The 144,179-nt window shown below is 46.8% G+C and overlaps 2 protein-coding genes across 2 annotated transcripts; both read left to right on the top strand.

Moving 5' to 3' along the window:
* The first annotated feature begins 46,265 nt into the window (after positions 1-46,265).
* Positions 46,266-117,880, top strand: LOC142564949 (uncharacterized). The gene is made up of 6 exons (XM_075676165.1): positions 46,266-46,408; positions 72,376-72,402; positions 83,233-83,259; positions 91,950-92,026; positions 106,255-106,344; positions 117,610-117,880. Exons 1-6 carry the CDS (start codon positions 46,377-46,379, stop codon positions 117,825-117,827), a joined length of 471 nt encoding a protein of 156 aa, XP_075532280.1. The 5' UTR covers positions 46,266-46,376; the 3' UTR covers positions 117,828-117,880.
* Positions 117,881-120,626: 2,746 nt separating this feature from the next.
* Positions 120,627-126,470, top strand: LOC142563417 (uncharacterized). Its single transcript, XM_075673970.1, has one exon. The coding sequence runs from the start codon at positions 120,627-120,629 to the stop codon at positions 126,468-126,470; it is 5,844 nt and encodes a 1,947-aa protein (XP_075530085.1).
* The last annotated feature ends 17,709 nt before the right edge of the window (positions 126,471-144,179 follow it).

The raw sequence follows: 144,179 nt of genomic DNA, 5'->3' as shown, positions 1-144,179 counted from the left end.
TGGAATCGTTACACCTTTCTACATACCCCGAAGCTCCTCGTACCTATTGTGTGTCCTTAGCGCTCTGTGCTTCATTATGACTGCAGTTCTATTCCCCTTTACTGTTATTGTTCTTTTTCTGTGCTTCCGTGTATCTATTGCCTTCGTTTATCCCTACACCAAGGTATATATATTCTTTCACCCGAGGTATTTCCTCGCCCTGTATTGTCACTGTCTGTTCACTGTTTTCATTGAATACCATAACAGCGGATTTGCTGACAGTAAATTTCAAACCTACATTCTCGCCTTCCTGTCCACAGATATTAGCCAGACGTTGCATATCACTTTGCCTGTTAGCTAGCAACACAATGTCGTCCGCATAAAATAAACTTGGAAGCTGCTGCTCTACTATTGTAGACGCCTGTTTGTCATCATCATGTATCATCATCATCGTCAGCCTGATTACGCCCACTGCTGGGCAAAGGCCTCTCCCGTACTTCTCCAACAACCCCAGTCATGTGCTGATTGGGGCCATGTTGTCCCAGCAAACTTCTTAATATCATCCATCCACCCAAATTTCTGCCGCCCACTGCTATACTTACTTTCTCTTGGAATCCAGTCCATAACACACAATCACCACCGGTTATATTCCCTCCTTAATACATGCCCTGCCGAGGCCCATTTCTTTTGATTTAAACTAAGATGTCATTAACTCGCGTTTCTTCCCTCACCCAATTTGCTCTCTTGTTATCCCTTAACGTTACACCCATCATTCTCCATTTCATAGCTCGTTGCCTTGTCCTGAATTTAAGTATAACACTTTTCGTAAGCCTCCAGGTTTCTGCACCGTAGGTGAGTACTGGTAAGACAAAGCTTTTGTACACTTTTCTCTTGAGGGATAATGGCAACTTGCTGTTCATGATCTAAGAATGCCTGCCAAACGCAGCCCAGCCCATTCTTATTCTTCTGATTATTTCAGTCTGATGATCCGGATCCGCGGTCACTACCTGCCCTAAGTAGATGTATTCCCTTGACACTTCCAGTGCCTCCCAACCTATCGTAAACTGCTGTTCTCTTCCGAGAGTGTTAATTATTGCTTTAGTTTTGAGCAGATTAATTTTTAGACCCACCCTTCTGCTTTGCTTGTACAGGTCAGTGAGCATGCATTGCAATTGGTTCGCTGAGTTACTATGCAAGGCAATATCATCAGCGAATCACAAGTTATTAAGGTATTCTCCATTAACTCTTATCCTCAATTCTTCCCAATCCAGGTCTCTGAATACCTCCTCTAAAGAGGCTGTGATTAGCATTGGAGAGATCGTATCTCCTTGCCTAACGTCCCTCTATATTGGGATTTTGTTGCTTTCTTTATGGAAGACTACGGTGACTGTGGAGCCTCTATAGATATGTTTGAGTATATTTATGTACTGCTCGTCTACACATTGATTCCGTAATGGCTGCATGACTACTGATATTTCGACTGAATCAAGCGCTTTCTCGTAATCAATGACAGCTACATGTGATAGTTGGTTATTTTTCGCACATTTCTCTATCCTCTGATTGATAGTGTGAATATGGTCTATTGATGAGTAGCCTTTAAGAAATCCTGCCTAGTCCTTTGGTTGACAGAAGACTCCGGCGTTGCTGATTCTATTCGCGATTACCTTATTAAATACTTTGTATTTACTGACCGCTTGCTGCCTGGTGCCCGCTTGTTGGTATGAGAGATTCAACCCGATATTACTTCTTTCCAGCGCCCTCTCCATCCACACCATGTGCGTCATAAACAGCAGTGGGGATAAAGTGGAGCCCTGCCTCAGTCCCTTGTTGATATCAACTTTCTCCTCGCTCCTCATCCCTTCCCATTCAATACAATACAAACGGTATTATCTAGGTATATCTCTCTCAATATCTGTAGACAATCGTCACCTAAGCCTTCCCCTTCCAGAATATACCACAAAACGTTGCAGCCTACGTTGTTATACGCTTTTGAATGTCTAAACAGGCCACATATAACGGTCTGCTTTCTGCTTTTGATATTTCAATACACTGAGTAAGAACAAATAAGTTATCATCTAAACGCCTACCTATTCTGAAGCCATTCTGAAGTTCTCCCAAAATGCCATTATTCTCTGGCCATGCTTGCAGCTTCAATTTGATTGCCTGCACTGAAATCCTGTAGATTACCGATGTAATGGTCAACCGTCCGTACGAGTGAATTCTGTCCTTCTCCCCCTTACCTTTATATATTAAATTCATTCTGCTTCGTCGCCAACTGTCTGGTATTCGTCTATCTTTTAAAGTATTTCCAGTGCTTTCTCCAGAGCTTCCTTATTTATTGGCCCTAGTTTATTAATCAGCCTAACGGGAACCTCGTCTAGCCCCCTGGCTGTGCGCTTAGTAATTTTCTCTTCTGCTTTCTTCCAGCTGAAATTTATCAGCACCAGCTCATTTTCCACTTGGGACCCTTTCATGCTCCTTTTTTTCTTCAATTACAACCTCGTCATTGGCTTGGAAAGATTCGGCTGTTATTTCTCGGATGTAATTTATTGCTGCTTCTTCTTCCAGTCTGTTTTCATCTTCGTCTAGGATATGCTGTTGTATTGTTGTTGACTTCCCGCCTAATAGTTTTATGTGCTTCCAAAATATTCTAGGTGAGGCCTTCCTTTTCTCACGTATTTCTAACAACCAATGTTCACTTTCACCTTTTAATTTTGCTTGCACCAGTATTTGAACCATAGACTTTTTCTCCCGGTATATTTCCCGTTTACAGGCTACTTCATCCTGCGTCAGCTGGGCCTTCCTTGCGTGCCTGTGCTCTCAAGATGCTTTCTGTCGTTCGGCAATCGCTTCTCGTATCTCCCTGTTCCACCAGCTTTTCGGTTTCTTTTTTCCTTTCCCACAAATATGTTTCTCTTTCCGTATTCCTGTCGCTATTACACTTAGAAGCTCTTTGTATTCTCGCTCTTTACTTGGCCATTTGCTAAGTTCCTCTTCCACTCTAGTGATTGTATTTGTAATTTTTTCAGCTTTTAAATTTTGACTATCCATTTTGCACACCTTGCTCTCTTTCCCAACAGCATATCGCATTTTCCAAATGATTCTTTTATGGTCACTCCCTATGCTACTATACCCTTCCTGGTCAATGATCATTTCTCCCAACATATCATGTATTCCTTGTGTCACCAGGCAGTAATCAATTGTCGATTACCGGTTTCCCACGTCCCACGTGATCTGCCCTTCGCACTTAAGCCCTGTATTCATGATAGGAAGCTTATATTGTTCAGAAAGGTCTAGTAGTCACTTACCGTTGTCGTCGGTATAGCCATCTGAATCCTGTACGTGGGCATTCATGTCAGCAAATAGGATAATTTCAGCATCATTCCCGAAACCCTTAATATCGGCATTTTTGTATTCCACTAACTCTTTATTGTTCTCTTTGTAAATATTTCCGGTCTACAAATACGTAGTACCTAGCCAATTTTCCCCCCACTTGTTGTACCTTATAATCAAAGGTGCTCTTGACATATTGTATTTACTCTTTTCCACTTGGCTCCCTGATGGATGAGCATTACGACTCCCCCTCCCTTTCTTTCTGACTTAGTTCTGTTGCACCCTTCCCACTCATAATTCTCAATCACAAGTGGCTCTTCCGAGTCTCTAAGGTGTGTTTCTGTAACTGCATACACACCTGTTTGTTCTCTATTTGACTGCTGCTCAATCTCTGCCCACTTTTCTTCTGCCGCCCTGCATGTTTATGTTGCCTATTGCATGGCGAGCTATCTTTCTTGCTTTCCTCCTTTTTCTGTTATTGACGGCGATGATATTCCGACGTTCCCTTAAGGGGCCTTCTTCATTACTGCCTACTCTGGCCTCCTGAACGCCCGTGGGCCCCCTTAAAAAGGAACAGCGCGACCAGCAAGTCACCAGCCCACTTCTCGTGCAAGCCTGTAATTGAAGTGAGTCCTGTCTCGTTCAAAACCACCACACCTCAGCTCCCTGTTTACTTCGGCAACCTGGAAACCTTTCTCTCGACTCTTTTTCTATATCGCCTCATTAGAAGCCACTACGGTTCTTTGTACGTGACTGTCACGTACAAGCACATCCAGCACCGTGCACACCACGATCTGCACCTGAAGGGATAGTTCGCGCAAGTCATCCACCCCCTTCGCCACCGCAGAGCTGGTCCTGTCCCTTTCCTGTTTAGGGCATCATTTAGCTCAGCTGCTACTATGAGAAGGTTGTGCATGTGGACATTTTCCGCGAGCTTTCCTTTTGTTCGCTCCATGACAGAACCCAGTGTCCGCCCTGGAAATAACCCTACCGCCAATCTTTTATCGCCTTTCGGCTTCTCGACAATTGCTTCTGAGCACCTAGCCAGGTTTGAGTTGCCAACGATAATCACCATTTCACTCTCTCCTACCTTTCTCTGCTTTCTTTTGTCTTTTTCCGCGTGATTCGGACTCGACAAGGGGCACTGACCCCCCGCCCCCGCTCCTGGTTTTTGTGTGTGGCGGCCTCGAGGTAGGTGCCGCTCTTTCAGCTACCTCCTCACCACATCGCGCGCATTCCAGGTGCTTTGCTTACACTCCCTCTCCTGTCCCGTCAGGGGACTGCGTTCCATTGTCATGGCCATTCTCGTTTACAATGGCGGCACTGTTCAGCTTTTCCTCAGCTGCTTGAAGTCTTTCTTCCACTACCTTCCGTGCATCGCGCTCCCTTTTTAGTTGATTGTAGATATCTTAACCTGTTTGACAAGCTCTTCCTAGAAAGCCTCCATTTTCTTCAGCCTAGCATCGACATCATAGTGTGTGTAGATTGACTCGATTCCCTCTTCATTCTCATCCGTCCACTTATCTGCTTTGAGGGAGCCCCCGCACACTCCACGCTTTGCCGGCTTTCTGGTCATGTATCACGCGGATTTTTCTAATGCAAATGCTATTGTACTATAGTAATGCAGAGCACGTGCCTTCTATCCGCGGAGGTTGCTCAGTGGCTAAGGTTTTAGGCTGCTGAGCACGAGGTCGCGGGATCGTATCCCGGCCACGGCGGCCGCATTTCAATGCCAGCGAAATGCGAAAACGCCTGTGTACTTAGATATAAGGGCACGTTAGAGAACCCCAGGTGGTCGAAATTTCTGGAGTCCTCCACTACGGCGTGCCTCATAATCAGAAAGTGGTTTTGGCACGTAAAACTCCATAATTTATTTGTAATATTTAAACACTGTGCTTTCTAGCAAAAACCGATACGCACATGATCTAAGTCCTTAAAATGTCGCAAAGTAATTTTCGTCATCTTGGGAAGCATAGTTCTCACCAGCGAACAACGACAGAAGGGAGACGACACCACGATGCGCTAGCTTCAACAACTTGATTTTCAGGAAACACCCGCCTATTAACCCATGCACAGAGGCTCCAGCACATCCAAATTTTGTCGGTGCACAGTCTAGGTGCGGTCAGTGCACAGGTTGCACTGACCGCACCAAGGTGAGAGGGTTTTTGCAGACACGGTGATTGACCCGAGCAGGCGCCTCTTCATCCCAGTGTTGACTCCGCAGACAATGGCCGCCGCGCCTGTCCATGACTTCTAAGCCCCGTGAGACGGCCGCAAGACATCTCCCAGGATTTCCACCGCTTCAAACAAGCCGTGACGGCGATGGCGAATGCACTAACAATACTTGGTCTGCCGACCGCGTTTAGTCATAGCGGCGCCGAGGGGGTGTTGATGCGGCACATCGTCGCCCCTACAAAGCGAGTCGCCACAGCAGGTGGGGAAGGGTGCCACGGTCGCTTCTGAAAAGCTCGCCACCCGCGCAGCAGCAGCTGGCTTGGAAAATTGTGTAGGTCGGTAACCTTGCAGGCCGTTCGTAAGAGCACGCGATGGCGGACGCCGTAGTAGACACCTATGGCGGGCGCCGCGGGGACGCGTTGCCGGCGCCCGTGTATCTTGAAAGCGATCTGCGACGTGGCCAAAGTGCGCGTATAGCCGGCAGCTTTGTATGCGCTGTGCTTTCAACGTTTCGTTTGCGTTGAAGCAAGATATACACGAAGGTCAATTCGATCGCTGCTGCTGCTGCGATTCTTCAATCCAGCGTTTTCACCGCGAGTTTCCGCGGACATCGAGCGAGATGTGTTTACTTGCGCGTGCGTGACATTGTGCTTGTTTAGTTAAAACACGTTGGCGGGCTAGTTGGTTTGAATCCATGATAGAATGTGTAAGCGCGAATGAACAATAACCTAGAAAGAAGCAGACACACAAAGACAGCGTTGTCTCTATGTGTCTGTTTCTTCCTATATTCTCAGTCAGTCACACTTATATATTCTGTAATTCTTAATTTAGATAGTAAGCGATTGCTTACAAGTTTATAGGACCGCTCAAACCACTATCCTTACTTCGTACAGCTATCCACTAATTTGCTTTCGCAATCGTTGCTTCACCTTTCGGGCGAAAGTACGATTTTTTTATTGCATTGTATTGGTATTTTGTTATCAACTCCTGCTGTAGTCCCACAATTTGGCTGCAATATGTGAATATATATATATATATATATATATATATATATATATATATATATATATATATATATATATGTATATGTAGAAAAAGCCAAATAATAAAAAAATAATAAGAAAAAGCCAATGATAGCCTGAGCTATATCTATATATATGTAATATATTTAAGTATTTGTCATTTATATATATATATATATATATATATATATAAATGACAAATACATAAATATATTACCTATATATAGATATAGCTCAGGCTATCATTGGCTTTTTCTTATTAAAGAAATTACGTTCTCCTACAAACATCAATAAAATGAAACCGTCTCTCGTTCATTCGTTTAGTTCCCGCACAGCCGGATAAGATACTTACTATATGTAAAGTGGAAGTACCAAGCGCTGGAACAGACGGCCACCTTGCTGACAATAAATTAATTGCTTGTCTGAAATCCAAAAGATCTGTCTTAACCACCGCTATATACTGCGTTGGATAAATCTACAGAAGTTCCAAGATGAACATTGCACGTTATACATAATTGTAATTATAGCCAAATCAAGCATCTGCAGGGGTGCTTTAATGTAAAGCTGTTCCAAACTGTTTGTATTTAATTTCTGCTAGTAGCCCTTCACGATTGGTGAAAACATTTCGGGCCACGCCCACATCGCTTATCTGTCACGCCACATGATGAAAACTTATCGCTTGTCTGTCACGCCACGTGACGAAAACATTGAATTCGATCTACACATCTGATTAGACGTGTACACATCCATTATGCATGATTATACCGAACAAACGAAGAAAAAGGTTTTCCCCGATTCTACGCCATTTTTTTGCCAGTAGCCCTCCATTTTTGGTCAGGCTTCTTTCGAGCTGCACCAAGTTCGTCTGTGTACCGCGATGTAACAAGAACCGAGAAAACTCGACATGCCAGAGTTAAGTGCACGCAATAAAGATGTCATGATATACCGAATAAAATAATTTTCTGTGGAATGGCCGGAGAGTGGAGTGGATTCCCAAAGGAACTGAAGACGAACTGCCCGCCGATCGCTCTGGTATTGATTACTCGGAGATGGTGGCGAGATTGGAAACATTCTTGCCCAGCCACGTCCCCAAGAGAGGGGCCGGGGTGGCCCGCCCCCCCCCACCCCGAAATTATTAAGCATACGCCCCCCCCCCCCCCCACGTCCCCATCCACGTCACCACTTCTCACACATATTCCTAAAGCGCCACCAAATCAATGTAGAGACTTAACAGCTATTCGGCGGTCAACATTTTGCTGCCTTTTTCACTCCTTTGAGATAGCGGTACTTATCGGCATTTCTTGGGGTTTGAAGGCCAGTTTTCTCATAGGTTCGGTGCCCGCGCGATGAACTCGAAATGCGTTCGGTTGTCACCGTCTATTCAACGGTCACGCGCATCGTTGTTGCTTCGTTAGTTCAACCTTCTTCGTTTAGACTGATTTAGGGACAAGGAAAGAGATTCAGTTCGGGGTCAACTGGTCTGTATGCACGTGGAACGAGTTGTGGCCGGAGAAAATGCCACTTGCGTTTAACTTTTCTTTTTGTTTCATTATTTCCTCGAGTGACGACTCGCTGCGACGCTCACAGATCCTCGGAACCATATACCCGTGATATGGGTTAGATAAGGTGGAAAATAAAATAATGCGAGACAGCGTCCATCATGAAACCCGGCAATAACCGTTAAACTCATAGACAATATGGCTGTCACCCGTTAACTCATCTGGTTTTCTCCCCTTTAATTCTACAGCTCTTATCGTGAAAAATTGCCGACTGGAAACAAGAGTCGCAACGACTTAAAGATTAAGCGATCCACTAAGGGAGAGAGCTAAGGCAACTGCCAAACGAGAAGGAAAAGCGAAAATTAACAAATTTAACCGTTGTTTATGAAAATATTTATGGATCAACATCTTTTTATTTAAAAAGGAAGTAGAGAAAACGCCGCCGGAAGTGGAGAACGATTCCGTGTGTTCTGAATGACGCTTCTACAGTTGTCATTCGAGCCGCCTAACGTAGCCACTTCTCTGTTGCGCTTACGTAGGTGTTGTTCTAACCTTTCGCGGTGGGCACAATACGCGACTCGTGGCCGCGCGTTGTTACGTAACTTGTCAAATAACATGACGAGTTGGTTGTGGCACTCAACTGGTTAGAGCAGTAAACGAGGGATCCAAAAGAACTCTGATTGTTCAGAAAATATATATTTCTGTATAATTCTTTCAGAGATAATTAGAAAAACGCTACTATAGTCGGATACAACTTAAGTCTGCAGTGAAGCCCTGCTTACGCCCTCATAATTAACCGCCAGCCACTGTTCCTCCGTGAGGCTGCAAATATTTCGTACTTCAAACTTTTTCTGTTACCCAAATAAGGCGGTAACTGCAAAAATAAAATTATTAGGGCGTAATTTTATACCTTTTCCCTCGCCTATTATAGCGGAATGGCGAATGCTTAATTCTTTATTGAACTGAAATAACATGCTTGCTTCGCTACAACTATTTGTTGTGAAGTTTCACTTCAATTGGCTCTGACGTTTAATGAGTAAAACAGGTACAGCAGTTAAATGAACTTCCCCGCATACTTTTGAAGAGTGAAATGCTCAGACTCCGTACATTTTGCCCATGTCTGTTGCACAGCTCATTGCTTCCACCGATGAAAAGACTCTTGAAGAACAGCAGACGCTCCGGAGGTATCAAGTACGACGCCATTTTGAAAAGGCCGGATGACGACTATTTTGTTTGCTTCTTTGATTGGCTGGCGGAGTAACACAACTCCGCGCGGTCCGTGTGTCTTTGTTGCCAACTACTGTTTTTTTAAAGTTCAATTCTACTAAAGTACACTTTGTTTTACACTTTCACTTCTTTACTTGTTCTTGGCAGTGTTCTTCCTGCACTTCTTTCCTGCGCGAGTCCATTAGACGTGGTTCTTTTTTTGCCAAGTAAAGAAGAGGTGTATCGCACAGGCGTACCTGTAAAATAGACCTTATTTCATTTCTCTTTTGTGGGTTTGCGCGTTTTTATGGCGAATGATGGGCGTTATTCACATTTTTACTAAGAAAGGTACCCCCCTCATTTACATAGAATAGTTGCCTTGGGTTGCCCCCCCCCACCCCGAAAAAAATACTGAGTGCGTGCCTGTTCTTGCCTGACAGTATAACCTTATTGAACCCTTTCGGCACCTATGTGACATCGCTCTGCTGTCTAGTCCGCGGTGAGGACCCGATTTTGCGGCCTTCTTATCTCCCCATTGAACACCGCCGTCGTTTTCGACTAGCCATTGCATCGTGACAGAAGCCATCGCGAGATACGCAAGTGGAAGCGGACCAATTGCAGACGCCGGGGTCATTCTCCCCACCCTATAAAGAGGAAGCTTTATCTCGGGCCCAACTCCGACGCGGCGTCTTCAAATACATGTAAAACGCAAAAATGGTTTTCTGAAATAGCCCCTATACTGATTTTTATGAATTTTTTTTGTATTAGAGGGAGAAAGTTCAATTCTAGTGGCTGTTCAAAGCGTAATTCCGATTTTTGGCCTGAATTTTGTGAAAAAGATTTTCAAGAATTCCAAAGTTTCGAAAAAAATTGACGCACTAAGTTTATAAATTAATAGCCCTGCATCAAGAACAGATATCGCGATTCTGTAAACGGTATCCATTAGATCATTCAAAGAGTACAAATTCTACATGTGCATTTATATCTTACGTGAAATTTTTACGCTGCGTACATGGATTCTGCAAAAGCCGTGTTACCACATTACTCAATTTTTTAAAATTTATATGTAACATATCAATTCTGTCCGCTTTAGATATACTATCAGATGCAATTCACAGAATTATGATGTCATTTTTGCTTGCTGAGTTAAGGAGTTGTGAACTCTGAAAATTTTCAATTTTTGCGATATCTAAATTAAACAACTTACGATGAAAATCGAAAGTTAGAAAGCAGCATTCACTAGAATTTAAGTTTTTATTTTATATGCAACAAAGCTCGTCAAATTTGGTGCAAAGGTTGCTGAGAAAAACAAATTCTCTTTTTACATGTATTTAGATAGGAGCACCTATGCTAAAGCTTCCCCTTAATTACTTTCAGTTCACTAGCTCTGTCCCACCAAAACACTCTCCTTTTCTGCGGGCTATTCGCCTATTGTGAGCCAATTAGATAAGAAAAATCTGTCAAGGTGGACAATGAATTCGCTTAACGAACAAATATGCCCCCTTTTAAACAAGGCGAGCATTTGATTGGGCTGTGCAAACGACACTGTGGGTCACCGCCTGATTCTTATGTCAGCGGTTACACAAGTATGACGTCAGAAAAGTTAAGTAAAGTCAGAATGCACTAGCTTTGTTGCACGGCCTCTGTATGGTTTGCTAAACTCACGACGTGATTATAAATTAAAATCTTGCGTTAGGCGCTCTTCTAACACAAGATTTTGCTTGTGTTAGAGTGATTTACAAATTCAAGTAAAGCAATATTTATGACAAATGCTGTACAACGTTTCTAAAGTTGTACTTAGGAGCTCTGTCGATCATTTTTCCAGACCGTCGTGGGAAAAGACAAGCTTGACATGAGAGTGCCAGTTTTGGCTATCGTATTTCTGTTTATGTGCACATGGTACCACATGGCGAAATGTGAGTAACGATGCATAGTAACCCAAGAATCCGGATTACCTAGCAATAATGCTATACCATAAATACGTTCTTTCATATAAAGCACTCTGCGTTATTTTGTGCCTTACGTACCTTAGAATAAGTTTCAGTGCTTTGTCGTTAAAAAAAAATTCACCCGCGATTGCACCTCCTAATACAAAATTTGAGCGTAGCTTTATGCGTGTTTCCATTTCGCGATATATTGGTGGCGCGGACAATTTGTCTCGTGCGGCACGTTGCGAATGCAGCGAAGTGAGGCGCGACTGCCTCGCTAATCGGGTGTTTGTCAGAGGCACCGCGTGGGACACGCGTGCTCGCGATTCACAGTTGCCGCCGCAAGCAAGTCTCCGCTAATGCAAGGCTTTGTTTCCGTATATCTGACGCACGCTACTCTGGCGCCATCTCGTAGCCATCGTCATGGCAGAGCCCGTCATTCGCGGCACTACGCCTTCCTCCTCGCGTCCCTTCCGTATCGCCGTCTGCAATCCCCGGCTCTGCTCCGCGTTTGCTCTTTCGTCCTACGCTGTGCTCGTTCGCTCGGTTACAGAGAAGCCGACGCTTGCCGCAGGAATGGGCGCCTAAGAAGTGCGCTGTAAAATATTCCTATGCTTCTACAATATTTTTCACACGCCAATTCAGAATTTCAGCTCTGAAATTCGGCTCTGTACGATTTTGCGTCTGCTATCAAGCCCTTAATAAGATCACGCGCAAAGACGTATATCCGATGCCAAGAATCGACGATGCCATTGACTCCCTCCAGGGTGCCGAAAATTTCTCTAGTCTAGACATCCGATCCCGATACTGGTAAATCCCCATGCACGAAGCCGACAAGGACAAGACAGTCTTTGCAACACCAGACGGACTTTACGAGTTCAACGTCATGCCCTTCGGTTTATGTAATGTTCCCGCAACGTCTGACCGCATGATCGACACAGTCTTACGTGTCCTTAAGTGGAAGACATGTCTGTGCTATTTAGATGACATCGTTATTTCTTCTACAACTTGACGTCCGCACCTTCAGCGTTCGGACGAAGTTTTCCCATGCATTTCCAACGCTGGGCTCCAACTCAACAGAAAGAAATGCCATTTTGCCAGAAAGGACTTCAAAGTGTTGGGCCACGTTGTCAGTAAAGATGGCGTTCGAACAGATCCCGAAAAGGTGGCTGCCATGCTTCGCTTCCCTCACCCTGAAAATCAAAAACAATTAAGAAGTTTCTTGGGCCGGGCATCCTACTTCCGCTGCTTCATTAGTCATTTTGCTGCCATGGCGTCGCGGCTGCACAAATTGCTCACTTCAGACACTGCTTTTCCTTGGACAGAGGACTGCAAACGTTCTTTCCAAGCCCTCTACCAAGCCTTAACCACCAACCCTGTCCTCTGCCACTTCAACGAAAACGCACGAACTTGTTTGCACACCGACGCTACTGGCCATGGGATCGGTGATGTCCTTCTACAGCGTGATACCACCTCTCGAGAGAGAGTTGTTGCCTATGTTAGTTGCGCATTAACGGCTGCCGAAAAGAACTAGTCGATCACAGAGCCAGAATATTTCGCAGTAGTTTGGGCAATACAAAAATTTCGACCATATCTTTATGGACGCCACTTCACGGTCATAACCGACCACCACGGCTTATGCTGGTTGTCGTCAATCAAAAATTTGTCTGGACGCCTTGGTTGCTGGGTGGGACGCTTACAAGAGTACGAGTTTGACATTGTTTACAAGTCTGGGAAAAAGCACCAAGATGCCGACGCTCTCTCTCGCTACCCTCTGCCATTATCACCTTCGATTACATCGCTTCATGGCTCGCCACTTGATGATGAGACGAAGTCTCCACTCTCGTTATTACCTCTAGCGGTTACTGGCACGTTATCTTCCGATCGCGTCACTCAGCTCGCCTCGTGTCAACGTTCTCATGCCTATTGCAACAGCATTATCCAACACTTGTGTGGAACTACTTCTGCACCAAATGCCAGATTACGTCGACAACTGCGACTATTTAAGCTCGACAACGATGTGCTGCACCGCTATATTTACAACTCCGACGGACACCGTTGGGTACCTGCTCTTCCACGTTCGCTGCGCACGCAAGTCCTTGAAGCCTTTCACGACGACCCACCTGCTGGCCATTTCGGTTTCCAAAAAACATACCACTGAGTTAGGAGCCGTCTCTTTTGGCCAGGCATGTCTACCATTGTGGCCATGTATGTTGCTTTTTGCTTCCAGGGTCAACGGCGGAAACTACCTATTTCACCTCCTGCTGGGCTTTTACAGCCCATTCCATGTCCCGAGACACCATTTGCCATCGTTGGGATAGACCTAGTCGGCCCTCTGCCCACAATGCCGGCAGGTCATCGATGGATCCTGACAGCTGTTGACCAGCTCACATGTTACGCAGAGACCGCTCCTCAACGCTCTAGTTAGGCCTCAAACGTTGTCACTTTCTTTCTGGATGCCATTGTGCTGCGTCATGGTGCACCCCGTGCACGGTTAAGTGACCGTGGCAAGACTTTCCTGTCAACAATGATCAAAAAATACTCGGAGCTTGTGGCACAGTTCATAAGAGGACATCCGCATATCACCCTCAAACAACTGGTTTAACAGAGCGATTTCATCGCACACTAACAGATATGATATCAGTGTATATCGGACCAAACCAATACAACTGCGGCAAACTTTTACATTTTGTGACGTTTGCTCACAACACCGCTATCCAACGAACTACGTGGTACTCACCTTTCTACCTAGTTCATGGCCGTTCACCGACATTCACCATCGACGCCGCTTTCTTCAATGCCCCAACTAACACCTGGGCCAGTATACCTGAACAGTTCGTCTCGAGACTTGAGGAATGCCGTCGACGTGCTCGCATCCACAGGGAAGTCAGTCAGCTGAATCGCAAGCAACGTTATGACATCTCTCATTGCGACGTCTCCTTTCGTCCTAGACAGGAATTGCTCCTTTTGACGCCCATTCGTACACCCGGTTTGTGTGAGAAGTTTGAATCCCGCTTCCTTGGACCCTACATTATTAATGTACGAACATCCTCCGGGAACTATCGCGTTACTCCCGTAGACGTTTCTTCGGATCATCGTTGCCGTGGTTCGGAGATCGTTCACGTTTCGCGCCTCAAACGATTCGTTCGGCGTTACCCTCCTGGCTAAGTCGCGGCCTGGCTGGCCGCTTGCGCGTGCGGGGAAATTAGTGCGAACATTATTCATCCGCTTCATATTCTCCTCTGTACATACTCATCATCACCGTTTCGGGGCCTGGAGCTGGGGCTCTCACTCGGGAGGATAAAGAGGAGGCAGGCTGCCAAAACTTTGTCTCACATTATACATAATTTTACTATATAATTCACATTTGCATAATTATTTTTGTCATAGGGAACGGTAAGCGGACAATAACGAGATGGCCGAACAATGAAGGCACGCTAACGATGACAGTACCAAGACAGTAGTGTAAGTGAGGGGGAATAGATCGATGAACTGAGCAAAGCCAGTTTCGAGGTCATAATGGCAAATGGATTGGACGTCATCATTTAAGTTATTTCAGCCAAGGTACCCGGAGCCCCGTATAATTGCGAACGTGTGAATATTTCTTCGAACGAAGGTGGTATTTTCTGCGCTAGAATCAAAGAACAAGTATAAGCTTACCAGGAGAGATACATTATTTTATGTGTTCTTGAAATTTGTGGCCGGCCTGTACCTCTAGCAGGCTACCCCAGATGTTATCATGCAGATGACGAGAGCGATGACTCACGCAAGCATAATGTGCTTGCACAGAGCATACACCAGCCTCGTAGGTAACAAACACAAGAACACAATTTACCAAGACCCCTCTTGTGGTCACGGGCATAAATGAACACTCGAGCACCGCCAATATAGAGCATGTTACGTACGCGGGCACTAAAATACCGTATATTAAGCATACCTCATCACACAGGCCGTAAAATATAAGTGGCGTGCTTTAGTCAAGCCGAGGTTGCATTCAACAGTTAATCTTTAGCATCACCGCACAAAAAGATTCATCTATAAGGGCGTCTGGAAAGGGTCCAATTTACAGAATAGTTGCTAGCTTCTGCATTCAGTTTCTTCAATTGTAGTCTAAAGTACTATCTTGCGCCACAATTTCGCCCCTGTATCTTATTAGAACACCGTTCCAACAGCTCGCGTTAACGAAAAGCTTTCTTATTTATGTCATTGTTCAACCCTTTTGGCTAAACTGCCATATTTTCCTGTCGAGCACCAAGGTTGACCTACACACTGTTTAACTTTTTTTGTACTTTCCTCTAGGTTGCGGAAAAAATCGAAGACTTGGGTACTGCAGATTCACAGGTCGTATACAACAAGAGACCTGTGACGATGTGGAGAGTGAATGGTGCACATTGTGGGCTTTGAAATGTGCTTGCGTTTCCGGAACGTACCTCAGGGATGACGGAGAGTGTGTGGCTAAAAGCCAATGTAGTAAGTGATGCCTTTCGTGCATAATTAGTAAACATTGTAGACTACTGTCATGCGTCCGTGAAAAAGCTTTACGGCGAGTTGTGTGTTTTGCGTTCGCCAGTAAATGAACTGCCAAATAGCATGTGAAGAGGATTACCCTGGAAGACTGGCTACGCTGATTGGTGTGACTCATTTTTATATAGAAGATAAATGTAGTTGACGGTGGTTAAATTGGCCCTTGCAGGAATACTAGAGTTGGTCGATATATACGAAAGGTCATGTTAACAAACGGCAGCCGAGTGAACGAAATCAATCACGTTAGCTTGAAGTAATATGCAATGCGCCTTTGTTTCTTGCTTTTAAAGCCAGGGGCGACTCAACCAACGTGAGGCGAAGATCGCTTACACGTTTAAACACTGGCTCAGTGTGACACCATACCAAGGAATTTTGAGCATGGCTCCTGCCGTCATCTGTCGAACTTCACAGCAGCGCACCAGCGTAACTCAGTGGGAATCTTGTTTAAAAGTGATATTTCTAAAGGCTGCTTAAATTAAAAGGACTTTTCGTTAGCAACGTCAAGAGGGCCCGCGCTTTTATTAACACGCGTATTTAGGTCCCTCATCCGCAACTTTCCTGCTACGTTAAAGCAGTGTTCTAATCCCTGCCAAAACACTGCTATAACGCCACAAAGATTGTGTGCCGTAAATACGCATGTTAATGATGACGTTTCAGCATTGCTAACCGGAAGTTGTAAGTTGGGAAAGCCTTCTGAAATATTATTTTTAATGCTGTCTAATTATTTACGTTGGTGCGCTGGGGCGAACCTCTGCGGGACGTGGACAGCAAACAAGTGACAACGGACTGCTTGACTGGCTGAAAGAGCGTCGGCGACTAACAAATAAAACTGAATTTATACAAAACAGCTTCCCGCTTAGGAAAGCCTGGCATCGTCTCCTGAAATTTTCTGTAATTTTTTTTTTCAAGCTAATAGTAACCGCTGTCGAACTCACAGGAGTGCCAGTACGGGTCGGTGGGAATGGAATTAACCAAAATGACAGACTTCTGAACTTGCGCTCAACGAGCTTTTCTCCCAAAGCGATGTATGGTTACTCTACGAGCCTTTCAGTGCACTTCAATTAGGCAAAAAGGTCGTATCAACCAAGGATAAATTTATGGGAGTCGACTGTGTGCTCATCCCTAAACTCAATAGATAGAGAGAGAGAGATAGCAAAGAGAGGAAAGAGGGCAGGGGAAGTTAAGCAGACGAGCGTTCAGTTTGCTACTCTCAACTGCGGGAAGGGAAAGGGGGAACAGAAAGAGGAAAGCGGGATAGAGGGAAGGCTGTGTGTGCATGCAGCAAAGCGCCTTGAAATCAGTCAAGTCTAAGCAAGTGCCCCGCCGATATATTAGGCAGCCGTCATTCTGCTGCCTGAAGCTAATTTTGGTGCTTCCCCTTAGCAGGTGATGCACGTTGAGGTCACCTGGGAAGAGCAAGGAGCCACTGGTCGTGAACGGTGCGTTGCAGTACATGGCGCTATATCGTTAAAGTAAAATCCAGCTTTGCCTACTTAATTGTGAAATTACAGGTGAGCCATACGCCTACTCAAGACTTGCAAGTAGTGAATTGAGAGCATCCAGCACTTGCATTACATTTCGCACTGGCGGAGTGTGCAGGTTATTCAAGAGCATTCGAAAAGTATTCATCAGAGACCGGAGCATCATAACCACTTGTCGGTCTTCTTCGGGCAATTTGACAGAAACCCGCGCTGTGCACGCTACAGCGGTGTGCCGCTGTATCACTTGACTTCGCTCCGGCTCCGGCTGTGGCATCGGCTGCGGCTTCGGTTGTGACTTGCGCTGTGGCTCTGGCTTTGACTGTGGCTTTAGTAGTGCAGACCGAGTTGTATTGGCCTCCGCCATGACCTTGTCAGGCTTAGATTCTTTTGCGCCAGGCCTAGGGCGCAAAGGAGGAGGTGTTGTCGGATGGGCCGTACTCTTCACAGAGGCATCGGCGTTCGTTGAAGTCCGACGGCGCCGGGAGCGTCGCTTTCTAACGGCCGAAACGTCTTCCCGATGAGAGGAGCGGTCTATCGCCATCTGCTTCAAGACCGCCTTTTCCTTCTTCATTTTGGGGCAGTCCTTCGAGGATGCATCATGGGACCCAAGGCAATTATTGCACTTCAGAACCGTGGCTGCACAAGAGTCTGAAGCGTAGGGCTCGCTGCAGCGTGAGCGAACTCTCGTGTTCTCGCACACGTGCTCACGTGTCCCAGTCTCATACAGTGCGGCATTGGAGTGGCCTTGGGACAACTGGTCGCGCAGGGTGCCTAAAGTGGCCCACCTTGACGTGCCAAGAGAGAGTCTCACCCTTAAAATTTATTTTAACACAGCGGGATGTGCGGAGGCCATACACATGGATTATGGCGACGCCATCAACGGCAGGCTTCACTAGAATCGGCAAGTCAGCGCTGGAGATGGAGACATCCACGTCGTAGATGATACCAGTAGTATAACCACTGTCCAGGGGGATGTATGAGCGGAGCTTTATGCCACCGAGTTCTATAACTTTACTCAAACTTCTCAGCGCAGTCTCATGTGTAACGTCAATAGCCAACGCATTGTTTTGTGGTTTGACTCTGACGTCTGTGATTTGATCTGGCGCCATTGCTTCAAGTTGCACCGAGACAGACTGCCTGATTAGTCGCCTCAAGTTGTCGGTAGCGAGTTCTGGTACAAACAGAATCGTACTGCCTGCAGTATTCCGAGTTGGTCCTAACGTTGGCGTGCTCGAAGGCATGGATGCACTGGTGGTGTGTCCGTTTAGCCTTGCGGCTCCGCACAAGCTCGAAGGCGTCATCGGAGAAGTCCTCACTGCTGAGCGAGTAGAGACTGGTGTCATCGACGTCGGTGTCGCTCTGCAGGCCGGTCCGCTTCCTAGACGCAGCCGCCGCTGAAGTCGCCAACCCCGGCAGAGGCATGTGGATGTCAACTTGCATCTGCACCACGAGCCGTAGCGGCTCTCCAAAGTTGTACTCTCAGCGTCAAATGAAACGTCAACAGCGGAGCGTGTGGTCCAAGCATAAATGAAGGTATTGCGCGCGCCGTTTAGTCATCGCCATTGACAGGCATGCACATCCTGTTTGGTGGCACTGCGCCTTCGCCCTATAGTTAGATATTTTCGTTTCTGTTCTGGTTCTTATGCTTGGAAGGGAGAAAATACAAGAAAAAAGAAGAGAAAATATTGCAGTTAATGGCGAGTATTGTCGCACAGTTCGCCGAAACTATAAGTGTCATCGGCGTTAAATGAAACGCGAACAGCGGTGAGCGTGGTGCAGTTTGCACGGTCATAGTTAGGAGATTGATTCGCTTATGCGGCTTGCCGCTTGCGCACCAAATTCATCCTTTCGGTCGGCAAACTTCCGCAGTGCGGCCAAACTGGATGTGCACGCCTGTAAATGATGACTAGACAGCGTGCACTATACCTTCAGTTACGCTTGGGCCACGCGCTCCGCTGTTAACGTTTCATTTGAAGCTGATAGCACACAGAAATAGGGAGAAAATTGCTGAGTTAGAGGAATAGCGTTCTCGCTCGCCGACACAAACGGAAATGACCAGCTTTCATTTGGTGACTCATGCGATCAGTTACATAGTTTTTAGTTACATAGTTACTTACATAGTTACAAATTTATTCCTTCGGTAACGAAACACAAGCTCTACACACCGAGATGAAAAGTACTAGAGATAATAAAAAAAAAGACTATGGGGCTTTACGTATCAAAACCAGGATCTGATTAGGAAGCACGCAGTAGTAACGAACTCCGGTATAATTTTGGCCACCTGCGGTTCTTTAGCGTGCACCTAAATCTAAGTACACGGGTGTCTCAGCTTGCCGCCGCCATCGCAATGCGGCTGCCAAGGCCTGGATTCCAACCGGCGACCTCATGCTTAGCAGCCCAACACTAGAGACAATTTCAGTTTGTCGTAGTTTGGCATTTGCTGTTGTCTGAAGTCTGCAGTTTGAGGTGTGCAGTCGGACGTCCTTTACTTATCCATGGTTACATAATGAAAAACAAGAGGGGGAGCTCTTTAAGGCGACATAAATTAATTAGTGCAAAAAGGTAAGAGTGAAAAGTAAAGAAAAAGTCATTGAAAACCATCCAAGGTGAAGGTTCAAAATTACCACCTAACGCTTGCGAGTTCAGTACCTTACTACCGTGGAACGCTACACTCTTTTTTTATCTTTATTGTATGAATATATGACTAATGTAACGCCAACATTATTTACATTATATTTAGACATACACGAGAAAAACAAACGCACACATGCAATGCAGTCCACTGAAAGTTCAAGAATCTGGCAAGCAAAGAGAAGTGTCGAGGTGCGAAGTCCACTCAGGAAGGACATTGAAGGTTCCAACCTGATTATTTCTGCAAGTAAACGCGTTTTCTCCGAAATCGTTGAAGACGCCTTTGAGTACCGGGAAGATAGAAGTCCAGTGTATGCCACTGATTTGAAACTGACATAAAATTTTTAAAGAAAACTAGCGTCTCAAAGGAAAGCGCTACTGTCTTGACGTCAAAACTTTTATGTCGTTTCCAGATAAAGTAGCTCATATATAACGCGGAATGCCCCGACAGAGAGTCCCTATTACGAAGTCAGAATCGGGGTATCGACACATTTTTTTTTGCGATTCCAGAACTCTTAGTCGTCGCCACAGAATGCTTCTATTGCGACGTCAGAACTTCTGTCGTAACTTCAGAAATGTCTGTCGCAATTACAAAAACTGAAGTCATACGTCAGGAACTTCTGTCGTACGACAGAAATTTCTGCTGTCCTTTTTAACCGAGCAACTGCGGTATGTACGGGGTAGTGGCACAAATAGAGTTTTTTGTTTATGATTTTCTTAATAAGCCACAATACATTCACAGATAAAGGTAAAAATTCTTTCTATACCGCGAAATTTCAGGAAGGAACGTAAGCACCTCGCGGATTTTCACTACTCTTATTTGGTCCTGCAGGGTTTAGCGCCATCGGGCCTAGATCTCCCCTGTGGCGACGGTGAGGTTTGGCCTCGGCGTCGCCTCGCGCGCCTGCTGGACGTCCCAAAGCTGGTCGTTAAGGCTGGAGCTGCGCAGAGCTGTGGTCCACCGTGACGGAAGAGTCTTGGGTGCAGTGACAGTCGTATCGCCTATAGCCTCCCGTAAAATGTGATTTATCGTCGCCGGGGCCGATCTGCATATCTCGCATATACTTGCGCTGTATACTTATGGGAAGATCCTGTTTAACTTGACTGGGAAAGGTAACAATTCGTTTGTAGCGTGCGCCAAGCGACTGCGTGCGCCCTGTTAAGCTTGACGTGAGGTGGTGGAAGCGTTCTTCTGGAGTTAGAGTACATTGTGGTGATATTGTACCTAGCCATATGGTCTCGCTCGGCCTGTCCTCTCCCGCTGTTGCCTGAATTCACGCGGTCGGTCATGTTGTGCGCGAGATTGTGCGCTGCCTCGTTGAGGTTGGGGGGGGGGGGGTGTTTCTCTCTCCGCGGAAATGTGTGCGAGGAACCATACGAGTGTACTTGGGTCTATCTAAATCCTTGATAATGTTGTACGATATAGCAGATATACTGCCTTTGACGAAGTTACGGATGGCTGTTTGAGAGTCACTGAGGACAATTTGAGCGTTCTCGTTGGCTAGGGCTAAGGCAATCGCCACTTCCTTCGCCACTTCTGGGTGTTCGGAGTTAATGGTGCAGACGTCTTTGATCTGAGTGTTAGTGTCTATTACTAACCGCGGAAAAGGCCTGTCGGTTTGAGTATGCCGCGGCGTCGACGAACCGCGCTTTCTCCCCCTTGCCACAAAAGCACATCAGGGCCGTTGCTCCGCGTTTCCTTTAACCTTGGTTGTATGCTAGGTGGACGTTTCTTGGCATTGACAGGTGGACTTGTCTATCTTTTACGGGTAAGCGTTTGTCACCGTCAACAAATGTCATCGCTCAGCGTGGGACGCGCCCGCATGTGTGAGAAGTTTCTCGAGTGCTATTTATGGTTCTGTTGTCAGCGAAGCTTGTGTAATCTGATTGCATGGGCGACGGGCATTATGTAGAACATTCTGGAAGACACGAGGGTACCATCTATTACTCTGAAACCTTCGATAAATTGTGTATAAATGCCTATGCGCTTGACCGGCAGATCTTTAGTATCGCGGACTGTGTTCGCCGCTATCGTAGTGCTTTAAGTGTAGCCTGCTTTTGTGGGCACAGGTTCACCCAATAAAGGTTGGTTTGCTCGTTCGTATCATTGCTACTTTGTTCTTTGCCGTCAATACTACGTGGCATCTGGTGGAGGTGCTTTGCGTTCATGCACCGGACGCCGCACAAAGCAGTGACCCAAGCCCGAACGCGGAGGACAACAGCAACGTTGCCAAGAAGCAGCGAGGTAGCGGCAAGCTGCAAGAACTTACCCCGGAGCATGGACGTTTGCCTGAGACGACCAGGAAGTTGGTCGCCGAAACGATCACGATCGTAGCCCGAGCATCCCCCATCGTGCTACAACAGCCCAGGGAGCCACCGAGCTTCCGTGGATCATCATTTAAAGACACCGATAACTGGCTGGAAACATGAAGGCGTCGCTGCATTCAACAATTGGAACTCCGACGACAAGTTCCAGCATGTGTATTTCGCCTTAGAAAATGCCGGCATGACCTGGTTTGAGAACCGGGAATTAAACCTGACTCCATGGGACCTGTTCCACGATGGCTTCCTCCAGATGTTCACGAGCGTCCTGCCCAAAGTGCGAGGCGAAGGTCTATCGGAAATCCGCATGCAGCTGCCGAACGAGAACATCGCGATCTTTACGAAGAAGATGACTCGCCTCTTGCTACATGCCGACCCAGACATGCCGGCAAAGAAAAAAAATTCGCTTCCTGATGCGCTGTTTCAAGCAAGAGCTTTTCGCCGAATTGATACGCCACCTGCCTAAGACCGTCGCCAAATTGATTGCCGAGGCCACAACTATCAAGAAGACGCTCGATATGCGGAGCAGGCAATACAATCGCCGACCGCTCACCGCAAGCCACACCGCCGTTCAAACACTCGGCAGCGACCACCTGTGGGGCACCATCAGAGCGGTCGTTCGCAAGTGTCTGCAGAAGCTGTTTCCAAGGTCGCAGCATCAAGTGGCCTCAATCGCCGACATCGTCAAAAAAGAGGTTTAGAGATCGCTTGGAATTCCTGAGGTGCAACCACAATCATGGCAGCCCCAGCCAGAAGCGATAACCTGCGCTGTCGTCGCCCGCCGTCCAGGTCCCCCTCCGCGACCGCGTCAGGGCCCTCTAGCGCCGCACTTCTGTCGTCCACTGCCGCCGCCGCCAGCACACCCACCCGTCGCCCAACGCAGCTACGCGAGGAAGACTGACATTTGGCGCGCCACAGACCACCCTCCGCTCTGCTATCACGGCGGAGAAGCCAGCCACATCAACCGCCGACCTCCTCGCTGCGACATGGGACTGCGATGGTGGGCAGTCAACGCACTGCACCCTCAGAAAAGTGAACACCCTCGTGATATCGCCGACTACTTTGTCTCCACTCAATGGAGCCCTCGACAACCGCCCCATGCACCTTCACCAGGCCGCTACCTGTCGCCGCAACGCCGTCCATACACTCACTCGCCCCGCCCGTGCCCGGTCTGTCAGCCCGTATCTGGAAAACTAAAAGCAGCAACCGATGGATGTTTGGTTGCTGTTCGTCGAACTGACGAAGATCCTCCGTCGCCGAAGAAGACGGCGAAGAGACTATCTCGACGACATAACAACGACATGCTGCCATCCCAACGAAGCCTGGAAGCAAAGAATGCACCAACCAGGTGCCTGACAACGTGACGTGCCTGGTACACGTCCACACGACGTAGCCGTGATCCGATGCCAAGACCTAACTGCAACTGAAGACAAAGAACAACCGACCTCAACGCGCTTCTGGACAGGCACGCAATCAGCGCCTTAATGGACACAGGAGCCGACTACTCCCTCATCAGGGTATTATTCGCCGCCAAGCTGAACGAAGTCAAGATTGCATAAAACGACCCTAAAATTCGTACAGCTGGACGACACCTCATAATACCGACGGGAATCTGCACAGCAAGAATTACGGTTTATGACCGGACCTACTCTGCAACACTCGTTGTCCTCCGACAGTGCTCACGAGACGTAATTCTCGGCATTGACTTCCAGAACCAAAACGGCGCCATCGTCGACCTGAGGTTGAAGTCGATAACGCTGTCCACAGACCAAGAGATACTGACGGAGGGGCTTTGCAGTCAGCGTGCCTTGAGGGTACTTGAGGACCAATTCAGCATCCAGCCTCGCTGCCGCATTGTCATTTCCGTCGGCAGCGAAACACCCGCAGATGTAGAAGGCATCATCAAGGGCGACGAAGGTCTGCTGCTCGACCATGAAATTTGCGTTGCAAGAGAGATGGCTCGACTGCACGGAGGGAAAACGATAACTATGCTGGCAAGCCTCAGTCAGGAATTCAAGCACATCAACAAGGGCATGACCATCACATACATCGAGAATATTGTGGAAAGCAGCAATGCGTTTACCCTCTCGGATTCAGTCACATCTACCCCGACGACCATAGTTCTGGAACCGGACTTCGCCATAAACCAAATTCAGTAACACAGCTCAGAAGTCTTCTCCGACGATACAAAGACTGCTTTTCGAGGTCATCGGCTTTCGACAAATACCAGTTGCAAAGTATCATATAATAACCGAACAGTGCGCTCGACCATCCTGCCAGAGCCCTTAGAGTTTCAACGTGACAACGTGACGCTATAAGTCAAGAAGTCGACGAGCTGCTACGCGACATCATCTAGCCGTCGAAAAGCCCGCGGGCATCTCGTGTAGTCTTGGTCAAGAAGGGCGGAACCCTACGCTTCTGCGTCGATTATCGTCGACTGAGCAAGATCACGAAGAAGGACGTATACCCCTCCCACGGATAGATGATGCATTGGATTGGCTCTGCAACGCTAAATACGTCTCGTCGATGGACCTCATGTCTGGCTACTGGCTAATAGAAGTCGACCAGAGAGATCGCGAAAAGACCGCCTTCATCACGCCAGATGGCAGTTATGAGTTCAAGGTTATGCGATTTGGACTGTGCTCGGCGCCTGCAACGTTCCAGCGCGTAATGGACACGGTTTTAGCAGGATTGATGTGGCAGACATGTCTTGTTTACTTGGATGACGTTGTCTTGTTCTCCAGAAGATTCGATGATCACCTTAGGTCGCTTGCGACAGTATCAGATACCATCAGGTCATCAGGGCTCAATCTTAAGCCGGAAAAGTGCCGCTTCGCCTAAGATGAGCTTCTGTTCCTAGGCCCCGTCATCAGCAAATCTGGAGTCCGCCCCGACCCTTAGATTCCTTTGCCGGTGTGCCTACTACAGGCGCTTTGTCAAGGACTTTTCACGCGTCGCTGAGACGCTCACACGTCTACCTCAATGTGATGTCGAGTTCAAGTGGGAGACGCCGCAGGCCAATGCATTTGTAGAACTCAAACGATGAGTGCAGTCGTCACCGGTACTTCCGCATGTCGACGAGAACGCTGATACCGAAATCCATACTGACGCCAGTAGCCTAAGCCTCGGTGTCGTCCTAGACCGGAGAAAAGACGGACTTGAACGCGCGATAGCTTACGCTAGCCGGTCGCTGTCACAAGCGGAAGGCAATTATTTTACGGCTAAAAGGACCGACTCGCCATCATTTGCGCTACAGCAAGATGCCGTCCTTACCTAAATGACAGGCCATTCAATGTTATCAGCGACCTTCACGTGTTGTGTTGGCTAGTGAATTTAAAAGACCCCTCAGGACGGCTGGCACGGGGAGCCCCAGACTGCAAGAATGTGACATCACTGTAATCTACAAGTCCGGACGAAAGCACTCTGATCCCGATCGCCTATGACGCGCCCTTACTGACCCACCGCCGCAAGATGACGAAGATGACGACGCCTTCTTTGGAATAATAAGCGCAGAAGACTTCGCTGGACAGCAAGGAGCAGACCCGGAGCTAAAAAGCCTCGTCGAGTATTTGTAAGGGAACACCGACATTGTCTCTAGGGCATTTAAGCGAGGATTGTCTTTGTTCTCGCTTAAAACCAACCTACTCGTAAACAACTTCTCACCAGTTCGCGCCAACTGCCTTCTTGTTGTTCCCTCAATACTACGTCCAGAAGTACTGCACGCTCTTTATGACGATACGACCACTAGCCACCTCAGATTCTCGCGGACGCTATCGAGGATAAAGGAAAAGTATTACTAAAGGCGCCTTACCGCCGACGTCACCCGTTACGTGAAGCCATGCCGAGACTGCCAGCAATGCAAGACACCACCAACAAGGCCAGCCGGATTATTACAGTCAATTGAGCCTCCTTGCCGACCCTCTCAGCAGATCGGAATGGACTAGTTGGGACCTTTTCCAACGTCAACATCCATAAATAAGTGGATCGTCGTGGCGATGGACTACCTCATCCGCTTCGCTGCAATGAAAGCTCTGCCGAAAGGTAGCGCAGCCGAGGTGGCGAAATTCTGCGTCGAGAACATCCTGCTGAAACATGGCGCCCCAGAAGTCTTCATCACCGACAGAGGGATGGCCTTTACAGCGAAGCTCACCCAAGCCATTCTGTAATACACCAGACAATCCAGAGGAGGACAACGGCCTACCATTCGCAAACAAATGTTCTTACGAAAAGCCTGAATATGACCCTCGCTGACACGCTCGCAATGTACGTCGACGTCGAACGCGTGACCTGGAATGCCGTCCCGCCGTACATAATCTTCGCTTACAACACGGTGGTGCAAGAAACAGCCCAGGTTCCGCCGTTCAAGTCGGTTGATTGCAGGAACCCGACGACGATGGCCACGACACCGCAGCTGGGATGCCACGCTTACTGCTTGTGCAGGTGTTGTTGGCGATGCTCGGTTCACCGTCGGCCGTCGCACCGCAGCGCCTGGGTTATCCATCCGTAAATACCGGACTTAATGAAGACACTTAGCTGAAACGTTTACGTTGGATGCGCAGTCAATCGTCAAGTCCGTCTCCAGATCAACTACCAGTTCTGGCTACGGCTGCGTTACTCGGCTGGCAACATGGAACCTAATCTACGACAAGCACAGAACTAACGAACACCCATTTCTACAGCACTTCGGGCCAAGACACCGCAGCTGTGGTGCCACGCTCACTTTTCATGCTTCTTCAGGTGAGCCTAAATGGAGCTTTTTTTTTCGTTACAAGGATGTGTTCTAATTAGTGGTGTCATGGCCACTCCATTCAATGAAGTGTTTTCGTGATTGTGTCTTGCATCTATGGCGCCTTTTACTGCTTGGGGGCGACGTAGAGACAAACCTAGGTCCCATGAGTAAACTACAAGAAGAAAAACTTGGTTTTCTATTCAGCACAGTTCAGAGACTAGATTCTAATACTATAAGCATCTTAGTATCTGTCAATAAGGTACTACGAATCCATGTCAGCATAAAAAGTGACCTAGACCAAGCAAGTCGATGTGTTTCTGAACTTGAAGCTAAAATTCTGTCCAATGCTTCTGAGAAAATCGCACTTAACTCCGAAGAACGCTTTTCTAAAATGCAGAATCAAAACTCTATGATTTCGAGAGAAAGATAAATTCAGGGCTTTTGTCAGGGGAGGCTAAAGCCAACTCCCCTCCAACCCACGAAGTGAGCATCTCCAAAATAGAAGATAAGGTCGACGATTTAGAAAAAAGCTCCCGCAGGTGCAATTCATCATTTTACGGGCTTTGTCTCTGAACAGAATGAGAGTTGGGAAACTTCTGAGTGCCTGTTACAGGAATTTTGCGAGAACCTTCCTTCTATGAAAGTGCCCTCCATAGCAAGAGCGCACAGATTACGTCGTTTATCCAACGATAAAAAGCGACCGAGTATTTCAAAGTTTTCTAATGACAAAGAAATTGAAGCACTACTTGAATATGGTTACAAACTGAAAGATAAACCATTTGGCATTTCCCGTGACTACTCTGAAACAGTGCGAATAAACGCCGCAATCTTCTGCTATTTTCCAAAACAATACAAAAGAAGTTGATCGTGTGCTACTCGTGTTCAACAAGTTGTTTGTTAATAATGACGTTTATATGGGCGATAGCGATCAGAAACGCGCGAAGCGAGTGTCTAAACAAGCTACAGAATGACAAGTGTCATGTAATAACACTAACCATCAATGCACTGGACCAATATTGAGGAATAATGACGCCCAAGGCCACATTCCTTTTCTTTATACTTAACATAACAAGTGTCCTTTCTAAAACAGTACCGCTTTCAACCATCATTGACTCATGTTCAGCATCGATAGTGATACTGAAACATGGCTTACCGATACTGTCGCCGATACCTGCATTCGGGAAAGCAGGATGATGATGAAAACTTTATTTATCCCTCTTTAAAGGGAAGGGGGCAATAGAATAGAGGGTGGGGGGAGGAACTACTTGAACTAGGCCTCCTTTATCCTCTCAGCCCACTACAGGATGGCCTCCTGAAGATCGGGCCTCGAGCTGCGCAAGGCAGCCTCCCACTGCTCCTCACTAGAAATTAATTGCTTGAGGAAAGGGGAAGGGGGTGCTTAGGGCACCCCGACATGATGTGGTTTAAGTCTGTTTTGGAAGAGACACAGAATTTACAAGAGGGAGAAAGGTAAATGGCGGGATGAATGTGGTGGAGGAGGTAAGGGGACGGAAAGGTGCGAGTCTGCAGCTGTCGCCAGAGAACTTCACACCTACGCGGGATTTGCCCATAAGTGGCGGAAAGGTTAAACGGCCTAATCGGTAGTGTGTGCACATGTCGTGGTAGGTAATAAGTCGATCCCGCGACGTAAATAGCGCCTCCTCCGTGGCGAGGCCCGGCACATCTGATGCCTCAGCCCGGATTGTAGATCCTCGGACACTGGCATGAGCCGACTCGTTTCCGGCAAGGCCCGCATGCACGGAAGTCCAGATTAATGCCCCAGTTTGATGGAAAGGATGGGCCAAAACGAGAGAAAGGGCTGGCTTAGAGACCCTTACTGCATCTAGGTCGGCCTGTTTCTTCTTGACAAGTTCTACTCTTTCTCTTTTCAAATTGACGTGAATCCTATAGCCCTCACTAATCTATGATCACTGCACTTAACCCTACCGAACACATCTACATCCCGCACTATGCTCAGATCGGCAGAAAGTATGAATTCAATTTCGTTTCTTGTTTCACCATTAGGGCTTTCCCAGGTCCACTTTCTGTTGCTATACTTCCTGAAAGAAGTGTTCATTATTGCAAGCTTATTCCTTTTTGCGACTTCTACCAGCATATCTCCTCTAGCGTTCCTAGAATGGACGCCGTAATTGCCGATTGCTTGTTCACCAGCCTGCTTTTCCCACACTTTGCATTTAAGTCGCCCGTTACTGCACGGTAGACTGAGTTTGCACTTTTGTCATTGCTGATTCAACATCTTCATAAAGCTTATCTACTTCATTATCATCGCGAGTGGATGTTGGAGCGTAGGCTTATACTTCCTGTAATGTATACCTCTTGTTAAGTTTGATAACGACTAGTGCTGGGGTCCTTTCACTAAATCTGTAGAATTCGCCAATGCTGCCCCCAATTTCCTTATGTAATGGAATGAATGAATTAGGAATCCTACCCTGTAGTGATTCTTATCTGAGAGACTTCTATAGTAGAGGACATGGCTGTTAGTCCGTGCTGCATAAGCCTCTCCAGTTCTTCTAATGTCACTAAGGCCGATGATATCCCAATGTTTGATAGTTCCTCAAAGAGTCTTGCTAAGCTAGCCTCACTCGACAGAGTTCGGGTGCTAAAGGCTCACAGCTTCAGTTTCGTTTCCTCGTGCTTTATTTTTTTTTTTGCTTGTGTTTAGATCCTTGTGCATGCAATTTCGAATGTGCATTATTCTTGCCGGCTTTTGAATTTATCGTACGTTCTTGTTTGCTCTTTCGCCTGCGTCCGTTTTCTAAATTGTTTTATTGCTGCTCTCGTTGAGCATTATTGCGAAATGTTAGTGTGTATTTCTGTAAAGAACACTTATACAGTAATTCCCGCAGGGCCAATGTAAAAGCAATCGATGAACAGATAAGCAAATGCTATTCCCAGTCAAATGTGTATACGTAACAAGAGTGCCACCATTCAGCCAGTAACATATATGTGCTTAGCGCCCTCTACATTCCCACTTTTGACTGCGTTTTCTTTTAAATACCTCAGAGTAGACCAAGTAAGTCTGTTAAATGAAACTAGAAACTGAGGGAAGACACCCGGGGAAGACCAAGTAACTAAAGAAACCGAAAGCCATAGTCAAACTACGTATGAAAAGTCGAGGTTCTGAAACGCTGTGAATACGCCCAAAACCATCGTATAGGCTTTTCAGGAACCTAGCAGCCGCAAGATATACTGACGATCCACTACGGTCATCACTAGCTTGTGACGACTCTGCGATTTGGGGAGGGGGGAATTATACTGTTGGGTGCGAGTAGGCCTGAACGTTGGCGTCCACTAACTGCTGCATAGAATCAAGCGTTAGCGATTCCTAACAAAGCCTTCCACGGGCGTCAGCACGGCATTGTAGTGTAATTTTTGAGCTGTACTGAGAACATTGGTATTTTTTCATGTGTCTTGAACTCCTCACGTTCCCCCTTCTTCGAGGGCACGCAGTCATGAACAACGTGTTCTCTGCTAAAATCCTACACTTGGCCGTGCCTTTGAGCCTTGCCACGGTTTTCGAAGTGTTTAACTTCTACCAAACTAGAGATAATTTTGTCGTGCGAATAGGAATACAGGTTCGAAAAGAGCGAACAACTTCATAAAAAGTTGGGCAAGACTTAAGCTCATGATTCCATGAGTATTTTCGATATGCCCTCAAAGAACGGGTATTGTGATTCCCGCAGCAAGTCCTTGATCGTGAGAACTATTCTCCATGATTTGTCATTACAGTAGGAAAGGGTGGACTAATGGTCGCAGGCTAGAAATCGTAAAACACTTTGCCGGCGGAGTGAGGACCTTCGTCACTAATCACCGTATCCCAAAAGCCGTGCTTCCTAAAGATGGTCTTGGGTGCGACCACTGCAGCCTAAGCAAGCGTATCTCAGAGTGTGAAGACCTTCAGTTATCGAGAATAGCAGTTTCTTGTCTTAAAGGAGAATACGGATGACTTTATTGCCTTGAGTACTGTTTCCAAACGCCTGCTGTGATCTTATAAGCTTGCAGCAAATACAACCACGTCATTCTAGTAGATGCACAGGCCTGCCACTTCACGTTCACTAAAGCCATGACTATAACGTGCACGAACATTGAAGGCGCTGAGAACCCGAATGCCAAAACCTTGAATTTGAAGAAGCCGTCCGAATCGATTAAGGTGTTCCTTTAGCGGTCGCCCTGGTCGACTTCAGCGTAACCAATGTTCAGTTTTGAACTCCATCAATAAAAATACTAAGCATCGTCGATCGCGTTACTTCTTGAGGGAGATGTGGAAAGGTGTGTACGTCCCTCTTAGTGACTTTGTCCAGGCGACAATAACTAATCGAAAAACACAGTCCCATAGGTACTCTTCAACGAGACATGTGGGAAGGCCGGGCTTCGAAATAGAGGCCAGCGAGATATATTCGTGGCTAGTGCATTCTTCGTCTTCCGCCACCACTCATGAGGTCGCTGCGGCTACTGCCCAGACTTAGTCACGGCAGCAGTTCCCTGGTTACGAAGGCAACTACGCTGACCAGCGGTGTCCTGCAGCGACGGAACTGCATCCCGCTGGGCCAAGCACTCCTCCCCGGTGCATGCATCGTAATCTCGCGGTTGCATCAAAGCAGCCCGTGCTCGGACCGCCAGGGTCTACGAGGCCGATGGTCATAATTGACCATCGGCCTCGTCGATGGTCATAGTTGATGGCATAATTGGTTTCTGTGGAATGTTGGTATCGGGGAAGTGACGGTAGAGAGCATCTGTGTTTTCGGCTGTTCCACTTTTCTGTAGCTTTTTAATATTGTCTGTACACAGTGATCGCGTCGTCCTTCGGGATGGCGGGCACACGTCCCGTGCAGCTTCCCGTCGACGCAGTTGACCCAGCTGCTGCTCGGCCGGTTGGTCCTCTGTGCTACGGCCGTCACCGACGTGGAGCTTCCAGATTCGGCAGATGACTCCACGGTGACTGAGATGGATTCCGACAGTAGCAGCTTCACGCCTGTTGAATCGCGCCGCCTGAAAAGGAAGTTGCGCCGGACATCAACAGCTGGTGAGTCGACTACAAAGACTGTTGACAAACTTGGCGCGTTACGCCGGACACCAGCAGCGAGGGAGTTGCCTGCAGAGAATGTTGACGCACCTGACGGGTTCTCTGTGGCTTTCGTAGCCACAACGGAGACGGCTAATTTGAATACCATCAACAGACAGCGGCTGTCCCAATTCTTCGACCAGCTGATTCCGGGACAAGTCCAAGAGGTCAGAATCAACGCTTGGAAGACTGTCCTTACGGTAGATGTGAAATCTCGGGCGTCCGTGGACAAACTGAAAGAAATTGGAGTGTTAGGCGGTATGCCGGTCCGCCCCTATCTGTCTCACGGAAAACGGACTTCCGCTGGAGTTATTACAGACGTAGACCCTGAAATAACGGACAGCGACCTGCGGACACTCATCAAACCTACGGCCAATATAGTCGACATTCATCGTTTCGGCCGATCACAGTGTGTTAAAGTAGTTTTTGAAGCCGACTCTATCCCGTCCCATGTCAAGGTGGGCTATGTGCGGCATCCTGTCCGTCTGTATGTTCCGAAGCCTGTTCAATGCCACAAAGGCAACAGGATTGGCCATGTGAGTGCTGTTTGCAGAAACGAAATATCCTGCCGTCGATGCGGCGGATCACACCAGCATGACACTTGCAAGACGGAGACAGTCAAGTGCACCAACTGCTTCGGCGCTCATGAGGCGACGGCTAAAGACTGTCCTAGGATGAAGAACGAGAGGCTTATCCTGAAGAAGATGGTAAAAGACAACTCAAGTCACCAAGAAGCGGCCGCGTCTATTCGTCGCCGCAAATGTCGTTCCCGACACCGACGCCCAGAGTCTCACGTCACTAGTCTGTCTCAGCCGCCGTCACAGCAACTCTCAGCTCCGTTGCCTCAACGTATTGAGCCGCAGAATGATAAGACGCCGCCTGCTGCAGCGCCCCATATTACCACGGTGGTTCAGAAAGATGCGGGTACATTATCCACCTCTTCTGATGTGGAATGGCCTGCTCTGTCATCCAAAGTCGTCGAACCAACGCGTCCATCATTCCGTGCCGGTCCAGCGGACAATAAGGACAAGCCGGAAGGCCAGCAGGTGAACGTTCTTCTGAAACAACTTTTACATTCCATGCGCACGCTGCTTTCAGGCCTCAATACGCCAACAGCAAGGGTTGTTGTTCAGTTTTTGGATGCAATTGAGCCGCTCTTGGCGGCACTGCAGTGATTCATTATGGCGCTACCACACAACCCATCCTCTGTGTCGATGCACATACGTCGCAGTGTAGTGATGCAGTGGAATGCCCGAGGCCTGCGTGGTCGCCTAAGTGACTTCCGACAGCGCGTCCAGAAATACCGCTTCCCCGTGATTGTTATATGTGAGCCTAACATGCCTTCTGCTTTCCGCCTTTCTGGATATGTATTGCTGTGGTCTCGAGAAGCTGATGAAACCAGCAAGGTATTAGTGTGCATACGCCGAGATATTCCACACTACCGCCTTGTCCTCCAGCACCATAACACGAACCACTACATTTGCTTGACGTTAACGCTTAAAGGGCGGGTCTTCTCGATACTCGGCGGCTATATTCCACCCAGAGATCACATTGATTTCTCGTACCTGTCCTCAGCAATTCAGAGTTGCACAGCTCCCCATATTATTGTGGGCGACTTCAATGCTCATCACCCCCAATGGGGAAGTACAGTAATGAATAACCGAGGCAAAGCCTTGTCCGACTTTATGCACTCACAGGATTTCGTCAATATTAACAATGGCTCTCCTACGTTTCTGCGTGGCACGTCCTATAGTAGCTGCTTGGACTTGACGTTTGTTTCCTCACGACTACAGTCTTCTATTAGCTGGTTCAGTGATGTGGAAACACATGGCAGTGATCACATACCAACGTATATCTGCGTCAAGTGGTTCGCACCTACCACTTCGTCTCATGTGCGGTGCACTGACTGGCCCACTTTTAAGACATTCGTGGAGAATTCCTGTGCGAATCTCGAGTCACCACCGCAAATAGAAGACTTGATCACGTCCGCCCTCAGTGAGGCCACGCGGACCATATGTGCACCTTCACCGGGGTCTCCTATCGACGTGGAATTCGAGAGGTTGCGCGCAGTCCGACGGCGTGCTGAAAGGAAATATAGAAGGACGAAATCCACTTACGATCTCGCCCTTTGTCGCCGAGCTCAACGACAAATAAAGCGCCATCTCGAGAAATTAGGAAGGAAGCGCTGGAGAAAGTTCTGCTCATCACTGGATCCTCGCAAGCCGCTGTCGCGTATTTGGCATGTAGTCAGGAGCCTACGTTTTCCCCCACAAGAAAGGTGCCCTTTCAGTGCTCTGGCCCTTTACCGACGCCGCAATAATGTAGAGGTAGCGGACGATTTCTGCAAAATGATTGTGGGCACAACTCAACCAGCCTCAATCCAATTCGAAGTTTTTGCGCCACCTTCCTCAAGTGACCACTACGATTTGCTCTTTACGATGCCCGAATTAGAGGCTGCTCTTGCTTCGTGTCGGCACTCATCTGCTCCTGGCCCTGACGGGATCTCGTACTCGTCTCTGTCTCACCTTGGCAGGGCTGGTCGCACTGCCCTGCTCAATTATTACAACGACACATGGGTCTCCGGTATTGTTCCGCAGCAGTGGAAGATCAGCCGCCTGGTTGCTCTCTTGAAGCCTGGAAAGACTCCTTATGAGCTTACCTCATACCGCCCAGTTGCATTAGCCAGCTGTGTTGGCAAAGTTATGGAACGAATGGTCCTGGCGAGGCTCGAATGGTTTCTGGAAAGAAATGATCTTTATCCGAACATGATGACCGGTTTTCGGCGGGGTCGTTCTTCAATTGACAGCGTCATTGACCTCGTTACTACAGTGGAACATGAAAAACGTCAACGCCGACTCGTCGCCGCTGTTTTCTTAGATATCAAAGGAGCCTACGACAACATCCTTCATGAAGCCATTCTCGATGCCCTAGATGACTTGGGTATTGGCGGCCGGCTTTACCTGTGGATTGTGAGCTACCTCAGCGGCCGTTTCGTTTATATGTCCACGCCTGATGGAGACACTAACCGTCATCAGGTATGCCGTGGAGTTCCTCAGGGAGGAGTTCTCAGCCCAACATTATTTAATGTGGCACTGATTGGCCTGGTGAGCGAGCTTCCACCTCACATCCACATCAGTGCATATGCAGATGACATCTGCATCTGGGCTTCTGGTACAACACGCCCACAACTACGTGCGAAATTACAACGGGCTGTGTCATCTACTTCACGATACATACGGCGTCAGGGTTTGCGCTTAGCTGCCGAAAAATGTGCTGTGGTTGCATTCACGCGCAAATCCGTCTGCCGCTACCCGATCTCCATTAACGGTGTCATAATACCTTATGTCTCTCACCACAGATTCTTGGGCATTATCGTCGACCGCGGTTTGTCATGGACGAGGCATGCTAATATGTTGAAGCAAAAACTTAATCTGTTTTGCCATGTTCTTCGCTTCGCAACAGGCATGAAATGGGGCCCCATGGAAGGCTCACTACTAAGACTTTATCACTCTCTTTTCGTAGGCTACATTCGATACAGCCTTCCGATACTCTCAAACTTGAGCATTTCCTGCTTACGGACATTAGAGAGCGTCCAAGCGCAGGCACTCAAAATATGCCTCGGGTTGCCATGGCGTGCCTCCAACAAAGGCACAATTGAGGAAGCCCACGTATGACCATTACCGATATACCTGTCCCACGAACCACTTCGTGTGTATTTACGCTTACTGACACGACACCATTGCCATCCATTGATGTCGGTTCTACATGAGTGACCGGACAGCAGTTTCACAAGTGCACTCCGCTGCCATCTACCCCACATAACATCAGGCTATGCCCTTCCATATCACCCCGTCAAACCACCATGGGTGATGGCTCAACCTTCCGTATGCGTACGTGTCCCCGGCATACTAAAGAAATCATTGATTCCCGTCAGTGGACTACAACAACTTGCTCTCGCGTACATCTGGTCAGAATACCAGACATATGTTCATGTTTACACAGACGGCTCCGCGTCATCTAAGGCATCGACAGCAGCTGTGGTGATACCAGCCCAACAGATGACTCGAGCTTTCATACTAGACCAGAATTCAACATCAACCGCTGCAGAGCTTGTGGCTATTCGGGAAGCGATTCGCCACATTTGCGGGGAAAGACCTCAAGAGTGGTGCATTTTCACGGACTCAAAACCCGCGCTGCAAATTTTGGGATGCTTCCTGCGCCACACCGCATATCAGGTTCTGGCCCTGCAGATCACCGAGCTACTTTCATACGCTCAAGAAAAACACCACCGCATAATGTTCCAATGGATCCCGGGACACTGTGGGCTCAACGGTAATGAGATGGCCGATGCTGCAGCAAGGCGCGCCCTCAGCAATGGTCTGCGAACTGTCGTGCCATTCTCCAGACCGGACATCACATGCCTCCTGTCGGAATTAATGAGAAGTGCGACGAGAAGATACTGGGCCCAGCCAGACGCTCGTCACGTCCGCCTTAAAAGCCTGGATCCCGATATGAAATTTCCCATTCTGCGTGGAATTCCACGCCCTCATACATGCCTGATACACAGACTGCGCTTAGGCGTCGCCTTCACGCGCAAATATTTGCACATTATTGGACGGACAGACTCCCCGGACTGTTCAGTGTGTGGCGCTGTAGAGACTATAGAACATGTGCTTGTGGTGTGCCCTGAATATGCGCGAGAAAGACTAACATTAGCAGATACATTGAGACATTTACACAATGGACCACTGTCGGAGGACCTCTTGCTAGGCGCGTGGCCACAGAGTTGGCAGACGACAGAGACAATGCGTGCACTTTCACGTTTCCTAGGTGACACGGGCCTGGACTCACGCCTGTGATACCAGTTGTGTAATGTGTCATTCACCTCGTTCCTCCCATTATCATCCCCCATTGTGACCCTTTTTCTTCCCCTCTTCCCCTTCCCTTACGTAGAGTAGCAGGCCAGATGCTCCATTATCCGGCCGACCTCTCTACATTTTCCAATCATTAAAATACTTCTTCTTCTTCTTGGTATCGGGATTTGGACCGTCCGGTCAGCTGGGGTTGAATCACAAAGCGCAAAAGTATTCCGCAAATTTCTTCCGTGTACGATATGGTCATCTGCTTCTCGAGCTATTGATATTCCTGCCTTAATTTTATTGTCATTACATTTGTTTTCCATCCAAGTCTAGTTAGCGATCCCCTTTGCAACGCTCGATTCACGGTCGCGCGGCAAGTGCCGATCACACTTAACGTTCCCTTCCAGGTCCTCGGTCGCGTGTTTGCCCGACGGAAGCAACGATACTGGCGCGAGGCGTTGAGCCCTCTTGATCTTCCTGCCGGCTCAAGCTACGCAAGTGACATTACGATCCAGCGTTACAGACAGTCTTCACGGGACACCACGGACGCAGCTTCTCATAGAGCTAGTACTCAAACATAGCGGCCACCATGACGTCAGGGCACCATATCACCATGCGCGCATCGTTTCCCTTTTGTTGCGATAGAAATAATATGGACACTTCAGTTGCATTTTCAACGTCGTTGTCGCCGTGATGTTCTGTACAACTTGCACGTGCAATAACACCATGGCCATTGGCCGTACACTGGGGGTGCGAGTGAAAGCGTGCGAGGTGGTGCCGATGATAGTTGGCTCGATCTCACGCGCGCAAGGGAGGAAGCTGGAGAGGAAGCACGCCGTCTTCCATCGCCCGAGGCACCGAGAAGAGGGGAGCACGTTCTACGCCGGCGGCGGCTGAGCGTGGTCGCGCGGGTCCTATCTTGAAACCGATCTGCTATGGCTACAGAGTATAGGTGCGCCAAGGGCTGAAAGTTTCGTGTGCACTGTATTCGCGACACTTTGTTCGCCTACAAGTGAGAGACAGCAGGAAGGTCAGTGTGCTAGCTAGCCCGCCGTGGTTGCTCAGTGGCTATGTTGTTGGGCTGTTCAGGAGAGGTCGCGGCATTGAAACCCTGCCACGGCGGCCGCATTTCTATGGAGGCGAAATAAGAAAACACCCGTATCCTTACATGTAGGTGCACGGTAAAGAACCCCAGGTGGTCCAAATTTTCGGAGTCCTCCACAACGTCGTGCCGCATAATCAGAAAGTGGTTTTGGCACGTAAAACCCATAATTTATTTTTTTTAATTTGCTCGCTGCTGCTGCAACTCTTCCTCACATCAACGTTTTTTACAGCAAGTGTTCGCAGTCATCGAGTGACATTTTTTTGTGTTTGCCTGTGCGCGCGCGAAACCATGGTTTTTACAACAGTTCGTAAGCGAATATTTACAACTTCATACGACTAACAATACTACTACCTTGACCTCTTATACATGTATAATAATTTGCTATGACGACCGATGCATCGCCTTGAATGCGAAACAGCGACTTTCTTTGAGGTGACGCTCTTTCACCGGGTTAATAATGTTATAAGTTTATTGCTGGGTGCAAAACACGCCTATCACGCTGTCACGCTTCTTGTTTTCACATCGTCTCCACTTGCTATTCCCTAAGGTGGTAGCCACGATGATTACAATCCAAACGAACTATGGCGTCATTCGTAGACAGAGCTATAAACCGTGACTATAAGTATGCGGCGTGTTGGCTCAGGAAGTCCCTGCCCAAAATTGCGTACCTTGAAGTATGCTGCACGGTTAGGAATGCACGGTGCGTCACCTTATGAACGGTAATCCTTGCAGTTCAGATTCCATTCAGCGATAACAGGTGACCTCCAGTTGTCCGTACCTGAGGGGCCTCCCATGCAGTATTTGCTTTCCTCGCCTTAGCGGCGGAGGGTCCACAGATGACGGAGTAGTCGGTTCTAGTAACCACTGGAGCGTTAGCTTAGCGACCGTCAATAAGAAAGTCGAGCGCAGCTGATTTCGGTTTTGCATTGAAGCTAGAACGCGCAGTTGGATCACGGCTGCGGCACAAAGTCCCGCTGCTGTTATCTCTTGTCGTCCAGTCTTTGACTAACACCGTTTTTGCTTTCAGGCTCCAAATTTACACGGTCACGAAGGTGACGCCGAAATGCGGTTCCAAACGAATGAGCAGCTATAGTACATCAATTATGGTCGGACGATTGAAGTGCGAATACATCTCGCGGGGCAAAATACTAGCTGATAAAAATTATGCATCCAGTATGTCACCAATGGAAACGTTTGGAAAAATAGAGACAACGTCATTAGAAGAGGAAAATGGGACGTCACAGGCTGTGTGGTTCCATGTACGTATAATTACGAGCACAAAAGAGAGCAGGCCTTCTGAAATTCGCTCGTGAATCTGCGTGTTGAGATATGCCGAGATTGCGGGCATTGCTGTATTTAACACTGCAATGTCGTCAAAACTGTCGTATGCGTAGCCATAAAAAGTCATGGCAATATACATATAGTATTAGCCTCATATTAATTGATGACTAACTTTATTTTTAACTACCTTTTCACTAAATATGAAGGTTTAGCTATGTGTTCAGTGCCACGGGAAAGCTACAAGTGGCACACGTGCTGTCTTAGTGATGATCAAAGCGTCGTCTTGGGGAAATAGTGCAATTTGATTTTATCTAATTGATTTTATCTTTACACCGAAATAACCTATGTGTGTTGGTAACAAGGACGCTTGCATGTGCTACTTAGTTCACAATTAATCCAAAATTCTCAAAGCTCACCAGTGCTATGTGTACCGTTATAGAACGAGGGCTGTAAATACAGATGGGTCTATTCAGGTTAGAGTGTGATGCGATGTTGTGGCGAATATTCTCACTTGCTTATGCTTCATTTATACGGTTGTGTGCTCTGTATATATGATGTGATCTGAGCTAGCGCAGTTGTCGACTGGCCACAAGCAGTCTCGAACGGCAAACGTTGATTTTTTTCCACCGAGAAGCTTGCCCGCGAAATGCATAATGGCGCTGCTGTGTCTCCACAAGCCGCCATTGCAGAACGCATGGGCATCTATGGCAGCTTCGCTACCACTTCATATTTACAGCTTGGAGGTCCACTCTATAAATGGCGGCGTTTCGTCACCGACGGTGGTGGGCGACCTACCAAATTTCGACGAATAGAAAAGCACCTCCACTCATTGGCAGCTTAAGTGATCTGACGAGGGCTAAGGAACCGGCAGCGTCTTGTGCTGGTCTTCCGCGAGCACTGCGGCGAAAAGTAGCTATCTGGTGACAGCTTGAACTGAAGGGTCGCCTGGTTTTCGACTGAAGTGAAGCTAAATAATCGACGGTGCCACGTGATCACTCTCCCTGTTGCAGGCATGCATGGTTTCTTGGCAGAGAGCGCCTGTGTCGGGGGAATTAGACCAGTGATAGGCATGGCCCGCTTCTCCGCAGTGATAGCAAAGCGGATGGTAATCAGGCGGACTCCAAACGTTCGTCTTCCTTGAGAACATGTGCAGTGCAGCTTGTAAACAGCTCGCATTGGCATCTGACGATGGCATTTCGGTGCTGGCGCGACCTGGTACGGTCGCGGAACACGACGGCATGTGACGCTGACGTAGATCACCACTTCTTGATCATGCTGCGACAGCTCGGGCTACAACTTACGAGCTTTAGGGGACAGCAGTAACTTCCTTGGAAGGACGCTTGTGAGTAAGGGAACACGAGGCTAGTGACGCAGGCCACATCTCCGGCAGCGCCTCGCAAACCAACTTCCCTGGTGGTCTCTCGCACCTTTTAGAAGAATAGTGCGCTAACTTCCCCGTTCGGCAACCTTTTGGGGGGACATCTTGTCCCGGTGGGTACTTATAGTGTCTTCAATATCGTCGGCGCCTCGAACAGAAATTATATTATGGTCTCGGATGCATTGCATATTATTCGAACCAGCTCCTACTTCACGCCTCCCATGAGGACCTCAACTTGCGCTTGTTCTGTCGTGTGAAAGTAAGAGTGGCGATGCATGCGAGGAATCTCACTTGAAGAGTACGATGTTCTGTTGGTCTGGCTGCACGTGGGGCTTTGGCCAATTCTATTCGCACGATGTTCGTAGAGGTCGACAGGACGGTACTGGGACACATGCTCTGCGTCGAGTTATGAAATGCAAATTTTATTTTGACCTCTTATGCCCGAAATATTATTCATGTTTAAATCCAAGCAATGATGGTGAGTAGAGCCATCGGTGACGGACTGAAATAATATTGGCTGAGTTCGTCCGCTAACTATGCATGTGCATATTTCTGATTATTCGTTGGGGCTCACGTGGACTACAGAATACAAAACGCTACTCGCAACGCATGCGCTATCTGAATGCCCTTTTCACTGCAGCTTTTCGCGGGGAAGAATTTTTATACACCGTTACTATATGTGTGAAATAGCACATCCATAGAGCTAAGGAGAGCGCCCGTCGTTCAACAGCAAGTTGCCACTTAGTTCGGGTGCTTGTTAACTTCCTTTCCTATGAGACACCGCGTTTAAGCACTTTGCCTAATTGTTCGAATTGTGCATTTTTTTTAAAGGTGAAACACCCACAGCTCAGGAAAAACTACGAAAGAGAAACCATGAGCGAAAACAACGAGCAGCTGATGCGCTTTTTAACAAGACTTTAACGGTAAGCAGGACGCTTTCTTTAAACAGTACCACTTCAGCCTAAATTCCTTGAGTGCTACCAAAATGGCTACCTGATGCTGTGGCCTTCAACTCTTCGTATCTAAGCCTCATACTGATTGAGATTATGAGCTGTTTGCCAATACTCGTTGCTTTGCACTATACACAGACCATGTATGTATTTGCAGACCGTCCCGTTCTTTTCTAGTCACGCAACAACGGCTTAAAGGGGCCCTTAAACACTTTTCAAGTCACCGTCTTTCCGTTGCAGGTTGTGTCTATTCACGGTTGAAGGTGCTTTTAGCGCAGATCAAAGCAGTCATATCAAAATTATTTTTATAACATTCGCGCAAATAAATCGCTACTTCTCTACCGACCGCAATATTACCAAGTGGCGCTGGTCGAAAGCATTTGAGCCGGAATCTACTTCACCATTCACTGATCCGTGATTAGTTAAAAAACGAAGTTGCAGATAACCACTGCACTGCAGCAAAAACGTGGTAATGTAGGACTTGGTTTTAAGTTTGTTTAAAATTTTCTGAATGGCGGCATGTCGTCGCTATGTCATTACAATGCTACTTGCACCTTCGCCATCCGCGATGAAACATATTTGCTATTTCGATGGCCAGAAACCATGCCTTCACTTGCTGCTGCTCTTACGAAAATGTCATATCTAGACTGATATACAAAAAAATTCATATATGGACATATTAAAAATTGCGCAGATACGTCCATATATGACATATATGGGACCATATTTGCCTTATGTGGCCACATTTCCCTCATGTTTAATATGTCCATATATATGGACAGACTGTCATATATGGTATGTAAACGGTTTATGCGGCTGCTATTGCCAGATATGGCTATATGTGCCCAATTTTTAGCATTCCTAGACATGGGCTTCTTATACGATAGTACTTGTGATATTATGCATGGCTAAGCATCTGGCTTCATCAAAGGTCGCATACCTTTCGCTTATGTATATGCCGCTTAACTGGGGCTGCAATACATGGTGCTTGTTTCTGTGATATTTGTTGGCACGCAGGTCGAGCACATCCACGCTGCGTGCAATTTCATTCTGGTGAGGCAGCCCTGCGTCAATTATGCCTACTTTGTTGCAGCATTAAAGCAATATCCATGCGTCATCAGCAAAGTCAATCAGGAACCGATTCTACAACTTGCAGCGTGCACAATCAAGTGTAAAAACAATTTTTCCAATATGTTACAACTGCGGGGCCCACTGTTCATGCTACAGCTGCGAGGCGCATGCCGCTCCCACTTTACGTTTTTGCCTGCTGCGCAATAAATGTCCGATTGGCGCATTGCAAATTTCGTTCGTTATAAGGTCGACTTCGTCGGTGGAACGCATGTGGTGACATAAGGGGGACGAATTACGATTCAAGGTGGACACGGGCACTTATGCAATAAGAAAACAGACGGATGGGCTAGTTGGTATTGCATGGTAATAGTTTTTAGCGCAAGGAAACGCACGACACGAGAGAAGGCACACAGGGCACAGCGCGTGTCATGTCGTGCGATCGTTTCGTGCGTTTCCTTGCGCTAAAAACTACTAACATTTATGCATACAAAAATTCTTTAATATTTTAAGAAGACAGGAAGCAATTAAGGAAGTAAAGAATAAGTCGGCACGCACGACACTAAAGAATGACGATCACAGAGAAGTTAATGTGGTATATGCCCCAAGACAAAAGAAACAAGGAGAGACAGAGAAGAAAAACTTAAACAGGACATGTCGTCGCATACAACCTACAAACAAGTGCTCAAATGAAGGCGTTCTATCTCGAAATTAAAGTACAGTCACGAAACAGATCGCCTGAAATCATTTGCTGTAATAGCTTTCCTACCAACCAAACTTCATTTAGGTTTTTGGAAGGCGTACGAGGCAGGACATCGCGAGGGCTTCGGACTCCAGCTCGTTTGGTTGTCTCATATGTTGTTACTGTCCGCGTGGCCAGATGTAGGAACATAAGAGACAACCGACCGAGCCGTAGCGCGTGCCAAAATTTCGCGGTATTCTGCTCCTGTACGTGACCATCATCTGTGCCATAGCCTCACGATACATGAGCTTCCTGAGCAGCACTATAGGAAAATCTATTAGGAAATCGCTGTGTGGTGTCTACCGTAGATTGGGGCTGTACCGGCAACACTTCCCCCTCTCATCCTCACCGTGGACCGCAGATGTACAACATATATATTGATAATAGGGGTAGCTAGCCGGCTTATGCACTGCCTAACGTCCCTGCTTCTCCATTGCTTCATCGACTTAATATAATATTATACGATTTGTTTGTTCCCCGAGACATAGGCAACCCAACCTTCGCCATGAATTTCAGTTGGCCGGTAGGTAAGCAATAACTCGGAATATTACGACAGGCTGAAGGTTTTTATACCCATTCTCTGAAAATAGCAAATTACCGTTCTGGAGGATCGGTCAGGGATGAACTCGTACTCCTTACCACATATGAAGCGGCACATACTAATTGACTCGAAAGTGGAATTACCCAAATATGGGAAAATCATGAAAATCAAAGAACTTGGTTAGCACCGCGCACTTTGCCATTAAGACGCTGTGTGCCTCAAAATACGTGTCAGCCGGTATTATATGTAAACTTTTTGTGCCGTAATGTATTTTTGATTTATTAGATCGTACAGAGGCTTTCTCCATGGCGGTACTTTGTCGGCCAAAATTTCGTGCTCTACAGGCCAGAGCATACGGTGATACAGAGTTCCCCTAGAACAGGGTAGCCCATAGGTATTTACGAAAAGTAATGACACCGGTGAAATCATGCTCCACTTGAGAAAGGCCAGTATACTTGAGATACCTATCAGCTGACATAATACGTATGGTTACTATGGGTTCATGGAGCACCCTTAATGGTGGCAATGATACGCCTCCGAGGGCAGCAAGGAAAAAGTGGCGACATGCATGGCACCCAGAACTATATTCAAACACGTAAAGAACAATTACAAGAACAAAAAGCATTTGCATGCGCTGACGCTCTTGCACACCTAGCACTGGCATGTGTCCCAAAAGAGCGCCAAAGATTTTCAGAACCCTAAGGATGCAATCCGCATTTACTTGAGGGTGATCCCACAGACTCCGCACTAAGCCTGCGTTACCCATGGACTTACTCAGGAAGAAGCAACGCTGTTGTACCGCATCTGAATCGACTCCACGTACGCTTGGTTATTCAAGACTGGACGATGCGCTTCCCCGTCTTGCGCCTTCTGTGGTGATATCGGCGACATCGAACATTTCATTTTGACGTGCCAGCACTTCGACAGAGAAAGTAAAGTGATCGTCGACAGCCTACAAAAGAATGGTCTTTCGCACAGGACCTTTGAAATCGTCATTTTTTCTCCGGAGGGCCTGCGGCAGTCAGGAAAGGGGCGCCACGACTGCTGCTTGCCTTCATGCGATACACGGGGCTCTTAGACACTTAGTCACACGCATAGTGACACTCATAGGAGGCTCAGACGGAGCCATTGCCGGCTATGTATGCCGGGCTGCTGCAACACCACCATCACCACCATCATTTGGCATGCGAAAGTGTCCCTACTCAACGTTCGTACAGGCACAACGCTATCGCAGTTTGTCGTTACAGGAAGCTGACGTGAAAGTGCCACTTCATTAATTGTTCGAGAGGAGGAGAATGAATGCGGGCTCTTGCAGACTGCTGTGTGTCTGCGGCGCGACGGGGGCGGAAGACGTCGTTTAGAGGTCTCCTCGTGCGCTGGCAGTCAACCGAGTTCCTCTGACAGTTGCTGGCCTCCCGAACGTCGACGTTGGAGCAAGCCAGCGCATCTTCTCTGTTCCGCTTTTGAGATCCGTCTTGAAAGCGTCAGCCTGCAATTCATCACAACCGGCTTTATGCCCTGATTTATACGCACCCAGACTAAATTATCGATCCTGGAGCCAGGATCGACATGTCACATATTTGGGAGGTTGGCGAATAAATCCTGAGTTTAAACAGATATTGAGGAACGTGGAACGAAATATGTCGAATCTCGCTTGGCTTTACTATCCGTTTTCAAACGGTGCCCGAGCATCACCCGCCAATAACAACTAGAGAGGGCGCAACTTGTTTTCGTATTTACAGTTCATTTTACAAATATATCCACCCAGCTCGCTAGATCTTCGTCAAAGATTTGCATAAGGTCCGCGGCTGCTTCGGTTATTGGGTCAACATCATTGCAGACAACACGGAAGCCGTTATTGTAGTGGCTGTTGATTTTGTCATGTTTTTTTATTTATTGTTCGTTAGGATTCTCTGTACTGTGGTGGTAATCTTTGCTGCATCAGGCTCATTGGCTGCTCCATGATGATATTGTTGTTTTCCCGACTGGTGCTTTCGATGCGCATTCCCGTTCGCAAGCCGACAAGCAACACTCATATCACAGCAATAACATCAAGCGATGTCATCAGTTACAGACTCTAATCAGGCGGTTAATGCGCATCCGCATTGGAGAAGCGTCTTGATGTACGATCCACAGCAATCACTGGTGATCGCATACATTCAAAAAAGTACAGCGATGTGGTCGGTGGGCTCGTAGTATGATTAAGTAAAAGTTTAGCTTAAGGATTCATTTTGGATAGTGCACGTGCATCTTGCAATGAACTACAATTTGATAATAATATTATTCGGGTGAAGGAAAACACAGATAAACAATGTGCACCAGCTAATCTTGAGAACGTGTGTCGCAGCTTCTTGCTTGGTTGTTTCACTTAACATGTAATATTATTTTGGTGTTCATCAAATTCCTTTTTTGTCGTGTAGTTTGTTCGGCGATATGAAACACTTGATCTCGTGGAGATTTCTGATGAAGCATCGATCGACAGTGAGTGTTACTGTTTCCGGTCAACATTTTATGCAACCTACGACAGTGGAGCTGAGCGCATGTTGGAGTGTTACACGTATGCTACAATGAGGTGAGTAATACTTCTCCTTGCTCCGCATGCACACAAGCACTGCATTCCAATGAGGAAATTGTAACACTTGCGCCATGCAGCTCCCCAATATTTTGTATATTATGTCGATTATGTTCCCTATGATGATTATATTTATTTAGCCATTACTACGACTAATAGTGTCCAAAAAGGCTGATTGCTAGAACGACAACTCAAAATGCCACAGAAGTCACGCAAAGCGGAAATCAATATTGGACGAAGCATTTTTATACTAACTGGCTATTTCGGGCAGCGTGATTAGATGGGCCGTCATGTTTTTTTTAAGCTGACCAATCATGCGCGTGACATTGCGCATGGGTGGCGTTTTGCTCCTGTGCAGAAACGTTACAATGGCTAGGCTTGTGCTGATTCCGAAAGCGGTACAACGTGACACGGCGTTTGTGTTGCGCTAAGGGATATAAGCAAGAGACTGGGCAATGTGAGCACATATAGAAAGTGGGGCTTTGTATACAAAGCATCTCAACATGCTACCAGTCACGAGGTAAAAATTGAGCAAATTAGCATGCTATCGCAGAGGTCGTGAAAGCAGTGCAACATTGAAAATTTGAAAGGCGCAGCGCGACGAGGACGGATTCAAAGCAACACAAACCACATCACAAGCGCTAATACCGGTTTTAATTGCACCTAAACCGGCCTATTTATGCACAAAATCCTCGCCATGTAACACCGCAGTTAACACAGATATGGTCACACATGATCAATTCAAAACAAGAAAAATCGTAGAAGCTTTATTTATTAAAATATCACCGGAAACCTACGCCAGAAAGCCATCCATATCTATTTATGACGCTGAGATCGAGTTTCTTGAAGGTTTTCTTTAGGTGTTAAATGTTTCACTCCCTTTTTAACGTCTTATCTTCGTTCTTTTTTTTCGTCACCGAAGCCTTCTCAAACCAAGCGTGTGGATACCTAGTTTTGTGCGCCGTCTTCTTTGTTTTCATTATCATTTTTTCTGCATAGTTACTTCGCCTTAGCCCTAAGCCTTGAGATACGTGACTATAGCAAACTATGATAGATGAACATATCTTGTTCCTACTGTATTGTATTAATGTATTCTGAAACGTTTGCGGTATATTGTTTTGGGTTGATCATGTGCGACCATATCATGTTAACTGCGGTGTTACATGGCAAGCCTTTTGAGCAAAAATAGGCCGGTTTCGGTGAGTGAGTGAGTGAGTGAGTGAGTGAGTGAGTGAGTGAGTGAGTGAGTGAGTGAGTGAGTGAGTGAGTGAGTGAGTGAGTGAGTGAGTGAGTGAGTGAGTGAGTGAGTGAGTGAGTGAGTGAGTGAGTGAGTGAGTGAGTGAGTGAGTGAGTGAGTGAGTGAGTGAGTGAGTGAGTGAAGAAATTTTGTTATGGATGCCTGAAGAACGGTTAGCCTTCCCCTGTTAGGGAGGCGTCACCGTGACGCGGCCATGACGTCTTCGCGGCGTGTGGCGCCTCTACTTCGGCCACGGCCGCACTACTTCCTTTGGTCGACCGCGCCTGCCCCTCTTTTGGGGTGGCAGCCTCCCTCCGGTTTCGCTCGGTCGTTGCCTTTCGAGGGCCGCCGAGATCTGCTGGACGGCCTGGGCTTGGACATCCTGATGCAAATAAAACCAGATGCTAGTCGGCGCTTGTGATGTGGTTTGTGTTTCTTTGTCTCCATCCCAGTCGCGCTGCGCCTTTTGAATAGCAATGAAACAACTGCCCAAATCAAAGTTTTACTGTAACTGTGGCGGTGTCATGCGAGCACCGCTTTCGTGTTGTTCAGGTCTTCTTGGTCTGGTTGTCTTTCGGGGTCTATCCCTGCCAGCCGGTGGACCCCATCGCCACGCTGCTTCAGCCCTCATAAAACCACAACTTTTCTGCGGATCCGAGTGCCTTCTTCGACCCATCCGTACCCCTCAAACCATTCGCAATGTCACCATCGTCTGGGACATGAATCTTATCAAGCCATGTAAGTGGCGACAGCAAGCGTCACTGGTTCTCTGGGCATGGAAGTGGTACAACTGTGGAAGTGGCTTATGAGCATCGGTTTCGTATTGTTCAGCTCTTGGTGTGGTTGCCTTTTGCGATATGTCCCTGCCAGCAGGTGGTACCCATCGCCACGCTGCTCCAGCCCTTATGGGACCGCGGCTTTCCTGCGGATCCGAGCGCCTTTTTCGACACATCGGTACCTCTCAAGCCATTCGCAACATCACCATCGTCTGGTACATCAATGTTATCAAGGCATTTAGGCGGCGTTAGCAAACGTCACTAATTGAGTGGGCGCGCAAGCTGTGCAACTGTGGCCGTGGCTTATGAGCATCGGTTTCGTATTGTTCAGGTCTTGGTAGGGTTTTCTTTCTTGATATGTCCCTGCGAGCCGGTTGACCCCATCGCCACGCAGCTTCAGGCCTCACAAAACCACTCCTTTTCCGCAATCCCGAGTGCCTTCTTCGATACATCGGTACCCATCAAGCCATTCGCAATATCACCATCGTCTGGCACATCAATCTTATCAAGTGTATTTGCGCGGCGACAACAAACATCACTGGTTCCGTGGGCGTAGAAGCAGCGCAACTGTGGAAATGGCTTGCGAACTTCGCTTTAATGTGTTTCATCTATTCTTGGTCTGGTTCACTTTCGTGGTCTGTCCCTGCCTGCCGGTGGACCCCATCTCCATGCAGCTTTAGCCCTCACGAGGCCGCGGCTTTTCTGTGTATCCGAGTGCCTTCTTCGACACATCGGTACTCTTCAAGCCATTCGCAACATCACCATTGTCTAAGGCATCAATGTTATCAAGCTATTTAAGCGGCCACAGCTAACGCGATAGGTTCAGTAGCCATGAAAGCAGTGCAACTGTGGCAATGATTTGCGAGCATCCGTTTTGTGTTGTTCAGGTCTTGGTGTGGTCTTTTGTTATCTGTCCCGGCCAGCCGGTGGACCCCATCGCCACGCAGCTCCAGCACTCATAAAACGGCATCTTTACTGCGGATTAGAGTGCCTCCTCCGACACATCGGTGCCCCTCAAGACATTCGCAACATCACCATCGTCTGGGACATCAGTCTTAACAAGCTATTTAAGCTGCGACAGCAAACGTCACTAGTAGTGTGAGCATGGAAGCATGGCAATTGTGGCAATGGCTTGCGAGCATCGCGTTCATGTGCAGGTCTTCTTTATCTGCTTGCCTTTCGTTGGCTTTTCCCGCCGGACGGTGAACACCATCGCCACACAACTTTTGCCCTCACAAGACCGCGGCGGCTTTTCTGCGGATTCGAGTGCCTTCTTCGACACATTGGTACCCCTCAGGCCATTCGCAACATCGCCATCCTCTGGGACATCAATCTTATGAAGCTATTTAAGTGGCGACTGCAAACGTGACTGGCTTAGTGGGTGTCGAAGCACTGCAACTGTGGCATTGGCTTACCAGCATTGCTTTCATGTTATTCAAATTGGTCAAACTTTTCCTTATTTGCTAACAACACAAGTAGCCGTCTTTTACTACTGCTTCCGTGCACACAAGCGTATGTTTTGTCTCGCGAGTGCACTGACGCCAGTTTTTCGTTACTTTTGAGTTGCGGTGATATTAAAGCGAATCCAGGGCCTCCCAGAAAAGTTCGTCGGCCAGCATATGACGCTGAGCACAGTACCGTTTCTGATAACATGCGCCTTAAAGAAATTGTGTCAGTGCTTTCTAAAATTTGTGCACGCTGCAATTCGTCTTCCGTAGTGCAGTCCAACTTATTAAAGGCACTTGATGAGGTCAAAGCTAACCAAAAACTTGTAATCAACAAATTATCCGAAATGGAGAAGCAACTTGCGCTGGTCGAATTTATGACTAAGGTGGCCGAGGACATAGAAAGGGAATTGCAGATTACTAGTGAAGTAATCAGCAGTGTCACCCCAACAAACGGCGCGTTGGTGTCCCATTTGAATGAATTGTAGGAGACAACTTTGTGCTTTTTAGTACGCCCAACAAAAGATGCGACCTGGGAAGCGGCCCAAGAGGGAGTCATTAGTTTACTCTCGAGTAGAACTGACTCAGAGTTTGACACGAAAGCGATAGAAAGAGCCCATCGTTTAGGTTGTCCATATATAAGTAAAAGATGCCGTCCTGTCATAGTTAAACTCTCAACAGTCAAAATATGAGAACTCGTGCTGGCGCAGCGATCGGGGTTGAGAAGCCATAACATCTCAGTATCGGAGGACTACTTTCAGGCGACAAAAACTGCACGCAAGATGCTGCACAATTATGCCAAATCGTTGCCCGGTAGACCTTCTTTTCAGATTCGTTACGACAAGCCTAATGTTAATTGTAAAACATATCCTCATTACGATAGCACGGCTGAGGTTTGTGGAACTACTGCTCATATCCGCACCGATGGCAGCAGAGCCCACAACGAAGAGACGACGCACTCTTTTGCTGGTCACAGCCGTGACCCGACTCGCCGTGGTTGCTCAGTGGCTATGGTGTTGGGCTGCTGAGCACTAGGTCGCGCGATCGAATCCCGGCCACGGCGGCCGCATTTCGATGGGGACGAAATGCGAAAACATCCGTGTACTTAGATTTAGGTGCATGTTAAAGAACCCCAGGTGGCCAAAATTTCCGGAGTTCTCCACTACGGCGTGCCTCATAATCAGAAAGTGCATTTGGCACGTAAAACCCCATAATTTATTTAGTTTTTAACAGCCGCGACCCTTATGCTTGTTCAGCTTCTGATGGTGCACCTCTGTCACGCGCACTGACATCTAATGCTACTTCTTAACACTCAATGAAGGGAACTGGCAGCGGAAAAGTTTAGCACACTATCTCTGTGCTGTATACCAACATCCGTAATATCATGAAGAAGCGTGACGCTCTCGAGGATCTTATCGATTCATGTGAAGCCGAAGTGATCGCTATAACCCAGACAGGGTTGAATCCTAATATTCACGACAGTGAAATTTTTACCATTTCCATGTCTTTGCAAATTTATTGTGATAGTGAAGGAAGAGAGGGCAGTGGCACTCTGCTTGCTATTTCAAAACGTTTCAAGTCTTTCTTCATTAAGCTCATGTCTACGTTGGAAGTGATATGATGTGGGCTGATTGCTGATAATAAGACGCATGTCTTCGGTGTCTGTTATCGCCCCCAGCAGATACGGACATTAGCTTTGTTCACGAGTTTCACGATAACAATAATGCATTTATAAGGTGTTACCCATCAGCGTCAATAACTATTCAAGGCGACTAATTATATCCTTCCATAACCTGGGCATCATCCTTGCCACAAGTTGGGCCATTTTCTTCTCACAGCCAATGCTTCATTGATACCTGCAACCTTTTCAATTTAATGCAGATGGTGACTATTCTCACTAGTGTTACCAATACTTCATCACACATTATTGATTTGATCTTCACAACAAGGCCCGAAACTATTCATTCACTATCCTCCATTCCTGGTCTCAGCGATCACTGCCTGTTGCACTTTTACATAAACATCAGCCCCCTGCTCTTAATAAGGAACGCAGTGTAATCTACAGCTACAATGCCACATACTTCGAAGCAATTAACCATGACCAGTCTATCTTTTTTGACGCTTACTTATACGATTTCAACCATGGAACCACGCACGAAAACTGGGATCTCTTTGTTAACAAAATTTATTAACTTACCAGAATGTTTATTCCGCAGAAGTTCATACCTGTAAGCTGTTCCGCACCCGGGTATAATACATGCTTAAAGCGACTTTCAAACAGAAGAATGCGGTTGTTTCGCGGTGCAAAATTCTAAAGTACTAATGAACGCTGGCGTGCCTACGAATCCGCTATACGAGCTTATTCATTAGCAGTTTCAGACACTAAAACTAACTTTCTATCAAATACCCTACCTTCAATGCTTGTCAGTAAACCGAGGAAGTTTTGGAAAAATGTAACAAGCACTAACGACAGTGAAATTGTCATTGTTGACACTGTTAACACTGAAAAACAGGCTACACCTAAAGAACGGCGATAGCGGCGAACACATTCGGTGATCGTCAAAATCGGATCAGCGGGTCAAACGCGTCGGCTTTTATACATTCGTCATCGAATGTTCCAGAGCAATCGCTGGGACCTGCGTGTCTTCCATAAAGTTCTATATTATTCTCGTCGCGCATGCATGCAATCAGATTACACGAGGTTTGGTCACAAACAGCGGATGGAACCATCGATAACATTCCAGAAATTTCCATTACATACAGGCGCGTTCTGCGCTGTGCGATAACATTTGTTAGGCGGTGAAACGTGGTCGCCCGATAAAGATAAACAAGTACATGTGTCAACGTGTCAACAGTCTTTGGGTCCCCAAGGTGCGGCGCCTCGTGCTGCGAAAGACGCAACGATGGTTCCACTGCACAAATCATGAAGCAAACAATCCGTCAATAGTTACCGACCTATTTCACTCACTTGTATACCATGTAAGTTTCCGGAGCGTGTAATCTTCTCTAATGTGATCTCCTTCCTAGAATATAACTCCTTCTTAGGAAGTCACAGCATGGATTTAGGAAATTGTTCTCATGCGAAACGCAGTTGCTGTGCTTTCCCATTCCTTACACGTCATTCTAGATTGTGGTTCTTGGGTCGATTGTATGTTTTTCTACTTTTCCAAGGCTTTTGACAACATTGAACACAGCCTATTACTCTAGAAACTTAGGAGCCTAAAGATCAACAGCAAACTTCTAACTTGGAATAAGTTCTTTTTAACTAATCACTTGCAGAATGTTGCCAATAATTCTACCTCACCGTCGTCACCTGTTACCTACGGCGTGCCCAATGGCTCTAAACCAGATCCCTTACGTTTCGTCATCCATATTGATGGTTTACCTGATTGTGTCTTCGGAGATGGCTGGGTCGTTTACCGCGAAATTTCAAGTAACCTATACCTTAGTTCTTTGCAAACTGATATCTCTAATCTTGCTCATTGACGCGGAACTTGGCACATGCAACTAAACACTAACAAATATAAAGTTTTACGCGTTCCACGCATTAGCAGACCTCCTGTTATCTATACCTAAATAACCCTACTCATAATATGTTACTTCTTATAAATACTTAGGGATTCATATAACATTTCATCTAAGCTGGAACCATCATATTAACTACGTTATTAATAATGGCAACCGCACGCTAGAATACCTACGACACAATTTTAGTCGTGGTGCTGTAAGTATCATACTAACAATGTATAAAACAGCGCTCGTAAAATATGAATACGCATATTCTATTCGGGATCCCTCTCAATCGCGCTTAACTTATTCTCCTGAGATGATACAGAATAATGCAGCACGTTTTATATTATCTAAGTACCACTTCACTAGTAGTATCACGTCGATGAAACACACCCCTTCCTTGCAGTCACGTGTTTCACGTCGCAAAGCATGTCGTCTTACACTTTTCCTTAAGATATACCATCAGCCAGTTTTGAAAGCTCAATTCGTTACGACCCCATCTTATCGTTCAATCCGCGTGGATTATTACAGCAAGGTACACGTTACTATTTGCCGCACTCACACTTTCTTTATTATTTTGTCCAACGCACGTACAATGACTGGAACCACCTTCCCTCTGATATCGTTTTAATTTCGGACCATGACTTATTTTGTGGAGCCATACACAATTACTTACTTGATGATGCATGAAGTGTGTGTGTGTGTGTGTGTACGTTACTCCAACTTTCTGTTGTGTTAGCCTACGTTGCTTACTCATATGTATTGCAGATATTAATACATTTGATATTTTGTGGTGTTATTTCATGTACCCCACTCCACTCTGTAAAGATTTGTGCGCTTGAAGGTAAAATAAATAAAAAAATCGGCCAATTGTTACAATGCAACGCGACGCACGCAAAATACAGTGGCAAGGTTGATTATCCTTCACGCCTTCTATTGTAGCGTCTGTTGCCTAATGTAAACTATTGCGCCTGAATTTCCCTCACCCTTCTAAGCAGATTTTAGGTGTGTGACATGAATGCACACACGCCAACCACCTGAAATATGTAGTTGGCACGCGGGAAGAAGGCTTGCATCTATAGCTTAGGAGAGTAGCCCAATGCTCTATGAGGCAACAATATCGCGCGTTAAGAAATGCGTTGGGGATCTAATGGGAGAAGAAACGGCTCAGTTCAATCCAACCATCGGACACAATTTCGTTTTATACAAGATATTACTGCAAAGCTGGAAGCAGTTAAACCAAGCACCTTGTATTCTTTCAGAACCGGCTCCCGTTATTGTCATAGTTGTGACTTTCATATTAGACATCTGAGACGATACGAGAAAAGAGCGTACGTAACACTGCGATGATGTGCGCGGAGTGGAGAAGTGTGACGCTGTGTGCCAACGAACAGACGACAACGACGTGGCACGAAGAGCGCCGAAAACACATCGATGTCGTTTTCCGCGCTGTAAGAAAAAAAGAATGGGAGCACGCGTGAGTATACGTGGGGAGAGTCCGGAGGCAGACAGCCACCATGGCAGACGTGAACACGGGAGGAGAAGACATGCCCAGGGCGCGGGAGTAGCGATTAGCCGAGTTTCTGGCCTAATGCCACTACAGGTTCCCACCTGGAATTGACGCCACATCCGAATCCTTTCAGTAGCCTGCGCTTGGCGAATGACGAAAGGGCATGCGACCAAGCTGACCCAGCGATTCCAGCGCTGTGCAGGAGTTCTGGCGTATGAACTCCGCAAGAGCGTCCGGCCGTTACACGTTTCCACCGTGCTGATCGCCACAGCGGCGTCGATCATCGCCGCTTGATTACTGCTACACCAGCGTCAAATATATATGCCCCCTTTTGCATGACCCGGTGAACTCGCTACTATTATAAATGTACTCACTGTTCACACTATCAATCGGGTGATAGAGAAATGTGAGGAATATAACCAACCCTTATATATAGCTTTCATTGATTACGGGAAAGCGTTTGATTCAGACGAAGCCTCAGCAGTCATGGAGGCATTGCGGAATCAGGGTGTAGACCAGCCTTATGTAAAAATACTGAAAGATATCTATAGCGGCTCCACAGCCACCATAGTCCTCCGTAAAGAAAGCAACAAAATCCCAATAAAGAAAGGCGTCAGGCAGGGAGATATGATCTCTCCGATGCTATTCACAGCGTGTTTACAGGAGGTATTCAGAGACCTGGATTGGGAAAAACTGGGCTTAAGGGTTAATGGAGAATACCTTGGTAACTTAAGATTCGCTGATGATATTGCCTTTCTTAGTAACTCAGAGGACCAACTGCAATGCATGCTCACTGATCTGGAGAGGCCAAGCCGAAGGGTGGGTCTAAAAATTAATCTCCCGAAAACTAAAGCAATGTTTACCAGTCTCGAAAGAGAACAGCAGTTTACGATAGGTATTAAGGCACTGGAAGTGGTAAGGGAATACGTCTACTTAGGGCAGGTAGCGACCGCGGATCCGGATCATGAGACTGAAATAATCAGAAGAATAAAAATGGGCTGGGGTGCGTTTGGGGGGCCTTCCCAGATCATGAACAGCAGGTTGCCATTATCCTTCAAGAGAAAAGTGTATAACAGCTGTGTGTTACTAGTACTCTCCTACGGGGCAGAAACCTGGAGGCTTGCGAAAAGGATTCTACTTAAATGGAGGACGACGAAATGAGCTATGGTAAGAAGAATGATGGGTGTAACGTTAAGGGGGGCGGGATGAAAGCAGATTGGGTGAGGGAACAAACGCGAATGAATGAATGATTGAAGAATTGAAAAGTTCTTTATTTTCTGAATATTTGTGGAACTCGTGGGTGGGCCGCCTAGTCCGGTAGTCCACTGGTTATTGCTGCTGCGCTGGCCCGCCCCACCAGCCAGTGTTGATGGTCAGGATCATCGCTGAGCAGAACAGCCTCCCACTGCTCTTATGAGGGATTTGAATGGGGTAAACTATGGGATTAAATTGGGACGCCCACACCATGTGGTAGAGGTTAGCTACCTCTCCACAGTGTGAGAATTGCGGAGAGTATAGTGTAGGGTACCACTGGTGTAACTTAGCTGGCGTTGGGTATGTATTGGTTTGTGGTTTCCTAAGGGTGTTCTCTTCTAACTTATTGAGGGATTTATGTGGTGTTGGGTACTCCTTCCTGGTTGTTCTGTATGCTGCGAGATTGTCTGCATACACTGCTAAAGCAGTGAGGTCGCAGCATCCTTCAAGGTCATCAGGGGGAGACTCCCGGTATAGAAGAGCTCGGGCATGCCTGTGAGCGGCTTCGTTTCCTCCTGGTAGTTCCAGGCGACTGGGAAACCAGATGACTGAGGCATGGCTGGGTGGATGCCTAATCAGCAATGACAACCCTGACCTGTGAATTAATTCATTGTAAAAGTTGTTAGAGGCGTTCTTGGAATCAGTAAGCACATCGGAGTTGGGATTAGATGCTATAGCTAATGCAATAGTGGGGTTGGATGTTTTCATCGAGGCGCAGTTCACCATCGATCCTGAAGGCGTTGAGACCACAATAGTCATCACTCCATTCTTTGGTCCTGCGGCGTTCACGTAAAGGGTGTTAGGTTTCTCGTCCCATTTATTCTGCAGGGCTTCCCCTCTTGCTTTTCTCTATTCAATGCTATAGGCGGGATGCATATTTCGCAGAATGGGGTACACGTTGATGCGTCTCCTCACATCACGTGGTACCTCTTCCCTTTGGTCAATCGTATAGGGCAGATTAATATGGATCTTTTCGAGTAGATCTCTACCTTGTTTTGCGAGTGCGAGCCTAGTGAGTTGTGAGAGGCCTTGTGCTTCCCACATCTCTTTGAGGGTATTAGTACTCCTATAGCCACGGGCTATGCCGTTGGCGTGGAGTTTCGTAGCCCCAGTGCCGTTTTGTAGGCTTTCCTGATCAGTGACTCCAACTTTTCAATTTCCAACCTGGAGAGGTTAAGAAATGCCGTCCCGTACGTTATCCGAGATATCACCAAAGCTTGCACTAAGCGAGTGGCCTCCCTCTCCTTCATGCCATGGTGCTTATTTCCGATGCGAAGTATCATCCGAAGGATTTGCTCGGTCCGTGTTGTAAGTTTCTTTATAGTGGTAGTGTTCTGTCACCCCTGCGGGATATACAGCCCTAGAATCTTGATTTCCGTGGGTTTCGGTACTGAGTGGTTGTCTATACATACCGTGATGTTCTGCACCAGGGGTGTCCTCCGGTTCTTCAGGATGAGCAACTCGGACTTTTCCCGCGCACACTGGAGGCCTCTCTCCCTGGCGTACCGGACCACCGTGCTCGCTGCTGCTTAAGACGCTCCTCGATCTCGGCGTCACTCCCCTAGTTGCACCAGACAGTGATATCATCCGCATACAATGTGTGTTTTATACCCGGGATTTCGGAGAGAAGGCCTGGGAGATCTCTCATAGCCAAATTGAACAAAAGGGGTGACAGTACCGCCCCTTGCGGAGTTCCTCTCGGGCCTAGAGGGATGGGATCTGATTTTATTCCACCGAAGTTTATAGTGGCTTGCCTTGCTGATAAGAAGTTTTTGATATTGTTGTAGGTTCTGGCGCAGCAGTTGGTATCGGCGAGGCTTTGCAGAATATTTTTATGCAGAACGTTATGAAACGCTCCTTTCAATTCAAGTGCCAGGATGGCCCTTGTCTGTGACTTGGGACGTGTTTCAAGGAGGTCTTTGTACATGTACAAAAGGGCGTCCTGTGTCGAAAGGTGAGGGCGAAAGCCGAATTGAGTGTTAGGTAGCAGGATGCTCTCTTCTAAGTATCTGTTGAGTCTCGTTTTGATGACCCTCCCTATGAGCTTCTCCAAACACGAGGTCAGCGATATCGGTCTTAGATTATCCAGTCTAAGGGGTTTGTTCGGCTTCGGAATGAACCGAACCTCGGCCTTCTCCCATTATATTGCTAACGTTCCTGTAGCCCAATGCTGCTCGTTGAAGCATTTCACCAGCGAGGTGATGGTGTCATCGCTGAGGTTACATAAGAGCTTTGCTGTTATTTGATCTGCACCTGGAGCTGCATTTTTCTCATGGCCGCGATTTCTGCTTTGATTTCTTATTTTGTGATTGGGATGTCCAGCTTGGCATTCGACAGCCCAGAATACTCCGGTTGTTCCACGACTTGGGCCGTGCAGATACCTTCTCTTGAGCTTTTCCATTAACTCTGTGTCCGTACCAGGGATGGTGCGTACAATCTTCGTGAGCCTGTTTTTAGTGGCCTGCTTGCTGCTGCTGGGGTCGATTAGGACACGCAGGAGCTTCCAAGTATTTGACACACCTAGCTTCCCCTGAATACCATCTCAGAGCGTATTCCAGTTCTGTCTGGCCAAGGATATGGCGTAGGAGTCTGCCTTTTTGTTTATCTCCTTTACTTTTTTCTTGAATTTGCAGTTAGGTCGTTGTCTTCGCCATCTATTTCTCATGCAGCGTCTTGCTTTCCATAAATGTAGAAGGTGCACATCAACCGCTGGGCAATCTTCTGTCGCGCAGACCTCTTTCATAAAGGCTTTCAAAGTTTTCACCTCACCCTTAACCCATTCCTCTAGGTCTGTAATACGGTTTGCAGTAGATGCCCGGACCTGTCTCCACCTGCCCCAGTTCGTAATTCTTGTTATACCTATTTTGCGTTTGCACGCGTTTGTGCTTATTTCTAGAGAGAGGATGGGAAGTGATCGCTTGCCAGGTTCTGTTCAGTGTTCTTCCGAATGGCGCTGTTTATGTTCTTGGTGAACGTCATGGTCCGGACACGTATCGCTATTAACACTGTTTCCCACCCTCGTAGGGTAAGTGGGATCGGTGAGGATCGATAGCCCTTCTTGTGTCACTACTTCTTCCAGTTTCCTGCCTTTTGGTGTCGCCGCCGGGTAGCCCCATAAAGGGTGCGGTGCGTTGAAGTCGCCCCCAATCACGCAGGGGGCATGGCCCGCTAAGCTCAGAAATTTCTTTACGAGGGAACCCAATCTTGCGTGCCCGTCTTTAGGAGGGCTGTAAACATTCAATACATGCGTGCTTGTCGCTCATCTTTGGAGAGGAAGAATAGTAATATAGCAGTGCGCAATATCCGGCTCGAAAGGGTCGTGCAGTATGGCAGTGTGTAGTTTGTGCACTAACGTGGCAGTTAACTGGTCGTGCTGATAAGTCACATAGTCTTGGAGTTTCATATGTATTAGGTGGGGCTCTTGAGTCAGGATAGCTGCCGGTGGGTCAGATTCCTGAGATAGGAGGAAAATAAGAGCCACCTGCTTTCTCCTGTAGCCCCGGTAGTTCCACTGCCAGATCTTTACTCCAGGTTTGGCTGCCATGTTGAATCCGTATCGGGGGGCTTGTCCACTTGCATTGTACGAGCGAATTTGGACTTGTCTTTTATCCGCATGTTCCTTCCGAAGTGCAGAAATTGCCGTCTCCGTGCATCGTCTGTTGCTTGCAATCTGCTGTCGAATTTATCGGAATTGGGCGTTCACGTAAATTGGAAAGGCTCGAAACTCCTCCTTGAAGAATCGGAGTTCTTGGATAATTTGTTGGTAGACCTCGCCTAAGGCGGGCTGGGAGCTAGGTACCTGCTGTGTTTGGTTTTGTGGAGTCGGCTTAGTTACCGGCGTTATCGCATTAGTAGCGGCTCGCTTAAGCTCTTGGTCTTAGATTGTTAAAGCGCTGACTTTTTTTTAAGACTTTCTATCTCTTTTTTTAGTGCTGCCAACGGTGTGTTATTCTGCGGGGAGGACGAGGGGAGGGGAGGCCATTCTGCAAAGCTCACCTTCAAATCTGAGAGCTGACCCGAGGAAGTCTTCTTCAGCGCCCCGGTTGTCTTTGTGATGTTCTCCTTCTCTTGTTCGTTACCCGCCTCCACATGACTGGCTTTCTGGTTGGAGCCGGTTGCCCGGCGTCTTGAGCTCGAACGGCCGCGAGAGGCGCAATGAGAGTGGGAGACTGATGACGACGCTCCTCGTCGTTTCTGTGCAGGCTGCCTCTTCTGTCTCGGCCTGCTCCTACCTTCTTCATCTTCAAGTTCCGTTGTTGATGCCGCGTTTGATGACGGGGCATTAGCGTCCTTGTTCAGCGGTCTGTGGAATTTCTGCTTGCAGTCCCTTGCATAAGTATTGTGCGGGCCCCTGCACAGCGCGCAAACGGGTGTGCACTCTTGCGTCTCACCTGGACTCGACGTTCCACAGTTCTGGCAAGCAGCCCCCTTGGGCTTCGGGCAGACGTCTACTCGGTGACCTGGCATTCCACAGTTAATGCAAGCCGCCCTCGTTTTCAGCTAGATGTAGCAGCGGCGCTCTGACCACCCGTAGTTGACCGTGAATGGAACCTTCTGGCCGGCGAAGACGACGACTGCCGACGTAGTCTTCACCAGTCGGCGCGCTCCCAGGATTGTATGGCTGGGCGAGGATACGTCTTGGAAGATAGAGTCATCACCCACTTCATGCTTGATATTATATATTACACCCCTGCAAACATCCTCTGGCAAGGCAACGTAGGCGGTGACCGTTATACTCTTGCCTTCGACGTGCATATATGCACGTCGCCAAGCTTAATAGTATACTATTAAGCTTGGCGAGGTGGAACGCGTCTTCCTCACAGTGAGTACATATAATTATAATATTCTGCTGCCTAACAACGCGCAGTGTTGTCTTTTCTTGTAAAGTGGTGTCGAGGGCCACTTGAATCCCTAATTCGAGATCGTAGGAGCGTGGAGCCACATATTGCAGATCCGCCGTGGTTTTAGGTCGGATGATGACCTTGTATGGAAAATTCCTAAAACTCGGTAGACGCGGAGGTCTCGGTGCGAGTGGTTCTTTCAGCTCCGGCTCTTGCTTGGGAGCTATAGATTTAGCTTCCGCCGCTCTTTAGTTGTTGCGCCGTGACCTTATGTTCCAGCCATCGCTGTTGTCTTCTTTCGGGAGATCTTGCGGGGGCATCAGCTGCTGCTGAGATGTTGGTACATGACTGAAGTCCATCTCCGTCGGGTCGTAACCTCTTAGGGAATTCATAGTAGTCATGGTAGTCATGAGTGAAGCCGGAGAACTCACTGGCGAACGTCGTTAGACCCAGCATTGTGCGAGCGCCATGCGGTGCATCCGCGGGCGCACCGGCATCTCCGCTGAGGCACCTAAACCACTCGGCTGTTAGGGTTAGCGCTCTTCGTGTGGTGCCGAGAAGTCAGACAGGCTTTACCGCCGAGAACATGGCACTCACGGGTTCACTGGTGGTACCAGGCGATGTCAGGCGTTGAAGGGAGCCCGTGAATGGTAAATACGGTGATCCAATATTGTAATCCGCGGCAAGCGAAGATTGTCAACGGAGCCCATGTGGTCGCACGTCCGCTCTTGACGAACGCCTGCAGCGCACCCCCGCCCCCAATTTATGACATCTTAGTTGAAATCAAGAAAAAGAAATTGGCATGGGCAGGTCATGTAATGAGGAGGGAAGATAACTGGTGGCCATTAAGGGTTACGGACTGTATTCCAAGAGAAGGGAAGCGTAGCAAGGGGCGGCAGAAAGTTAGGTGGATGTATGAGATTAAGAAGTATGCAGGAACAACATGGCCACAATTACCACATGACCAGGCTAGTTGGAGAAGTATGGGAGAGGCCTTTGCCCTGCAGTGGGCGTAGCCAGGCTGAGGATAATGATGAAAGTGACTGTAAACTTCTTCTTGCTTTTGAGATAGCTGTCCACTCCTTAATTACAGTTTGAAGCCGCAATTCCATATGATCACAAAGCCTTTTCATGAATTTCAAATGGGGTCGGGGCAGAACGCGCAGCAAGCGCTACGCATCTTCGGACGTCAAGAAGGATTTGGAGCAGGAACCAGTGGGGTTGTAATGCAGTGATTTGGGCTTGTTGGTAAGACGTGAGGCTTATAGCGCGTGAAAAGACAAAGACGAAAGGAAGACGTGACACACACAGGCGCTAACTTGCAACAAACTTTATTTCAAGCAAAGGACCCATACATATCTACAACTTTTTTGCATACATCGCTTTCGACATGACGGCTATCTATGAGAATAGCAAACAATAAAAGATAATTGTGCTCTACCGCTAGTTAGGATGAATTTGGGTCCGCAGAAAAGTTGTGCAAAGATACTTACCTGAAGACTGGGGTCAATCGTCGAAATGAATAGTTTGAGTGAAGCCATAGAACAGATCTACTCTTTTATTGGCCTTTGCAGTTAAACCTATGATCATTTTAGCAGAGATGGCCATGTGTTCTGAAATTTAATAAAACGCATTTTCTTTGTTCTTGAACGAGGTCGGCCTTAAGCTTTACTGCATTCCAGCGCATTCTGTTAGCACTATACGAGCTGTCTTATACAGGCGTCACTAATTATTTGAAAATGGTTTTAGGTGTTCTCCCAAGGGTACTACTGTTGGCACTAATGCGGCTAAGATGAATGTATTTCTTCGTCAATCCAGCGACTCTAAATTTGCACATGCAAGAATCAGCCGGTACACCACGCTCATCAAATCATTGGAGGAAAGTATTCCGGAAATGTGGGAAGTATCTTGGTTGATTGTTTGCAAATTGGCGTTTTTGTACTCTCTAATAAGTTTACTTGTGTAAATATTTTGGTCACATTACGTTATGTCAAATGGCCAGAGTTAACGATTGCTTAAAACAGTTAAGTGGTTAAAGTATATAAGGACGAGACAATAACACTATATTGACACGTAAAATCGTTTATCTTTCACGGGTGAGCGCTTTTAACGTCTACGAAATGTTATCGCTAAGCGCAGGACGCGTCTACGTGTATCGGAAGTTCCTGTAATGTTATCGATGCTTCTATCCGCTGTCTGTTGTCGCCGATTCATGTATAATCTGATTGCAAGTATGCGCGACGCGAATGGCGTAGTACTTTGTGGAAGGCACGCGGGTCCCAGTGATTACTCTGAAACTTTCGACGACTGATCAATAAAGCCGACGCGCTTGACCCGCTCATCAGATTTTCGACGATCGCCGACCGTATTCGCCGTTATCGTTGTGCTATAAGTGTAGCCTGTTTTTGAGGGCCCAGGTTCGCCCAATAAAAATTTGTTTCTTCTTTCATAGTATTGGTACTGTGTTCTTCAACGTCACCACCACGTGACATCTGGGGTGCGATCGGAGATGGTTGTTCGGCGCGTTCGTTCGGTTACCGGCGCGCGCGATTGGCCTACTCCGCGCCAACGTCGCCCGCCGCGGGGCGCGGCCACGTTTTCAGTGACATCAAAATGACGACACGCTCCTGTCAATCATCCTCCCTTCGAGCATTTCGTCTGCTAGGCGCCGAACCCAACAGGAACTATGAAGTTTGGAGCGATCATACGGCTTCGCATGGCACGTCTGGTGGATTGGATTGCATCCAACAGGCGGCTGCGGCATGGCACGTTTGAATACAATCCATAGTTTAATTCGAGAAAATGGCGCTTCCGTTGGGAACTTAGGTTGTTGCGCTGGCGTTTCTAGAGGAAGGAGGAGAGCGGGTGGCGGTGCGAAACGCGTTTGAAGAAATGGCAGAAAGTGAATTCCGGCGTCGTTTTTGTTTCTCGAAACAAATAATTCGTTGGTTGTACAAAGAAATCGACCCCATCATCGGTGCCAGCGAGCCACTGGAATGTTGTTGCTGCCCCTTGAAAAGTGCGCCACTCTTCCCGTCGCTTTATTTTCTTTTTTCTTCTCGCTGTGCGCGCCACCACCACCTAGGAACGACGTAAAGAAACGAATAGTTATAAATTGCAGTAGTCACACGTACTACTATTCGAAAACGTGTTTGGGCTTGAGAAGAAAAAATACATTTTTTTAGATAAAGATTTCATTCATTTGGAAGACGAGAAACATTTCGTTTTGTAGCATACTGTCTGTAAGCAGACGACAAACGACGGAAGTAAACTTCCGGGGAGGTCACCGCTTCCTGATTGGCTGCTCTCTCCGCCCCGCTGTCACAAATTTTGCATACTGCAACTTTGTGACGTTGCAGCAACTGAACAGAACACGTATCGAACAAAATATCTCCGATCGCGCCCCTGGTGGAGGTGCTTTGCGTTCATCTACCGGACGCCCCCACAAAGCCATGACCCAAGCCCGAACGTGGAAGACATAACCAACGTCAACAAGAACCAGCGCGGTAGCCGCAGGCGGCAAGGACTGCCCCAGGAGCACGGACTTTTGCCTGAGACGAGCAGGAAGATTGCCACCAAGACCACCCCAATGGCAGCTCCTACGTCACCCATCGTGCTGCAGCAGACCAGGGAGCCTCCGACGTTTCACGGTTCAACGTTCGAGGACCTGCTGGCTCAAGCTGGCTTGAGACGTATGAGAAAGTCGCTACATTTAACAGCTGGAACACTGACGACAAACTGCGACATGGCTTCTTCGCATTGGAAGAGGCTGCCAGGACGTGGTTCGAAAACCGAGAAGTCACCTTAACGACCTGGGACCTGTTCCGAAGCGGCTTCCTGCAGACATTCGCAAGCGTTGTACGCCGAGAACGAGCCCAAGCGCTATTAGAAACCCGGGTGCAGCTACCTAATGAAACAACCACGATCTCCACGGAGGAAATGAACCATCTATTCCGCCACGCCGACCCTGAAATGCCCGAGGAGAAGAAAGACCGTCTCTTCATGCGTGGTGTGAAGGAGGAACGTTTCTGAAGAAGGAACGACGAGTTTCTTCGCGAGGCCACCAGCATCGAGGAGACACTCGAGATGCGAAACCGGCAATTCGACCGCCACACGAACTCTACAAGCAACGCCGGAGTTCAATCACTGGCCATCGACGATCTACGCGAGACTATCAGCGCGGTCGTACGGTAGGAGCTGCAGAAGTTCTACCTAAGGTCGCAGCCCCAAGTGGATTCAATCGCTGAAATCGTCAAAAAAGAGGTTCAGCGATCGATTGGAGTCCCTTAGCTGCAACCACGATCACCGCAACCTCAGCCGGAAGCGAAGACCTACGCCACCATCACCCACCGTCGAGGTCCCCCTCCGCGACAACGCCAAGGTCCTGTAACGCCGCAATTCCGTCGTCCACAGCCGCCGCCGCCAGCACGCCCACCCGTCGCCCATCGCAGCTACGCGAGGAAGACTGATATTTGGCGCGCCCCCGACTACCGCCCGCTCTGCTATCACTGCGGCGAAGCCGGCCACGTGTACGGCCGATGCCCATACCGCGATCTGGGATTGCGAGGGTTCGCCGTCAACGCACCGCGCCCTCGGGAAGGTGAACGCCCTCGTGACATGACCGACTACCTCGCCGCTACTCAGTGGAGCCCCCGACGACCGTCACCAGGTTCGCCGTCACCAGGCCGTTACCTGTCGCTACAGCGCCGTCCATACACTGGCCCAGCACGGGTCCGCTCTGCGACCCTATATCCGGAAAACTAAAGACAGCAACCGATGGAGGTGCGGTTGCGGTTCGTCGAACTGACGAAGATCCTCCGCCGCCGACGAATACGCCTGAAATCCTGTGTAGCCGACATGTCAACGCAACGCCGCCATCCCGACCTAGTCTGGAAGCAAAGAATACGCCGATGAAAGACTACCTGACGACGCCACGTACCAGCCACAGGTCAACACGACGCAGCAGCGATCTGAAGCTAAGGCCTAACTGTAACGCATGACAAAGAACCACCGACCTCGACGGCCACGCAGTCACCGCCTTAGTATGCACAGGAGCCGATTACTCCGTCATGAGTGGACCCATCGCCGCACAGTTGAAGAAAGTTATGACTGCCTGGGAAGGCCCTCAAATTCGCACCGCTGGAGGACACCTCATAACGCCGACTGGAATGTGCACAGCAAGAATTACCATTCATGACCGCACTTACCCTGCCATCTTCGTTATCCTCCAACAGTGTTCACGAGACGTCATTCTCGGCATGAACTTCCTGAACCAACACGGCGCAATCATCGACCTGAAGTCGAAGTCAATAACGTTCTCGGAAGATCAAGCGATACCGCCGGAGAGCCCTCGTAGTCACCACGCCTTGAGTGTGCTCGAAGATCAAGTGAGCATCCCGCCTCGCTCCAGCATTGTTATTTCGGTCGGCACCGAAACACCCGCTGACGTAGAAGGCGTCATCGAAGGCGACCAAGGTCTACTGCTCGACCGCGAAATTTGCGTCGCAAGAGGGATCGCTCGACTGCACGGAGGAAGCACGAAAGAGTTGCTGAAAAACTTCAGCCAGGAGTTCAAGCACATCAACAAGGGCATGGCGATCGCATACATGGAGGAAATTCTGGAAACCAGCAATGCGTTGGTCCTCTCGGATCCTGTCGCATCTACCCCGACGAGCGTAGTTCCCGAACAAGACTTCGACATAAATCCAAGTCTCCCCATGATTAAGCAACAACAGCTCAGAAGTCTACTTCGACGATACAAAGAGTGCTTTTCGACTTCATCAAGGTTTCGACAAACACCAGTCGCAAAGCATCGCATAATAACCGAAGAGTGCTTGACCACTCCGCCAGAGCCCTTCTCGAGTTTCTGTGCGTGAACGTGAAGCTATAAGGCACCAAGTCGACGAAAGCTCCGCGACGACATCATCCAGCCGTCAAAAAGCCCGTGGGCATCTCCTGTAGTCTTGGTGAAGAAAAAGGACGGAACCCTACGTTTCTGCGTCGATTATCGTCGTCTGAACAAGATCACGAAGACGGACTTATACCCCCTCCCACGGATAGACGACGCATTGGATCGGCTCTGCAACGCTAAATGCTTCTCGTCGATGGAGCTGAAGTCTGGCTATTGGCAAATAGAAGTCGACGAAAGGGATCGCGAAGAGGCCGCCATCATCACCCCAGACGGCCTCTACGAGTTCAAGGTTATGCCATTTGGACTATACTCGGCGCCTGCAACGTTTCAGCGCGTGATGGACATGATTTTAGCAGGATTGAAGTGGCAGACCTGTCTCGTTTACTTGGATGGCGTCGTTGTCTTCGCCGGAAATTTCGACGATCAGCTTAGGCGGCTTGCAACAGTGCTAGAGAACATCAGGTCATCAGGGCTTACTCTGAAGCCAGAAAAGTGCCTCTTCGCTTACGACGAGCTTCTGTTTCTAGGTCACGTCATCAGCAAATCTGGAATCCACCCCAACCCGCAGAAGACAGCTGCCGTCGTAAAGTTCCCGCAGCCCATCGACAAGAAGGCAGTGCGTAGATTTCTTGGTATGTGTGCCTACTACAGGCGCTCTGTCCAAGACTTTTCACGCATCGCGGAGCCACTAACACATCTAACCAAATGTCATGTCGAGTTCAAGTGGGGAACGCCGCGGGTCGATGCATTTCAAGAACTCAAACAACGCATGCAGTCGTCGCCGGTACTTGCACACTTCGACGAGGAAGCCGATACCGAAATCCACACTAACGCCAGTAACCTAGGCCTCGGTGGCGTCCTGGTCCAGAGGAAAGACGGACTTGAACGGGTGATATCTTATGCTAGCGGGTCGCTGCCAACCGCGGAAGGCAATTATTCTACGGCTGTAAAGGAATGTTTCGCCATCATTTGGGCTACAGCGAAATTCCGCCCTTAGCTATATGGGAGGCCATTCAAAGTGGTCAGCGACCATCATGCGTGGTGTTGACTAGCTAACTTAAAGGATCCTTCAGGACGGCTGGCGCGGTGGAGCCTCAGACTACAACAATACGATATCACTGTAACCTACAAGTCCGGAACAAAACACTCAGACACCGATTGCCTATCAAGCGCCCCCATTGACCCGCCGCCGCAAGATGACGAGGATGACGACGCCTTCCTTGGAATAATAAGCGCGGAAAACTTCTCTGAACAGCAACGAGCACACCCGGAGTTAAAATGCGTCGTCGAGTACTTGGAAGGGCACGCCGACGTTGTTCCTAGGGCATTTAAGCACGGATTGTCTTCGTTAACGCTTCAAAACAACCTACTCGTGAAGAACTTCTCACCAGTCCGCGCCAACTACCTTCTTGTTCTTCCATCGGTGCTACGTCCAGAAGTATTGCATGCCCTACATGACGATCCGACCGCTGGGCACCTCGGTTTCTCCTGGACGCTATCGAGGATACACGAAAGGTATTACAGGCCGCGCCTAACCGCCGATGTCGCCCGTTACGTGAAGACATGCCGAGACTGTCAGCGGCGCAAGACACCACCGACAATGCCAGCGGGATCACTACAGCCCATCAAGCCTCCTTACCGACCTTTTCAGCAGATCGGGATGGACGTGTTGGGACCGTTTCCGACGTCAACTTCCGGAAATAAGTGGATCGTCGTGGCGAAGGACTATCTCACCCGCTTCGGTGAAACTAAAGCTCTGCCGAAAGGCTGCGCAGCCGAAGTGGCGAAATTTTTCGTCGAGAACATCCTGCTTTGACATGGTGCTCCAGAAGTCCTCATCACCGACAGAGGAACGGCTTTTACAGCAGGGCTCACCCAAGCCATTCTGGAATACAGCCAGGTGGTAGGCAGGAGGACAACTGCCTACCACCCGCAGACGAATTGTCTCACAGAGCGCCAGAACAAGACCCTCGCCGACATGCTAGCAATGTACGTCGACGTCGAGCGCAAGACGTGGGATGCCGGCCTGCCGTACGTAACCTTCGCTTACAACACGGCCGTGCAAGAAAAACACAGATCACGGTTTTCAAACTGGTTTACGGCAGGAACCCGACGACGATTCTCGACGTCATGCTGCCGCACGTGACCGACGAAGAGAATCTTGACGTCGCTACCTATCTCCAGAGCACCAAAGAAGCCCGGCAGCTCGCACGCCTACGGATCAACAACCAGCAGCGTACCGACAGCCGACACTACAACCACTGACGACGCTGCGTCCAGTACCAGCCTGGCGACCGTGTTTGGGTTTGCACTTCAGTACGACGACGAGGACTCAGTCAGAAACTTTTGCGATGCTATTTCGGACCCTACAAGGCCATCTGACGTGTTGGCGAACTGGACTATGAGGTCGTGCCAGACGGCATTTCGCATTCACAGCTGCGCCGCTCATGACCTGAATTAGTTCTTATGCGTCTTAAGCCATTTCACCAGCGCTAATGAACTTTGGGGAGGTCGGATAGCTGAACTTTTGATTTTTTTTACTGTGTCACCTTGGACTTTGTTTCTTTGTTGTTAATTTGGTTAACAAGTGTCCTTTTTATGTTTTAGTTCCCTGTTATGTTTGTAGCATCGGGACGATGCCTTTTGAGAGGGTGGAATGGACACGTGAACTCGTTTATCTTTTACGGGTGAGCGTTTTTAACTTCTAAGAAATGTTGTCGCTCAGCGCAGGACGCCTCTACATGTATCGAAAGTTTCTAGGATGTTATCGATGCTTCTATCGGCTGTCTGTTGTCAACGAATCATGTGTAATCTGATTGCATGTATGCGCGGCGCGAATGGCGTAGAGCTTTGTGGAAGGCACGCGGGTCCCAGCGATTACTTTGGAACATTGGACGACTGATCTATAAAAGCCGACGCGCTTGACCCGCTCATCAGGCTTTCGACGATCGCCGACCGTGTTCGCCGCTATCGTTGTGCTAAAGTATAGCCTGTTTTGTGGGCACAGGTTCGCCTAACAAAGGTTAGTTTTGTCTTTCACAGTATTGCAACTGTGTTTTTCAACGTCACCACCACGTGACAATATCTAGTAAAGTCTACACTGATCGTTTTATTCTATATTTTTATTCTTGTGCATTTTCATAATAATAATAATATTTGGGGTTTTACGTGCCAAAACCACTTTCTGATTATGAGGCACGCCGTAGTGGAGGACTCCGGAAATTTTGACCACCTGGGGTTCTTTAACGTGCACCTAAATCTAAGCACACGGGTGTTTTCGCATTTCGCCCCCATCGAAATGCGGCCGCCGTGGCCGGGATTCGATCCCGCGACCTCGTGCTCAGCAGCCCAACACCATAGCCACTGAGCAACCACGGCGGGTGTGCATTTTCATACAAGAGACGAAGGTACAAGAGCCAATGTCGCAAATTTGCGAAATTTTCATGCAGACACTCGCTTACGCGAATCTATAAACCCTCTGAGCATTTCGGTGCGGAAACAGGTGAATTTAAACCATCAACGTGTGAAAAGCTTCAACGCTAATAAAAGAAAAACTGTATAATGAGTCGTCGTTCTTACTTATTTTGTCCGCAATCGCTAATGTTATACCTTTCGTCAGAACCCTTTAGGTCAGGGTCCCTGGCAGATTTAGCGCACATTTATTGTCTGTTAGAGCGCAGCTCTCCGTTCTTACGGTGAGCGTCGGTCCCTGCGTCACGTAACAGAGCGAACGAGCACAGCGAAAGATGAAAGCGAACGTGGAGCGGAGCGGCGTGGTGAAAGACGCGAGGTGGAAAGTGGAGGAGGGCAAGGCGAAAAGGGTGAAGTGAAAAGCGGAGTGCCGGCACGACTAAGCATGCGGCCAGAAAACACAGCGCTGGCTGGACTTCGGACTCACTGCGCATGCGGGACTTTGTCTGCAGCACCGCCGCCGCAAGAGAATGCGCTCCGCGCGAACCACGCGTTCCCATGTTTACGCTTTCTTTCTGAACAATGCGCGACCCAACCTGTAGAAATGCTTGATCTGCCGTTTCTGCTAAACGAGCTGCCCGAGCAGAAGCTGACCGCCGTCGCTGAGAGCAATCTGTCTTTCAGAATCAAATTCTCTGCCATAATATATCCCGAGTTCAGAACACCCAAAGAGCTGCACTGGAAATTTGCATCAGGGAATATCGTCGGTGAAATTTATTGCTGACATTTATAAGTAACGCCCCGTTTACTGCTTTATTTGTACAAGTTTATTGCAGGTGAAAATCCAAGCTTATTTAGCTAGCTTACGGTGGTTTACCGCTCAGCGCTGTTAACGTACTGCAATGACGACGCTGACCATAGCTGCTTCGACGGCCACACACTATGTGATAGCCATAACACTTTCTTGCCAAAAAATTGGAGGACGCTTAAGCTTCGCCTTCAAGAGTGGAACGTGATAGCGTTATCGCACCCCGTTCACACCGCCCACTCAATCGCTCGGCATGCTCTTGACGAGACGAAAGGAAGAAGCGGGCTAGTGGCGCGCCACCTGTCGGGGCAGCGCCGTACATTGCGAGCAGGGGGTCTTCTGCGTTTGCCGCAAGATGGCTCTGCGTGTGCGCCAAGCGCAGAAGAAATGTAGCGGAAACGTACTTCGCTACTGGTTTAACCGCGACTTCTGTAATTTACATGCTCATAATTACCGATATACACCGCAGTACAACTTTCTACGGCACGTTTCTAAGGCAACACCGCATTCACTAGTGGCGCTTTTGTCCTGCTTTGAACCATCCAACTCATGGTTGAGTGTTAGCGTCTCTGTCTCACACTGCGGAGACACTGGTTCGATTCCCACCCAGCCCATCTTGCAAGTTGTATTTATTTATGAATTGCCTACCTGAATTTTTCGCTCACGGCCAACGCCGCTGACACCGCTTTTTCTGCGACATGAGCTCCTTAACGCTGATGCAAGGCTTGGGTACGGGCTATTTGATAGTCCATGGTATCAATCGTCACTTACAGCGCATACATAGACGAGGGACAAAAGAGACAACGCTTGTCTTCGTCGTCCCTTTTTGGTCCCTGGTCTATGTATGCGCTGTAAGTGACGACTGATTCCTTAACGCTGTCGCGTTAAAATATCCGAACTTTATGTCTGTACCTAGAGTGCCCTGATCGAGACAATAATTATAATTCATAACGCTATAGCGTTTATTACACTGCTGTAAACAATTTTACCCTACAGCTTCGGACATTTTCGTAACGCTGGATTTCCATTCCTCAGCAGATTATTACATTCTGTGCTTAATATTGACTAGCAATATAAGTAACCACGTATGCGCAAGTTTCTTTTTTTTCTTGCGATGGAAGCCAGCGTACACCGAAGCGTCTTGTACATTCTAAACCGATGCTTGCATTCTTCTGTGACTAAGCTTAATGTTCACGTATGCGTACTCTGTCAAAGGACATATACATGCCTTCGTGACCGGATTTCTTTCTTTTCATGCTTTCAGACAAGTTCCGCACACGGTTCCACATCTGTAAGTACATTTTTAACTACGCTATTACCTAAGGACTGGTAAGAGAAGTACATTTCTAAATGCGGGAAAACTAATGCCTGCGGCTTTCCCACTACACCACTCCTGAAATCATTTGTTCTTCATGTGTTTCACTTAATATTTTCTTAAAGAGAACGTTCACTGCTGTAAGCGTAGCACGCTTTCTTGTAGAGCAATTATGAAATGTCCCACACTCCGAAACATTTGGATACGAAAGACGGGTTCCATGGGACGTCGTTTTCATTTTCACCATATTTATATAGAGATCCATCAGAAATGACAAGAAACACATAGGGTAAATTATGTGTTCTTGTTCAAAAGTAATAAATTAATGCAATTGAAAGGGGACGCTAAAGCAGCTGGTCGTGGGTGGGGTACCAAACCACGTCATCGCATTGCGCGTTCGACACTCTTAACCCTTGAGCTACCACGGCACTGTTTTCACATCTACTTTCTTTGTTGTCATATATGTGGACCATCTAGGCCTGAGAGTGTTAGCCAGACGCCACAACTCACTGCTGTGGCGGCGGATGCGCAAGACCTTTTGTTCGGCAGCCGTCACGTGGTACTTGAACTTTTCAAAACGTGACTCGCCAATAAAGCCTCGTGCGCTGCCTAAAAACATGGAATCTATCCCTGTCGAGATCCTCGCTATAATGAACGAGAAGAAGGAAAACCGAGGGGTTTGGTCATTGTTAGTCACAATCATATGAAGCCATCAGGAGATGATACCAAGGATTAGCATAGAATAACAGAGTTGTTCTTATTAAAATATGCAAATGAACAAAGGGAAATGACAGTGGAGAAAAAAGCAACTGGCCGCAGATGAGATATGAACCCCCGGCTTGGTATTAGTCGAAGATGTGGATTCTTTGCGTTGTGAGGTCTTTGTTGAGCAGCAATTCCTTTTATTCCGAGGATGCCGGAGTGTCCGGACTACGTCGTCACGACAATACAGACAAAGTTGTCGTTCGGCGATCTTCAGCATTTGCACAAATAGTAGTCATACTGCATGCGTGGCGGCCTTTAGTTCTGTGAGCATCGTCACACAGACCGACCATGGTTTGGGATAGCAAATGGCTGGCGCTAGGCCGAGGAGCAGGCATCTGGCATCAGCGAACGGAAGGGTCGTCGAAGTCTCAGCTGAGTTCATAACGACTGTTAAGAGCGCCAAGCGACTCGGAAACCAACTCGCCGGACTTCACTGAGCCACTGCTAGGTACTCCGCATTGTTTCGAGTTGTTCGCATTATTATGGGCGTGGTGCATTGACGGTGAGCCTTCCCAGACACACGTCGCGGTAAGGGTATCGGCCCTAGACGTACCATGGTTTTTCACAGGGACAGCACTGCAGGCACGCGAAACGTATTTCTTCCTTGCAAAGGCACGTGGTGTGACGGGCGGGTGTGCTGGCGGCTGTGGCAGCTAGCGATGGAATTGCGGCTTCAAGCAGCCCTGGAATGGGTGCCGAGGGGGAAGATAACGACGGTTGAGGGCAACGTATGTCATCGTTCCTACTCCACAATGGTGTTTCGGACTGCAGTCCGAAAATGTCTAGTGACCGCTGGCCTTTTTTGATGATGTCAGCATCAGAAGTCACCTGCGGCTTGAATTCCTCGAATGCATTCCGCAGTTCTTCATTCGCAACTACTGTGATAGCCTCCTGTAGATCTGGGGAGCTATGCTTCAATACCGGAGCAGTTTAGTATCTTAATGCTGCGGTTATATTATCAGGTTTAAAATTACAGTTCCTCCTGGATAGTGGCGCTTTCTGATAAAGAGTCTACCACATTCTTGGACGGGTCGCGTATTAGTGTAGCGGCCTCGTTACAATCCCGATTTCAAAAAAATAAACATTAGCTTCTTTTTTGCGACCACGACTTGCCTTCCTAGAGGGCAGGGTCTGCATGGTGCAAGAGGCTGGTCATCTCTTCCATAAAGACAGCGATGTTCTCATTCGGTAGCGGCACTCAGCTTTCTAGCATGACTTCGACCATTTATTTCGTACGATGGTCGTGAAGGTGTGTAGTGAACTGATGCACAACGTGTCCCGGGTTCTTCAGTTTGACTTCCGATTTTCTAACCAAGTCCTGGTGGTGTCTCGCAAGGTGAAATAGACGTGACACGACTTTTCTTTCGAGTTCCAATTGTTCAAAGTAGAAGCCCCTTTATATGTCTCCAGTCCAGGGTTCATGGAAATCCGACGAAGCTCCGCTGAAAGACAGTGGCTCCCTAGGTTCATGCAGCACGATCATGGAAAGCTACACTCTAGCTGTGTTTGTGTCTGTTGACTTTGGCATGACTAAGCGAGGTGGCTGTTTAGGAAGTTTGCAGGGTATTTTGATAGTAAGTCAATGTTAAACAGAAATTGGCAAAATAGCGCGTGTGCCCTCTTACTTTTTTCGAGCAATCATACATTCAGATTAGGTATAGTCTTCCTCTGTCGCCTCGGGTGGAGGTCATCACTCCGGCTTCAATCATGAGTCTAGTGATAGTCTCCTGGTCCGTAGTGACGTTGACGTCGTCACGGCTGGGTTTGGCTCACTGGTTGTCTGTTTCCGGTACACAACGAAAAAGACACTCCACCAGTTGTGTCGTTGTAATGATGGTGAAGGACTACAGAGTTCCAACACGGCGAGTTGAGAATTTAGCTCATCATTAGAGCAGAGACTCAATCACCTTCCAAGTCAGACATTATTAGCTATAAGTATGATATAAACACAAAAAACTCATTTGCTGTTTAGGTACACAGGTTAGGGGCTCAAGGCAACAACTCTAGGTACATGGGCACAGTACATCTCATGTTTGTTATTATAAAAATAACTTTTCCCTGCCTCAAATGTAGGTTCCTGCCTGATCTCCCTGCCTCAAATCGTGAAGTAGGTTAGCACGATGGTGCTCAATGTTAGATTTTTATGTCAACTTCCTCTACTCGGAACCATATTTACTGAGCAGTTTAGTATGTGGAAGGGATCCATATTTCACGTAACCATGTGCCGCCTTGGCTCGACCGGCCCTCTCGAATAGCAGGAGTTGATCTTGAAGTATGGAACTGAACCAGCAGTATCTCCCACTGCTCATGGAACAGAGAAGAGGGTGGTACGTCTAGGTTGCTGATACACTCCCATATGATGTGTCTGAGTGTGCTTGGCTGATTTCCAAGCAATTTAGAAGGACGAGACTACAGAATTATCCAGACCCCACGCACTCTGGAAATCGATGTAAGCGAAGCTTCCTGTGCTGTTTGTTTTGATTGACGATAATTAGCGGTGATGTTGACGGCGAATGTTTAATTTCTTCAACGTTTTCTCCAACACAAGGGCGGTGAGTAGATGTTAAACGTTACCTTGGGCGCACCACTGCTGTTTGTCTGCGTAGTACACAAAACATAAAGGGAGAGGTATCTGCTTGAGGCGTTGTTGCGCGCCATATTTCATAACCTCTGAGAGGGTTGTGCACTTTCATAACCACTGAGAGGGTTGAGCATTGTCATTGCCTCAGATGGCACATTGCATCGTGGCAGGAGCATTAAACTTGTATTGGATTATCGGGCTATACGTGCGAAAACCTCAATCGCATTATGAGGCAGGCCGCAGTGGCGCACTCCAGATTAATTTGGGTACCGTGGTGTTCTTTAACGTGTCCGTAAATCAAAGTGCGCGAGCGCTTTTTTAATTCGCCTCTGTTGCAATGCGGCTGTCTCGGTGAAATCCGCGACCTCGAGCAATATGCCATAGCTGCAAAGCTGTCGCGGCGGGCATAGAAATCTTGATTTGACGTGTGACCGCTTCAGTTGTGTCGCCTAGACCCTGCGGTGCGCTTTAATTATTGCGGCTCTGCTTCTGCACTGATTGATGGTTGTTATGAGCATCCCCTTTGGAACGGGGTGGTGGGTTCCGCCACCAAGCTCTTTCTATTATACTGCCTAATGTCCTACCTAAGTTAAAAACCAGAAAAGGAAAAAGCACACGATGAACTCTCGCAACCAACTTTTCTGACCACCTATTGTGAACTTTGCTTTCCTACGTCTCCGTTTTTGGCGTTTCCCTACTTTTCTTTCATCAATCTTCCAATCGTCTCTTGCTAATCCCTATTGCGGATATGTTTGCTTTTCCCTGCTTTCGCTTAACCCAAGAGCTTCAAGGAGGCCAGTGGTGCCTAAATTGACCGCTGGGCAGACGTCCACACATTTTAATAAAACATGCTCCTTCGTTTCCCTAGCTTTACCGCAGCAAGCACACGCTACTTCTTCCTTCTTATATCTCGCTTTATAGGTCTTCTCTAACCTTTCCCCTATCCCCGCACCCTTGTATTTGTACGGAAACTGTGAGCCAAGAGTGGCAAGGCTTTTATTCAATCGTTTCGCGACTACGTCGGCTCTACCTATTCTCTGGCTCCTCTCCCCCTCCTCTCTTCCATTCTATCTATCTTCCATCTAGAATCGCACGTTGGTAGAAATGTAAACGCTTGCAGAGGGATCACGGATAATTACAGCTGTCAATAAGCTAATGTGGGGACGACCCGGAAGCTCCGGAGGGCATTGTGCACACTCGACGCGGTGTGGTCCAAACGAGTACCTCGCGTCTCTTCTCTTCTCTGCCACGCTCTGAACCACCTGCTGACGCGCTGTGCCGCGTAGCACCAGCCACAGCAGCAACAGCAGCAACAACAGCAGCAGCATCGGGAATGTTGAAGGAAAAGGTAAAGAAAACTTCGCTGTAAAAAATCACCGTCCAAGCACTCCGTACACAGGTTTAGCCACCGAACCTGAAAAGTGCAGCCCCGGTATTTATCCCTGAGTTAATCTTCATGGTTCATCAAAGGACCGCTTAGTAGGCTGCCGGATCCTCGGTACGCAGTTGCTCCTTGCGCTCGGCTGCACGAGCCTGTTCTTGTTCCTGAGCTGCAGGATCGGCACGGCGTAGACGAGCTCGTTCCTGGTCCTGCTCGTGGTGTTGCTGATAGAACACTGCCTGCTCCTAAGGAGTACGCATGATGCGTGGCCTACCCATTCTGGCGCCGGAGAGAAACTGCTGCGTGCACGCGCGGCTGCGATGGAGAGCAACGACGTCACTACCGGCGCCGCTGAACCAACACCACCTAGATAGCACAAGGCCTTTTCACTCCGATCCATGACGTCGTGTTACCTGGCCCGACTGCCATATAATCTAATGGAGATGCTCCTGAGTATGCAACAGGGATGTTGACGTCACCGCTTTCATCACGCCGGCCTTGTCGATGGAAATTTCGGGCCAGGTAACGTGACATCATGAATCGGAGTAAGTAGGCCTTCCACTATCTAGGTGATGTTAGCTAATCGCGCGCCTCTCTATCTTTTCTTTTTTCGCGCATGGGCATTAGGTTGCGCAGGAGGAGTTTTCGGAGTACAGGTGACTGAGAGACAGACAGACGGAGGAATCGGCTAGCCAGATATCGCTTCGCTGTAAAATATTGTGACTTGCTCCATACATTACCAAACGACATGTGTTTGGTTGTGTCCCGGAAAACTGCGGCATATTTTCAGACCTTGGATAATGATATTAGGAGAGTTCGCAGCAGCGTTAGTGGGATGCTGAGCCGGTTTCTGCTTTTTACGCACTTTTTGGCTTACTTTGCCGATCCTGTCCCTGGCCTCACCGGATTTCTTCGCCTCGATACCAGTGGCACCGGCAACCCTTCTTCGACTACATTTCAACACGTGCATGACTCGGCTAATGGGGACATGGACGGCCCTCTCTGCCTCGCTGAAGATAGCCTGGCCTGTTCATCGCCTCGACAGCTGATAGTGTGCATGCCATCACCCTCGGTGAAGTCATCCTGGCTCCTCCAATCGTCGGCAAGTCTGGCATGGTAACTTCCCCAGAAGGACATATAAAAAATGTCGTCGACAGCAGCCTTCTTCAGTGTGTGAGTTTGCAGCAGCGCTAGCGGGATGCTGAACCGCTTTCTGCTCTTTACGCAGGTAGGTTACCTCTAACGTTCCAAGTGCATTCCTTCGGATGATCGCTTTCTGCTGCTGTCTTCTCTCCCACACAATTACATATGTGCTCATAGTTTTGTGTCCCTGTGCTCTGACCTTATTTACTGCGTGAGCAGTCTCGTCTTGAGGGGTGACGTGGAACTGAATCCGGGGCCCCTAAAGCCTAACAAAGGCAAAGATTGCCCGGTGGCTCATACTCCTTTGCGAAGCACGTCCACTGGCGATGAAACGGGTACCACGAATGGCAAGGATGCTGATTTGTGTTCAGTGACTCAAATGCTTGCCGAATTAATTTAGGATCAGAAACGTATGTCACAAGAAATAAGAGACATCAGGCAGTTCCATCAGGTTGTTAATTCAAGGTTTGATGGCTTAGAGGCACGTGTCTCCGCATTGCAATCACCCTGAGATACACTTCCTCCTACCGCAAGCATTGGTAACATGAACAGCGAACTTCAGCAGCTTCAAATGGAAATCAACCAACTTGCTTTGTGTAATGGTGATATAGACAATCGATCTCGCCCTAACAACTTGCTGCTGCACGTCTTCACTCCGACATCTGACGAAACCGGTGATCTTCAGCTGTCTAAAACTTCCGCGTGGTTCAAAGAAAAACTTCAAATTAATTGCCAATGTATTAAAAGGTGCCACAGGATTGGTCGATGCCATGCCGATCGCCCACGCCCAATTATCATGAAACTGCTCGACTATTGCGAAACGATAAACGTCCTTAAAAACTTTTGCAAACTTAAAGGTTCTGACTTTCGTATTCCGAGGATTTTTCAATACCCGCACGATCAATCCGAAAAAAGATATGGAAAGCATCTAAGCCTTTTCAGGATAATGGCTCCATCGTTCACTTAAACTTTGACCACTCATTTATTGATAAAATTAATATACTAAACTCCTCACTAAGGTTCTTTTTCGCCCAACAAAAGTTGTTTCCAACGTCTCCATTATTACCCACTGACGCCTCAGTAACCAACCACAAGAACCCCTACGCGTCTTAAATGTAAATGCCAGAAGCATAATTAGCAAGTTTCCAAATTTTCTTTCACTGATATCCGCCCATTCGCCACATATTGCTGGTATAACAGAAACAAAGATACATCATAACACACACGACTGGGAATTAACACCACCAGGTTTTGCACTTCTTAGAACTATTAGACATCATGGAAAAGGAGGTGGCGTTGCATTTTTTTTATTTGTTGCCTGACCTTAAATTTTCAATGGCCCCCAGCCATTGAAAATTTGAAGACCTTACACCGTACGAAATCAGTATGGTGTAAGGTCATTTTCGGAAGCATTTTTATAATATTTGGCTTTATCTAACGACGGCCATCATCGAACATTGCTCAGCAGCTCGCTTTTACGACATTCATGCTCTAGCATGTCTTGTCTTAATCAAGAGTGATCTGTCTTGGTGATTTTAACGTCCCCCTTATTTTTTGGCATCCTTATCGCTCACCGGCTATGATGTGGGGATTCGCAAAGCACTGTTAGATTTTTCATTATATTTGGCTTAAAAGAAATTGTTGAATCGAACACAAGAGGCACTCCAGTTAGACTGTTTTTGCTAGTCCCCGCCTATTAGACAATGGTTTCGAATCTGCAGGTACAGATAGTGTTTCAGACCACGAGGCCGTTCTCGTATCCATTTCCGTCCCGGTTTGTGACAACCTTTTTGTTTATTCTACTTTCCCTGATTTTTCACACGCCGACGATGCATCTATTATTGATCTATGTGATTCTTTTGAATATGTCGAACGTCTCAGCGAATCCAATGATGTGGACTTCTTGGTTGCTTTGTTTGAAAAGATTGTGGCAAGCTGCATCCAACGCTTCGTCTCTTTGAAAACAAAAAAGAAAAATCCTTATTTTCCCTTGATTTCGCATGAGATACGTCACCTGTCGCGTCGCGCTACTAGGCTAAGGCGTTTAAAACGAAACGGTGGCCCTATTAAAACAGCCGAATTTAACGTAGCCAAGGCGGAACTTCGCCTCAAAATTAATTAATCAGAGGACTTATATTTCAGGGTTACATAACAACGTCCAATGAAAAGTAACCCTAGGAAATTTTGGGCTCCAATTTCACCTAATTCAGCCTCCACAAATACAGTTATAAATAATGTCCCTTCCAATGATCCATTAATTATCGCCACCGCATTCAACGAATATATTCAATCGGTACTCACAATTGATAACTTCGACTTACCCACCTTCATTCATGACTCACATTATTCAATTCGCGATATTACCGTGTCTGTCGAAGGTGTTTTGAATCTAATTTTTTGCTTAGAAATGAAAAAAAGTCCTCCTGCCCTGATGGCATTGACAACGATATTCTTGTTAACTAATGTGCTTGGGGTAGTCGGTATTTGGCTGTAATTTTTCAAGCCTTTATCTACTTCGACAGTTCCTTTAGTTTGGAAATTGGCAAAAATTCTTCCCTTGTATAAATCTGGCAACAAGTCACCATTAACCTACCGCCCAATTTCATTAACGTCTCAGTCATCTAAACTTCTTTAGCATGTAATATTTAAGCATAATATGGAGTTTCTTGAAAATAATATTTTGAGTGGTGCCCAGCATGGTTTTCGTCGCGGGTTTAGTACAAGAACTCAGCTCGTAGAATTCTCGCAAGACATTTCACACGCTCTCGACGCTGGAAATCAGATAGATGCCATTTTCATCAATTTTTTCCAAGGCATTCGACACTGTTACACATGGAAACTTCTCCATAAGCTTCGCACTATACTTAGTAACTCTTCCTTAGTTAACTGGGTCGCTAGCATTTTTACATATCCGTTCCCAGTATGTTTCGTTTAATTCCTCAAATTCGTTTGTACTAAATCCTGACGATTGTAAGCTGTATAACGTAATTAACATGAATGTTAACCACCCTTCACTTAAGGATTCTTTACACAATCTTGCAGGTGGTGTGACAAATGGCAAATGAATATAAACTTTGTAAAAGCAGTCACTTTCCTTTAGTAAGCGCACTTCTGTTTCTTTGTTCAACTATTCGTTTAATGGCTCTCCCCTTGAACGGGTGTCTGAATACAAGTACCTTGGCCTCATCTTCACGCCTAACGAGTCATCAAGGCATTTTGAATACACATACAATAAAGCTGTAAAACAAATAGGCTATCTAAACCATACATTGCGAAAAACTCCGCGGGAAACAAAATTGCTATCACAGAAATCGCTCATCCGACCCATTCTCGAATACGGTTGCCCCCATCTTGAACCCTTATAAAGTGTCTCACTTTAACACCCTCGAATCAGTTCAAAAGAAAGCAATCCGTTTCGTATGCCGTCGTTATGACTGAACCTTCTTACCCTCATCTTCCTTTGTTGCACTAGGTCTACAACCTCTGTCCGAGCGGCGTGCTCGTGAAAGCCTTAAATTGTTGCATAATTTCATTAACACCCCACATTACTCATTAAAGAACAGCTGTCTGTCTCCTGATCAATTCAAGCCGACTAGGAATAGCCACAAACTTACCTTGCACCATTTCCTCCGCATACTAACTTATTTAAGTATAGCTTCTTTCCTCGTACAATCGAAAAATGGAACTCACTACCAGGTGAAGCTAGGTCACTGCCTTGAGAGTAATTTTGCTATTAGTTAACTTGATTCGTGCAGTGTTTATTATTACTCATTGTACCTTTTATTTTGAAGTTATCATGATTGCGACGGTGTTGAAGTTGATTTCTGCAGAAAAAACTCCGTGCCCTTCCACTCTGTGAAGAGAGATGACCAGCGAAGCTGTGCATGTAAGCCCCTTAATGGCGAACTGCACCTCCGCGGTGGGTAGGCCCAGCATTGCACTGTCTTCGTGATCGGCCCACGTATGAGGAGTGCTTAACGCCTGCTTCACCTCCGCCGCGGGTCGGGCTGGTATTGCACTGTCTTCGGGAGCGGCTCACGTATGGGGAGTGCCTAACGCTTACTTCACCTCTACCACACGTCGGCTCAGCATTGCACTATCTTCCTGATCGGCCCACGTAATTGCTTAACGCCTGCTTTACCTCCGCCATGGGTCGGGCCAGTATTGCACTATCATCGGGATCAGCTCACAAATGCTTAACGCTTGCTTCACCTTCGCCATGGGTCGGCCCGGCATTGCACTATCTTCGGGATCGGCCCACGTGTGGGAAGGCTTAACGCCTGCTTCGCCTCCGCCGCGAGTTCACCCGGCATTGCACTATCTTCAGGAACGTCCCACGTATGGGAAGTGCTTAACACGTGCTTCACATGCGCCACGGGTCGGGCCGGTATTGCACTATCTTCGGGATCGGCCCACGTATGGGGAGTGCTTAACGCCTGCTTCACCTGCGCCACGGGTCGGCCCTGCATCGCGCCATCTCCGGGGTAGGCCCACGTATGAGGAGTTGTTTGCTTACAACGGCGCGAAAATTTCCTTGGACGGTAGAGGTATAGAGCTTCGCTGTAAAATATTTTGTTGTTACATGCAATGTACAAACTCACTCCTACGATAGCTCAATTTGGCGGCAATATATGTAAGTAAATAAATAAAAATAAAAATAATGTTAGCAGGGAAACCTGTACATGCCTTTAGCTGTTAAAAACATAGCCGCCAAGAAACAGAACCCGGCTATAGCCAATTGCTTCCTCGCCAAACTCAGGAGGGTTGGGCAAGAAAGATTCACATTAAAAGCACATATCCCAATGAACAATGCATCAGAAACAGACAGGGGTTTGGCTATTGCCAATACTACTATGATGTGACACAGACATTGTCTTATTTTCCTGTTGACGTTATGCACAATAACATGAAACAAAGTTTTTTGTCCTATTTCTAGGCTTGGTTCCAAAACTATGATAAAGAGGTACGTAAATTCGTTTTCTAGCTTTAGTACAATGGCGTTTTACTTTTTGATGATGCTACACTGAAGCAAGGCGTAAGCATCGATGGCTCGTTTTTATTACCTATGAATTCGGAAGCATCCTGTGCGCTTGACATGTTTTCTGGATATTGTAGAATTTGTGCACCATTGATACACTCCTCCGCAATAACTGCTGTTTGCAAGAAAAAAATATAAAGCTGTATCAGCAAAATACTAGTAATTTTGCAACTTATAATAATATATACTTTATTAGTAGTATATCGCACATATTCGTTTTCCTCTTACACGGTAAGCCTGATTCACACTGCTTAAAATTGTAATAAATGAATGTTCCTACGAAATTTTTTTTTACCCTACCGAGCTACAAACTCCAGCGGAACAGAACTGCCGCCACATGACATTTCAATGGATTTCCAGTCGATATAACCCAGCTATCTCTCCTTGGCACGTCCTGCTGCCATGGTAATGATCAGCCTATTTATATGTCCAGTGGTGAACGATGGTCTCTCCCAGCGCTCCCCATTTACGCCTGTCTTGCGCGAGAAAACTTGTGCCTGCAAATTTCCTCATTTTATCACCTCACCTAATTTTCTGCCGTCCTCGACTGCAATTCCCTTCCCTTGGCACCCATTCTCTAACTCTACTGGTCCACTCGTTATCTGCGCTCTGTCATCCGCTGTCTATAGATAACATTGAACGGCGAATCTCTTCCCTCAAACGTCAAGGGGGGTAGTCAAGTGCATGTCGAAAAATCGTCTGGCAACGGAATGTCGAAGTACAACTAAGCGTACAAATGCCACTTGAAATATAACTAATATTAACATTTCGATGCCCGTCCGGTTTCCCTGTTCGCAAAACAAATGCCCTTTACGGCCACTGAAACGTCACTATATGCTTGACTTGAATTGGCGAGTGTACGCTTTCTTCTGCTACGTGACGATTGGCCGCTTTCCACAGTGAACCATTTATGCCAAGGCTAATACGTTGACCCTATTGGATAAAGCTAGGACACGTCAGCGCTGTGTGCGAGAACAGGACAGTTTGCTCACGCTGCGCCGAGCCTCACTTTGCACTTTTAAGTGAAGCCACCGTCATCAAATGCGTCAATTTCCTTGGGTCCGAAGACGCATCCTCGGAGGTCAGTCCCAAAATAAAGAAGGCAAAAGCGGCCTTGAAGCAGATGGCGACAGACCGTCTTACAGAGAAGCTGTTGCCGCCGTTAGAAAGAGACGCTCCGTACACCCTCGGCCTTGAATACCGATGCCTCTGTGAATCGTACGTCACATCTCACGAAACCTCCTCCTCTGCCCCTTAGGCTACGTGCCATTGAGTCAATCTCTGAGGATAAGAACGTGGCTGGAGTGCATAAATGCTGATGCATGACCTACACTTCCAAAGCTGCAGTCAAAGCCACAGTGACTTGAATGAACATAGCCCACTCCGGCAGAGTCGAATACAGCTCTGGGTGCCGAGAAATTGCCTGAAGAATACCTGAAACTTGTGGTGATGTTTCGGTCTTTTATAGATAGCATTGGCATGTTATTGAATAGGCTACAGATTCTGTCAGCAAGAAATGCTCCGCCGGTACTCGATATTCTTAATTCAGTTTTGCCAAGCCTGCGGTAAACAGCATCACTCGGGCGCTGCTCTCTTTTCGCACTGAAGTCAGAAAGACCGCGAACTTCCAGCGGAGTGTCAGATGCTTGAAGTGCCATGAGTCTGAGTTCCGTCAGTTAGCTTTTACAAATCTCTCCCCCATACTGGTCATTTTTGAACCAAATACATTGATTTTGACGAGACTGTCCGAATACGAATACTTCGTCTCGTGCACATGCTGTGCGCAGAGCAGTCATCGTCAACATCGGCACTTATTTTACATATTTCGTACATGTTTTAGAGCCCCATGATGACAAGCAGTACGTCTGCCATCATGTAAAGAACAATCTGTCATTCCCACTTATCGGTGCTTACGTAAATCCAGCTGGTTACTGTGACTGTAAGGGGATTGAAGGCATGCTCACAAAAACTACTGCTTTTTAGTTAAATGCGGGAAACTTCAACGCGTACCTACCAGCTGTGGTGAAGCATCCAGATGGAGTTTAAAGCAGGAAACTTGCAACCGTTGCCTCGAATAATGATTGGTGCTTTGTGAATGTTGGCAGCCCCACATGCCTGCAAGTACCGAGCAAGGAGGGTTCGCCGCCGTAAATTTGAAGAATTCAATGGTTAACGAACATAGAAACGCACCAAAGCGACCGCTTTCCGACCTATTGAAATTTTAGTGGAATTGACGAATCCTTCTCCGCTGTGTTCAGTGCAGTCGATTGGCCAAAATATAATGAACACATGGACGACGCATATAGATACGTTTCACAAGACAGAAAGATAAACATGGGGGTATGGTATGGTATGGTAAAACTTAATGAAGTCCTGCAGATCGTGAGTCTTCACGAAGCGGGCCGCTCCCACGTGGGAACCGGAAGGCCGAGCCTCTCGGCCGCATCTTGGGCCTGCTGGACAGCCCAGAGTTGGTCAGCCAGAAAAGGGCTGCGGAGAACCGCCTCCCATCAGGCCGAGCTGTTATCGATGATAGAGCGTGACCGGGCACGCCGCCAGAGCTTGTGGTCTAACGTGGCTATTTCTCCACCAACATGGGGGAGGCCATTATAACTCTTATGCGCTCACTTGTAATATATTCAAGGCTTCGTTGACAGCTGGACAGGCTGCGTGCGCCTCACCACCAAGCAAAAAGGAGGCATCTACACATAAAGTCTATTCTGGCCCTCGGTGCTGCACGACGCATACAAAAAAAGTTCTGTGTCACAAGGACACTGTTCAAGACCCGCGCTGTAAATCAGCCTGCCAGTTGTTCGATCCTCAGCACTCTAAAATAAGAGGACAGTGATAAGTCTTCGTTCATGTCCATATCAAGGACATTCTTTCTGTTTAGGGCCTATACGAAGGTCGTTCGCAGCTTGATATGGCGGAAGGTGTCCGCGCACGGATTGCAGATGCTATAGTCACCATAAGTAATGTAGGCTTGACAGTCGTCCACGAGGTACGTGTACTTGGTGCTCCTGACATTGTACACACAGTGTCCGATAAAGATTTCATTCATTTTATTGACTGATTTCCGTCGGAGCAGAAGACATGGGAGACATGGAAGACAACGACGAGAGTGACCAGTAACATGTGCTCGTCCGTGAAATTGTCGTTCCAAGGGAAATCATGCAATTGCATGGAAGAATGGTGCTGGTAATGGTGACAAACTTCAGCCTCTAAACACTTGAACAAGTGCATGACTATTGCACATATGAAAGAAGTTACAGCAGGCAGTGATACTCTTGTTCTCTTGTATTCTACCAACTTGCAATGGTCGCCTGTGTTCCTGAATCAGCCATTGATAATAATCCAAGCCTTCCGAGGCATATTAAAGCATGCGTCAAAAGTCTTCTCTAGGAATACAAGAACTATTTTTTGTTGTCTTCGAGGATTCATTAAGACCAGTCGCTAAGCATTGCATAATAGTCCAAGAATGCTCTCGACAACTCCGTCAGAGCCTGTACTGATTTTCGACACGAGAGCGTGCAGCAATAAAGCAACAAGTTGACGAAATGCTGCGTGATAAAATCATCCAGCCGTCGAAAAGCTTGTGGGCATCTCCTGTAGTTTTGACGAAGAAAAAGGGTGAAACTATGCTGTTGTGCGTCATACATCACGGAGAAAATTATGGAGGAGGGCGTATGTCTTTTTTCCGGTGTCATGTATAAAGGCTAATGTGCGCGTGTGGGCGATGCGGCAGCCGGCCAATGACTATAAGAAAAGAGAAAGAGCTCGCAGGGCGCGGTACCTCATCCATTCACGAAATCACATGGGTTCTTGAAGAGTGAGCAGAAGAAGAACGAAGAAAGCAAGGTTTTCGAAAGACTGCTGCTGTTCTGAGTAGAAAAAGTGAGGCTTTCGGGTTGCGGGGCCGAGCTTCATTTCAGGAGTAACGAGTGCAGAAGCGAAGCTGTCGAGCCGCGGATCCGTGCTTCAAGATTTCAGCGGGACTAGAAGAACCGTCTACGATCCGGCCTCCACCCTACCTCCAGCCTGTGGTCTTAGCTGGTCCTAGAAACGTGCGACTCAAGGCAAGAACTTCACCCGCCCGTCATGCGACACCTTGGCCGAGTTGCCGATAATCCTCAAGAGGAAAGCAGCGACTCTTCTTCACATGACCGACGCCCCGCAGCTGCAGTGCCGTATGTCAAGTTATTGTAAACGGTCACGAACCTAGCTTTTATTGTACGTAGTTTATTTGTATAAGAACATACAGAGCTGCATGAACGTTTGTATTAATCTTCTCATCTTGTTTAGTTGATCTGTATGTGTGACGGCTTGTTCTAGGTATCTTTTCATGTTTCGTTAAGAACCAGCTTCGTTTTCTCTTTTTCAATTGTGGAATCGCCTCAGTGGTGCATAGAATAATTTGAACCGTGCAACTCTAAATGTACTCTTGGGCAAACCACCTCACGTAGTCCTAGGAAAACCAAATCCCAACACACGGATAGTCGATGTCTTAAACCAACTCTATAATACAAAGTTTTTCTTTTTTGTCAAAGGATCTCAGGATGGGTTACTTGCGTATCCCGGCAACGGCGGCCGAATTTTCGATGTGGGCGAAATGCGAAAACATCCGTGTACTTAGATTTCGGTGCACGTTAAAGAACCCCAGGTGGTCCAAATTTCTGGAATCCCCCCTTACGGCGTGCCTCACAATCTGATAGGGGTTTTGGCACGTATAACTCCATAAATTAATTTCTTTAGATTACGGGCAAATGAAGTCGACGCGACGTATCTTCAGAAGACGGCCTTTATTTCGCCGGACGGTCCCTTCGAGTTCAAGGTCATACCGTTCGGGCTTCGCTCAGTACCTGCACCGTTCTATAGCGTCCTAGAGCGTTATGGGCACAGTGTTGGCTGGTTTGATGTGACAGACCGGCCTTGTATTGTGGGATGACGTCGTCGCTATATTTGAAGTAGTAGCTTAGCGCGAATCTGGCGTCGCTATCTCCGCCAGTTTCGAAGCACATCTGAGGCACGTCGGAACACTACTAGACACGACCAAGCCATTCAGACTCACCATAACACAGGAAAATTGCTGCTTTGCCTAGGAAGAGTTCCCGTTCTTAGGTCACGTCACCAGCAAGTCATGAATTCCTCCCGACCGAAGACTGCTGCCATCGGAAAGTTCCGGTAGCTCGTAGAAAAAAAGGCAGTGCATTTATTTCTTGGAATGAGTGCCACTTACAGGCGCTTTGTTGAGAACGTTTCGCACATCACCACGTCATTCACCCACCTAAAAGTATATGACGTCGAGTTCAACTGAGAAACGCGACATGTCGAAGCATTCTTCAGCTTCCTTGAACAATAGAAAGCAGGTTGACGCTATACTTTTAGATTACTCGAAGGCTTTGGATCTGGTCGTACATAACAAAATAATTATTAAACTGACGGAAATTAATATAACCTATAATGTTGTTATGTAGATCCGCTCCTATCTTACAGATTTGACACAATACGTTGAAATAGATGGCAACAAATCTAACCAATTAAAAATAACCTCAGGTGTACCACAGGTATCCGTTCTAGGACCACTTTTTTTTCTAGGTTACATAAATGATATTGCTCATCACAAAAGTAACGACATAACCATCCAGTTATTTGCAGACGACTGTTTATTAGCTCGTGAAATCAATAACCAAAACGATCAGTCGTCACTTAGTCAAGCCCTTAACACTGTAGAAGTCTGGGCCGCGAAATGTAAAATGAAAATTAACGAATGTAAATCAGTCATGCTCAGAGTTACAAACAACACAAAGCATATTATTGAGTGTAATTGTGAGATGAATTCAACAATTCTAACTGAAAGTGAAACGATAAAATGCCTAGGTTTAACATTTTCGAAAGATTTAAGTTGGAAATCACATGGAGACAGAATTTCTGAAGCTGCAGAAAAAAAGTTATGGTTCCTTCGCCGAAAACTAAAGCTAGCCACCACACCCATCAAGCTACTTGCATATTTAACTTACATTAGACTGGCGTTAGGGTATGCCAGTATCATTTGGAATCAGTTTAAATCAGGAATAATAAACCGCATGGAGAAGATACAGAGAAAATCCGCAAGGTTCATTCTTTCCTGGTATTATCGTACTGACTCTGTTTCTAAAATGCTTGAGTTGCTTGATTTACCTCCACTGGCTCTACGGCGGAAGTTGGCTAGACTTAAATTTCCTTTTGGTTATAGAAAGGCCACTTCAATATTGAAACCGCACCCTATCTTGCTGCCAGGCAGGCTAGAAACGTCAGGTTAAGCAATCATTGCATGTTCTCAATTCCAAAAGCAAATCTGGACATGTACGCTGATTCATTTTTTCCGCGAACGATTAAGGAATAGAACAGTTTGCCGACGTCTGTTTTGCAGTCGAGTAGCACTAAAGGCGTTGAGGAACGCGTTAAAAACCTTTTATGAAATTGAATCTTAATTGTGTCGTGCCAACGTTGTCACACTGTTCTAGAATACATGCTATAGTCTTTATTTTGTGCTGGTTCCAATATCACGGTCACAATGTTGCAAGCACGTATTTCTTAGCCAAAATATTGTATTTGTATTTGGTTATTTTTTTGGTGGTTCATGCATTGTATTTGCAACATTCATTGTCTCATGTCCTATTTATGTTTGTAAGGTGTTTACATTTTTTACGCTATGTGGAAACTTGCTGTGCCCACCCTGCTGTGCCCACCCCGCCGATACCGAAATTCACACAGTCGCATGTAACGTAGGCCTCCACGCGTTGCTAGTCCAAAGGAAAAACGGACTTGAAAGGGTCATAGCTTACGCTGTCATAGCGGCTCGCTGTTCATAGTCATAGTCATAGTCACAGCGGCTCGCTGTTGAAAGCCGAAGCCAATTATTCTACTACGCAAAAGGAATGTCTTGCCATGATTTGGGCTACTGCGAAATTTCGGCCTTAACTATACGATACGCGCTTCAAGGTCGTGAGCGACCACCACGCATTTTGTTGACTAGCAAACTGAAAAGAGCCTTCAGGCCGTCTTGCAGGATGGAGCTTCAGTATGCAAGAATTTTCCATCACCCTTAATAACAAGTATGGACGGAAACACTCTGACACTAATTGCCGGTGTCGTGCCCCCGTCGGCTCCTCGCCGCATGACGACCAAAACAAGGACACCCTCCTAGGAACAATAAGTGCCGACAACTTCGACGAACAGATGCGTGCAGACGCAAAGCTAAGAAGCATTGCCGAATACTTGAAAGGCCAAACCGACATTGTCGCGAGGGTATTTAGGTAAGTATTGTCTTCGTATTCTTTGCGAGACGACGCCCCTGTGAGAAAGAGTTCACCGGCCTGTGCCACCTACCTTATCGATGTGCCATCATCACTGCGGCTATTCTACGCCCTGCCAGACGGCCCGGTCCTTGCGCACCTTGCGTTCTCCTGCACGCTCTTGAAGACAGCGCGTCAGAGAACCCAGGGTGCGAGCAATATTAAAGGTCGCCTCTCGCTTCCGACGTCGCTCACTACGTCAGGACCTGCCGAGATTGTCAGTGGCGTAAGGTACCACCGACAAGGCCAGCAGGACTGTTGCAACTTATTGAGCCTCCTCCCGGATTACTCCAGCAGATCAAGATGGACTCACTTGGGCCCTTTCCTACTTCAGCATTTGAGAATAAGTGACCGTCGTAGTCACCAACTACGTTACCCTCTACGTTCAAACGAGAGTCCTGCCCAAAGGTAGTGCGGCTGAAGTTGTGAAATTCATAGGCAAGTATGTCCTGCTATGAAATGGTGCCCTAGAAATTTTCACCACCGACTTTGGAACGGCATTTACGGCAGATTTTACTCAAGCCATCCCTACGAGGTAGCCAGACAAGTCGCCACAGTACCACGGCCTACCCTCCTTAGACGAATGGTCTTACGGAACACATAAACAAGGCCCTCACCAACATGTGGGCGATGTACGTCGAGTACGAGTACTTATCTATTTTTTCTAGGGACTGTCTTTCTTCGCCTATCAAATGTTAAAGGTTATCGCTCAGCGCAGTACGCACCTTTGTGTATCGGAAGTTTCTCGAACGTTATTGAAGAGTCTAACTTTTAAAAAGTGCGGATTCGACCCGGTTGGTACCTATCTGTTGCATATGTTGTCGTCGAACCTTCTGTAATCAGATTCTGTGCGCGACGTGAATACTAAATACTGGCATACATTCTAAAACTTAGGCCACAAGCGATTACGTTGGAGTGTTCATTAAGCCATATGTATATAGCCGGTGCTTACAGAGCACACTGGGACGCAGACAGAAAACGAGGAAGACAAGCGCTGAAGAAGACAGCGCTCGTCTTAGTCTTACCCTGTCTTTGTTCCCGTGTGCGCTGGAAGCCAAAGCAACATGTCACACCAACTAGCCCTGTCGCAAACCTCACAAATAGCCGGCGCGTATGATCCTCAAATCAAATTTGGACGTTCGACGGGTGTGCTTGTCGCTATCATTGTGCTGAGTACAATAAATAGTTAGTTTAGTGGCTTGCGTTGAGCCCCTGTGGTTATTCACCATCACCACAACGGCGACAACTTATTGAAAAAATCCTGAACTATTTTTTTTTCAGAAGTCACTTCGTGGAATTTCACGTTTCTGTGGATAATTACGAGGTAAAGGTCACTCTCAAACTATTGCTTAAAAACGGTAAGAAGGTGCTTTAAAATCTAAATAAATATTCGTCGCGACTGAACACAATGGCCACAACACAATAGTCACAATTTTTACGCATCCAGCGTAGGTTACAGATTTTGTTAATATAATGAAACCGCAACAACACAATCATGCTAGGAACTATTGAAAATGTAAAAAATACAGAAGCCTTAATAATTTAGGCAGATTACTCTGATCAGAGCAAACAGTCTGAAAAATATTCAATAAGTGCACCAATTTAAAGGTTATCGACATCCGGTTTGTCGACATCCATTTCGAGTATACCCAGTTTATTCTTAACATCCTAATCGGTAGTACATGTCTTAACGTATCTCAAATTTCATGGTGAAAGATATACTTTCAGTAAATTGATGTTCACAGCATTGAAAAGCAGAGTTCCCGGATTTGTGAAATGTAAATGTGTTCGTAGGGCATTCATTTTGATGGAGGTAAAATAGTTCTACTTGGTTAGATGTATTCCGGCCATTACCTTTAACTATGGCGTCTTTTATAAACAACACGTTTCGTCGCATCAAACACGCTCAGTGATAAAAAAGGCACTCAATACTGCACTAAACAGTCACTAAAGCAAGCACTATGTATGTCTTATACAAGGGGTATACTAAAGGAAACTGATTTAACAAGCAAATAACTGCTCTTGTAAATAATGCACGCGTTTACGTTTTGACACATAAGCTTGAAAACAGGAAGGAAGCTATATGCCGTAATATGTTACGCAGAAGTTGAACTGTACATTATCAATCCTGGTAAAACACCTTGAACTTGGCACTCATTGAGATTATACAGTGAGGATCAAGGAAATTAGTCCTTTTTATGAATACTTGTAGAGTTTTTAAATGCGAAGCATTTCTTGGCGAACATTTGCCATTTTGACAGTATCTACCCACCTAGCCGCCTACGTCTGGGTACCTTCATGGTCATCTTATTAACTTGGTATGTACCAAAATTGGCATAGTATGAGAACTGTCTATGACAAACATAAATCATCGATCATGAAATGAATATCATTACGCGTTTCTCATGTAGGTCATGAAGCAGCCGCCTACGTCTTGGTGCTCTCGTGGTCGTTTTCTTTACTAGGTATCTACCAAAATTGACATGCTATGACAACAGTGTATGAGAAAATGATCGATCATGAAAGGAATGTCATGACGTGTTTCTCATGTAGGTCATGAAGCAGCCGCGTACGTCTTGGTGTTCTCATGGTAGTTTTGTTAACTAGGTATCTGCCAAAATTTGCATAGTAGGACAAGAGTGCACGACGAACATAACTGATAGATCATGATTTGAATGGCATGACATTTGTGTCATGTATGTCATGAAACAGCCGCCTACGCCATGGGGCTCTCATGGTAGTTTCGTTAACTTGGTATATCCCGGCTAGCACAAAAGCGATAGCAGTCTGCTTCCATACCGATTTGCCAAGACGAAGTAAACGTCTGAAAGACGCACTAAAATATCCGTGCAGTCAGTTTAAAAGGTGATAAACGGTCGTATATTGTTGCTAATGTCCGGCGGATGTGACTATTCCACGAAGTTTTAGAATTGTGCTTAAATCACGTTAGAAAAATGCTCTCTTGAAAGCGGATTTTGTAAGACCATTACAAGCTCTTCAATATCCGGATAGAATCCTTTTGCGATGCGAATTTTGATAGACGTTTTCTTTTTCTTCTTTGCTTCCCTCCCCCCTCCCCTCCCCTCTTTCTTTACTTACCCTCTTCCCTGCGACTTTTCGCCAGCCGACGGCCTACAGTAGGGTTCCTCGATGTCTTCCTCACCCGCTGCGCCGTACTACGTACGGAGTGGCGTGTGAGGACGACATCGAAGCACACTAGCCTGCATGTTTGCACAATACACGAAACACATACAGTAACAAGATTTTTATTATAAAATGGGCCACTAGACAAGAAGGGTAGCGATACGAGTTTCTTGGTACATCTATGCGAAGCTCAGAGACTACTACAATTATTCACAAATCCCTGTGACTTAGTGGGTATTGCGTGCTGGCTGAACGTACAGAGACAGATAATCAGCATAAACAGCTGTTTTTGATAAGACACTTGCAAACCATCTTTGCAATTTAGTGAACAGTATCAAAGCAATCTGCTCACCAATGAATTAAAATGCACAAATAATTCACAATCTACTTAGCATACACGCTTCAATGAATAAATTGAAATCCGCGTTATGGATTCTCTAGAAAATTAATGCATTCATACTGATTGTAGGAATGAGTTGACATTTTGAACACAAGTATGATATTGCACAGAAGAGTTTGAAATCAGGTACTAATATGAGTAAGAAAAGCCTTATAAACTAAAAGTGGACACAAAGAAGCCATGTACAAGCAATAAAAGTAAAGGGAACCAATAAACAATTAACACATGAATAAATTACGCAAAGTAAAGATGACTAAATCACTGTGCGTCTCGTGCAAAAGACATCAAAACATGCCTTCCCTTTTGTGGGGAGACAAAAGTGAAAGCCTATACAACATTTGAAGAGAAACTACAAGTAAATAACTCGGAAGGGAATCGGGCAGAGCTACAGACAGGACTAAGTGAAGATGACAGGCAGACCTCATCTCTTCCATAGCACTCTCCAATTCCACTATAAACACGCACCAACTAGCCCAGCTCAGCACACTGCGGCAACAATAGCTGCAATAATCAAAGTAAAGCTTACTTACAACTATAGTCTGAAGAAATCGCATGTTCTACCACAAAAAAGGCTAGACATGATGAGTCATACTTCCATGATCACACAGTCTAAAGAAGCAGGGGGATGTTAACCGTTTTCATTGTTTCTAGATGCACCATCATAAAAAAAACAGATTAATGCTCAAGCCTTCACCAGTCCCTAGAGGTGTCCAGTCTCGCAAATGGCCAACGCCATTCAGAGCACTCAACGCGCGACAGTTTTCTCATCTTAATTGTGGTCATCAGTCTCATTGTTTTATGTAGAAGCACACTTTACTGAAAACAGCCCACAATGTTAGTTTTGTCAGTCGCTTGAGGCACGGGACGCAGAACTTCAAGTTCTCCCCACTTGTGTTCTTTTGCACTGTAGTCGTCCGTTAATACAGATGCCCACTTGAACGTCAAAGAAAAAGATACCACCACCACCACCACCCAAACACACACAAGCAGATCTTGGTGCACTATGGTGGTACTGTGAAGAGTATGCAAAGGGAATATGGCTTGAATTTTTCCGATGTTGTTGATGCACGTTCTCAGGTATGACGCATCTGCCTCTACACAATGTCAAACAGATTCCACCCTTCCTCCATTTCAAAATTCATCATGGCTTTTTCATGCACTGAAAGCACCAAAATTCTTGTGGGCTCCTTGTGTACGAAATTAAGTTTCTGGGCTAGTTCCTTCAGCAGGTCTTCTTACTGTAAATACTGTAAGCATGTAGAAAGTGCATGTGAATTGATGCAAACTTTTCTTAGTGAATGCTCTCGTTTTTCAATATGACTTGGCAATAATATATTGCAATGCTGCAATAGTATACTGCAACAATATATCGGTCCCAACGCACAATTTTTGAGCATTTCACTTTTATAACATTGTTCTAACATTGACAGGTCGCAAGTGAAATTTGCTTCTCTGTTTTCCTTAAAGACATACTTTAAGTCTAACTGAAGGTGTTGCCCATAGAAGTCACCAGCAGTGTAAAGTCGCCTATTTTGCACATTTTCAAGAGGCTGTTGTCTTGGCTAGTTCATGATTGGTATATGACAGCATCCTCCTGAAAATTTCCAGAGAAAGTACCACTCATCATTCCAGGAAGGAGTATAAATAGACGGAAATAAAGGAAGGTTAGCCAGTTTTCAGACTGGCTGGCTACCCTGTGCTCAGGAAAAGGGATAAAGGGAATAAAAGATAGTAGAAACGAGATATTACAAAAGGAAGGCAATAAGGAAGCAAGAGCAAGACAAAAGAGAAAAAAGAAAGGAGAATACGGCACCGCCTAAAGTCGGTCTCTAAGACCTGTCCTCCGCAAGAAGCGCAACAACGTTTTAAAGGTTTCTGTGCTGAGGACGGTCTGGGCCAGTGTCCCAGCGCCTTTCCTCCGATGAAGGGCGTTTGTATTTCATTCAAAGTAATACAGAATGCATTTCAGGTGAAGTTGTACCACGAATTAGGTAAACGCGGCACTGCAAAGGCAAAGCTGCAATGATGTTGCATTGTTACACCACCCAAATTTTATTTCCTGTGGTAAATTGAAAGCTCCATTCACTACACAGATGACATAGCTAATTAAGAGATGCTGAAGGTTTGAGCATATACCACCAACATCTGTCCATGTATAATATACTGAACACTTAGCATTGTCAAGAAAAACATTGTATATTTCAGATTAAACAAATATTTCGCGATTCCTATAAAATTTTACAGCAGAGGAGTGCAACCTTGAGGAATCGCAACCATTTGCAGCAAAGCTGTTTCAAGCATGCCAGGGTTGAGGACTGGGCGTGTTGGCATAGCATATTAGAGGCTCGATTACGCAACGTTTGGACGACACACACAGAAGAGAAACACGCACCACAGAGCGCTACTTGCAACTATCGTTTTATTCCCTTGTCAATGGAATAAATACTGGAAGATACTTGGGGGGAGGGGGGAGGGTAACGACAAAAATAATAAAGATTTTTACAAACATGGCCATGCAATAATGCCAGGCCCACTTTGTCATGTGATCATTTTTGACATCGCAAAAAAAGAACCACGATACAAAATTCCAGATTAGCGCGTGAGGAAATCTATTTTCTTTGCACTAAGGGAGACTGGTGGAATGCTCACGCACATACTTCCCAAACGTGCAATCTCAGCGGCTTCGATTATTTCTCGAGTCATTTGGCTGCCATCTTCGCTCACAATCTTGAATTTCTTAAAGAATGGCCGACATCCACAATCTCTACAATGTATCCCAAGGTGTCCGGCGACTGCTTTTGAAACGTTATAGTCATGCTCCTTTAATCTTTCATTCAAACATCGTCCAGTCTGTCCGATATAGTTTCTGCCGCACTGAAGTGGAATAGAATATACCACTCCCTAAGTGCAGTCGACGAACTTTTTTGTAAGTTGTGTTTCACAGCCTCGTTTCTGTGTGGCACCTGGGTTTAGCTTTGCACACATGCTCAGAAATTTTTCCGGCGCGGAAAACACCACTTTTACATCGCATCTCTTACCAATTTTCTTAACTCGGTACTCAATCGAATGTATGTACGGCATCACCACTAGCCTCCCCCTCCACCCTCTCCCGAGTATTTATTTATTTATTTATTTAAAAATACCTTACAGGCCTCAAAGTGAGGCATTGAGTAAGGGGGGCAGTACATAGAAAATACATTGAATACAAGACATCTATAAACCGTATCTGTTTACAACCTACAACCAAAGTACAACTGAGATGAAAAAAGAATTATTTAGATCACGATTCACTAAGGAAAAGAAGAAACATAAAAAAACATAATATAATAACAGGGAATAAATCACACAGATTGTTGTCAGTGAAGTCGTGTAATTAAAAAAAAACAGTTATGATGAAAACAATAACAGAAAAGTTACGGACGCGACATTCCAACGAAACGGTAAACATAGCGACATAACAGTAATAATGCGAAAATAAGCTGTAAATATAGTGCAAGTATAGAAAGCATTGTGCGACAAACGTAAAACTTCACTTTTCTTTAGTCATGTAATCAATCAAGGCATCACGGAATGAATCGTAGTTAGATTGGCTTGCAATGCTGTCCGGGAGTGAATTCCATATTCTGATAGCACGAGGAAGAGCAGAGTAATGGAATGCCTTTGTAGACCCGTAAAGGCGGGCATAGCTGAAATGATTATGAAGCCTATGTGACGTGGAATAGGGTCGTTTCAAGCATGCGGGTGTTCGAGTGGAGTGAAGGAATTTGTGGAACAGTGTTAAAAGGGCAATGTCTCGGCGAGTGCTCAAGGTTTGTAATGAAAGCTTAAGTTTTATTTGTGTAACACTAGACTGGTAGCTGTAATCGTTTATGATGAAGCGGCTTGCTCTATTCTGGATCCGTTCTAGCGTTTCAATTAGGTATTTCTGGTGAGGGGACCAAATGGGAGATGCATACTCGAGCTTGGGACGAACGAGAGTTAGGTAAGCTAGCTTGCGAACATTTGAAGGAACATTTCTTAAGTTGCGTCGCAAGTACCCCAACGATTGGGAGGCATTAGCTGAAATGGACGTGATATGCTCTGTCCAAGAAAGATTTGATGTGAATAGAACCCCTAGATACTTATATTGTGTAGCTGTTGTAACAGTGTAATTGTTAATATGGTAGGGATACTGTGAGGTTGCCGACTTCCGGGTAAAAGACATTACTTTGCATTTTGTGGTATTTAAAGTCATTAGCCATTTATTGCACCAGTTATTGATTTGTTGAAGGTCTTGCTGAAGAACGAGATGATCATCTGAGTTTTTAATAGGGCGATAAATTATGCAGTCGTCGGCGAATATTCTGATGGTGGAGGACAAATTTTGAGGTAAGTCGTTAATAAATATTAGAAAAAGCAAGGGACCGAGCACGCTACCCTGTGGTACACCAGAAGAAACGTCTGTTACGGAGGAAGAGTAGTCATTTGCAATAGTAAACTGCTGACGATTAGACAGGAAATTTCGGAGCCATGACAAGGTAAGACAGTCTAATTTAAGTGCGGAGAGTTTTGATATTAGGTATGTTCCAACATTTATTCCATTGGCAAGAGAATAACACGATAGTTGCAAGTAGCGCTCTGTGGTTTGTGTTTCTCCTCTGTGTGTGTCGTCGAAGTGTTGCGCAATCGAGCCTCTAATTTGCGATACCAACACGCCCCGTCCTCAACCTTGGCGAGCTTCGTCTCCACTTCAATGGGCCCTTTTAATTGTCTTTCTGTTCACCCTACCATTCTTGTAACTTTCATTGCCGTCGCCATCTGCCGAGCACGAAGTCTGCCTTTCCACATGCGGATGAACCAGCTACCTCCAGGAGCACTACTACTCTTCGGAGGCTTTGCACCGTCGCAGTCAAAGGGAATGCGGGTATGCAAGCTTCTGCACTCCGAATGCCGCAAGCAAGTACGTTTCTTCAGGGACTGCCTCTTCTTACTTGTGCATGGGTCAGGCTCACAAAGAGGCAGGCGTGACTGGCGCAGTTTTAGGAACCTGGCGGATGCGGATGCAGACACTATCGCAGCTACGAGCGTCGATGAAGCGAAAGACCGCCTTCTCATTGGCTACCATCCATATACGAGGTGAGGTGGCACTACCGGAACCCATCAAGGACGTTCTCTCGAACGGAGCAAAATTTGCCATTCAACCTAATCTCTCTCCACCATCTCTTCTGGGCATCGTCAAGCGCGTGTCTAAGTTGCCTCCTGAAAGTGAATCTGACCGCTGTTTTTCCGAAGGCATCGACGTTTTGTTGAGATGCAAGACACCTATGAACGTTGTTCCTGTCAAAAAAGCAGTGTCCTGCCTAAATGAGCATTCGCTGGCTTCAGTTCCGGCGGATAAAGAAGGAGGCTTCTTGGTGCTACCTAAGGAATTGTATTTATCTAAAGAAACAGAAGCCATCAAAGTGACTTTTGACTGCCGCACCAGTGTTTGCTTGTCTAAAGTAAAAAATGAAGCTCAGATGTTGTGCGCCAGATGGAAACTAGATAATATGAATAAGACCCATGATAAAAAGAGAAAATTAAGCTTACAAATGTTCTTCACAGCAAAGATCCATAAAGTGGACTGCCCGCCTAGGGTAGTTGTCGCTGCTAAAGACAGCTGGATGTTGCCGGTAGCCTCGTTCCGGCAGAGCAGGTTAAAATGACTGAAAGTGGACGACCCCATTTTAATAAAAAATTCGGAGCAAGCTGTGACGCAATGCACTGGCATGCACACGCGCACTCAGTTGGCTGCAACGCCCCCTTTGATCGTATGTATATATAAGAGTGTGTTCCGTTCAATAAAGCCCCGTATTCTTGATGCACATGATAGCGTGCAAACCACATGGTGTCAGAAGTGGTCGGAGTGCGGCTGATGTACGCAGTCGGTGAAGGAAAAGCGGATGGGTAGCAAGTCAACAAGGACGGCTCGAAGGTCTGAACTTGTAAGAGAATGGAGAACGGGGAACAGCGCCAGCAGACCAGCGCCCCAGTCACCACGCTACTGTAACCGCCGAGAGTCCTGGACACCACAGGAGACGTATAGCAAGGTTGGAAGACGTGGTGCCAGGAGTTCGAGCTCTGCGCAACGGCAACGTACCTAAACCAGCAACCCAAAGAGGTACAGGCAGCCACTTTTCTCATGATTATCGGAGAGGTCGCGCGCAAGACGTATAGCACTTTTGCTTTTGCACCGGATGAAGACAAGTCGGACGTAGAAGTCCTGAAGCTTAAATTTCAGGCATTTTACAAGCCCGCACCAAACCTAGCCTATCACGAGTTTCGTTTTGGAGAGCGTGACCAAAATGAGGGCGAAAGCTTCAACGACTGTTTAACAGACCTACGAGTGCTAGTAAAAGGTTGCGAGTTTGGAGAACTCGAAGAGCGTATGCTCAGAAGCCGTATTATTCTCGGAATAAGAGACAAAAAGCTGCAAGAAATACTCGTCTCTGAAAATGCTTCATTTGCAAAGACGGTAGAAATGTGCCGCTCGCTAGAACATGGCAAGGAACAGTGCGAAGAAATACAGGCACGCCGCAAAAGCCATTACGCTGCCGAGATAAACGCACTATCTGAGGCAAAAGGTCGGCGTTGCGCAAGGTTTCATCAGACTGACCATGTCTGCCCCGCAAAAGGACGCACATGCAGAAAATGCGGCGGAAGGAATCACTTCGCCAAAGCCTGCAAGAAGATGCCCAAAAAATTTTACCCGAAAGAGCAAAAGGTAGCCTCTATTGAAACGCAAGACAGCGAAACGCTAGGCGATTTCTGTTTGGAAACAGTATCGCATGCACGTGGGCAAGACTATCGCTGGATGACTACCGTTCAGATACAAGGAATACCAGTTTCTTGCAAGCTGGACACAGGCGCAACCTGCTCAATTATCGCGCGCAGTCAGTTGCAGAAAGTAACAAACAAGCAGCCACACGACTGTAACGTAGTTTTAAACACGTTCTTTGGCTTCCAGAAAAATAATATTTAGGGTTTTACGTGCCAAAACCACTTTCTGATTATGAGGCACGCCGTAGTGGAGGACTCCGGAAATTTTGACCATCTGGGGTTCTTTAACGTGCACCTAAATCTAAGCACACGGGTGTTTTCGCATTTCGCCCCCATCGAAATGCGGCCGCCGTGGCCGAGATTCGATCCCGCGACCTCGTGCTCAGCAGCCCAACATCATAGCCACTGAGCAACCACGGCGGGTCCTTCCAGAAAAAAAGCAACGAAACAAGTTCGTCTCGAACTTGCTTACTCCAAATAGTCTCTTCTGTCGAGCAACTAGAGCTTTACGATGCTGCGAAGGCTTACGAAGACGTGTTCGAGGGCCTAGGTCAATTGGACGGTACGGTTTACCACCTGACGCTCGAGCCTGGTTCCCAGGGAGCGGTGAAACCAGCACGGCGGATTCCAACAGCATTGCAAAGCAAGGTGAAAGCAGACCTGGACCGCTTGGAGACACCAGGAGTGATAGCGCAAGTGACAGAGCCGACGGAGTGGGCCAGCAACATGGTCGTCGTCACTAAAGGAGAGAAGGTACGAATTTGCCTAGACCCTTCTGATCTGAACGAAGCACTGCTTCGCGAGCACTATCAAATGTCAACATTGGAAGACATAGCACCTTCGATCAGCGGCGCGCAGTACTTACAATTTTGGACGCAGCCTCGGGTTTCTGGCAAATAAAGCTAGATGAAGCGAGCTCCAAAATATGCGCAATGAGCACTGCCTATGGCCGTTACAGGTTTTTACGCATGCCGTTTGGGATCTCGTCCGCACCGGCATTATTTCAGCGTGCCATGCACCTGGTACTAGAAGGCCTCAAAGGTGCAGTGGTTGGCATGGACGATATTATAGTGTGGGGATGAACAAGGAGCGAGCATGACATCAACCTTGTAAACGTCCTGCGACGATTCCAAGAACACAGCCTGAAATTAAACAGAAAGAAATGCTGTTTTTACAGGAATCTGTGCGGTAGTTGGGGCACGTTCTGACACGTAACGGGCTGAGTTTGGATCCACAGCGGCTAGAAGACATCTTGCAAGTCCAGACGCCAAGCAACCAGAAGAAGCTGCAGACGTTCTTGGGCATGGTAAATTTTGTCTCTCGCTTTATTCCGAATATGTCAAACCGAACAGCGTCACATCGAGAACTACTAAAGATGGATATCGCGTGGGTTTGGGAAGACCGTCAAGAAGCAAGCTTCAAGGCTCTACATGAAGCGCTTGCCACAGCTCTTGTATTAGGCCACTACCACAAGGGCAAACCGATCAGGCTATCGGTAGACGCCAGACAGAACGGAATTGGCGCAGTAATTATACAGGATGGGCATCAGCTAGCGTACTCTTCACGTTCGCTGACAGAAACTCAGCAAAGGTATGCTCAGACTGAAAAAGAGATGCTGGCAATCGTTCGCGGCTGTGAAAGATTTCGTGACTGTTTTCGGACAGCCCGAAGTTGTAGTAGAATCAGATCATAAGCCACTAGAAATGATATTTAAGAAGCCGTTATGCCAATGTCCTCTACGACTTCAGCGCATGTGCCTCAGCTTAAGAAGGTACCCGATAGTCGTCAAATACACTCCTGGAAAGCAGCTGTTCGTCGCTGACGCTTTATGGCGATTCCCGAGCAAAGCGCTATACTGAAAGAACAGTGCCTGAATTACCATGTGAATACCATTGCTTGTCTTCAGCTTTCAGACAGTCGGCTGAGCAAAGTTATCCAAGAGACCGACGAGGACCCGGTGAGGGTGTGACTTCGCCAGTATGCTAGCACGCAGTGGCCGGACAGCAGAGCTGATATCAGTGGCGAATTACGTTGCTGCTGGAGCTTCCGTGACGAGCTACGTACGCAAGACGGCCTCGTGTTTCGGAGCAACCGCCTCATCATTCCTGTCAAGATGCGCAGAGAAGTACTTGCTTGCCTCCATGCTGCGCATGGAGGAGCAGACAAGATGAAGGCACGTGCCCGAACGGTGCTCTTTTGGCCTTCTATAAACAGTGATATAGAAGAAGTTCCCCGACGCTGCGAGACCTGCCAGAAACACAAGCCACGAAGTCGACGCTTGCCAATGGTGAATCATGAAATTCCAAGACTACCTTGGGAAGTTGTAGGAGCCTACATTTGCTATCAAAATGGCATAGAGTACTTGGAGGTTGTTGATTGTTGATTGACTTGGTGATTGTTGACTGAAGGAAATCAATTGTCGAAACTACGAAATATTAACAAGGCAGTCTTTTTGTGTCACATAAGAAAATTATAAATGGCTAGGCAAACGTGCCTGTGGCTGTATCCTAATTATGTTGCTCCAAGGAGAGTATAACAGTACTGCTTACAGGTAACCCTAGGTTCTGAAGCGGAATTTCTAGACATCGCTTTCGATGAGTAGAAAACCCTCGACACAATAAAAAAATTCACCATGGATGCCGGCTCATTGCAGATGTAGCATAGAGGGGATGCCGCCAGACCACATCTGTGCAAGTAAGAGTTAAGTCTTGGAATACGGCAACGCAGCCTTGTAAATGAAACTTCGAATTTCCGATTAGGACACCATTGCTGGTTCCAAGAATAATTTAGGTGCGAAAAATCTGTACCTTTTGCTAATGGCAGGGATTTTTTTGTCTTCGGACAAAGAAAATTGCCTATATCTGGCTGCAGTAATGTGCGCAGTTGCCGGCAGCACAGATATTACCGGACCTGTTAAAGAATTTCGTGCTAAGGAATCCGCTATTTCATTAATATGAATGTGTCGGTGGCCTGGCAGCCATACCAAATGAACTAATCTCAAGTGAGGAGGAGCTAATGTATAAAACGTGTTCAATGCTGTCAATTTTGTAGACGCATTAAGTGTGCGGCATACAGATAGAGAATCTATGACGATAATAACTTTTGTAGTATGAAGGGGTAATTTGCGCAAGGCCAGAACTATTGCCTGAAGTTCGGCTTGAAAAAGTGATGTGTAATCTGGTAGGCTATGTGTGAAAGACCAATCGAGGGATGGGGAGTAGATACCCATGCCTGCCGTCTCTTCACACAAAGAAGCATTAGTCGCTATTACAGTTATTGTGAAACGGGCCAAATATTCTTCTAAACGGCCATTCAAATACGTTGGGGGCAGAAATTTCGCACTGTTTAGAAAAATGTCTGCAAATTCAATTTTGAGCGACCCTGGAGACCTATCAAGCGGAATTATTTCTCTGAGGTGAACATTTAAAGGTGCCAATTGGGCTTTCACAATACAACCTGTAGGGTATGCAACCATGACCACGTGTTTTCAAAAAATGATTTTGGTTCACTTCTCTACGACGTAGACAATATGCATTTATTTCTTCATCACAATTTATTCAATGAGAGCAGCATTCCGGGCAAGATGGTAATCCATTACTGAAGTATTATTGGGCTACAGGAAAGACAAAGCAACAACAATTTATTTATTTATTTACTTCAGGCACAGTGCCAATCAAAACGGGATTTTAGCAAGAACGGCACACACTTTACAAACATATTACAAGAACTGGCGAGTGGTTTCATTATGAATAAGTTTAATCAGTTATTTGAACTTTTTTTACCCGCCGTGGTTGCTCAGTGCCTGTGGTGTTGGGCTGCTGAGCACGAGGTCGCGGGATCGTATCCCGGCCATGGCGGCCGCATTTCGATGGGGGCGAAAGGCGAAAACACCCGTGTACTTAGATTTACGTGCACGTTAAAGAACCCCAGGTGGTCGAAATTTCCGGAGTCCTCCACTACGGCGTGCCTCATAATCAGAACGTGGTTCTGGCACGTTAAACCCCATAATTAAATTAATTATTTGAACTTCATACGAAGCGAGATGCCTATGGTCAGGACATTGGTCAAATATGTGAAGCAGTAATACACGGCTTAATGAACATCTGATACATAAGTGTACGCGACCAATTACAGCGCTACAGTTCATCTCTACAAAACCCGTAAAGGGCTTTTGAGTAAAGACAGGAAATTATCTCAGTTATGTGGACAGAATAATCTATTTTCTAATTGCACGACGAAAATTATTAAAGCCGTCGGTTTTGAAACGGTATTCCTATAGTGTTTGGGGACCTTAGTGGCGTGAACACCTAGCTTCCGGGTTAGATGGGTACCTTCAGCTATCAGTGTTAAATCGATTATGGGAAAGCTGAAATATCTTTTTTTTTCGCGCGCGAACTTAGCCCGGTTACGTAAGATGAAGATTACAGCTTTGTCAGTTAATTATCTGGGGGAATTAGATAAGCGCTATTCTTTAAATATACCGCTAACAGCTTTGGTTGAACACATTCTAGTTTCATAAATTTATTTGTAGACGGGAAACAAACGACGTTAACGTATTCAAGTATTGATCTGCCAAAGAGCTCTTGGTTATGAGATGTCTTTATGTGGTGCTTAATAGAGACGCCTTTTATGAAAGAACAGTCTCTAGGAGGATGACGATATTGCATGCTTTACCTGTGCCTCCCACCTCAGGTTACATAATATCAATTATCCAAGATGCTTGTACTGTTTAAAATTAGTTAGTTTGGTGTCATCGATAGTGTAAGAAAAGACAAATATATTCTGTTGCCTCGCTATTCTTAGCAAAGCTGACTTTGCTACGTTTAATGTAATCTGCCACTTAGTGCACCATTCGGGCAGTGATGTTAGAGGATTATCGAGGAATATGTGGTCATTGAGAGAGTTAATTGCTTTGCGTATAATGCAGTCGCCGGAACACACCGTTACAATATCCGCCACTACGTGTGGCCTGTGAGCATAGCTGAAGGAGCTATTGACACCGACAGGAACATGTTCCTCTTTTTTTAATTGTAAAACATTGACAACACTCTTTTTGTTCATTTTTACTTCTCAAGAAAAAAATGTATACAGATTCGTCACTGACGCTTCGCGCAATATTTAGTCAAAACAGTGAATGCCTAATAAATAATAGACGTGATCACATCATTGTCTAATAATTCTGCCATTCTTCAAGGCAATTATATGGCCTGTCACTGACTCCTGTCTTCACTGCTGGGCTTTCAGGAGGATATGAGATTGATATTCCTGTGCACTACACAGTTCTGTGCGCTCAAGAAGACTGCATGGTTGTGGCCTTTGGTGAAGAGCACAACGGTGAGCACTTTCTTGCTTTTGTAACAACCTTCGCCGTGAAGAAGTTGCCAGTAGGGATATATTTTTTGTATTCATCACTTGGAAGAGCAATAGCCTCTAGGCACCTAGGTTAACAACACGCCTAATCTTAAAAAGCAATGTACGATTACTGATCAGCAGACCATTAGCATATTCATCTATTTAACAGAATCAACAGAAATCGCCAGTGACTAAGATCTCCAAAACTAGGGGTGTGCGAATAGTGATATTTGAGACCGAATCGAATACGAATCGAAAAGTGCCAAATATGAATCGGATACCGAATACTTTTCGAATAGTTGTTGAATAATAAACAGCCCTTATGACAATTACTATAATACGATGTTCACATCCCAGTATTCTTAAGATTAGCACATTTCTGTCATTACACTGTACGTTATGAAGCTTGCATATTAAAAGCACAGGGCTCTTCGGAGTGCGAATGAATGTGGTGCAGCCTGCAAAATATGGCTATGAATATGAAGTACTCTGCTCCGCTACACAAGTTCTCATGTTTTATTTCTATACTAGGCCCACGGGTAGGAAAAATTTACCATATTTTTTCTCCAACTTTATGTTTATTTGGGCTCAGTCAGCGTTTTCAAATATTCGGAAAGTATTCAAAAAATATTCACATTTACGAATGTGACTTTTCGATTCGTTATCTTGAAGTTACAAATATTCGCACACCATTGCCCAAAACCATTGAGAATTCTCATATGAACGACAGGGCAACGACTCTTTATTAATTTAAGCATAACGTTACCTCTGCATTGGATTGTGTTGAGAATAAGAACAACGTGCCTAGAAGGAGACAAGAGTGTTGTGTTTATTATACCTCAGGTATGCTTTACTTGCCAGAAATGCTACGCAAAGTTAGTTTGACTGTAACACTGTGATGTAGTTCAATGAGCAGCAGCGATGACATGGCTGCATCTGTAGAAAAAAGCTGATGTACGTGTTGCATTATATGTTAAATAAGAAGAAAGCTTTCTCCAGTTCTAGAGAACCTAAAATCATACAAAATTATTCAGAGACAACAGTCGAAATTGTGCATAGGGAGAACTTGATCATGTATTTCAATGCACGCCTTTCGTTGTGACACGGGACAAAAATTCGCAGTTATATTCGCAGTTCGTTATGGCATACACAACTGACTTTATTTGCTGTGTGTGCATGAACGAATGTATATATGTGTTAACAGAAGGAAAAAAAGTAACATTTGCAAATCCCACCCGTACTTACCATAGCACTGAAATACATCCGCTTATTTGCGGAAACATTACTGTGTTTAGTTACTTTGTTGTGGTGCCAATACAGCCAGAAATGGAGCACTTAGCTTTATGCTCAGCAGAATGTTGTGGTCTCTAACTCACTGCAGCTACAAAATACCCAACGACGGTACTGCATTTCAGTGCCTATATCTAATTTCGATGGTGCATGTGTCGAAAAACTAATTCTACGAGCAGAAACGAGGCGCCCTCTTCCAAAAGCGCAAAACCAATTGAGCTTGGTTTCGGAAGACTCAAGAAGTGGCAGGTACATATCGCGCCAAGGCCAACTAACTTTCTTATGATTGCCGTACAATATATCTCCATACAATGGCACATGCCCTGAACTGGGAATTGGCCAAGAAGCCGGAGGCACATGTCGTGTCAATGCCAAATATCTCTGAAAGATGATTGCGGCATGTTGGTGATTATAATTTCCGTACTATAGCGCACAGCCGCAACCTTGGACTGGCCAGGAGGCGGCCGGAACATGTAAAAATAATTAGGAAGAAATGAAGAAACACAAGCATATATTCAAGACTTGTCGCATTACCTGCGCGCGCCAGTTTCCTTTACGCCAAAAACGCAGGAATGAAATAGGCAAATTTATAGCATTAAACGCTTCACGAAGTTTCGCTTTACATAGATTCCAACTTGTGGGCTGAATCCACCTTGTTCTTATTCTTTTTTTTCTTTTCTTGCGTTCTGCTGTCTCTGCTGCCAGTTTTCTCATTTTTTGCAGTGCTGATTATTAAATCTTGGACGATGTAAACCAAGTTTTCCTACTTTAGATTTGAAATACGTAAACATATACGTCACTCAAAAGCCTCAGTTTTATGGTGAAGATCTGCAAAGCAATGAGGAGGAGGAATAAACTTTTATTTTGGAAACAGTATTCCGGGGTAAGCCCCGGTTCTACTCTCGGTGGGTGGTCTCCTCATTCCAGGAACCCTCTGACCTTCGCTGCCTCCTTGGCCCTGGCGACGAGGCGTCGTTGTTGTTCCAGGTCCTCGGAGACGAGCTTGGCCTCCCACGTTTCTATGAGGTCTTCGCTTTGTCTGGCGTTGCAACAGTCTCTCGGTGAAGGCAATGCGTCTTTGTGTAGATGCCATGGACATTCGATGATCAGGTGCGCTAAGGTGTCCGGTACGCCGCACATTGGGCAGTGGTATCCTTGTAGCGTTGCGTACAGTCTATGCGTGATAATTCCGTGGACGTAAGTATTACTTTGCAGTCTTCTGAGTGTAGTGCTTTCTTTTTTGTTGAACTTTGGGTGAGTTGGTGGGCACACCCTGCGTTCCAGCCTGTGATGTTGAAAGATCCCTGAGTACGTGATGGGTACGGTCTCTGCCTCCGCTGACGCAGACCGGGCGTATCGAGAGTAGGAAGGGTTGGCCCGACAGGTGTATCCTCGGGCCGTGGCATGTGCCGCTTCGTTCCCCTCCAGCCCCTCGTGCCCAGGAACCCATGTCAGGCAGGTGTAGGGGATCGGAGTACTGCGGTGCTTCAATATATTCAGTGCTTCTGTCGACACGCGACCCTCAGCGTAGTTCATGACGGCTGCTTGAGAATCTGAGAAGATGACAGCTGCGTCCATGCAGGTGGTAGTTGCTAGGGCGATTGCCGTCTCTTCTGCAGTCTCGGGGTTTTGTGCACGGACTGTGGCAGACACTACCTCTCTGCCCTGAGACTCTACGACGCTCAGGGCGTAAGCGTTTCTTTGCGGGTATTTGGCTGCGTCGGTGTATCTGGAGTCCGGATCTTGCCTGTGTCTTCGCCGTAGAGCATCCACTCGGGCTTGTCTTCTTTGCTTGTGGTACGGGCGGTGCATATGGCGTGGAATTGGGGCTATGCACAGGGATTCGCGGAGGTTTGAAGGAATTCTTTCTTTTCGGTCCGTGGTGGCTATAAAGGCTTCACCGTAGCTTAGCCGTTGCAGCACTGATCTTCCGGTGGGCGTGAGCTTCATCCGTTATAATTGACTGGCTTTGTGAGCTTCAGCTAGTTTTTGCCAAATGTTCTGTACGCCCATCTTGAGAAGCCTCGTTGGCGAAGCGGTAGATAGCAGGCCCAGGGCGATTTTGATGGCTTTCCGTATTTGAATGTTAATTTTTTCTACCTCTATATTCTTCAGCGCGAGGTAGGGCGTGCCGTATGTTATTCGACTGGTGAGGAATGCTTGCATCACGCATAGCGTGTCTTGTTCTTTAAGTCCGCTTCTATGGCTTGCAACTCTCCTGACGAGATGCGTGAGCTGTGATAGCGTTCGCTGTATTCGCGGGAGGGTGGCCGCCCCGGACCCGTCTTTGTGTATGTGTAGCCCTAGAACTCGTAGGGTTTCCAGTCTTGGAATGGGCGTTCCATTGAGGGCGACGTTATGATCGGGTTCATCGTAGCCGGGTGGTCTGCCTCTCGTTCTTGACTGGAGGACGAGGTGTTCGGACTTCTCGGGAGCACAGCGGAGGCCGCATTTGTGCAAGTAGCTCTCGATGTTATCTACTGCTTCCTGTAGGCGTGTTTCTTGTGTTCCAGTGTTTGAGGCCCTTGTCCATAACGTGATATCATCTGCATAGAAAGCATGTCTTACGTCTCTGGTATCGCGTCGAGGAGGCTGGGTAGTTTGATCATTGCGACGTTGAAGAGCAACGGCGATATGACCGAACCCTGCGGGGTGCCTTTGCTCGGTAGTCGGAAGCTCTCGCTGCGCAGGTTGTTTATTCCAACTGTGGCCGTGCGGCCCGTGAGGAAATTCCTGACATAGTCGTATGTCCAAGAACCGCAGCCCAGGTCTACGAGGTTGCAGAGGATAGCTTCGTGACTACGTTGTCAAAAGCTCCCTTTACGTCGATGGCTAAAATCGATGATTTGCTTCTGGTACTCAGGTGGTCAATGAGGTCTTCTTTGAGTAGAAGGAAGACATCTTGCTTTGACAGGTTCTGCCTGAAACCGAACATAGCGTTTGGAAAATATCCTTTGTCTTCGAGGTACGAGGTTAGCCGGTTGTGAATCATATGGTCGAAAAGTTTCCCTACGCACGAGGTAATGGAAAATGGGCGCAAATTCTTGATGCTGAGCTGTTTATTTGGTTTGGGGATCATGCTAATCTCTGAGTGCTTCCAGGCAGCCGGTAGCTTTCCTTTCTCCCAGCATGCATTCAATTACTGGAGTAAGGCTGCGGTAGCCTGCTGCGGAAGGTTCCGAAGATGCTTGTTCATGATCCGATCTTTGCCCAGGCTGGTGTTTCTGGTGAGCGTCGATAGTGCTGCAGAGAGTGCTGTGCTGTTGTGCAGTGTCGTGCACTCGGGCTCCTTTCTTCGTGGTGGTCTGGTATCCCCAGGCCGTGTGTGGAGCGTTGAAGTCCCCTACTATAACGACTTGATGACCATCGGTGCGCTTCTTAATTTCTCGGACAAGGTGGTCGAAGTGTGAAAGGGGGTCTCTGGAAGGGCTGTACACACTGACTACGAATACGCTCTTGAGCGATTTCCTCTCCGGTATGATTTCGATTAAGGTGTGTTCGATCGGTTTATTGACGGGTTCCAATTCCTGTAGTGAGATTCTTCTTGGTGAGAATTGCCGTGCGTTTTGTTTGTACGTGGGCGTTGTACCCTTGTAGCCGGACGTTTTATATATTTGTTTCTTGCAGCGCTATGAGGTCGGGTGGGTCTTGTTTGACAAATTCTTGTAAGGTAGCATGCCGTGGTGGATAGGAACGACAGTTCCATTGCCATATGCGAAGAGTCGAGGGCGCATTTGTAGTCCTGTGATAAGAGACCACCATCTTCGGCTGCTTCTGTTCCCTGCCGGCGCTCGCGGGTAGGTGAAACTGAACGAGAGGCACTTCGGTCATTTGCTCGCGGCCACTTTGTCGGGCTGAATGTCATTTAGCGACGTGTTGAGGTGCTGTTTTGTTACGTACGTCTTTTTGATGTGGGCTATGAAGTTGTTTTGTTGCGCTGCAAGTCCATCCACCTTGGCGTCTAGCGTGGTGACCTTATTGGCTATACTTGCGGCGAAATTCGTTATTGCTGCATGGACGATTTTCTCAATTGTGTCGTGGGTACATTTCATGAGAATTTCTTGGAGGATTTGGAATCTTGAGTCAACTACGGATTGAACATCTGCGTCGGAAAGTGAGGGTCGCGACTGTGCAATGTTCTCTTGGACTTTCGTACATCTCTGTTGCAGTTTATCAATGATATCTTTTTGCTCCTCGCACTTTTGTAGAAGCCTGTTTATGTTGTCTTGCTGCATCTGTTGACATTGAATTAGCTTGTCGATGAGGGCCTGCTGGCTTTGTAGTTGACTGTTTTGATTGTGCAACGTGTTTTGTTTAATTTGTACCTTATTTTCGAGAGCCTGAAGGGCCGCAGTTTCGGCCGACAAGAATTTGGGGCTGCGCGTGGTTCTCGATCCACTCGATCCGCTTACCACATCCACGTAGCTCACGCGTTTGGGCGAGTGCGAGCGTGAGCATGATCGGGAAGGCAATCGGAGTATAGATCTAGATCTACTTCGTTTGGGGGCGCTGCCATCACTGTCCCTCAAGCTGGTGATTCAGCTTCCTAATTGTGGGAATTGTTCGCCGCCTGAGCTCCAGCGACTGTCTCTACTTTGAGCCCTGTCGATGCGTTTCTGTCGTATGTTGAATGGCGGCGGGTTGGGTTTCAGTCTTTTCTTGCAATCTTTGCTTGCGGTTTCGTGGCCTACTCCACATAACTTGCATGCGGGTTTTCACTCGTGGTCGGGTAGTTGATCGGTTTTGTCACATTTAGAGCAGAAGGCTGGCAATGGTCTTGGGCAGACATCCTGGCGGTGTCCCGTGTTTCCACAGGTTCTGCAGTATTGCACTGACTTGCGGTCGGGTCGGCATCGAAAGTCGAGACTCTGGAAGCGGACATAATACGGTACGTGCGGTCCTTGGAAACAGATCACGGCCGCGGACGATTGCCCGAGCGTACGAGCGTGGAGGACGGTGTACCTCGCTGGTGCGCGAAGGCTTGCCTTGAGTTCTTCACTCGCGCCGGGCAGGAGCCCGCTTATTACGCCTCTGGATGCATCGTCCGGGGTTCTCGTGTTGCCTTTTACAGTGAAGAAAGTGCCGCCAAATTGTATTCTGCTGATATTTTCGAGTTTCTTCGCGTCTTCCCAGTCGGCCGTGCTTGCAATAATCAGGTTCTCAATTCTCTGCACTTGAACACACACTTTTGCTCCGAAGTCTTGCTGCGAGAAACCGCTGGCTCTTCCGATGGCGTGCATAATGGCGACATTGTTCCACTTTGCAAGCTCAAGGCCTAGTTGTGGGCAGAATGCGACCTTGTAGCCGTCGACTGGTAGAGGCGGCATTTGGGGCTTTCGCTGTTGCGGCGGTGGTGGCTTTCCATTCGTTTGTTGCTTGGCTGGGTTGCTTTCTTGTGTCGTTTGATGCTCTGCGTCCTTCTTGCCTTTTCTGCCCCTCGTAATCCAGATGCTCTCGCGTTCAATAGTTCTTCCGCTGCTTGCGTCATAATTCCAGGCAGTTTCTGTGTTGTTTACTTCAGTCGGGTCCATCTGCATTGTGTTTGTATCTTCCAGTTGTTCTCTTGGTAAGTTGATTGCTTCTACTGCTGCTTCGCTCATCTCGGGAGCTCGTCGCTCCCGAGATGGAGCTCCCATGCTCTGCTCCCGAGATGAGGGCAGGCGCGCCCGTGCTATGCTCGCAGATACGCTCGAGCGGCGCGAGCACGCGCCACGGGGTTTCAGCCACTCGTTCGGCGTTGGGCTTAGCTAGGCCGCTGTGCGGCCGTTGCAGAAATCAGTAAATATCCACTAGTGTCCGGCTAGTGTCCGCCGATTTCTCTCGTCTTGCCGGTTATGCAGTTGGCAAAAGTAAGTTGGTCGCTGGCCGTGATCCTGGTTGACAGGCACAAGAAGCGGAAGCCCATGTCAAGCGCGTCTGTTCTCCACGGCCCCCTAGCGGCTTTTTTCGCAAAGCAATGAAGCTCAATAAATCTAGATATTCGGCTACTTCGTTGCTTAAGTAACAGATACCGCGCAGAAACTAGACCTTCAACTAGAGGGCACAAACACGGACATCACTTGTGCATGTCTGTGCTCACTAGTGCTTATCTGCTTTTACGCAGTGTCCGTTTCCTAAGCGGTGAAGCTGGAATGCGCAAAAATAAAAAAAATGACTGAGATCTAACGCACAGTGGGAATCAAATATACGCGAAGAAATTTTCAGACTACCCAGTATCACTTCTGGTATTGCAAACCGTTATCACATGGACGAACATGATTATGCAAAGCGAGAACCTGTGCTTGTGTGTGCATTTGCAAGCGTGTATGTGTGTGTGACGACCACCTCAAGGCAACGACAACTGCGAGGACGACGGCGATGGCATGAGTGCTGATTTGTTCTGCTCTGGTAAAGAAGTTTTGCAACCTGTTCGTTACGACCTGAGCCATCCTATTAGCGGAACAATGCGCAGTTTGAGAACGTGGACACCTGAGCAGAGGGTGACTGTGAATGGCGTGCCGCCACAACAAATGCGATGCACACAAACGCCTCCCTTGCGTTTGGGTGAGGACTTGCCCCTAGCCCCGGAATTTTAAATATTACATTGCTGTCCCTAAGCTTTGCGTAAACAAACATAGTGAAACCAATCGAAGCGTCGACTGTCGCCATGCACCAACTACGACCTGATTTTTTAAGTACCACAAGGGTTAAATAACCAATTGTTGATTTAGGCGATCGCCTTTCGTCTCCTCAAAAAAATATAAGGTATTGGGGAATGAATCGCCGCTATTTTCGAGTCGGTTGTCGGTTCAAGAACACCTAGGCCCAAAGGAGGAAGATTTCAGATGGTGTACTACAATCAAAATTTTCATAGCTCAACACGGCAGCTCCTTTCGGCTTGATGTCACTTATGCTTAATTTGCGAATTATCTCCTTACAGAGAGGTTTAGGTGTAATTAACTTATATATAATAATTATACATTATTTTATTGCTCGAGCAAAATATGTACAATCTTCTTTTGCAGCTGTTATGGCGTTAGGGCACACACGGGATGCTAAAGCCGTCCGATAACTCTATATTAAATTGCATTCACACTAAGCTAATCCTGAAACAGAAAGCAATGGCTGGTTGGGGTCCCCTCAGCATGGAGCCCTGTTTTCCAATGTCACACAGCGTCAAGGTAGCGCTAGCTGCTATGCGCTACGTGTATCTGGACAATTGCAAAAGGTGGTGCAATCTACTGTCATCATCAACAGCAGCAGCAGCAGCCTATTTTATGTCCACTGCAGGACGAAGACAGGTCTGCGTTTTCAATTACCCCTGTTTTGGGCCGACTGATTCCAACTAGCGCTTGCAAATTCCATAATTTCGTCGCCCCCCCACAGTCTTCTGCCGTCCTCGACTGCTCTTCCCTCCTCTTGGCAACCATTCTGTAACCTTCATTGTCCACGGGTCATCTAACCTACACATTACGTGGCCTGCCCAGCTCCATTTTCTCCTCACAATGTCAATTAGAATATCGGTTATCCTCGTTTGCTCTATGATTCATACCACTCTCTTCCTGTCTCTTAAAGTTACGCCCAACATTCTTCGTTCCATCGCTCTTTGCCAGGCCCTTAAGATGTTCTCGAGTTTCTTTGTCAATCTCCAAGTTTATCCCCATATTCTCGGAAGGCCCCGAGTTCGACGAAGTCCGGCTGATTTCGGTTGGGGACCGTGAACCTCGCGCAAGGAAGTGTGTGTGTGAGTGAGTGTGTGTAAACCGTCCCGCAGAGAGGCGACTTGTTTACGATGACTGGACGGCCGTTTCTGTCACCTGGGTATCGGAGTAAGACCGTGTGTTTATAAACCGCTGTTGTGCGGCTGCTCAGTGCACTCTTTCTCAAGCAGTCATGTTATACTGATGTACTTTCTCTCGCAGTCATGCTAGACTGATGAACTGAATGTAGATACTGTAAATAAACCCATATTCCTCGTTCTCGATGAGAAGCAGTCCTTCCCTTCATCAACGTCCTCAGCGTGGGTAAGTTGGACAACGGCATGGGCCAGCTACCTTCTAATTCATGCCGGACTCCAATCTTGACAACGAGTTACAAACGGTGGAATTGAGCCCCCAATCCTAACAGTATTCGTACCGTAAAGGGAGTCATTTACGTGTTATAGTCATAGCCACCGAGTTCTTTTCGTTAAGCTTCATTTGCCAGGTTGCACACCAAGAAAGTATTTTTGTTAAAGCGGTGTTTAAGAGAGCCTGGTTTCGTAGACTACGTATTTCTAGGTAAAAAATGCAGTCATCTGCAAATACCCTTGTAGTAACCGAAATCTCATGGGTCAAGTCTTCAATAAAAATTGGGAAAAAGAGTGGCTCAAGCACTGAACTTTGAGGAATTCCGGACTTCACCGGCTGTGAATCGGAGCATACCTTATCGATAGTAACTATTTGATTTCGGTAAGAAAGGTAGGCCTCAATCAATGAAATTGAACTATCATTTATAAGTTTAGGTTTTGCAAAAAGCTTTGGGTTCGATTCGCGATCAAATGCTTTTTCAAGGTATAGGTAAATTATGTCAATTTGGCCTTGTTCATCTAGAATAGCTACAATATCATGAACGTTTTCCAGAAGTTGTGTAACAGTAGAGTATTATTCACGGCAGCCGTGTGTGCCGGTCGTTGATTAAATTATGTTCCTCTAGAAAACATGAAAGGTGCTTTAATGTGATATGTTCTAGAACTTTTGCGCATGATCACAATAGGGAAATGGGTCTATAAGAGGAAATAAGGGAAGAGTTTGGAATAAGAATGATTTTCGCAAACTTCCTATCGTTTGGAAGCTTGCCCTGGAACAATGACTTCTTAAAAATAATGGTCAAGAAATTCGAGCACCATTCAGCATACCTCAGATGAAACGCGTTAGGTATGCCATCAATACCAGACGACTTTTTTGGATCAATATTATGGAGCAGTGACAATATCCCTTCGTCAGATATCGAGATGTCACTTATTGGTGGAACATCATGAGCTGTTATTGAACATGGTCTTCTACTATCATCATCGGTAAACACCGAGCAGAAGAATGCAATAATTGATTCGGCAATTGATTCTTTATTAGTAATAATAGCCCCATTTATATACATATTAAGAAAGCACTTCTTTCTAGGGGAAAAATGCTGCCGGAATTTCGCCGGGAACGAAAGTAAGAAGTTTTTCAAAGCAGCATGCAGCAGCCCATCTTTTCCTCCAACGCCATTTTTTTCTTTTTTTTTATCATGATGATTATTTCTAAATGCATTCCCTTTGAGACGGTATGGCGCCAAGTTGTTACCTTATCTGCGCGAGCTGTTTATTCGCAACCATATGAAAACCTATCAGCCTCCTGATGTGGCTTATCTCTTTGCCTGTAAAGTACCCAGTCTCACCTCTTCTCCTCTTCTTTTAACACCAATACTCAAAGCTTCTCCTGCCTTACTCGACGGCTGACAAGTTAGCTATCCCATCAGCTCCCAATTCCAGTGCTCCTGAAAGGCGCAAGTTCCCTACAATTCTGGCTGGCTGAATATCACGGCATTTCATTAGAATATGCTGTGCCGGCTCCGGATTTCTTTAGCAGACGCATGCCATAACACGTTGGGGATATTAATCTTCCTGAATGATCTTGCGCTTAAACAGCCAGCCCTGGTGCCAAAAGAGAGAAGTGCTGCCATTTTTTTCTGTTGTGCAGACATTCTCTCCCGATTTCTTAATTGTCATCTTTACTAATATCACAGCGTCAGGGTCAATGGCACAATTGCTACCTGGCAGCTGAGACAATCTTTCGTCTCTCTTGGAACTGCTACCGTTTAACAATTTCTAGTTATATCATAAACCAGTGGTTATAAACGAGGATCCTGCGCCCATTCCTCTTGAGACATTTATCTTGTCGGTGTTTTTACTGAAACCTAAAACAACCCATTTCATTACAAATTCTGTCTCATTTTCAGGAAGGCAGCAGTGCATACTATGGGGATTAGCTGGTGATCAAGATAAAAGCGAGCAGGAGTGCTTCGATACCCTCAACAAACAGTGCATGTTGGAAGTACACGACGTCTCCCAACAAAATCAGCCCTGCCTAGAATTCGATGAGCGTGAGAAAAGATTCAACCGAAAAGCACAAGAGGAACAGGACGCAGAACAGCTGGCAGAACAGCAGGCGGCATAATAATTCCCACACGACATTATTTGATTTGTTTTAAAATGCAATATCATCGATCATTTATGGCTCAATATATATTGCCTCTTTTTAATGTACCAATATTCCTTCACGGGGATATTTGAATCCAGTTACGTAACATGCGATGAAATGGTTCATTAAAAACAATGTTTTTTTTATTTCGCAATTCTGTCAGTTTTATTTGGTGAAATGGAACATATAACATGATAGGAGATGTAATAATAAATGATCCTGGATATGTGTAAACCTTGTACCTCTCCTGCATCTTCAACACTAACATCGGTCGCAATTTTCTTCCAAGAAATAAGCGAGAGCATTTGACATCGCTGCAAATCACTTTGCTCTCAAAACAATAAATCTTTAGAACAGCCTCCGACCAACCGTTGTGCAAGTAAGGAGCAACAAGTTAATACCATTGTATGCAGCCGTAATCTATGTCATTGTTGCATCCAGGAGAATGCCATTTGATTTTATAGAAGCGGGTCCACTCTGGTAGTTTCTTTGATTCATTCGTTAATGTTTTATCCTCTGTTGATCTGCTAAAACCTAGTTCGCATTTCTTGTGTGTTCAAATTTTCGTTGTTTTGCTTATAAACTCATAAGCATTGAAAGCGACAGCAAGGTTTACTGTGGCACTCAAGCTCCTCGCACGGCATTCCAACAATAAGGTGGTGGTGCACCAGTGTATGCGCCACCGTCTGGTGCACACACTGTTCACCAGGAGCAATAATGCGCACACGTACAGTGCTTCTACCAGCAGCGGAAGGCAGAACGCTCCAGAGTCAATTGAGGAAATGCACCCACTTCGTCGTTTTTGCAGCCGAGAGCACTACGTGTCTGGAGACCTCCTCTTAACCCTCCAAGTTTCGGCCGCGCACGCGCTGTCAATACAGTTGTATCACGATGGCGGTAACCTCGTGAACATGCATTGAATGTTCGTATAATTGCTATCGCAAAAATGCGTCTATTCAGAATAATTAACAGGCATAAATCTAGGTAATGGCCCACTGGATTTCGCAAAAATTCGACACTTCACAGTAATCTCAAGATGCAGTACAACGTATTGCCGTAACCGCAAATGATATATGGTGATCTGCGCACTGTTAACATGGCTCGACGCGAAACTTCTTTGATCTACATCCTTGTAATAATGATATACGGAGTGATCATTCTAGAGCGCAGCTCTTAGGCGCCCGTTCCTGCGTCGAGTGCTGGAGTTTCCGGCGAAACCGAGCGAACGACCGCAGCGTATGGAAGAGCGAACGCGGAGCGCAGCGAGGATGAAAAAACCGGCGAGAGGGAAGACAGCGCGAGCAGGAAAGCAGAGGAGGAGAGTGCAGTGGAAGCATGATACAGGCGGAAAGCGGAAGACGAGGGTGTGGCGAAAGCGTGAGAAGAAAAGCGTAGTGCCGCACGAGACGCGCACTGCGGCGACAATGGCTACAAGATGGCGCCAAAGTAGCGTGCGTCGTAAAGCCCTATGATAATTTGAAACTAGCGACACTCTCCGCCTCGCGGCTCTTTCCTCCTCGATTCTCCTCGCCCGCCGGATGCGCACGGCACGCTCTTGCGCAAGGCACGTTTATGAGGAGGTTGGTTTTTCCTTAAAACCGTATTAACGGGCTATACTGATGTAAATGGAGCTTTGAGGCGAGTTGTACATTCCAGACAATTTTTCTGCCGCATGATGAGATGCTTTACTCTGTGCCTCTGATCTAGTATTGCTTGTGGCACATGACTTTGTGTGTGGCTTATTAAGCGAAAGACTCTCTGTTTCAAGTTCGCGTTGTGAGCTATAGAAATTATCGCTTGACCAAAGGATGTCCGGACGCGAACCAGAGCATGTGCAGCCGTGTATAAGAGATGAGTACTGATTAACAAACTTAAGAATTGATTGATTAGTGATCGGATTAAGATGAATTAAGGAGTATTAAGGATAATTAAGGTGGATTAGAGTGAATGATGGTGGCTGAAGGTGCATTATGGAGGATTAGGTGGTATTAAAGTGAATAAAGAAGGGTTAGGGTGGATTAAGGAGGAATTAGGTGGATTAAAGTCGATGAAAGTGGATCAGGGTGCATTAAGAAATATCGTGGATTAAGATGAATGGAGGATTATTAAGGTGGATTAAGGTGCAATAAGGAGGATCAGAGTGAATTAAAGTCTATGAAGGTGGATTAGGCTGGAATAAGGAGAGTTATCGTGGATTAAGGTGAATGAAGGAGGATTATGTTGCATTAAGGTGCATGAAGGAGGATTACGGTGGAAAAAGGTCGATGAAAGACGATGAAGGTGGATTATGGTGAATTAGGATGGATTAAGGTTTACTAAGGAATATTAAGGCCGATTGAGGTTGTGCTGTCCCGTGTCCATTTCAAGTTTCCCGCCCGGGCGCCGCCTTCGTCTGCGAACATTGGACTCCTCTCCCCTCCCTTCTTCTTCCTTCTCCCCGTGCGCCGTCACTCTCGTTTCCTCCCTCTCGGATTGCATTGTTTACGCGACCGGCGCCTCTTTTGTTCTTTCGCGCTGCACGACTGTGGCAGCACCGCGTTTTTACGAGTATGTAAATGCACAGGATAAAGTTTTAATTTTCTTGGTGTTTGCGACTCGTTAACTATCTGAAGAGTGGCCGCAGCCCCAACGCGTGCCACGGAATCAGAACAGTAAAAACGCGATGAACGCCGAGTCGGCATCCCACGCGCGTCTCCAAAGCGCCTAGGCTTAGGCGGCTCGGCTCGCTGGCTCCGCGCTGCGAAGCTCCGTTTTCGCCTCGCAGCCACACACGGCATGGCGTCGCAAGACCGCAAGTCGCCCGCTGCTCAAGTGAGTCCGGACCAATCTCGTCTCGCATGCTCTGAGAAAATGGCAAGCTCTGTGCAGTCACGGCATTCGTCGCGCTCAGCCCGTTCGGAGCGTTCGACCGCCTCGACAACGCCAAGCATGCTCGCCGCCAGAGCAAGAGCGGAGGCCGCCGCGGCGCGAGTGCAGGCTTCTCTTATGAAGAAAGAAGCCGCGGTGAAACTGGAAAAGGCCAAACACGAAGAACAAGAGAAAAATGCGGCCGCGGAGATCGAACGCAAGAAAGTCGAGCTAGACACCGAGTTACATGTGTTGCAGTTGGATAGAGAAGCGGCCGCCGCGGAAGCACAAGCAGAGATCCTGGAGGCTGCCGTAGATCAGCACGGCGGGGAGCATCACATCTGTCGGACTGTGGAGGAGGCATCCGAAGACCGCGCTCAACGTACCTTTGACTACGTGCTTGACCAGGCTCACGTGCGCATTGGCCCGCGCCAGCAATCGCAGCGGCATGACGGCGGAGAGCATTACGTCTTTCAGAACGTTGATGAAGCAGCTGAAGACCACGCTCCATGCACTCCTAGCGCTCACAACCAAGGAATCGCCCAGAACGTTGCTCGTCAGCAGGGAGATGAAGCTAACGCCCCAGAACTGACCGCCATGGCAAAGTATCTGATTCGACGCGACCTTGTGAGTACTTCACTTACGAAGTTTGACGACTGCCCTGAGAACTACCGGGCGTGGAAATCTACATTCAAGGGAATGACACGGACTCTCGAGGTTACGGCAAGCGAAGAACTTGATCTTCTCGTGAAATGGCTTGGTGCCGAGTCGTCGAGCTATGCAAAGCGGCTGCGTTCCGTGCACGTCGACTGCCCCGAAGCCGGGTTAGATGTAGTTTGGGAAAGACTTGAGGAATGCTATGGTCGTCCGGAAATTATAGAAGAGGCCATCTTCAGGAGAATCGCAAGTTTCCCCAGACTGTCCGACAAGGACACCGAGAAACTGAGAGAGCTGGGAGACCTGCTTCTTGAAGTTGAGGCTGCAAAATGTGACCCTCAGCTGACTGGGCTTTCCTATCTGGACACGGCAAGAGGGGTAAACCCCATCGTAGAAAAACTGCCGCAGCGCTTGCAAGACATGTGGATAGCGAAAGGATCGAAGTACAAACGAGATCATCGGGTCGCCTTTCCCCCTTTTTCGTTCTTTGCCAGCTTTATCAGGGACCAAGCGAAAACGAGAAATGATCCTAGCTTCAAACTCAACACTGCAAGTGGCACCCCTTCAAGGCTCCCAAGAGCAGACAGATGGGCTGCGAATGACGGCACGAGAAGAACGCCCATCTCAGTGCAACTGACGGACGTGGAAGCAAGCACCGACCATCCGCCCTCAAACGCACCAAAGTGGCATGATACAACCAAGTATTGTCCTCTGCACAGGAAGCCTCACCCCCTCCGGAAGTGTCGTACTTTCCGAGAAAAACCGCTGGATGAACGAAAATCTCTGCTGAAAAATTATGGAATATGCTTCAGGTGCTGCGCTTCAACAGACCACTTTGCAAGAGACTGTAAAACAGTTCTCAAATGTGACGATTGTGGTAGCGAGAGGCATGCCACAGCACTTCATGCCGGAAATGTCAACCATAAGTCTCCTGCAGCTCATCACGACTCTGAAGATGTAGGTCGAGACCAAGATTCCGCACTTGAAGTGTCATCAAAGTGTACGGAGGTCTGCGGTCAAAGCGGCGGTGGCAAATCCTGCTCTAAGATCTGCTTGGTGAAAGTTAGTCACCCGACTCAGCCTCACAACACTGAAAAAATGTATGCCATCTTAGACGACCAGAGCAACAGGTCCCTTGCAAGAACAGAGTTCTTCGACATTTTCGGGCTCAATGGTGACAGTTCCCCCTACACTCTAAGGACATGTGCTGGAACTGCAGAAGCGATAGGAAGAAGAGCATCCGGCTTTCTCATTGAGGACATTCATGGCTCCGTGAAGCTACCCTTGCCAACGCTCATCGAGTGCAACGAGATGCCTAACAACAGGAACGAGATTCCAACACCGGAAGTGGCATCGCATCACCCCCATCTCAGAGCTGTAGCTAAATTCATTCCTCGTTTGGACCCAGAGGCCAAGATTCTACTTCTCCTCGGGAGAGATATCCTCAGAGTACACAAGGTTCGACAACAGCGCAACGGACCGGCTGATGCTCCATTTGCTCAGAGACTGGATCTGGGATGGGTCATCGTGGGGAATGTCTGCATAAGTCGAAGTCGCCCACCGGACTCTGTGAGCAACCTCAAAACAAACGTCCTTGAAAATGGACGTCCCTCCATTTTCGAGCCATGCCAGAATCATTTTCTTGCCAAGGAGAAGCTCGCTGACACGCAAGGGTCGACAAACTGCTTCCAACCAGCTCAGAACGCTGCTAGGAAAGACCGCTGTAGCGATGGGGTCGCTGAAACGCTGTTCCACACAACGAAGGATGACAACAGACCTTCCCTTTCCGTCGAGGACAGGAAGTTCTTGAAGCTGATGGATGACGAGTTCTCAAGGGACGAATCCAACAGTTGGGTAGCACCTCTTCCATTTCGTTGTCCAAGACCTTGGCTTCCGAATAACAAGTGCTTGGCCGAGTCACGCCTCACTGCTGTCCAACGGACCTTGAAGAGAAAGCCGGAACTGAGGGAACAATTCGCGAGCTTCATGGAGAAGATGTTCAAGAACGGCCACGCCGAGGAAGCTCCACCGGTTCGAGAGGGAGAAGAGTGTTGGTACCTCCCCATCTTTGGTGTTTGCCACCCACGAAAGCCTGGGGAAACACGAGTCGTGTTCGACTCCAGTGCACAGTTTAAGGGCCTGTCTCTAAACAGTGTGCTGCTTACCGGTCCAGACATGATCAACAGCCTGCTTGGGGTGCTCATCCGATTCCGGAAAGAGCCAGTGGCCATTACTGTGGACATTAAGCACATGTTCTACTGCTTCCTGGTACGAGACGACCACCGAAATTATCTGAGATTTCTGTGGTTCCGCAACAACAACATCTACAGTGACGTGGTAGAGTACCGAATGAAGGTACATGTGTTTGGAAACAGCCCTTCACCAGCAGTTGCAACGTACGGGCTGCGGAGAACAGCACGAGAAGGAGAGGAAAAATTTGGCAGCGACGTCAGGCAGTTCATTGAGAGGGATTTCTATGTCGACGATGGGTTGAAGTCTCTCTACAACGACGAGGACGCCATCAGCCTAATACGCCGCACGCAACAGATGTTGGCCGCATCGAACCTTAAGCTCCATAAGATAGCCTCTAACTGCCCTACAGTGTTGGAAGCATTTCCAGAAGAAGACCGTGCCAACGATTTGAAGGATCTTGACTTGAGCAATGGCTCACAGCCGATCCAACGCAGTCTGGGAGTTTCTTGGAATCTGAAGAAGGATGTCTTCACATTTACGACTCCATTCCAAGAAAAGCCATTCACTCGGCGCGGTGTCTTGTCAGTGGTAAATAGCCTGTACGACCCACTTGGGTTTGTTGCTCCAGTCATCGTTCAAGGAAAGTCCCTCCTCCGAGAGCTAGTCGCTCTGACATGCGACTGGGACTGCCCACTTCCTGACGAAAAGAGAGCCGCCTGGGAGGTGTGGAAAGACTCCTTGCAAGTACTCGAGCAGCTGGACATACCTCGCACCTATGCCCCTGCCTCACTCACTACCGCACAGTGGAAGGAACTGCACATATTCTCCGACGCATCAACGAAAGCTGTGGCTGCAGTGGCGTACCTCAGAGTGACATATCCAGATGGTGCGTGTCATGTCGGGTTCGTCATAGGAAAGGCTAAGCTAGCACCGCATCCGGAACACACCATCCCAAGGCTTGAACTGTGCGGCGCAGTCTTGGCAGTGGAGCTAGCAGAACTCATCAGTCGTGAAATAGATATGGAACTTGATGCTGTAAACTTCTATACTGACAGCAAGGTCGTCCTAGGCTACATACATAATGAGACGCGAAGGTTTTTTGTGTATGTCAGTAACAGGGTGGAACGCATAAGGAGCTCTACACGGCCAGACCAATGGCACTACGTTCCTTCTGACATGAACCCTGCGGATCTAGGAACCAGGTCTGTGCCAGCGGCCCAGATGGCAGGATCGACCTGGCTGACAGGCCCGGACTTTTTGTATCGTCAAGAACACTGCTCGCAGGTATTGAAGGGCAAGTTCGACTTGGTCGATGCGGACTCCGACACGGAGGTGCGGCCCCAGGCAAATGTTCTCGCAACCAGTGTGGACGTGAAACAACTCGGCAGCAAGCGGTTCGAGCGCTTCTCAAGTTGGATTACGCTGACTCGCGCAGTTGGAACGCTCGTAGGGCTAGTGGACAAAATTCGGGGCACTTCTGAAAACGTGTCAAACTGCCCGCATAACAGCTCATCTCACCAAGTGCGACCTTCTGCAGAACACCTAGCCCGAGCAAAGGCAGCCATTATTCTATCTGTCCAGAAGGAAGCCTTTTCAGAGGAGTTCAAAAGCTTGCAACGAGGAAAGCGACTACCGAAGTCAAGCCCTCTGTGGAGACTGGATCCATGGGTTGATTCCGACGGTCTTTTGAGAATCGGTGGCCGACTGGGCAGGGCCAACCATTTCGACCAGCAAGAGCAGAAGCCCATCATCATGCCAGGGCGACACCATGTCACCACCCTGGTTGTGCGGCATTATCACGAACAGGTCAAACATCAAGGACGCCACTTCACTGAGGGAGCAGTCAGGGCAGCTGGGTTCTGGATCGTCGGAGCTAAGCGTAGCATCGCCTCATATATACACATTTGTGTTACATGTCGCAAGCTCAGAGGAAGGCAGCTACAGCAGATGATGGCAGACCTGCCCGCAGAAAGACTAAGCACCGAGCCACCTTTCACTTATGTCGGACTAGATGTATTTGGCCCGTGGCAAGTCACGTCTCGTCGCACCAGAGGCGGTGAGGCCAACAGTAAACGGTGGGCCGTACTCTTCACTTGCATGAGTATCCGTGCTGTTCATATTGAAGTAATCGAGAGCATGGATACCTCAAGTTTTATTGATGCGCTCCGCAGATTCTTTGCCATAAGGGGCCCGGCAAAGCAACTGAGGTCTGATTGCGGGACAAATTTTGTTGGAGCATGCACCGAACTAAAGGTGAGCACCACTGGCCCAGACCACGAGAAGCTAGGAACATTCCTGTCAGACCATGGATGCACTTGGGTGTTCAATCCCCCTCATGCTTCTCACATGGGAGGAGTGTGGGAAAGGATGATAGGAGTCACACGGCGAATTTTGGACTCCATGCTTCTTGAGAATACCTCTCGTCGCCTTACTCACGAAGTCTTGGTAACCCTCTTGGCAGAAGTCTCAGGGATCATAAATTCACGACCCCTCGTTCCTGTCTCAACGGACCCCGAGTGCTGGGAAGTGCTGACTCCGGCAACGCTTCTGACCCAGAAGGTCGGCGGCAACACAGTGCCACCAGTCTTTAATGACAAAGATATATATCGGCGACAGTGGCGGCAGGTTCAGTGGCTGGCCGACGTCTTTTGGTGCCGCTGGCGACGCGAGTTCCTTACCACCCTGCAGAGTCGTCGCAAGTGGCAGACCCCAACGCGGAGTCTCAAGGCAGGTGACCTCGTCCTCCTGAGAGACAGCCAGGTTCACCGCAACGAGTGGCCCATGGGACTCATTGTGAACGTTATCGCGAGTGCGGACGGCAAGGTGCGAAAGGTGGAAATCAAGACGGCAACACGGGGAGTGATCAAGACGTTTCTCCGTCCTGTGACCGAGACAGTCCTGCTTATTCCGTGTGAGGACTGAAAACATCATATAGTGGTTATATGTATAACCAGACGGGGAGTGTGCTGTCCCGTGTCCATTTCAAGTTTCCCGCCCGGGCGCCGCCTTCGTCTGCGAACATTGGACTCCTCTCCCCTCCCTTCTTCTTCCTTCTCCCCGTGCGCCGTCACTCTCGTTTCCTCCCTCTCGGATTGCATTGTTTACGCGACCGGCGCCTCTTTTGTTCTTTCGCGCTGCACGACTGTGGCAGCACCGCGTTTTTACGAGTATGTAAATGCACAGGATAAAGTTTTAATTTTCTTGGTGTTTGCGACTCGTTAACTATCTGAAGAGTGGCCGCAGCCCCAACGCGTGCCACGGAATCAGAACAGAGGTTAATGGTGGATTAGCATGGATTGAGGTTTATTGCAGTAGGCTTTACAACCTTAGTCCTCCTTCACCAACCTTCAGCAACCGCAAGGGGCGGGGAGGAGGCGAGGAGGTCACGCGGCGGTTCAAAGAGCGGCGGTACTTTCAAATTATCCAGAAGTTTTAGTGCGTCGTCTAGAAAGTCTGTCCAGGGCGGTTGCTCTGAATTGCGCCCACATGTCACCCACGCGCTGCTTCTCGTGATCTTCCGATTAGCGAAGCAGTCACGCCACAGCGCTCCGTTTGCAACCTGCCGCACGAGACATATTGCCCGTGCCAACGAATATATCGCGAAATGAAAACACGCACAAGCTTCCCTCAAATTTCGCATTACGGAGTATCGTAACCCTCGGTGAACTCTTTTAAGTTTCTCGGAATTCTAAACGATCGCCGGTTGCAAGTGACATAATTCTAGTCCTTAAGCTGGCTAATTCAGACAAGCGGACCTTATTGCAGGAAAAATCGAATCATATCTGCATATAGTTAAAGAAAATTCACAAATTATTTTTTAATAAATTACCTTACGGCAAATATTCTAAGTTCCGAATTGTAGCCGCTGGCTTTTCAAGGTCTATCCACTTGTGATGAATTTCCAGAATGACACCAGTTGCACTGTTCCAACCTTTTAAACAAAACGTTCTTTTATGCACTGAAGTCCAAAAATAACTGGAACGTCCATGTAGCTCGTCACACAATTTGTTGAAAAAATATCTCGAAACTGGTGTCATCCATCATATCACAGTGATTCCATCAAATTATGTTAGTCATTTGTACAAGTGGGTATCTCTTAAGTATAGGTAGTGCGATAATCGGTAATGAGGTTGCGTTTCCTGGGAAAAACAAAAGCAAGCATCCGTAAGTGCGTAGACGCACAGAAAGCTTTGCATTAAAACTTAGATGCTCTTGAATGAATGAATGAATGAATGAATGAATGAATGAATGAATGATCATTTATTGATGATAAGCAAGGGAAGGGAGGGCTTCTGGATGGGTCCGTATTCCATGACTACGGGGGTCATTGCGACCCGCCCAGCTTGATCTAAAAGGCCCTTCTGAACCTTAAGGTCAGCAGGAGTGAGGATGACCTTCCTGGGCATCCAAAGCAAAATGAGTACCAAAGGTGAGTGAATAGTTTGACCAGTTTTGTCGCACTCCCATGTTACGTGAGGTGATGAAGGTCAGAACCCGCACCACGGGCAGAAGTTATTTAATATTGGGTTTAATTTATGGTATCTACCTAGAGGTTCGTAGGTATGCAGTGGCGCACCAAGTACTTTTCGAGCGGGAAGGCTAGCCATCTATATATATATATATATATATATATATATATATATATATATATATATATATATATATATATATATATATATATATATATGTGTGTGTGTGTGTGTGTGTGTGTGTGTGTGTGTGTGCGCGCGCTTGTTTGTGTGAAGCAGTATGAGCCTTCGAATAGACATGAAGAAGCGCAGAAACCTGGGGACAGGAGAAGGGGAGAATGAACATAGAATAAAGGCAGACAAGATTGACGCCAGTTCCACAGCAATGTTTTGCGTCTATTGTGTCATTTAACTAGGAACGCTGCATTATTTTGGCGCAGCCGACAACCGACTCCAGCATGTGGGTGGAGCGAGTGGCGACGGCAGCGGCGCCGACGGCAGTGCCATCTGTTCAAGCACGGCTGCGGCGTTGCTAGGCAACGGCGGCTAAAGGTCGTCCGTCGGCCATGTCATATGGCATACGGCATACGGCTTCCTGCATACGGCATACGGCGCGACGAGCCGAAATGGCTCGCTGGCTGGCGTAGTAAAGTTTTCGCTTTAATATAATCGCTGATTCAGACATTCGCTTCAGACGGACCGGCGGGAATTAGTAAAGCCGTAATCAGCGAGAACCAAGTCGCCTTGCAGGCAGCACAGAGAAGTTGGGTTGGCGCGCTCCCAGAGGTCGGGTGAATAACGTCGACAACGACCCTGTCCCCCTACTTTCAGACGCTCAAGAGTTTCCGACGGCAAAAAACTAATAAACAAGGGTGATCACTTCGACCCGATGACCACAACTGAGACTGTTTATTTAACTTGCTCTAGCCTACTTCACATTCCTGTCAAAGTGAGAAACAGCCATATTATGGCTTTGGTTGGCAGCGGTGCTTCTATGTCTATAATAAATGCCAAGCTAATAGATGCAAGTCACCTGCATAGTGGAAGAGTACTACGGGTGTAAGGTTATGATGAAGAAGTGACAATTCATAATCATGGGCCTCAGTAAACATCGAGTTCCAAGGCAATGAAATAGTGAAATACTGGTGATACAGGGTGTGACGTACGACTTTCTGCTATCCGGACCAGATATAAAAAAAAACTAAAAATGAACGTATACTTGGATGATGCGGTTTTAGTCGAAGGACTATCAAGGAAAAAGACACGCAGGGTAGAAAAGATAACCTACGAGTTGTCAAGTGCGCGAAGGATATTGCAACAACAGACCCTGAACTGGTATGAATAAAAAGCTATCCACTAGCGATGAAGTCACACAAGGTGTCTTTCGAACTAACTGACAGGACCGTCATCCGAAATTCACCTTATAACAGGTCATGAGAGTGCAAGATATGATTGAAGAAAAAATTGCAGGAGATGCTAGACGCCGATATAATCCGACCTTTGGTGTCACCGTTCGCCTCTGTCATACCAATTGCACCGCAGGAAGATGGAACTTTTACACTGTGCACAGATTACATGGCTCTGAATCGCCAGACAGAATATATACCACTTCCCATGCCGTAGATAGACACGATTATAGATGATACAGGGGGTTGCCGCGATTTTTCCCGTATTGACTTTTGCAGCGGTTTCTGGCTGATCATGCTAACTGCAAAACAAAAGTGTACACAGCTTTCGTCACGTCCTTCGGTCTCATCGAGTATAACCGGCTTCCTTTCGGCTGGAAAAACTCGCCAGCATGGTTCCAGAAGATTATGAATGAAGTCTTGATGCCTTTCCTATGTGTCTTTCGTAACGTGTACGTAGACGATATTATCGTCTTCTCCAAAACAGAGGCTGAGCATCAGGAACACCTGTCTCAGATATTAAATGCCTTGAGCTCGGCACACCTCGAGGTAAACTTTAAGAAAAGTGCATTCTTTCAAAGAAAAGCTGTGTTTCTTGGAAGAGTCTTTGATGGGACTACCAAAAGCACGAAACAAGTGTCCGTCGAGAGGATATCCCAACTGGTAAAACCATATGATGTGCACTCATTGCGTGTGTTTTCGGAATTAGCGCTACATTTCAGACCTTTCACAAAAGACTTTGCCATAAAAACAAGATGCCTCAGGCGCCTGACGCAGAAAGTTCCATTTTAGTGGGATGATGAATGTGAGAGGGTCTACCGTGATCTGATACACTGAATCTCTGCTGACCCTATTCTGCGCATACAAGATTTCACTTTACATTTTGAACTGAATACCGACGCTTCACAATATGAAACAGGTGCAGTCTTGTACCAGAATTGTCCAGAAGCATCCGGCCGAGAAAAGCGACACGTAGTAGGTTACTACAACTACACCCTCAAGCCATCTGAAGTCAACTACACCTAGAAGGTGCGAAGTTTACTCTGTTCACCGACCACCAGGCCCTCACTGATCTCTTGAATATGACCCAACCTAAGGGACGTACCTCCAGATGGGTGAACTACTTGCAGCAGTTCAATTTCACCATCTCCCACAGACCTCGACCCCTTTTGACTGACGCAGACGCATTGTCTAGACTGATGATACAGGCCAACAAAGAAGAATCGGAAGAAATCAATGAAATAATATTGTGGGATGGCACTGAACGATTGATTTTTATGGAAGGTCGCTATCAAGTCCCGTCAACGCTGGTTTCCAGGGTGCTTTATTTGTGCCACGATAGCACAGAATCTGGAGGACACGCCGGATTTTGGCGAATACGACAAGCTAGCCAACAGATTTACGTGGCCTTACATGAAAGAAGACGTCAATCAATACGTTCGTTCATGCTACATTTGTCAAGTCAACAAAGTGAAATATAAGCAACCTACGGACGCCATTATAATACCTTGCCACTCAAACGTGCCTTTTGAAGTTATACACCTGGATTTCGCCGAGCTAAATAAGAAACGAGAAAGATTCCGAATAAACGCAAGCTTTTCTTCTGGCCATAGATGACTGCACCAGGATGGTCGCGGCAAGGGCAGGAAAAGAGGATGCGAATAGTGCCATCGCACTCCTCGAACGGAATATGTTCAGGACAACCAGGACGATCGTATGTGACAACGGTCCAGCGTTCAAAAGTGACAAACTAGCAAGATGGGCTCGAGACCACAATATATCAATCAAATTCTGTGCACCATACCATCCCGCGGCGAATGGGCTTGCACAGCGTTCTATACGAGATGTGAAACAATACATCAGGATGTAAGATAGCTTCTCTGGTGGATAGAAATGCTCTTTATGCAGCTGTAAGACATCGTAATCGCTCCTATACTAGTGGCTTGGGATTCAGCCCGCAGTTCGCTTCTTCAGGAGAAAACCCTATTCTATAGGCGGACCGTGAGCTGGGGCTGTTAGATAATCTTATGATCGTCGAGAAGAGGAAACAAAAATTGCAGGAGGAGAGGTACCGTAAACGAATGAAAAAAAATTTTGACGAGAGGCATTGCTCAGGTATGCCAGACATTCAAGTCACCGACCTCGTTCTAGTTAGGAAAGGAGTAAGAGAATCCGGTGCCAAATTTTATGGTCCTTACTTTGTGACAAAGACAGCCACTCAGAAAGGAATGTTGAAGACTGTGTGGCACATTGGTGAACGTGGCTCACTTGAATGTGCTTCGATTGGAAAGATATTCAAGGATTACCGCAGGAGGGGTTAGCAAAAGAAACCTGGAAGGGTGAAGCGGTATGAACCTTCGAATATATAAGGAAGAAGCGCAGGAACCTGGGTACAGGAGAAGAAGAAAATGAAGTTAGAATACAGGTAGACAAGATGGACGCCGGTTCCACAGCAATGCTTTACGTCTATTATAGATTTTAACTAGGAACGCTACATTATATATATATATATATATATATATATACATATATATATATATATATAGCAGGGCAAAGGCCTGTCCCATACTTCTCCAACTACCCCGGTCATGTACTACTTGTGGCCATGTCGTCCCTGCAAACTTCTTAATCTCATCCGCCCACCTAACTTTCTGCCGCCCCCTACTACGCTTCCCTTCCCTTGGAATCCAGTCCGTAACCCTTAATAACCATCAGTTATCTTCCCTCCTCATCACATGTTCAGCCCATGCACATTTTTTTTCTGGATTTCAACTAAGATATCATTCACTCGCGTTTGTTCCCTCACCCAATCTGCTCTTTTCTTATCCCTTAACGTTACACCCATCATTCTTCTTTCCATAGCTCGTTGCGTCGTCCTCAATTTAAGTAGAACCATTTTCGTAAGCCTCCAGGTTTCTGCCCCGTAGGTGAGTACTTGTAAGACACAGCTATTATACACTTTTCTCTTGAGGGATAATGGCAACCTGCGGTTAATTATCTGAGAATGCCTGCCAAACGCACCCCAGCCCATTCTTATTCTTCTGATTATTTCCGTCTCATGATCCGGATCCGCCGTCACTACCTGCCCTAAGTAGATGTATTCCCTTACCACTTCCACTGCCTCGCTACCTATTGTAAATTGCTGTTCTCTTCCGAGACTGTTAAACATTACTTTAGTTTTCTGCAGTATAATTTTTAGACCCACTCTTCTGCTTTGCCTCTCCACGTCGGTGAGCATGCATTGCAATTGGTCCCCTGATTTACTAAGCAAGGCAATATCATCAGCGAATCGCAAGTAACTAAGGTATTCTCCATCAACTCTTATCCCCCATTCTTCCCAATCCATTTCTCTGAATACCTCCTCTAAACACGCTGTCATTAGCATTGGAGAGATCGTATCTCCCTGCCTGACGCCTTTCTGTATTTGGATTTTGTTGCTTTCTTTATGGAGGACTACGGCGGCTGTGGCGCCGCTATAGATATCTTTCAGTATTTTTACATACGGCTCGTCTCCACCCTGACTCCGTAATGCCTCCATGACTGCTGAGGTTTCGACAGAATCAAACGCTTTCTCGTAATCAATGAAAGCTATATATAAGGGTTGGTTATATTCCACACATTTCTCTGTGACCTGATTGATAGTGTGAATATAGTCTATTATTGAGTAGCCTTTACGGAAGCCTGCCTGGCCCTTTGCTTGACAGAACTCTAAGGAGTTCCTGATTCTATTTGCGATAACCTTAGTAAATAGTTTGTAGGCAACGGACAGTAAGCTGATGGGTCTATAATTTTTCAAGACTTTGGCGTCCCCTTTCTTATGGATTAGGATTATGTTAGCGTTCTTCCAAGATTCCGGTACGCTCGAAGTCATGGGGCATTGCGTATACAGGGTGGCCAGTTTTTCTAAAACAATCTGCCCACCATCCTTCAACAAATCTGCTGTTACCTGATCCTCCCCAGCTGCCTTCTCCCTTTGCATAGCTCCCAATGCTTTCTTTACTTTTTCCAGCGTTACTTGTGGCATTTCAAATTCCTCTAGACTATTCTCTCTTCCATTATCATCGTGGGTGCCACTGGTACTGTATAATTCTCTATAGAACTCCTCAGCCACTTGAACTATCTCATCCATATTAGTAATGATATAGCCAGCTTTGTCTCTGAACGCATAAATCCGATTATAACCAATTTCTAGTTACTTCTTCACTGCTTTTAGGCTTCCTCAGTTCCTGAGAGCATGTTCAATTTTATCCATATTACACTTCCTTATGTCAATTGTCTTACGCTTGTTGATTAATTTCGAAAGTTCTGCAAGTTCTATTCTAGCTGTAGGGTTAGAGGCTTTCATACATTGGCGTTTCCTGATCAGATCTTTCGTCTCCTGCGATAGCTTACTGGTATCCTGTCTAACAGAGTTACCACCGACTTCTATTGCACACTCTTTAATGATGCCCACAAGATTGTCGTTCATTGCTTCAACGCTAAGGTTTCTTCCTGAGTTAAAGCCGAATACCTGTTCTGTAGCTTGATCTGGAATTCCTCTATTTTCCCTTTTACCGCTAACTCATTGATCGGCTTCTTATGTACCAGTTTCTTCCGTTCCCTCCTCAGGTGTAGGGTAATTCGAAAACTTACCATCCTATGGTCACTGCAACGCACCTTGCCGAGCACGTCCACATCTTGTATGATGCCAGGGTTAGCGCAGAGTATAAAGTCTATTTAGAATATAATATTTTTTTTAAAGTATAGTATTTAAAGTACGAGATAAACATGACATACACGCGCGCGCACATGCACACACAGGGCGGCACTTCCCAGAACGATCGCGCCTTTTACATCAGGTCATGCTCAACCAACACAACCACCTATCCATACTAAGCGTTATAGTGCAACGCGTCAGTACAGCGGAGGTCGTGAGTGCGGCTCTCACCGTCACGAAATTGTTTTTTTTCTTCCATTTCTATTTAGCTTCTCATATTCACACCCCAATTAAAAACTACAAATAATTTCCCCTATGCCTTGTTTTCTTTTCGTCGTTATCTGTTGGGTTCATGTGGTTCTGGCTAACAAACACGTGCGAGCTTTCTTCCAAAATCGGTGCCCTTACGAAAGCGGGCACCTCGATTCCCCTTCTTTTCGTCCAATAAATGACAACTGACTATTTTTTCTTCTGGCCTGCCAAATAGTCTTTCTTGCAGTGCGTTCATGTAACAGCTTTATATTTTACCTTACAACCAGTGATGTTTTTTTCTGAAAGAGGCGCTTTATTGTGTCTAGAGGGCCCAGAAACACCTCATTAGCTTTTTCTTTTCCTTTTCTATAGTTTATTTTATTTTCTCCGGAAATATTTATTGTGCTTTTCGGAAAGTTGGTTGGAATCAATATTTGCCCACGTGCCTCTAGTATTTACATAACGTACTATGCAAATTTAAACTTTTTATTACCTTCAGAGTGGTAGTTTACAAACACAGCCCGATTGAAAAGAACACAATAAACGTAGTTTCCCTAGCATGAAAACGCACTTGGTCTACATCTTAACCCTAAATTTATCGTGCGTCTCGACGTTGGTGGTAGCAGAACTAGATTCTATGGAATGCGCTTGGCCCCATGCTGTTACCACGGTGATAACAATCGCCAGAGCTTTGTACGGGTCAAATACCACAGCTTCACCCGTGATCTACATGAAAGCCGCCATGTATATTACTGATTGGTCCGAAAGCCGTGAGAAACGGAAGTGATTTGTTCAGTCGTGCGAGGACGAGCTCTGCCATTCCGATATTGACGCCTTTTTTACGCCAGTCAGTGTCTTAATTCCCCTGGTGCGTTCTAAACATGAATGCAAAATTTATCCCATTTTCTTTTGGTAAATTAGCTCTCTGGCACGCTTGCGCAAGTCTACCATTTATGGACACCGGTGAAGCCGCAGCGTTTAAACGTAATAAATAGGTTTTGTAAATAATAAAGAAAGCTAAATTTTGTGAGTACAATGGGAAGAATATGACACTGTACTGTTGAACACAATCACAATGTGAAGGCTACCAATAAGATGTCAATCGCTGGTTCATCATGGTCACGGAGCTTATGCGTTGCCAGTTTCTTCCACTTACTAAATACGTAGATTTTGAATATTAAAGTGTGTTCTAGAAGGCCATTCGTCAAGCAACTTTTCCAACTTATAAGTTGTTAAAATATGCCTAATTGTTCATTTAAGTGATTAAAAATATCGCTGATTGCTCAATAGAGAAACTTACCGCAAGCAGACAAAAAGGTCACTAAATCTAGCGACGAAATCGCTAACATGGCAACGCTGATTAAATACCAGTAAATTATAGGAGCAAATGTGATTTGGTGTTTTCAAAGATGGTCAGGTTAGACGACCCCAACAAACCACGAATTATACAAGAGGTGGAAATTAATTAAACTTGTTTTCGACCGCCCAGCGACAGCTTTCTCCGCAATGCTGGTTTGCAAAGCACGTCCTGCAGGCGTCTCGCATACCGGAAAACACGGTAACCCGCGGCCGGCCGAGCATAATCTCCTACAGTACGTGGCGACGTCGCCCGAAAGAAAATCCTAGCTGCCCAAAGAGGGGATACGTAAGAAATAAATCGTAGCTATGTGGGCGCAATTCTGCAAGAAAACTTCTGTTGTTGTTGGAAGAAAGAAAGCAAGAAGGCTGTTGTTATGTTGGATTTGTCAGTGTGCGGCCGACAGTGCCCGCTTTTACAAGTGTGTGCGTGAGTAGGGGGGCATGCCTCCCCCTCTCCCCACACACCGGTAGATACGCCTATTATAAGCATGGTCTCACGCACGCAAATGCAAATATAAACACAGCTCACTCGATGGTCACGAGCACTCGCTGTCACAACGCTGGCAGCGAGCAGCGAACGCTTCCTGCTGCCTCTGGTTTCACCTCGAGAACACATTCACGGCCAAATAAATGCAAGCAGTCTTGAAAGTACTGGGAAGTTCAATTGCACTATTGAGGCTCCTAATATGACAGAGAGTAGCCAATAGACAGAGACAATAGACAGTAGCAATAGACAGAGAGTAACCTAATATGACAACCAAGAGTAGCCCGAATAAATGCCTAGGTAAACTCTTGGGGAAACACGGGGAAGTCGGGAGATACTGTGGCGATATACTGTGGCGAGGAAAGCCTAAGACGCCTTGAAACAGAACCCTACCTATATATACTGTGGCGAGGAAAATATAAGTCGCCATGAAGAAGAGAAGTCCACTTGTCGAAACGTTGGCCCCTGCTTTCACATTGTTCTCGTTTTGCTCATCGTCTAAGTCAACTCTTGAAAGACAACCGCACACTTGTAGAGGAAGGCAAATTCACCAGCTGGAACCAAGTAGACCCTGCGTGTTATATACATACCGGCGATGAGTGCCCTGCAGAACCAATGGGGCCGGGACTCCGTGTGCCCCTCGTGGAGAGACCAGGCCCCCATTATCAGGGCTTCAAGCGGCTTTCTGTAGAAACCGACTATACGTGTACACCATCGCATAGCTTTTGATTTTCCCTTTAGTTGAATATCCATATCGGCATGATTGGTGATTACCTACGGCCTGCCTAATGTTACGTGATGCCATGTGACCCTTTTTCTCCTGTTATTACGTACGCGAAGGCCATACCATCAGAGACCTTGTTCGGCGCCAGATCGTTTGATATCCATGTCAGTATTGTTAGCAATCATGCATGGGCTAGCGAAAGGTACGTCAGATCACGTGACACTCTTTACAACGTGATTTGACATTAACTACGTGTACGCCATCGCATAGCTTTTGATTGCCCCGTTCGTTTGATATCCATGTCGGTATGCTTCGAAATTACCTATGGTCTGGCTAAACTTACGTAATGTGACGTGCCTCTTTTCCACGTGGTCTGAAGTACGCGAAGTGCATGCCATCGGAAACCTTGTTCAATACCCGATCGTTTGATATCCATGTCAGTATGGTTATAAATCATGCATGGGCTAGCGAAAGGTACGTGTGATCACGTGACACCCTTTACAGCCTGGTTTGACGTTAACTAGGTGTACACCATCGGATAGGTTTTGATTGCCCCGTTCGTTTGATATTCATGTCAGTATGGTTGGTATTTACCCATGGTCTGCCTAAAGTTACGTGGTGTCACGTGACTCTTACACGTGGTCTGAAGTACAAGAAGTGCCTACCATCGGAAACTTCGTTCGAAGCCCGATCGTTTTATATCCATGTCACTATGGTTAGGAATCATGCATGGGCTAGCGACAAGTACGTGAGGTTACGTGACACCTTTTACCACGTGATTTGACATCAACTATAGTAGGATACAACTTATGAAAAATGGGGCGTTTACATTTCCGAGGCCGAGGCGCACGAGCATCCACCGATGGGCGCGCACTCTGAACTAACGTCATGAGCCGGATGGCCGGTGAACCCGCCGACGGAGAATATGGCCGCCCGCGCTTCGAACTGGGCGAGGTCGCGTCAGCTGTGTGCTTCAGCCCCTCGTCAGAGGAAATCCCAGAACTGTTTGTGATGGTCTATCGTGCCGGAAATATTACTGGGAGCTTACGATGCCGCATTGGTGCCGTGTGTGCTTATTCTGAGCCGTGATCCGGCGAAGGAACATTGCAGCGAGCACAGCTGGCGCTGCGCTACGATTTGCCTGAAAAGAGGGTCCCGCGGCGACCGCTACGAACACACATCCTGCGTGTTTCTTCCACGTTGTTTTATTTCGTTCCTGAGTGACGTTCCGTCGAGAAAAGTTTTCCAAAGACTGGTGCCTACTGTTAGCGGCGGGTGTGTTCGTGTACTGTGTCGCTGCGTTTTTCGTCGGACGGGGTGAAGTGATGAAGCAAAACCATTCTCAGGAGAAATCGTAAAAGTGTGCGCGCATGAAACAAACCTACGAGTGTCTCAACAGAAAATATTTGCAGAAGAAGCCTTCAACGCAAAGATTTGTCGCCGTCAACTTAGCGTGAACGATCATTGTCTGCAGTTAAATATAGCCGAGCGTCTAGCGACGGTGTTCGAGCGTTGCGTAGCACCGTCGATTGATCGCTGTCCACCAGTGCTCACTGCACGCGCGAGCTGTAGAATGCGTGCTGTGAAATTGTGAAAACACGAAACCAAAAAAATCTAATTTTATGCTATTTAAAACCAAGAGTATTTATTTAAAACGATGAATGAAGCATTTTCGTACCTTCCTCCCTCGACCATATTCTCGCCCAAGGTTTGTAATGGTTGCTATAAATGCATTGTTTTATTTAAGTACTTTTTCAATAATAACTGATTCATTTTAAACTTGGAAAACGGGTAGTAGATAAGCCGTGTACATGTGAACAAGCGCAAAAGCCTTGCCGAGCTGCTCTTTCTACTTTTGTCACTTGCAATGAAGCTAAAGAGCAGACGACGGCATCGTTGTAGGAGGCATGGGGTTACTTTTCTGTTGCTATCCGGCATGTGCTGTATCACATGAGGGCTCTACTAAACCACTCATCAAAATACAAATGTCTTTATTTTTACCAAGAATTACGCGTTTCAGGAGCACGATTTCTCCAGCAGGACTATTTTAGTCGCGGAGGCAATCGGCTGTCGCGCTTCGGTCATCTGGGCGGGGCCTCACCTTTTTTCTAAAGTTGGATCCGACTACAGTAATGCTTATCACGTTAAAACAAAAGAATGGTGCTGCCTATAAGTTTCCCCACTGGGTTGCTGTGACGTCATGTATGATGGCGTCTGTTCAGGCCTAGTTAATTTTTATTGCTAGAAACAGAAAACATTGCATTAGAGCCTGACGGGCTGGGCATGGGTCCAATCACTGAATGGCTTCGAGCACGCAGAAGTATTCTGCATATCATTTATGCATAACTTGGCGGCTGTGATATTGCACTGCTAAGCACGAGGTTGCGGGATCAAATCCCAGACGCAGCGGCCACATTTCGATGGGCGCGAAATGCAAAAATTCCCATGTCCCGTCCATTGGGGCACGTTAATCTGGTGGTAAAAAAAAAACAGTCTGCCACTATTTCGTCCCTCATAATCAAATTGTGATTTAGGCACATAAAACCCAAAAAATAATTTATTCAGGTATTCTGCATAGATTCAAGGTATGTGACACGGGTGAGAAATTGCCACTTATTTATTTGGGCAAACAAAATAAAATGCGCTTTGAAGTTCTCATTTATTTTGTTTCCTCAAAAACAACTTTTGTCCCCACATAAGTAAACAAATGCTACAACTTTTGCAATAGCACTACGTTGCCATTGTCAATATGATTATTTTAATACAGTTGACTGTTCTGAAACAGAGTGGTCTGGCCGTCCAGCCAACCACTCGTAGTATGCCACAATACTGTGCCAAGAGGTGATCATATTGTCAGGGGTAAGACTCCTGCGCCAAATGTGCCATTGTCATACAAATGCCACTTCCTGTGCTAGGCTCGGAAAATAGACCCATGAGCACCAGAACCGCTTTGGCATGTGCGCTCCGGCAGTGACTGTGAAAAGCGAGCGTATTCATTCTACGAAAGAGTACAGCCATTCACATTTCGCACACCGTTCAACGGCACCCCCGCCAATGTCGAAGCCTACCTCCCTCGAAAGTGTCATTGCTAGAGTTCTGTCACCGCCATCAGATAAGGTTTGTCTTGAGTTGCCTCTACGTTCTCACTTCAAAATTTTATTGCGGCTAAAAGCTTACTGCACCATTGTTGGCACTGACATGCACTGCTATCAGTTCATATTTTCGCTTTATTTCTGCAAATCCCGACAATAGGATTGCAAGCGCATTAGAACACCAGCAATGGCTACATCATCTGTATTTTCTCACTTCAAAACTTTTTTCGCTTTCCACTGTAAACACCACGCACACACACACAATATATTCAAATACAGTCAGAACCCGCAATAATCATGTCCCTCGACAACAAAATTCTCGCGACAACAAAATATTTTCATATCTCCGGCGAATGCCCACAGGAGTTATGCATTTCATACCTCTCAACAATAAAATGTCGCTGTACTAAAATCCTTAATCAAGAAAATCTGCCAGAATGTACCCCTGCATATTACCTACTTGTGCAAGGCTAGCAGGCTCCAAAATGTGCTGAAGTGCGGTTGCTTTACGCTAAAATTGCACGAAATTGCAATCTATCTTGTCTTCTTGTCTTTTAATAGGTTTTCCTTGGTCGTTGTACGTCTTTCTTTGTCAAAATAGCGCCACACTACTTTTGTGTGGGCGGCGCTATTTTTTTTCACAAAAACAACCAATCGCCGGAAGCTATCGCATGCGCTGGAAACACGTCATGGCCGTCATCTTGTTCGTTGATCGCTCATTTGAAGCGGCACGCATGTTGCTACCATCATGTGACAGCTGTTCTTGCACATCTAGCGCAGTGCGTAATGTGCTCCTTAGTGAGAAAAATGCAGCAAAAACTAGGAAATCCACATTCCACCGACGGGAAATTGTTTATGGCGCTTGAAATAACGGTGGCAGCATGGAGGGCTATACATCGCGCCGTGATTGGGTGATCGTCTGGGAATACACATCCCTTGCTTCAAAATGCTGGTTTTCGTGCCACTCGACAGGCATTGCATGCGGATTCGGCGCAGGACGTAGATTTACATGAAGGCTTGCCTTCGGGTATATGAGATATGATCATTTCAGTGTTTCGCACCGGTGGACGCATTGGCACCTACAGGCGTGCGCTGGAGAAATGCTGCTGCATGCCTGGAGGGCTGTTGCTCTGCGTCCTCTACCGAGTTACGCAAAATCTTGCAAAAGTGATTGTATCTCTGGAAGCTATTCAATGAGACTACTGCTCCACGGCAGTGCTGCCACTGCTGATCGATGCATGCGGCACACTTTGTACTGTCGACAATGCGGTTCTATATCGTTGAGCAAGCTTGCCAGAATAGGCTAATGGAATTTTGACAGTAAAGCTCACTTTTCCAGCGTATTACCTGTCTGCGCTGTTTCATGTTACGACGAAATTCTTGCAAAAGGGAATTTTTTCATGTTCCCCGCCGATTTCGTTATTATGAAGTTCAACTGTATACAGGGTGTCCCAGCTAACTGAAGAGTTTGAAAATATGTGAATGCCATGTGGCTGGACAGAACCAAGGTAATGTTGTTTGCCGTCGCTTGGAGATACAGTACTCAGGCTACTTTTTTCATGTCACCTGACTACATAATTAGTCCTAATTAATTCATCAACTTCTCAGCTATTATAATTAAACGCAAATAGTCAATGAGAAAATTGTAAAGCAACATGAAAAACTCCCCATACAGTTTTCTGTTGCTCAATGCGTTCCACATAAAGGTGTTCTCCCGAGCGTGAAAGAAGCCTGCGAATACACGCAAAGTGCTTTGAGCAGCCAGTTATGTGACCCAGAGTTAATTGCCGCTCTCTGCGTCTGCGGTGCCATATGATGACCCAGAAATTATACTACCGCATAGATTGGGCTGCATAATTTGAGAACGTTTTCCACTGTCATCATGAACGAATATATTGTTTGATTGTAGTTCTACCGAAGTTTTTGACTTTACGAAAGGTACACGTGCCTTCCCGCCGGTCTACGCACTCTTCCATTTTCTTGTATGCTATAGCTACAAAGTGCGCTTCTACCACCCTGCATTCGATTGGCTTGCGGCAAGGTGAAACTATTTATGTTATGTATAGATGGCTTTCAGTGAACCACAGTAGTTCATAACTCCGACTTCGTCGTATGGTCTGTTGGTGAAGTGCATTCCCAGGCACTTCACCCGCACTGTCAACAGATTGAAGAAACTGTATTTATAGAAAAAATATATTGCGTTACTTCCAGAAATTTTGGGCTCGCTATTGCAGAATGCATGTTTTTGTGTTTGTTACCACTGATTGAAAACCTACAGGCACTATTTCGAAAGTGTGCATGCACTAAACAGTTCCAGCATCAGGGTAATCCGTTTCAAAACCCAGCTTAAGATATAGCTTAATATAGTTGCTGCACAACGCTCGTGTTGGTTTATTCTGTTTTCCGTCGTGGTTTTGAAATGTGCTGCCATACTTCATTATACCACCAAACTTCTAATTGGCCTGCTCTAAACTGCTTCAAAATGAAATTTTATCTGCTCTAAATCACTTCAAAATGAAGTTTAGCCTGCTCGAAAACACAACTTTACTGGCTCCGAAAACTTCCCCAATGTGACTTTGGGCAGTCCATCCCTGTATTGTGACAGCTTGATTGTATTGTATGCGATTCTTGTCTCGTTCATTATTTTCATGCTCAAAGTGGGACTATGGGAACTTGAAACTCAAGCTGTTCTTTCTTGTGTTGACCTAATAAATTCTAGCTCTTTCCTGGTGCAATAACTATTTATTATTCAAGAGCCGTTTTTACAAATGTGCCTAATCCTTAGTGTTTCCAAAATAAAGTTTACACAAGGGCCTCCAGTAAAATGAAACTACCTAAGCGTCGACATTTTTAACGATGTAGAGACGTATTGTTACTCCAGCAGGCCGCATCCGGTCATGCAGTTATGGAATTATTAATCTGTCAGTGTAAAATCAATGAGAATACAATAAAAAAGAGTACAGCCGCCCTGATTTTTAATAATATAGCGTGAGCGTCGACTGAACTGCTGGTGAGCTCCTTATAACGGCGATAAGCGTGCAACAAGAGCGTGCAACAAGGCGAGTGCAACAAGGCAACAAGGCTCGTGCGCGAACTCTCGCCTTGTTGCACGCTTATCGCCGTTATAAGGCGCTCACCAGCAGTTCAGTCGACGCTCGCGCTATATTATTAAAAATCAGGGCGGCTGTACTTATCAATCTGAACTGATTTAGTGTTTACCTTGTCTAGCACTTAATGGTAGCTACTCTGCGGTAGAATTGTGCCACCTACACTTCTTTTGTGTGTTGCTTGTGTTTCACCGTGATGTAGCAGGCATATTTGCAGTCCCATTCACTTTGGACAAAATGCAGGCCAGGGGAGGGCTCCCAAATTTATTCAAGGAGTCCCCGCTCCCGTCATTTTGGTCTAACCCACCGTCATGAAATTGTTATCTTTAAGCTTCCAATGAACCCAGTGTGCACAAGGCATCATCTTGTTTTGTGAGGTGTTTGCCACATTCGCAGAAGGGGACAGATATTTTCTCCGCCTTTTTATTAACGAAAAGAAGGGCTTAGAAAACACCTGAATGGCATTTTGATAAGTTGTAAAATCGTGCAGCCCTCCAACATGGGACATTCGCTCCTTTGTGCTCCGGACGAGTTGTAGTAGCGTCATTTGCGATTTTCGACACCTTTACAATCACTCGTTACACTGGAGAGAGAGAGAGAGAGAAAGGACAAGCACGAGAAAAAAATTTATCACCGCCGTCATCTTATTTATAGGGGTGTGCAAATATTCGAAAAGTTCTAATATTATTTACTATTGTTACGGGGATGATAGGAGTATATAAAGACTGTGTTTACAATATATATGCAGGATGAGTCAGCGTAGATAAGGTGGCTGACCACCACCAACAACACACAGCAGCCAGCATCTCGCGATCTTCTTCCTAGTAGCAGGAGGCATGGGTTTGTGGACAGCGAGGGTGAACTTTTTTCTTTTCTTTTTTCACTGCCACCCCTAATTTTGAGCTTATTTGCTGGCAGCAAGTGCGATGAGTGACGGATGGCACAGTGTTAAATGCCTCTGATTTTGCAGGCATTTGAGGCAGTGTAAAAAAGCACAGGCTGGCGAGGACAGCTAGTGGGAATTACTAAATTTTCCAAGTTA

Source organism: Dermacentor variabilis, chromosome 11 (genome assembly GCF_050947875.1).
Source record: "Dermacentor variabilis isolate Ectoservices chromosome 11, ASM5094787v1, whole genome shotgun sequence".
Lineage (NCBI taxonomy): Eukaryota > Metazoa > Arthropoda > Arachnida > Ixodida > Ixodidae > Dermacentor > Dermacentor variabilis.
Note: the sequence above shows the minus strand (reverse complement) of the source record. Positions and strands in the feature narration are given on the sequence as shown.

Bases quoted from the DNA above. Each gene is read 5' to 3' on its own strand.
- LOC142564949 (XM_075676165.1), top strand. From the start codon at position 46,377: ATGTTGGAGTGTTACACGTATGCTACAATGAG. The intron at 46,409-72,375 runs GTGAGTAATACT...TCATGCTTTCAG, and splicing joins TACACGTATGCTACAATGAG to ACAAGTTCCGCACACGGTTC. The intron at 83,260-91,949 runs GTACGTAAATTC...TTTTTTTTTCAG, and splicing joins TCCAAAACTATGATAAAGAG to AAGTCACTTCGTGGAATTTC.
- LOC142563417 (XM_075673970.1), top strand. From the start codon at position 120,627: ATGGCGTCGCAAGACCGCAAGTCGCCCGCTGCTCAAGTGAGTCCGGAC.